General features: G+C 47.9%; 2 protein-coding genes across 2 annotated transcripts; one reads left to right on the top strand and one right to left on the bottom strand.

Annotated features, from left to right (window-relative positions):
• Positions 1 to 18,197: 18,197 nt before the first annotated feature.
• On the bottom strand, positions 18,198 to 26,349 carry MED10 (mediator complex subunit 10). The gene is made up of 4 exons (XM_060009685.1): positions 26,166 to 26,349; positions 24,938 to 25,021; positions 21,103 to 21,205; positions 18,198 to 18,903 (listed from the first exon to the last, which is right to left on the bottom strand). The coding sequence occupies exons 1-4, from the start codon at positions 26,285 to 26,287 to the stop codon at positions 18,805 to 18,807; spliced, it is 408 nt and encodes a 135-aa protein (XP_059865668.1). The 5' UTR covers positions 26,288 to 26,349; the 3' UTR covers positions 18,198 to 18,804.
• A 48,178-nt stretch (positions 26,350 to 74,527) lies between these two features.
• On the top strand, positions 74,528 to 120,166 carry UBE2QL1 (ubiquitin conjugating enzyme E2 QL1). Its single transcript, XM_060007111.1, has 2 exons — positions 74,528 to 75,820; positions 118,812 to 120,166. The coding sequence occupies exons 1-2, from the start codon at positions 75,047 to 75,049 to the stop codon at positions 118,941 to 118,943; spliced, it is 906 nt and encodes a 301-aa protein (XP_059863094.1). The 5' UTR covers positions 74,528 to 75,046; the 3' UTR covers positions 118,944 to 120,166.
• Positions 120,167 to 144,179: the final 24,013 nt, after the last annotated feature.

Raw genomic sequence — 144,179 nt, 5'->3', positions numbered from 1 at the left:
AAACCATAAACAAGATGAAAAGACAACTCTCAGAATGGGAGAAAATGTTTGCAGACGAAGCAACTGACAAAGGATTAATTTCCAAAATATACAAGAAGCTCATGCAGCTCAATATCGAAAAACAAAAAACCCAATCCAAAAATGGGCAGAAGACCTAAATAGACATTTCTCCAAAGAAGACATACAAACTGCCAACCAACACATGAAAGGATGCTCAGCATCACTAATCATTAGAGAAATGCAAATCAACACTACAGTGAGGTATCACCTCACACCATTCAAAATGGCCATCATCAAAATATCTACAAACAATAAATGCTGGAGAGCGTGTGGAGAAAAGGGAACCCTCTTGCACTGTTGGTGGGAATGTAAATTGATACAGTCACTATGGAGAACAGTATGGAGGTTCCTTAATAAACAAAAAATAGAACTACCATATGACCCAGCAATCCCACTACTGGGCATATACCCTGAGAAAACCATAATTCAAAAAGAATCATGTACCACAATGTTCATTGCAGCACTATTTACAATAGCCAGGACACGGAAGCAAGCTAAGTGTCCATCGACAGATGAATGGATAAAGAAGATGTGGCACATATATACAATGGAATATTAGCCATAGAAAAGAATGAAAATGAGTTATTTGTAGTGAGGTGGATGGACCTAGAGTCTGTCATACAGAGTGAAGTAAGTCAGAAAGAGAAAAACAAATACCATATGCTAATACATATATATGGAATCTAAGAAAAAAAAATGGTTCTGAAGAACCTAGGGACAGGAGAAGAATAAAGACACAGATGTAGAGAATGGACTTGAGGATATGGGGAGGGGGAAGGGTCAGCTTGGACAAAGTGAGAGAGTGGCATGGACATATATACCCTACCAAACATGAAATAGAGAGCTAGTGGGAAGCAGCCTCATAGCACAGGGAGATCAGCTCAGTGCTTTGTGTCCACCTAGAGGGATGGGATAGGGAGGGTGGGAGGGAGACGCAAGAGAGAGGAGATATGGGGATATACGTATACGTATAGCTGATTCACTTTGTTATAAAGCAGAAACTAACACACCATTGTAAAGTAATTATACTCCAATAAAGATGTTAAAAAAAAATCAAGGGGCCATTCACACGTATGTGATCCCTACGTTACTCCATTCAGAAATTTAATTCCAGGTAGATCATAAATCTAAATGTGAAAGGAAAATTAATAAAGGTTTTATTATTTTCTAATAATAAAGAAGAAAATGGGAGAGAAGAAAATCACTAACTCTAAATGGAAAAAAAAACAATAAAGTGTACCACTTTAAAACTAAGAACTTTTTCTCATCACAAGATACCACTGAGAGAGGGTAAAGGAAAGGAAAAAGATAGTCACACGATGCATATCCAATAAAGGTTTTATATCCAGAGTAAAAAGAACTGCTAAAGATCAGTAAGAAAAACCCAATAAATTCAGACTACCCAATACAAAGATATGGGTAAAGACTTTAACAGGCACTTTCCAGAAGAGGATGCCAAGTGACTGACATACAGATGAAAAGATGATCACTGTCAACCACACCACAATATGACACACGCTACACACACACCAGAGCTGCCGAAGTGACCGGGAGGCAACACTGTCTGTGGGCGCAGTGAGCTCAGGGCTCTGGTCCTCTGCTGGGAAGAGTGCACTCATCCCCTTGGCAACAGCATCTGTGGGCTCTTAGCACCGCCTCCCTCAGCCCAGCTCTCTTGCCGCCTCCCCCTCACACAGCAATGAGTGCTTGCACGCCAAGAGCTGTGAACCCGCGAGAGGTCGTAGCGGCACATTTGTAGTGGCTGGAACTAGAAACAGCCCAATGCCCCCCCAGGGCAGAAGGGGTTCATGATGGTAACGTGGTCATACATGGTAAGCTACCCCAGGAATCCGTGCACCACAAAAGGGGTGCATCTCACACAGAGTGATGAGCAAAAGAAGCAGACACACCTGGCTTCGTGGATGCAAGATTCAAAACCAGGCCGTTCAGAGGTGGGGTAGTGGGTCCCTTGGAGTGGGGAGCAATGACTGACAGGAGGCTGGGGGTTCCAGGATGTCTGGGGGGCATGTTTCTGCATCTGTATCTTGTTTCCCTGGCTGTGTTTGGTTTGATCCAATTCATTGATCTGTGCAGTGAAAAGTTGTCCACTTTCCTGTATATCTGTTTGTAGGGGGCGGAATGGTGGCCCCCAAAACATATGTCCATGTCCTAGTTCGCAGAATCTTATATGATAAAAGAGTGACTATTACATTATACGGAAAACGATGGAATTAAGTTAAGGTTCTTGAGAGGAGGAGCTTACCCTGGATTATTCATGTGGCCTCTCTATCTGAAATGACAATATTCTTCTAAAAGATGGAAAAGACACGCAGAGACACAGAGACGGCCATGTGCAGAAGAAGGCAGAGATTAGAGTGATGCGGCCAAGAGCCCAGGGAACGCCTGGCACTTCCGGAAGCTGGAAGGGACAGGAAGATCCTCCCCTAAAACCCCTGGAGGGAGCTTGGCTCTGCCAGCACGGGAGAGTGATACACGCTCACGCTTCTGCGAAATGGAGTAAAACGGTGATGTCTGCGCCCCACTCTGCACCAAACAGGCAGAGCGGTCGGAGGCCGGGGCCCGAGCAGCAACATGGTGGCCGTTCTCACGCGTGACGCCAACACTTCACCAGGTTTAAGAACCGCAGGGAGAGGCGCCTGCCTGCTGGGCGCCCCATGATGTGGCCCTCAGAGAGGGAAGCAGCAAAACTGCCAGATTTCAGGCTGCACTGAGGCCCGTCCAAGGTCGGAGGCGTGAATCTAACTCGACAGCGTCAGTCCCAGCCGGTGGTGTCATTTTCTCCTGCAATGGTTAGACACTCGGGGCAGATGGATGGGTTTAATCAGAGCTGGGATGTTTCCAAGAGAAAGGTCCCCTGTGTCCAGATGGACACCACTGCTGCACGTGAGCTCAAGGGTATCACTAGGGTGATATCTGAGGTGCCCCTGGCTGATGGGATGTGAATGACCTCGGGGTGGGGAGACTCAGGCAGCCTCAGGTATTAGCTTCCTGTTGCTGCTGTAACAATTTACCACCATCTTAGTGGCTTAAAACAACACAAATGTATCTTCAGGTTCTGGAGAAGTCCAAAAAAGGTCTCACTGGGCTAAAATCAAGGTGTCATCAGGGCTGCAACCCTTTCTGGAGGCTCGAGGGGAGAATCTACTTCCTTGCCTTTGCCAGCTTCTGCGGGCTGCCCGCACTGCTTGGCTTGTGGCTTTTCTTCCATCTTCAAAGCCAGCGACAGTGCATCTCTTTGCACTCTCTTCTGTGTTCATAGCTCCCCTTACTCTCTTCTTCTGCCTCCCTCTTCCACTTTTAAGGGCCCTTGTGGTGATGCTGGGCCCACCCAAATAATCCAGGATAATCTCCCTATGTTAAGGTCACCTGATTAGCAGACATAATGCCACCTGCTACCTTGATTCCCCTCATTACTAAGCTGACATATGCCTAGGTTCGGGGATTCGGATGTGGACCGCTGTAAAGGGCCTCAATTCTGCCTATCACACCTCCGATGCAGGTCTCCTCCTCTCCAGGTTTATATTATTCCATTTGGTTCCTGATATGGGAGAGAAAAGAGGGGCTTCCCTGGCATCATCCTGAATAGAGGCTAAGGCATCGGGATTGAGAGCTTTCCCTCCAAAGACTAAGAGGCTTTGTACAGAAGCCAGTACCCTCAGCAAGTAGTGAGAGCTCTAGAAACATGACTGCCAAAGAGCCTCAGATTCCAAAATTCAAAGTTAGAGACTGGAGAGTTTTTGCAATTTGTATATTGGTCCTGAGTTAAGTCACACCTAGGAGAACAAGAGCCCGCCAGGACTGGGGTGGCATATGCTCCAAGGTGAGAGACGGAGGCAAAGCAGGGACTATGGAGACGCAAGGTGAGGGCAGAATAGACCCCAGAACAGAAGCAGGATGAAGGGCTGCCTTAGTCTTCCTGCCAAAGAGCTTTTGTTGGGAGAGGAGGAAAACAGCTGGTGTTCCACCTGCATTGAATCAGGAGCAATTTAGGACAATCGCTGAGAGGTGAGTTAATTGTTTAATAATGATACCTCATTCATTCCGTTCTCAACTAAACCTCTGTTTACTTCCCAGGAGGGAATTAATGTGCATTAAGTACCTACTAATGGGTCAGACAGAACTCCAGGTGCTTTCCTCACTTTGCCTTCAAGGCTTTGCTGAGAATGCAAACCTGGGTCCCAAGAACCCACTGGTAACTGGGCTTAAGAAACTAACACAAGATTGTAAATCAACTATACTCCAATAAAATTAAAAAAAAAAAAAAAGATTCTAGCAGCCAAATCTTCCTCAGTGATATCTGGGTTGGACTCAGCGGGGCAGTGTACCTGGTCTAGGCTGGGGCTCACTCATAGATCTGTCCTCAGCTGCTGAGTTGCCTGGGGGCTGGCTGGTGCAGGGTGGCCTCAGCTGGATGTCTCACGCTACTCCAAGAGGTCTCCTATCCCCAAGCACAACAGTTCTGACTTGTTCACAAGGGTGGCAGGGTAGCGTTCTCTCAAGGGGCACATATGGCCCCTTGAGGCCTGCTCTTGAAGCTGATACAGCATCATCTCTGCCACATTCTCTTGGTCATGGCAAGTTATGAGGTCAGCCTAGATTCAAGGAGTGGAGACAGGAACTGCACCTCTTGATGGAAGAGCTTCAAAGTCACATTGCAGACAGGGAGGAAAATAATTGCAGTCATTTTTGCAAACGTGCAGTTTTTTTCTTTTTCCATGCATCAATAGGACTCTCTAGATTAAAGCTTCCTCACAATGGTTCCCAAGGAAGTACAGATAAAGGCTCCTCAGATATATGTGTGTACATGTTTGTGCGTGTGCATGCATGTATTTGTGTAAGGAAGAAATTAGGGATTTCAGCAACCATTTTTAAGGATGAAGCATTTACATTTTGTTAGTTGAAGAATCCATGCATGTCTTATATTCGCCTCCCACCACCAAAACACACCTACACGTTGTATTCGGTTTCCTTTGCTAATAGCTGCCAGTCTTTCTTTTTTCTTTTTAATTCGTTCACCTGGTACTCCTGCTGTATCCAGCCGGGAAAACAGGGGCCATTCCAGGCAGTTCAATAGAGAACCTTCAATATGGAAAACTGGTTACAAAGATGTTAGAAGAGACGGAAAACCAAACCATGAGGCAATCCAAGGATGAGCTAGGGCAGGAAGAGCTGCTAGGGCTGCAAAGGTATCAGGAAGAGGTGGGTCTTAGCAGAGCCCAGAAGCCAGGCCTTCTGATGGGAGCTGGGTCCTCAGGAGGGGCTGCCTGGCAGGAGATGGAACCACCGCCAACACCAGCGGCTGCCAGAGACACCTCCTGGAGCCGAGAAGCAGAAGAGAGGGTCCCTGGCAGCTGCAACCTCCCTGCAATGCCACCCACAGGCCAACCCCAGCCAGGAGCTAGGCTGCATGCAGTCCCAAACCATCTCAGCGTCTGACAAGGAAGGACTGTCCCCACTCACGCAGGTAGCGGTGCGCTGGGGGCAGCTTTGCTCCATCTGCCCATCTTTCCCAGGTCTGCAGTGAAGAGCAGATGCTCCGTTCTCATGGCAGAGAAGGGAAGCAAGAGCCGGCCAATGACCACCATGTGAGGCTCTGCTGGGTCGCAGAAGGGCACCATGTCCCCACTGCTCACACCTCATTGGCCAGAGAAAGTCACATGACCAAGCCCTGCATCCCCTCTGCTCACACTTCATTGGCTGAAGCAAGTCACATGGCCAAGCTTGACATCAATGGAAGAGCCCCTTCCCCACAGTGAAGCACCGGCCATAGGCAGGAGAGGTAATCCTCTTGCAGAAAAAGCAGCTCTATTAGTTTCCTTTGGCTGCCGTAAGAAATCACCACACACTTAGTGGCTTACAGCAACACAGATTTATTCTCTTCCAGTGCTGGAGGCCAGAATTCTGAAATCAGTCTCACTGGGCTAAAGTCAAGGTGTCACAGGGCTGGTTCCTTCTGGAGGCTCCAGGGGAGAATCCCTTTCTTCACCTTTTCTGCTTCTGGAACTGCTTGCATTTCCTCTTTCGTTACTCCTCCCTTGCATCACTCCAACATTACCTCCATTGTCACATTTCCAACTTCCACTTCTGATCTCCCACCTCCGTCTTTCCTTGACAAGGACCCTTGTTAATACATTGGATGCATTCAGCATGGCGTCCCCACCTCAAGATTTTTAACCTGACCTCATCTGCAAATCCATTTTGCCGTATAAGGTAGCATTCCAATGTCTGACGACTGGGGCGGGGACATCTTGGGGGCCATCATTCAACCCACTACAGCAACAATAGCTCAATCCACCAGCAAGCAAGCTGGAGCAATGCAATGTGCAGTGACCAGGCTCCCGCACCAGACAGCAGAGCAGAGGAAGGGCAGGGAGGTCTCCTGGAATCGCCTCCAGTCCCCTGCTTTATCAACACCACAGCTATTGTGATGTAAACATACTTCCTGTATGCAGAGGGGCCCCAATCCCACCCATGAAGGAAAGAAATTCACAGCTCCTTGCCTGCCACATGAGCTTGTGAAGACTTGCTACAGTTTGTACAGCCCAGTGTCTGACACTCTGATTACTGAAGTAAACAAAGATCATAAATCAGGTCTCTCTCCTCTGAACACGTGGTGTTCATACCATTCTGGAGGCAGGTCACAACATGGCTGTGTGCATCTTCAAGGCCAGTGGGAGGGAGAATCTCTTTCACTCCAGGTTGTTAAGATGGAGTCTTATGTAACATAATGTGGTCATGGGAGGGCCATGCCCACTCCTTTGTCATACCTTGTTGGTTAGAAGTCACAGGTTCTACCTACACTCAAGGGGAGAAGATTATACAAGAGAGTGAGTCATTGAGGGTCATCATAGGGTGTGTCTGCTAGAGTTAGATACAGATAGATAAATGGACAGATGGATGGACGGGTAAGTGAGTGAATGCGTAGATGGATGGATGGATAAATAGACAGAGGTGATAAATAGGTAGCTAGATACACAGGAGTTTATTCAAATGAAAAGTAACTGAGAAGACTTGAAAATATGTTATATTGGTACTATCAATAAACATGTGGATGCCTGTTCCTTACAGAGCAAAAATAAAGCTAACAGAAGAAAGGTGCAGGTAAACACAATTTCTTAACTGTATAAAAAAAAAACAACTCTGAAAATCCAGTGTCCAGAGGGGGAAGGAAGGGGTGGTCTGAGGAAGGACCACGTTCTCTATTCCTCAGGTGTTTATGGAGAGGTCATAGGGACACTCAGTGCTGCCTCTGCTATTGTGATGCTGAGAAGGATCTCAGTAAGCATTCATGGTGGGTCCTAATGGCCCCAAGTCCCTTCCAGCTCTGGGTACCAATTACTCTTGGGCTTCATAACTCCAAAGCTTTGAAATGGATTTTTTCAAAAATAAAGAAAAAAACTTTTAACAAGGTGGGTATAGAGGGAACATATCTCAGCATAATAAAAAACCATTTATGACAAACCCACAGCCAACATAACACTCAATGGTGAAAAGCTGAAAGTCTCCCTGCTAAAATCAGGAACAAGACAAGGATGCGCACTCTCACCACTTCTATCTAACATAGTATTGGAAGTCCTAGCCACAGCAGTTAGACAAGAAATAGAAATGAAAGGTATCCAAATTGGAAGGGAAGAGGTAAAACTGTCACTATTTACAGATGACATAACACGCTACATAGAGAGCCCTAAAGTCTCCACACAAAAACTATTAGAACTAATAAATCATTTCAGCAAGGTAGCAGGATACAAGATTAATATATAGGAATTTGCTGCATTTCTATACACTTATAATGAAAAGTCAGAGAGAAAGTTTTTTTAAAACTCCCATTTAAAATCTCATCACACACAAAAAAAAAACCTAGGAATAAACCTCCCCAAGGGGATTAAAGACCTATACACTGAAAACTATAAAACATTGATAAAGGAAATTGAATATGATTCAAAGAAATGGAAAGATATCCCATGCTCTTGGATTGGAAGAATTAATATTGTTAAAATGGCCATACTACCCAAAGAAATCTACAGATTCAATACAACCCTTATCAAAAGACCTATGACATTTTTTCACAGAACTAGAAAAAAACTAATCCTAAAATTTATATGGAACCACAAAAGACCCAGAATTGTCAAAGAAATCCTGAGAAGAAAGAACAAACCTGGAGGTACAACGCTTCCAGACTTCAGACTACACTACAAAGCTACGGTAATCAAAACAGTGTGGTATTGGCACACACACAAAAAAACATACACACAGATCAATAGAACAGAATAGAGAGCCCAGAAATAAACCCATGTACTTAGGGTCAATTAATCTGCAACAAAGGGGGCAAGAATACACAATGGAGAAAAGACAGTCTCTTCAACAAATGGTGTTGGGAAAGCTGGACAGCTACACGTAAAACAATGTTATTAGAATATTCCTTCACACCACATACAAAATAAATTCAAAATGGTTTAAAGACCTAAATGTAAGACATGACACCACAAAACTCCTAGAAGAGAGCACAGGCAAAACATTCTTTAACATAAATCATACAAAAGACTGATTTTCTTAAATCAGTCTCCTAAAGCAAAAGAAATAAAAGCAAAAAATAAACAAACAGGACCTAATCAAACTTACATACCAGATGGCAAAACCACACCAGCAGCTACAGAGGACAACCTGGCATCTGAGCTGCCATAGCCCCTTTCATCTGCTTCAGAACAGCGTGTTTGCAGGGAAGACAGAGGAAGTCAAGTTCTCTGACCTGGAGCAAGACTTCCTGGACTCAAAGCCAGTTCTGCTGTCCTGGGGATTCATCCTTCCTGCACCCGCTTCTGAATGGCTAAGTGGGGATGGCAACACCCCTGCTCAGGGCTGCTGGGACAAGTAAGTGGGCCCCAACAAGCATCCTCATCGAATGCTAGTTTCCTTCTTTCCCTCCCCCCGTACGCTCCCCCTCTCTGGGAAGAAAGCTCCTCAATGGATTGAAATCTCTTCTTATCTGTGTGGGTGTCTCTTTAACCCACAGCCCACCCCCTGCAGATATTACACAGGTGGGGAAGGAGCCAGAGGCCCAAGAGCATCACTGTGGGTCCACAGGGCCTTCTGCACTTCAGACCCACACTGGGGGTCCACCGTGGCCAGCCGGCTGGGGGAAGGCCAACAGGCAGCTCTAAAATAATGGATGGAGTAGACATGAGTGAGGATAGAGGAATAATAATGGAGCTGTGGAAGACAATCTGGCCTTTTTTCACACTTTGGTAGCGTAAATCCACACTGCCCCTTTGATCACAAGAGAGCCCCAGGAGCAGAGAATCCATTCCAACAGCAGGTGGCAGCCCCTCTCCTTGGTGGCTGTGAAACCAATGCAGTGGCTCACCATCAGCCCCGGGAAAAGAAGGGACAGGATGGGAGCGATCAGAGTTCACACGCATGGCAAAAGTGGGTATTATTTTGTGAAACTTTGGATATATGGTCCTGGCATGGGATGTAAACTTTATTTCTCACCATGGATGCAGTGAAATGCTTTGAAGTCACAGGAAGGGAGGTATTGACCCCTGTCTTCACAGGAACTGGGCAAGAGCCAGCCAAGTGCACACATGGAGTCCAGGGGAACACGCAGAGCCGTCCTTCACCAGCTATCAACACGTCCTCCAAGCTGCACCTAGCCCAGGGGGCTCGGCCGGCTCTCCAGCCCACCGTCCATCAGGCCTTGCCATTCTGGTGGGTGATAAGTGGAGGGTGGGCTGTTTCTGTGGCTCTCCACAGCTGAAGCTCCCAGGTCTGCACCTCCCCAGGCACCTCCACGGCTCTGGAGACTTTGTCCCAGTTTGGGGAAATGTTCGCGACTGTTCAGGAGAATTAAGAGAGAGTGAGCGAGCCTATGGGCTTGGCATGCTACAAGATGTCTGGAAGGAAGGAGGCCCAAGAAACTCTTAGCTTTAGTGGTCTGCCTCTGCAGAGGGGCTGGGGGCTGAGACCTCAGCCATACGGGACTCAGTCACAGGTCATCCATGGTCTATGCTGGGAGCGCTGGTGGGGGCCCGTCTTTGGGTAGCAATTTGACAATAATCACCAAATATAAATACACATAATTCCATTTTAAGAAAGTCATCTCACAGGACACCCTCCGTTGGTGGTTGATGAAATGAACAACAGAGTATCCTGGAGCATCGTTTGCAACAGCAAAGCAGGACAGACTCTGCAGAGGGAGATGGAGTGAGCGCCTTACAGCATCTCTGCCATGGGGCGCTGCCAGCTGGCCGGACTTAGCCCTACATGGGCTGAGAAGGGAGGATCTGCAGGGATATTTTAAGTGAAAAAAGTGAAATGCTGTACAGTGTGTATAATATGATCCTATTGGTATTTTTATAGGTATAACCCTGAGTGTATGCTTAGAGAATTTCTGGCTTGCCCAGAAAGACACATGCAGTTAATAAGAAGGGGTCTGGTGTCTGGAATGTGCTGTCCTGTTTGCATTTTTCACCGGGGAAAACAAGCATGTGAAACAGCAGTGTTAAGTGTACTGTCTGCTTTTGCTTGCTGTATAAGATAACATTTGTATAAACAAAAGAGTACTGAAGCTTAACAAGAGATGCAGTGAAACCAGGACTAAATCGATACTGTTTAAGCCCTGTTATATAAGGGGGAAGTTTGCCGGGCTCTGTACTGAGTAAGATTTCTGGTTGCACACTAAACAGTGAATAAATGGTTATTGATAATAGCAGCGAAAACGTCCTCTGTTCGCTCCTGCGACTCGGTTCATTTCACAGGGGGATGAGACACATCCGAGGGCTAGTAAAAGGGTCAGACAACAGTTTACAGAAAAGACCCATCCTGTGTTTTCCTTTATGCCTTAATTCCATAACTCAACCTCACCCTGGGCCCCAGCTGCTTCTTTTGATTAAATCAGTGGGCAACTGTGTTAACATCTCTTTGGGACACTGATGCTCCAGCCTGTGCATGCTGGAGAATTAATAAACACCACGCAAAAATAGGCTGCCTTAAAATGTGTGCATTGTTCCCTAACACACGGCCAGGGACAGATCAGGCTCCCCGCAGGGTGAATGGGGCAGTGGGGGTGGGTGGCACCGGGAGAGTGTGTGAAAGTGGGCGAGGCAGGAAGAGGACCCATCTCCTCTTCATCCTGAGCACATCTCAGACTCTGTCCCTTTGTGGGAGGGCGACCAGAGGAAACAGGACAGAGCTCAGGGCATTTTCAAAAGGAAAAGTGGGAGGAAGGGGCTGGAAGAAATAGAACGAGGGGAGGCAAGAGGGCTGAGGACCCTGGAACTGTCTGTGCACCCATCACTCCCGCAGCCTTGAGAAGGGAAAAGGCAGGAGGACTTGGAAAGGAGGGAGAGATGGTCACAGATGAAGCAGAAAAGAAGAGAAGCTGAGAATAAACTGGGCGTGATGCTCTAAAGAAGTTGATGCTGGTATTGCAACCAGCACAGGAAGACAAGGACCGATGTGCTCCTGGCTCCCCAGTCCTCTGGCTCCCCTCACCTGGCTACCCACACGCTGCAGGAAGCATTTTAGAACCACTGTGCTTCACAGGTTCTTGCAGCTCCGGACTCAGGAGTCACCCCACCTCAGAGGACCAGGGTGGACAGCCTTCCTGCCTTTCTAGCCATCTCAAACCTCTTGGCTGCAGCAGCATCTGGACCACTGGTTTGGCACTACACAGGCAGGGCGAAGGCGAAACCAGCAGGGGGAGGCCGTGGCACGGGCCTGGGGCAAGGCATGTGCCAGGCCGCTCACCTGCAGCTCCGGGACGCAAGGAGAGATGAGCCATGGACTCCAACTCTGCTCTTGAAAATTTATCATGGATATTGTCCCCCCCAGTGCCCAGAGGGACCCCATGGAAGTTCGAGCCCTGATCCTTCTTGTTCCAAACTCTGTCTAGACGGTGTGATGTAATGCTGCTTGATACCTTACACCTTGGGGCTCTTAATGTGAAAGTCCCCACGTGCTCGCCAAATGAACACAGCTTAAAAACACTCACAGCGCTGCGTCTGGGATCCAAATTTACTTATACGAAATTTAAAGTTGTAGCCTTAAGTTACCCCCAAAAAGTAAGCTTCTGCAGGAAAGGATCAACATTAGCACCCAGTATATGGGGATCCAGGTCGCCCTTTGCTCTGAAAGTGTCAGAGCGGGTCCTGTAGGTTATCTGACTCCCAGTTCCAGTTACCTCCCTACTTGCCTGCCTCTGCTCTAAAGGCTGTGTAAGCTAAGATGCAGATCACCTGCCACCTTTGCTGTTAGGGACAGCCATGAGACACTATTCCAGCCAGTGAGGTGTGGGCAGAAGTCCCTGAGGGATACAGCCCTTCTAGAATAAAATGGCAAAGCCGCCACAGGAGAAATCCTTCGGCCCATCACGCTTTGTCCTTCCTCTTCTATGTTTACTCTGCCTGGAATGCAGGCACGATACCCAGAGTTTCAGCAGCCACCTTGTGATGTGAAGACAAAGTCACGTGCTAAAAATGGCAGAGGAAAGAGGCAGATCAGTGTGGGTCCTGGTTGATGCTTGTAAACAGCTACAGCTATTCTGGGCAGAAAACTTGGAATTGCTTGTCACAGGAGAAAAAAATAACACCTATCTTTTTTAACTCACTGTTATTTGAAACATCCCTAATTTGCAGCCAACCTACATGAAACAGTAGATAAAGGCCAATAAAGATTGTAATAAAATAAAGTTATAATAAGATGAATGTAATAAAATTACATACATATGCATTATTAGTTTTGATGTATATTTAAATTAAGTGAGATAGGTATATAAAATTGTTTTTAAATTTTAAAGCAGTGTTGATATTATGTTATTTCTCACCCCTAAAAGCCTTTGACATGTCAAAGATAGTGGGAAAAAAATCAATGCTTCTGGATCATTGTGAAAAATCCCAGCCCAGTTGGGACTACCATTCCACAACAAAAATGAAAAAGTGGAAAAGTTCCCCTGGAAGAGATTCTAACAATCTTGCTTGTCTCGCACACGAGTCCCTTAATCGTTGGGCAGCAAAAGGTCTTGCAGAATGTAACTCGGTCACAGAAGCCCAAGGAGCCGATCGCAGGAGCAGACAGAAAACTGATAAAGTCCAGAGCAGAACAGGGGCCAGGATGCTAGAGAAAACAAAGAGGCGTGTGCAGAAAGCCTGAGCACCCTCAGAGCCCCAGCTGTGAGCAAGGGCAGACCCACCAATCTGCGGCTTTGCCGATTTCTGATTCTGAACCAGACGATGCTATAAATAAGGCCAGGAATAAATATTCCACCAGCGCATCCCTTGTCTCCTCAGCTTGTGCTTGCTCTGCTGCCGAGCAAGGCTGTCCCCACTTCTGCCTCATTATCCTAATGTCTCCACCATCAAAAAGGATGGGAAGACTGCTCTTGTGAGCCCCACGGTCTGCGCCCACGTCAAGGCCGGGCCAGTCTGTCTCCCTCTTGTCTTGGATTTTGTGTCTTGGCAGGAACAATTTAAAAGAGAGTAACAAATGACCCAGGCACGGGCTGCTTGAAGCCCGTCTAAGCAGGGTGATGTCTTAATATCACCAGCCTCTCATCATCGCCACCCTCCCACCCCAACCAGCACTAAGCATCCTGCTTAGGCCGAGTGTTTGGTGGCAAAAAAATTTGACATTTGCTCTGGGAGCCAGGATGAGCAATCAGACTCAGCAAAATTAAGAGAGAAATAATAAAAGTGAGTGACCCTTTACTGACCGATCACAACTGATTGACTGAGTGCCTGAACAGCCCTGAGCGCTGTCAAGAGGAACCACGTCTTAGTCTGTTCCCGGCAGGCGTGACCAGGCACCGCAGAAGGAGCGGCTTGAACAACAGACTTTATTCCTCACGGCTCTGGAGGCTGGACGGCCAAGATCAGGGTGCCTGTGTGCCGCTTGTTCTGGTCGAAACTCTCTTTCTGGCTTGCCGACGGCCGCCTTCTCCCTGTGTTGTGATGACCTGAACAGCTCACAGAGCAGCGTTCCCCTCAGTCACCCATCGGGAAGGACCCGATCAGCAGGTGTAGACACAGGCGTAAAGCACGGGGTCTTGTGTGAAATAAACACTGCAGCTAGGGGCGGCCCTTGAATCCCAACCGGCCTCCTCCTGCAAGGCCAACTTGTTTCAAAATTAAATGGACGTGTGCATGGACTTTCTTGGTGTTCACAGCACACTTACCCAAAAAAACAATTCTTTTAAAATGGTTGATTTTTTAAAGTGTTCCTGTGGATGACTAGCCAGAGCTTACGTGAGATGAGCTATAGGGAGAACCCGCACTCACAGCTCAGGAGCCGCCAAACCGGGGTAAGAAGCCCCCTGTCGGATGAGGAAGTGCAGATTTGGTCCCTTCAGGGGTCACCTGTCACCCTTCCTCTCTTGGGGCACTATGTGAGCATCTTCCAGTGCCGACGCAGCCAGAGAGACCGTGGATGCCCTTCAAGAACCTCTCCCTCAGACCCCTCACCTCTGCAGCTCCCACACCTTTGTCATGCACACAAGGCACTCCCAGCTGTGTGTGCCTGTGTGTGTCAAGGCCATCTGCAAGGCATCCTCCTTTCTCGGGTTTGTAACTTCCACCGTCACCCACGATATTCCTTCCTTATTGCCAAGCCAAAAGGCTTGGCTACTTTTTCCTTTTTTATAAAATTTAACTTTTTCCTTTCAAAAAGCAGAAAAGGAGCTTATGACAAGGAAGAAGACAAATGTTGCTTCTGTCTCTACGTGGACGCACATGATTTTAGTGTTTTCGCCAGCCCTGGATCTTCGACTCTCAATTCATGACTGGCCTCCACTGGGAAGAAGGAACCAGACGTTTACAGGAGGTGGCAGCTGGGCCCCGGGCAGATCGGGAAGAATGGACATGGCAGTCCCTGAGTCAACAAGGCCAGGGCCTCAATGGCCAGACCTGCCTAATAGGGCAGAGTAGTGGGTGCAAAACGGTGGATTCCAAAGATCTGTTTCTCAGACTCTGCAAATTCGACGTTATTTGGAAAAAGAGTCCTTGCAGATGTAGTTAAGAATCATGAGACGAGACCAACCTGGATTTTCCAGGCGGCCTTAAGTCCAATGATAAATGTCATTACAAGAGACACAGAGAAGACAGCCACATGATGACTGACGCAGAGACCAGGGTGAAGCTGCCTTCAGCCCAGGCACAGCTGGAACCTCCAGAAGCTGGAAGAGGCAGGAAGGATCCTGCCCTGGAGCCCTTGGAGAGAGCATGGCCCTGCCTACACCTTGATTTCAGACTTCCAGAAATCAGGTGTAAGCCCCGCTCCACCCTTGTTAGCTGTGTGGCCTGAGCAGGCCACCCAACCTCTCTGTGCCTCAGCTTTCTCATCTGTAAACTACCCCACAGACTTCCTATGGCGACTGAGGCAACGTGTGTAGCACGTTGTGTAGCAACGTGTGTAGCGTGCTTAACCCATATCTGCTACATAAGTGACAACATTACACATTAATGGAACACTAAGTGTTAAAAATTATTATGTAGGAAGTTCACTGACTGGCCTAGATGCTCGTGGTACACTCTTTGGAAAAAAAAAGAAGCACGTTACTAACTCATGTGTACAGGAATAATTTCACATCTAGCTATTCATTTGTGTGTCTTGTGTTTGTAGAAAAATGTCTGGATGGATAAAAGGCACAATATTAACAATAAGGACGGCAGTATGTGTGCCTCTCTTAGCTATATTTTTCGGAGTTTTCCGTAATGAACACATGATCGTATACCCAAAAAGATGAAGGGCATCCTACTTCTGCATAAAGGCAGGGCTTAATATTTGCTTTTTCATTTTCTTAACCGCAGGGGCAGCGGTAACAAGAACAGTGACTTTTAAAGCTCAGGCCCCAGGACCCACCTCTTGGTGCCATAGTGATGTAGCTGTGCGTTGAAAATCACTGGGCTTTCAGGTTGGTTGGTTGGTTGATCAGTGTTTGGGGGAAGTGCAGGCAGGGGTGACTTCAAAATCGAAGGAGGAATTTGCAACTAACTAGGCGTCATGGATGAGCAGGGGTGACGTAAAGAGAAGCAGCCCATCAAAATGGTTGCTATTGCACCAGGATGACTCCAACAATCATTGCTTTTTAACTGAAATGAGGCCCTTGAGAGGAGGGGTCAAAGGGCCAAGGGAAGGGGCAGTGAGGTCAAGTGTGCACAGTCTGAGTCTAGGATGCGGCCTTGGACCTTCCAGTGAAACCTAAAGGCTGTGGGCAGTTACGCTCAACACGCCACCTTCACCGTGAGTCTGCAAGAAGGCTGCCTGCAGGCCTTTCACGTGAGTCACACAATGTCCGTTCTGAGCAGGGAGTGCTCAGTCACCTAAGAGGACTTGAAAGTGGTTGGCACTTGCAATGAATACTAATGCCAGGTCCGGTGCAAAACGAAGACCAACCCATGAACTTAGGGGAACGTACCGTGACGTCCCAGCATCTTTTGGGGGCTCCACTGCAGAGGCAACGTCAAATGCGCTGAAGGGCTGTTGACGAGTCCCAAGGCTTCCGCCCAACACACCCTAACTTGTATGAAAAGACGGAGGGACATTCCAGAGTGACTGGCTCCGGCAATCCCTGCCCCTGCGGGGCCTGGCTCAGCGGGCCCCCAGGCTGGGGGGCTTTGTATCGTCACTGGCTACTTGTTCAGCACCTCCACTCATTGACGGCAGCCATTCTTCTCAAGGCTGAGAAGTAGCTGGAAACTGCCTGATTCTCAAGGCCCGGATGTGCACAACAGCTGCCCTTTGCCAGCTACATCCTGCGAGTTTCAGAAACCAGAGGGGAATTCAGACACCTGTGGACCCACCAGGCACCCAGGCAGAGGGAATGGAAATACACCCTCCGAGAAGGCTGGGGAGAAGGCCCACGTCTGGGTCATGCACGATGTTTTAAGACAGAGGACAAGGAATGGTCTGGAGTAATCGGGTCACTGCTGGAACTGCAAAGGATGTCTCCTACTGAGTCAACGAGATGGAGTGGGTCAGAACACACCCTGAACAGTCGGGCTGCATGTAACATGCTGTTCCCTGCACATCAGCTGTGACTTCTGGCTCTGTCATACGGTAACAGTTCTTGCAGCTCCGGGGACTGGGGGGAGGACCAACTGAGTTGTCCCATGGGCACAGGGGTTAGGAAGGGCTTTGAGCCCGGCCCGCTACCACCCACATGCAGCTGCTAACAGGGCGGTCAGAAGCGGGAAAGCCAACGCAGGAGAGGAAACTCCGGGTCCAGGATCTACTGGCTGGGGCAGTCCTCATCTAGAGGAAACCGCGCCCGGGATGGGAATCCTTTTCTGGTGGTGTTTTGGAGAGAGCGGAACTACTGACAAGGTAGCAACTTCCTAAGGGGCCTGGCCCCCAACTCCTAGCAAATATAAGACTCCCTTGGGAAGCAAGGGCACACACGAGCCCCCGTCCCTGGGAAGGGGTCAGCAGAGAACGCTGCGAGCTGGGCTCTGACCCTCACTTCACTCGGCCACACCCGCGGCCTCACCGGACACAGGCCAGTCAGCGGAGCCCACACCATGCCCACTGTCACATACCGATGAGACTCAAGTCCCTAACTGTGGATCTTGGCTCTAAGGGGTCCAGAATCACTGGGGCCAGGAAACCAACAACACGGGTTCCCGGGCCCCAGCCCAAAGCCTCTACCCAACAGGTCTGAATTGGACCCACCTTTCCGATGAACGAGTCCAGGTCACTCTGATGCCGTGGTCTGCAGTGACCCTCGAGAAACACCACACTGGGGCCTGCAGCTCAAAGTCAGCCCGCAGGTGCGGCGACAGCACTGCCCAAGTTCACCAGCCACGCAACCTCCCAAGGCCCGCCCAGCCCTGCAGACCCCGAAGGCACAGCCGTCCCCACCATCTGGCAGCCCCCTCAGGCAGACACACAGGGCCCCGGGACGGGCTGGGGGTGCATTCCTGAACTGTGTCAATACACCCGCAATGTCCTCTGTGAAAGAGGCCGCGGGGAAATCAGAATCCTGCATTTCACTTTGGCTTTTCCTGCCTAAATGCCTGCAGAACAAACTTCACCAATATCCCTCACACTTTAGGGAAGTGACAATTGTTTACGAGATACAAGATACTATACTATGAAAACGTTACAGAAATGATTACATGGAACAAGTCTTATAAGTACTTAAAGACTTTATTATATTAGACGAACTGAAATCTATGGAAACACAGTTCCATTGAACACATTCTTTATGCACTATACTTAAAAATATAAAATACAAAACGAATTTAAAGTACTTATATTAAACCAAGTTTTCCTTCTGTTTTTTTGTTTAGCTTTCTTTGACACCATAAAAGAAAGAAAGAAAGAAAACGAACAGAAAGAGTATATTAAAAGAAAACTACTAGGTAGAATTTTTTTAAACTTTTACTTTACCTATCATATTTAATATTTCCAAGACTATTTGGCCACGGAGAATCATACACATCGCACTCAAAGTTGTGTGATCACCAGTCCCCTGAGAGCTAGAGGACCAAACAGAGCACGTCAGGGAGAGGGGGCAGCTGGCGGCACAGCCCCGCACGGTCAGGGAGAGGGGGCAGCTGGCGGCACAGCCCCGCACGCCCTCCAGGCCCTGCCGTCCCCAGAGGCCAGGACGAGGACAAGGTGGCGGGAGGATGGGCCCAGGAAACAGCATCGCTGCCGCTCAGTCAAGGCTGCCTAAAGGTCACGGCCACTCGTGCAGGGCTGGGAGGACCTTCAGACAGACGGAGGAGGGAGTTAGGAAGGAGGATGGTCTTCCCCCCGGACGCTCCGGTACTTGGCCATGTCCTCAGGAAATACTTTAGAGAGTTCTTGAATCAACAGGCTTTTAAATTTCTAAGAAGAAAAATATACACGGTCAAGATATTTTTGCATGTGATCCATCACCCAAGTTAAAGACGATGCCCCACCAGAGCCTCAAACTCAAAAGAGAAACTGGGCTTTCCGTGCACTGTCTGCTCATCTCCCTGGATGCCACACCTGCCAAACCGCAGCAGGAAACTGCTTGCAACTATGCTGCAGGTACATCAGGTACATGGAGAACTACCTGAAAGAGGAATGTTCATTCAAAGACTACTTCTTCCCTCCTGCCTCAAATGACAAGGAGCCCTCTCGCACGGAGCCAGCCACTCAGGTGGAAATGATTAGAGCAAGTGTAACAGGAGTCTTCACGTAATTAAGCAATTATTCATTCAAACCACATCAAACCCATTGTGTGCAAACAGCTCTCGATCAAAGCTTTCAGAGCACCTAGAAACCTGTCTTCTCCAAATACCACGCTCCTTGAGCCTTCGTATCAGCATAACGTTTGTTTTAATCCAATCTTAAAAGCAGCTAAATATCTGCCAGCATCTCAAAACCCTTTCTTATAAGCTGTACAGAAAGGCAGCACCGTGCATATAAACAGAGATGGTCCTTACGTAGGTCAGGAACACATCCTTAAAGGAGGCTACATGCGAACCCTACAGAAAGCATTTAAGACAGAACTCATGCAACTTTAATCACTCAACCCACCAGGCATACAAACTGCACTGTGAGACATTCACAATCTCATGAGAGGAAATGACACCAAGAGGCAACAGAAAGGGGTGCAAACTGAACAAATAGCACGGTCGCTAGTGTCACCGCCGACAGGCCATCTCCAGGCGCAGAGGCAGGGAGGCGAACAGGAGCGCGGGCAGCCGGGAGCACATCGCCCTGCGGCCGCGGCCCAGTTCTTAAGGGGAAGGGCGGGGCTCTTTCTGCCTGTCGTCCCCTGAGCTGGACGATCCGGCTCGCCCGCAGACTGGCCCAAAGGACCCCAGCTGGCTCTCCACCAAAGCGCTATCGTGCCCCAGAGGTGATGCTCCGTTCAAGAGCAACTCAACCCCAAGCTGGCAAAGCAGAAATGAGGCCGGGGGCACCACACTAACCCTCAAAGCAAAGCCACCTCCAGGGCAGGCCACCTGGGATCAGCACAGATCCCTGCAGTCCAGGCAGCGGGAGACGGGCCTGTCACGGCAGTCCCGCCACCACCTCTGTGCCGGCCCCTCGCCTCGCCAGCGCGCCCTCCGCGTGGCCGTCCCCATGAACATCAGACACCGAGCAGGCATCTGTGCCCCTGGGCAGCAGAGGGAACACAACACTCGTGCCCCTTGCATGCTGGAGCTTAGGCTGCAGCAGGGGACACAGGACAGAGACAGAAGGGCCGATCCTGATCAGCCAAGGCTGGTCCGCAAGGCCTCTCGGAGGGGGCGACACGCCGACCAGGGAGGACAGGCAGTGGGCAGAGGACGTGCAGGAGTCCCAGCAGAGGAGACGGCAGGGGAATGGACAGGAAGGAGACAAGGAGACGGGCTGGTGAATTCCAGAAACGCAAATGAGGCCAGCGCTGTTGGGGGCAGGGGGAGAGGCAGGAGGGCTCGCTGTCTGAGGCCAACAGGAAGGGGTGGCACCGCCCACCTAAAGGAAACCCCCCCCCCACACACACACACACCCCGCCCCCGGCCACACGAGAGTCAACGTAGGTAAGAGAACACTCCATATACCATGTTCAAGATGCAGTTTTCTCGATCCCATCAAAACCAAGAAATACAAAGAGCAGGGTCTCTGTGGAGAATAGGGTATACGGTACAAAGGGGTCTGGAGTCTGAAGCTGGAGACGACCACCAGAGAAAGAGAAGTCAAGGAGGATTCAGCAATCCTCTAAACCAAAGACCCACAGTTACAGAAAAAGGCCGAACAGAAGGACTCAGAAAGCAACAAAGGGCAACCTGGAGATACTAAAATCGTAAAAACAGAAACAAGCACGTTAGCCAACAACTAACACCACAAAAATTAACCCAGACTTCTGTAAAAGGGAGGCTAGCCACGTCGCTACGTTTATTATGCTACCACACGGCTTGCTATTTAATTTTATTACCTATTACGCATTTCAGAAATCTCAGCTGTGTAATGTTGTCAAGTAGCTGAAGTTTCACAAAGTCTATGAGCCAGATTTGCTCTGTGAGCATTCCTTGATGTTCTGACATTATCTTCTGTTGACAAGAACCTTACCTTCATTGTGTCAATCTTGCCTTTAACTTGTTCATTTTTAGCCAGAGCCCTCTCCAGGCACTCTTTGGTATAGAGTTGGGGATTTCGACCTTGATCTATGTATCTGGAAACATGAAACATGTCAATTAACATTCATGGCTGATACCTCCTCTCACAGTTTTCTTATGGGGAAAAAACAAAGGTAGCGATCTGTAACCTCACATGGCCCTGTTTAGAAGCTGTGTCCAGGAACCAGGTGAATTAGGATTCCTTCGGTTATACAAGTATAGATGACTTGCACTCGTATTACTTCTAATAATATGAATGACTCATGAAATCAAGTTAACGATCACTTATAAACCAAGCAAGCTTCACAGTCACACCAGTTCACATGTTTAGCACTTGTGTTTTTCGAAAGGTTTCATGGCCAACCACACCTTTTTATCCTCACAACAACCTGTAAGGTCAGGCAGCTCTTGACAAGAGAGAACTAAGCGTGGGCCAGAGCTTCAGGGCTGAGCAATACAGGGAGCCCACCGAGATGCAACCCAGCAGGCCCACCCCGTCCTCTGTAGAGCCGCCTCGGGGCTGCAGGATCGGTGAGGGGAGAGCAGCGAGCACGAGAGTGCTGGCTTTGCCTGTCCTGAGATTAGTTTACCAACTGGAGAGAGGGGGGAATGATACACTACTTTCCTAAAAATACCTAAGTAACTTAAACTTAACAGAGACAGATTCTCTCCAATTATTTCTTAACAGCATAAAACTGTTCTGTGAAATTTTCAACACGTGTCCCCAAAATGTCTTCCTCATCCCAAAGATTTCATTAAGTGTACTGCCTAGATGAATATACACATTTTACCTGCGGAAGGCCACCTGCCTAGTTCTGCACCTTGAAGACCTTCACATCATCCAGCTAAACTGAATTACTCATTACAAAGAAACAAAAACCACCACCACTACACTAAGTCTGATTTATGCATTTTTATGCTTCAGTTAAAAAAAATTATCACTTCAGATTAAAGACACCGTTAGGTTGCTGTTAATGGCATAAAAACTGGCTTTTAATTATGACAGATAGAGAAATACTAATAAATCAAAAGTTCTAGAAATCCCATTTTATTGTGATGTATTTGAAACGATGGAATGAAAAAAGCAACATTCTGGTTAAATCCTAAGCAAAATCCATCCATTTCTGGGGGGCGGGGAAAACCTCAACGGGCCCAAATGTCCTAAATAAACAACCCCTTTCGACAGTGATGTCATTTGGATCGGGCTCTTCTTTGAAGACTCGAGGGTTGACTCCCACTTCTGCCAACTCGCCAACCCCAAGCACCCAGCAGAAGGGCCGAGGTTTACGTTGGTGTCTCTGCTCCAGACGCAGTCGGCGTGCCTGAGAACAGGCCTGGAGACCCTTCTACGTCGGCACAGACTGATGTAGACAGATGTAAGCCAGATCTGACCGACAGCTCAGATCTGCTGCTTGCTGGGCGCTGAGAGGCCACCCCATCCCAAGTCCCCACGTGGGTCTCCGCTGTCCCTGCACCCACCGGCTCCGGCTGTGCTGGCCGAGGCCTCACTGCCCCCGCCTCTTCAGCGGTCTTCCCCATCTGTCTTCCTCTCATTTGCTCCACTTCAGAAGCCAGGAGTAGTTCCTCGGCATCTGTCAATATACTCATCCCACACACTCGTGACCAGAATGGCTCTAATGACGACACTTAAGGAAAGGAAATCAGCCTCCACCTTGCCACACTTCACGAGCAGGAGTCTAGAGCTGCAACACACGCACAAGACAGACCTTCGCTCCCACCTGGGAACATGTGACACCTTGGCCAGCAGGTGAGGACAGAGCTGAGGCTGGGAAAACTGCAGCCTATGTGTCCTGACTTGGTGGCCAGCTGCCGAGCTGTGCTGTAACTGGGACTTTCATCTCTGACCTTTGGGGATGTAAAAAGGTAACTTTTCCTTTTACTGTTCAAGGAACTCTAGTGATTTACATTTGCAGTTTTACTGCAAAAAGCCCCAGAATACTCTTGCTGTTCCAAGCCAGCTCCGGGAGGGAGGCTGCTTGGCCCAGAGAATTGGCCCTGGTCAACACAAGTCCAGGATTTGAAACTAAAATTAGAGCTGTCATATGATCCAGCAATCATCCAAACTCCTGGGCATATACACAGACAAAACTATAATTCAAAAAGATACACGCACCCCTATGTTCACAGCAACACTATTTACAATAGCCAAGACATGGAAACAACCTAAGTGTCCATCCACAGATGAATGGATAAAGAAGATGTGGTGTGTGTATATACATACAATGGAATATTACTCAGCCATAAAAAAGAATGAAATAATGTCATTTGCAGCAACATGGATGGACCTACAGATTGTCATACTAAGTGAAGTCAGAAAGACGAATATCACAAGCTATCACTTATATGTGGAATCTAAAACATGACACAAATGAACATATCAATGAAACAGAAACAGACTCACAGACATAGAGAACAGATTTTGGTTGCCAAGGGGAAGGGGGGTGGGAGAGGGATGGAGTGAGAGTTTGGGGTTAGCAGACGCTAATATAGGATGGACCAACAAGGTCCTACTGTGTAGCACAGGGAACTATATTCAATATCCTGTGATAAACCATAATGGAAAAGAATATATATATGTATAGCCGAATCACTTTGCCGTACAGCAGAAATTAACACAACACTGTAAATCAACTATACTTCAATAAAATTTTTTTTAAAAAGTCCAGAATTTTAGTCTCAGCTCTGACACTGACTAGCTAAACAGCCACTACAGTTACTTACTGGTTCTTTCACCTGTGAAATCAGTGTGATAAAACCTGGATGGATAAAACCTAAAGAGTTTATTTCCTAGAGGCATCTCTAGGCCAGGACTGTGCCCAGGTGCAGGCAACTCTCTCACAGAAAACGGTAAAAAGACTTATCAACATACCTGGCCTAAGAACTTTTTTTTTCAATAGAGCAGATATTATCATCTCCTAGAACCAGCACTGCCAGGGCAGTCTGGGGGATACCAGACCAAATTCGTACTTCTCAGGTTGTTTCTGGCTTTAATTTTTTTTAATTTATAACATAGCTGCATAAGACTTTTTCATTCTCAAGAAAAAAAAGGAATTCATGTGGTTGTCCTTTTATATAAGCAAGATTTTAAGAGCCTAGGATGTTCTTCACATATTTAAAAAGCCTTTATTCACATGTAACTCTTTTTAAACAATACAATACTGAGTTGTTGTTTTTTAATTAATTTATTTATTTTTGGCTGCATTGGGTCTTCGTTGCTGCGCGCGGGCTTTCTCTAGTTGCGGCGAGCGGGGGTTACTCTTCGTTGCGGTGCTCGGGGTTCTCATTGCGGTGGCTTCTCTTGTTGCGGAGCATGGGCTCTAGGCATGTTGGCTCAGTAGTTGTGGCATGTGGGCTCTAGAGCACAGGCTCAGTAGTTGTGGCGCACGGGCTCTAGAGCGCAGGCTCAGTAGTTGTAGCTCACGGGCTCTACAGCGCAGGCTCAGTAGTTGTGGCACACAGGCTTAGGTTGCTCCGCGGCATGTGGTATCTTCCCGGACCAGGGCTCGAACCCATGTCCCCTGCCTTGGCAGGTGGATTCTCAGCCACTGTGCCACCAGGTAAGTCCCTGAGATTTTTTTTTTTTTAATGGTTTAATCCCATGAGAACATAAGCTCCATGACGGCGGGGATTTTTGTCTGTTTTCTTCCCTAACATATACGAAGCACCCAGACCATGCCTGCCACATAGCAGACACTTATATACTGGTAGTTGAGGAAATGATTACAGCAAAACTAAACAATAATTAGAATATCAAGAACACTACTTACTCAAAAACTTCTAAAGGGACAGTAATATCATGAAGTTGCTGTCTGCATTTATCGATATCCTGTAAGCCAGTAACAATAAAATTCCTGAGGGAAAAAGCAAAAATGGGACGTTACGTTAATTGGGACAACGGCACTGAGCACCACCCACATCTGGCCGACCAGGGATCCACACGCGTGTTCCTTGCACAAGCACAGGTTACATGTGGCTCTCAGCTCTTTGGTTAGCTACAGAATTCCGTAAAGCTTTGGCGTTCTATCATATGCTCACCTATCTCCTGATCGTCTTTTTAAACAAGGAATTGCCAATACTGGGGGGCAAGAACCAATAGGAATAAGGGCAGGAGCCTTTGAGAATCTGATGAAAAATACGAGCCTTCTCTCAAAAACATTCACCCTGAGGTGGCGGGGATTTTGTGTGCGGTGTCAGACAACGCCCGGGGTGGGCGACTCCAGTTCAAGCATCCATCCTCAAAGCCTGAGGGAAAGCAAGCCGCGGCTGCCTAGTCTAACTTCAGCTCCCCGCGGGAGCCTTCCTAGATCAGCCGGCTGGTCCCGCAGCACCGGGTACGCAAGGCGGGCTTGCAAACAGGTTGGTGTTTGTGCCCTCCGTACAGCTGTGAGCCCTTCTCCGGAGCATCCGATTTGTATCTGCCTTTTGTTCACTCTAGGGCCGGGCACCGCGGCCAGCACAAGGCTGCTGCCCCAAAAATCACTTCATAAACGTTCTGTGGCCCGTCGCAACCCACCACCGCCCACCATCATCCGATCCTCCCTTCGGGCCTAGGCATCAAGCGGTTTCTGAGCCCTCGCCTTCCCGGGGCCCATTTCACCGCACTGCCACGTGAAGCCCGCCTCCCTTCGGGGGGCAGGGGCGGAACCCCCGGCCGAAGGGGAGAGAGTCCTACGTGCGTAGGGCAAGACTCAGATTCAGAAGCACGCCTCCCCCTGATAGCCCCAGAAACAGAGACTGATAACGTGTCCAAACGCGGCCCCAAGACAAGGTCCCAGCGCGGCAAAGCGGGAAGGAGGCGGGCCTGCAACAGGCGGCAGCGGCCAGCCCGCCTGCGCACAGCCTGGACCGGGAGGGCCCGGGAGGGCCCGGCCCCGAGCAAGGCGGGGAGAGGAGGCGGCTCTCAGCTGGCTCCAGGCTCCCCATCCCGGCTTCCAGGCAGACAGACGCCATCCCGCTGGCGCCGGGGACACGCCGGCGGACTCGGCCGCCACTCACAGCTTCTGGTTGAGGCCGGCCTGGCTGCTGGGCTGGAAGTCGCTGACGATGATGCCGAGCTGCCGGATGTTCTCCACAAACTTCTCCAGGTGCTCCTCCAGGTGGTCGAACTTCTCGGCCATCGCCCAACCGTCAGCACCGCCGCGGGCTCGCTCCTGCCCCGGCGACTCTGGCTTCCGCCGGGGCACGCCACCACTTCCGTTTCCTCTGGGGGGCGGGGAGCGGGAGGGGGGGCCTGGATGGTGGGGCGGGGCGGCGCGGGGCGGCGCGGGGCGGCGCGGGGCGGCGCGGGGCGGCGCGGGGCGGCGCGGGGCGGCGCGGGGCGGCGCGGGGCGGCGCGCCACCGGGGCGTGGTGTGGACCCTGAGGCGGTGTCTGGGGCGGGGCCTGGATCGGAGGCGGGGTTTGAGCGTGGGGCGAGGCGGACGTCAGCTCAGCCTGGCCCTAGTAGCCCTAAGCGGCCCAGGTGAGCGGGCCACGCCAGGTGTTGGTCCTCAGGACTCGCACGCGTGCTCTGAGGGCCACAAAGAGCCCGCAATGGGGACCTGTGGGATCCGGCTCTGCCTTCATTGGCCCTAGGCAAGTTCCCGAGCCTCTGAGCCCTTCCATAAAATCAGGATAATGAGACCCGACAGCTACATGAGGTTAGTTAGAGGAGATAACGCCGGTAAGGCTGAAGCACAGCGGGCAGTACTTGGAAAGAGTAGCTTGACCCATGATGAAAATGACTTTTTTCCCCCGAGTATTCAAATTACAGGTACTTATGGTAAATAATTGCAACAATAAAGAAAAAAATGTAATGAAGAAAGGGGAAAAGACACCTGATATCCTGCCCCCCTGACATGAGCCATCTTTAAGATCTCGGAGACCTTCCCTTCCTCCGCTTCTTTACAGGCAGGTACAACCGCTTGTGGACAAAGGGCTTGGTCAGCTTCTTATTCCACACCAGCGAGCCGCTGTGCAGGGTCCAGCAGGCTTCCTACCTGCTCCTCCGGAAGCTGGCCTCTCCCTTTTGGAGCCACTCAGCCCTTGCCCTGACCCTGAAAGGCAGCTCAAGCTGGGCTTCAGACCCATCACTTTTCCAGTAGTGATTTGCCATCCCCAAAGGGGTGAATTAGCAGCAAGGACAACAACATACGGTGACCTTAGGTCTAGTGTCACAACTGAGGCTTCTAGTGCTAACTGCTGCCACCTCCCACCAGAGGTCTCGGTGCCCTCCATGCGCCATATAAGGCAACGTCTTCACAAATACCCACGTACCTGAAAACACTCAAGTTTGCATGAAGGACCCGATAAGGACAGTCTCCTTGTCCCTCAGTTGGAATCCTTGAGGTCAGCTCTGGCACCCTGACTTCTTTCTTCTGGTATGTAATTAGCACCCACCAACTCTAACTCTTCCTTCTAACCATGTCCCCTCAGCTCTTGCTTCCCTAATTCCAGCCACCTTCCTAGGTCAGGTCCTCGGCCCCTTGGGGTTTCCCTATCTGCGAAGAATAACCTCCCCTACTTCACAGAGCTTTTTGTAAACAGCTGTTCATTGATCTTACTAAAATTCCATTTTGACCACTCTTGTGCTTAAGAAACGTTTATGCCCATTCTTCTAGGAGTAACTGACGTTTGCTCCTGCAGTAGCCTGCCTGGATCCCTCAAGCCACCGTAATTTCCTTTTCTACTGAATATCATAGTATCCATCATTCATCCTTTTCAGTTCCTAGAGTCTTAGGCAAAATGAGGAAGCCCCTTTTCTTGATGATCTCCAAAGCCTCTCCCAACTGTACCCAGAAATGGGAACCCAGAGAAGGTACGTGATTTGTCAGACTTACTGAATCAGGAACTCCAATTGATGTGGTGGGCTGAAGTGACGGGGAAAGCCTCTGTTCTGCTCTGAATACACAGACATGTTAGATAAAATACCTCCCTCCCAACTTAGCGGCAGTTAACTTCAGGGGAATTTTAAAACGAGGTAGCAATAAAATACTAGACAAAAGGAAAAAAATGATGACTGGGGAGAGGGCTGGATATGAAGTTAGTCCTTTTCAATTTCATAAGAATAAAAAGGGATAGATATTGATGGGACTTAGGCTTTGTTTAGTATTGATTTAAAAAATTTAAGTTTATTTCTTTAGTAGAACAATATAATTTCCAAACTAGTAAAGGGGAAAGGGAATAAGGACAATAATATCAATTAAATAGAAGGCAAGAAAAACAGAGAATAGGTGAAGCAAAGAACAAGCATAAAAAATAAAAAGCACACAATGAGATAAAAGAATTAAAGAAAAATACGTTGGTGATCACAGTGAATGTAAACAGACTTCACTACTTGTTTAAAAGGGAGATTCTCTCAGATTGGAAGTGTTTTATTATATTTTGTTTTGTTTTATTGTTGTTGCTGCTGTCTTAATCCAGCTATGTGGCTTTTCCAAAGCACACCTAAAACAAACATACAGAAAGGTTTAGATAAAGGAATAGGATAGAAAAAGATATGACAGGTAATCAAAAAATATTATTAAACATATGAAATTAAAAATTAATAAAAATGTTAAAAGACTTTTTTAATGATAAAGGAAAGAGTCCACCAAGAGGCTATACTAATATTTACCTATAAGCAAGTAACAACGTTGTCTTATAATATCTAGCACAAAAGTTGGCAAATTATGAGAAAAAATTCAAACTCCATAATCGTAACAGGAGGTTTGAACCACCTCTATCAGAAAATGATGTCAAGTAGAGTACAAAATAAATGAATATGAAAGAGTTGAATAATATGATTAATGTATGTGATATTTGAGAAACCCTGAAGAACAGATTATTTTCAAGCACATATGGAATATTTATGAAAATTTGACCATTCACTAGGCTACAAAGGAAGTTTCAGCAAATTTCAAATTGTGTCACATGGACTGGATTTTCTGACTTCAGTGGTATAATTACAGTAGAAATCAATGAAGTTATTTGCTTTTTACATACACACACATGCATACACACACACACACACACACACACACACACACACAGACCTGAAAACCAAAACACACTCTTTGAAATAATTCATGGATATATATACATCTGAATTTGTATGGGCAAGACCCGATTGATGTCCGTCATCCCAATATAATTATTAGTAGCACTTCCTGTCACTCACTATCAAAGGTATCTCAATTTGGTTGATACATTACATGGCCATACTAGTTAAAGAGGAATTTGTAACATATTTGGAACTGAATGATAAGCACTCCTTATCAAACTTCTGCTTTGCTTCTAAGGTGATACTCTGAGGAAAAATAACCTGGAAATAATAAGCTAGGGTTTTCAACCCAAAGAGTTAATGAAAAGGAGCAAGAGAGAAATCACAAGCACAAAAAATATATAGAAAGGAGTGGAAAAGATAAAGAGAGATACTGATGAAAACGAAAACTCTTCCATTAATTTTTTTTTTTCTGCTTTCGTTAGAAGCTAGAAAGATGAACAGTAAAGAAAAGCTGGCTGTTGAAAAGACGAGTAAAGATACATACTTCAGCAAGTCCATCAGAAGGCAGAGAGAAAATAAACAATATTATAAATGAATGAGGAAACATCATTCAATTACAGTGAAATTTGTATTCATATTTTGAAAGCTTGAAGGATGTGGACAATTTTCTAGAAAACTCCCAAAAGTTAACCTAAAAAATAATAGGAGATCAGAATAGATCCTAACCTTTCAATAAACTAGCCAGCAGACAAAAATCTCTTTCAAAGAAACAAAAGACATCAAGCTGTGACTGCTTTTAACACTAGATTGTTATTTTTAATGAAACATTAAAGAAAAAAGAATTTCAATTTTAAGCAGACATTTTCAGAGACAAGAAAACGAAGAAACAACATCCCAGCTCATTTTTGTTTTGTTTTGTTTTGTTTTGTTTTTGCGGTACGCGGGCATCTCACTGTTGTGGCCTCTCCCATTGCGGAGCACAGGCTGCGGACGCGCAGGCTCAGTGGCCATGGCTCACGGGCCCAGCCACTCCGCGGCACGCGGGATCTTCCCGGACCGGGGCACGAAGAATCCGTATCCCCTGCATCAGCAGGCAGACTCTCAACCACTGCGCCACCAGGGAAGCCCCCAGCTCATTTTTAAAGAATTATATAACTTTGATAGGAAATGCAGACAAGGACAGTCCAAAAAAAAAAAAAAAAAAAAAAGAGGAAGAAAATATAGGCCAATCTTCCTTCTGAAAGTAGATGTAAAAATCACAAATATTACAAAACATCAGCAAATTGAATCAATTATCCCGTATCAGCTATCAACTGCTACATAAACAAACCTCGTGGAAACGTAGTGGCTTGAAACAGCTACTTTCCTCTAGTTTGCTCGCAACTCTGCAATGTGGGCTGTGCGTGGCGTTTGTAGCTTTCCCCTGCTCCATGTCACTTTGGCTGGGTGGCCTGGCTGAGGCTAGCGAATCTACTTTCAAGATGGCTCCCTCACACGGCCATCGCATTGATGATGCATGTCGGCTGGGAGCCCAGCTGGACTGTAAGCTAGAGAACACAGTCCCCCTCTGCATGAGTCTCTGCGGACTTTGGGAGCATCCTTGCCTTCTGGCAGCTGGGTTCCAGGAGCACGTAGCTCAAGAGAAACAGGTAGAAGTTGCACAGCCTTCTAGAATCTTGCCTCCAAAGTCCCATAGCATCACTTGCACCATAGCCATGGCACAGATGGATTCCCAGAAGGGAACATAACCCTGACCTGTCAGTGGAAGAAGTAAGAAGTCACTTTGTTGGAAGAACAGGTGAGACCTTTTGAAGCCATTTTTGAAAAACACAACCTGTCAAACATCACACTGAAAAAAAAAATAATAATAATGATCTATTGGGCTTCTCCTAGGACTGCAAGAATGGTGAATATCATAAAATCTTTCATGTATCTAAGCAGAGAAATATCTCAGATAGATTTTTAAAATAGACACTTGGTAAAATTCTACTTGATTCGTGTTTTGTTTTTTTTTTTAACAAAGGAACTTCTGAGTAAACGAATAGAAACTTCCTGATCCTAATAAAGGATACATACTATAAACTTACAGAGGGCATTTGACAAAATGATAGAACTTTGGAATCAGTCTCATTAAAGTCAAGAACACGCCAGAATCTTCCCTATCACCCCAACTCTTCAGTACTTCATTGGAGCACCGGCCGGTGTAGAAACAGCCATGGGAGCGGCACTGGGCTGTTACTCATGTCCTCACTAGTGTCTGCCTTTTTTGACATTGAACCTCTATGTCCTTCCTGCTCATATCTTATACCTTAGCTTCCAGCTATATTTTAGGAATTCTGAGGAGAGGAATACAAACTTACACATCCCCCAGAGCCCCAACTTAGTTCAAACTAACTCAATAAACAGTTTTTGATTATTTGAAGGTCACAGGAAAAAGAAAGAAAGAAAAGAAAACCACAAAAGAAAGTGGTAGAAAGAAACCAAATGCCTGTTTTTCCACCATGGATGTAACTCCCCAGGAAGCCATTCTTTTCTGTCGGGTAGACCCTGGCAGCAACTTGCTTTCCAAATAATTAAGAGAAATGGGTGCTTCTGCAGTTTTGACTTATGGCCCCATCTGTGCTACCCTCCCTTTGTTTTCTCCAGCACTTAGCGAGTTATTTCTGCTGTGTCCTGTACTTGTGTCTGTAGCCATGATAGGGCCAGTTCCTAAGAGCCGCTGTGGCCATAGAAAATGTTCCATGGAGATGTTCTGCACTGCTGCTTCTGCCCTGCCTCATAATAGTCACCCTGGCTCTGGGATCCTGTTACCTGTTGTATCAGTTCCCTAGGGCTGCTGCAACACAGTATCACAGACTGGGGGGCTTACACAATAGAAATGTATTGTCTCACGGTCCTGGAGGCCAAAAGACAGAGACCAAGGTGTAAGCTGGGCTGGTTCCTTCTGAGGCTGGGCGGGAGAATCTGATCCATGCCTCTCTCCTGGCTTCTGCTGGTTTGCTGGCAATCCTTGGTGTTCCTTGGCTTGTAATTGCACCACCCTGCTCTCTGCCTTCATGTTCACATGGTGTTCTCCCTGTGTGCATGTCTCTGTCCAAATTTACTCTTTTTATAAGGACATCAGTCATATTGGATTGGGGCCCACCCTAAATGACTTCATTTTAACTTGATTGCATCTGCAAAGACTTTATTTCCAAATACAGTCACATTCTTAGGTACTGGGAGTCAGGATTCCAGCGTATCTTTTTGGAGGGGACACAATTCAAGCCGTAACAGCTGCCTCTTCTGTTCAGGAATGCCAGCCCTTGCTCTCTGTCTTGTGGCTGCAGGACATTTAATTCAGGCCAGGTCATAATGAGTAGAATTATGGTATCATACCCTACATTTTTGTGATCTGTGATTAGTCATCAGCTCCAATTATTGTTCCCATAAATATTCTCTTTCCTCTCTCCTCCTATTTGCATTGGCTAAAGTGAGAACAGAAATGGGAGGTTTTCAAGTCTGACGTTTGAAACCATCCCAAGTAGGGCCATTGAGATCCACTGAGTGCACCACAGTTTGAAAGTCTCTCTAAATCACTCATCTCCAAGTTGTCCTAACTTATTGTTCCATTGACTATTGTTCTCTGATGAAACCAAAAGCTATTCAAACCCACTGAGACCTTTATGCAGGTTCTCCCTTTTGCCCTTGAAACAGCTAAATTGTGGCTGCTTTCCCTTTACTGTGCATGGTAAATATTGTTTATTTGTTTGTAAGACATGTTTTAAGATTTAAACACCCAAGGCTCCAAATGTAAATGGAATTAGGCTGGAAAATCCCAGTAAGTCAGGTGTACCTGGTAGGAGGCTGCATGCAGAAAGCCTGCAGGGCTCTGCTTACGGTAGAGGTAGAGGGTGTCGCTTTGGTTTCCCTCTGAGGTCAAGGTGATCTGCCCCTGGGAAATTTCCAGGCTTCTAATGCTTTGTGACCTTGGAATCTGGAGGCATTTTCTTTCTTTCTTTCTTTCTTTCTTTTTATTCATTCGAATTATTGTTGCTCGATCAGCACTCATGGCCCTTAGTGATGCCATTTGGAACATTTTTTGCCATTCATTTTCATTTATTCTGAGAACCAGATTCAGCTTAGGTTTTTAAAAATGCAGCTATCCTACCAAGAGGACAAAGCAGCTGGTTTCTGCTTCTTACTTTGTGGATTTTCCGTACATTAGCAATTCTAGCAGAAGGGAAGGTTTGCAACTCTGTTGCTTTGATGATGACGATGATGATAATGGTCATGATCGTACTGATGCCAATTGCTAGCATTTTACTGAGCATTTTATAAAGAGTATTTCATTTATGCTTCATAACCCTAAGATGAATTTGCACCATACATAGTCAATGCACTATAATTTGCACTATAATTTGCACTATAATTTGCACCATACGTAGTCAAATGTAAACCAAAAAAGCTTCCCTAAATACAGAATTGAGAAGCAGAATAATTCCAACTGATAGAGGAGGCTGATATCACTTTTCCCCAAGTGCCACATTGACACATGAATGTTCAAATAAATCAGATTTACCATTCATTCTATTAGGTTCACATGTCAGTGAGCGTGCATGACTTGTGCCATAAAAAAATATAAATTGTATCTTGTTTTTACACTAATAAATATTGAGAAACAGTAACATCTCTCTTCTATTTCCTTTGACATGAAACATCTGTGGTTCTACCTGAAATTCTGTGTAATGAACCTATGACAAGATTACATTCCTATAGCCTACAGATTGCCATGTGAGCCAATCAGGGAATGAAAGCATGCAGTTGACATTCACTATTAAGTTTTTATGAAAAGTTTGTCACAAATTCAAGAGAGGAGAGGGTAGCACTATAGAAAGAGGGAAAAGGTGAGATACACACGTACACAGAAATATAAACTTTTTAGACTTCATACCAACTTTCACCCTACTAGCTCCTTCAGTACATTGCTGAAGTCCTGATATCTCACAGTCCTGTGTAAAAATTGACGACATTCAGTAGAAGTCTAAGTTCGTCTTAAACACTCCAAAGAGAAATGCACTGTGCTCAAGTATGCTCTTCCAATTGTGATGATCCAGAAAGCAAAGGCTTACCTTGCAGAAAATCATGGTGCACATGGACTGAGGACACCTGCCTCTGGTTCTGGTCAAGAAAGAGCACCAGGATGCTGTCCAGCAAAGAACACCTGAAATAAATATGAAGCAGCTTGTGTCAGAAGACTAAATAAAAATATATCAAAACTCTCAGTATGGAAGATGGAAGCTAAGAGGGGCCATGACCAAGGTCTATACAATTTCAGTTACAATGGACACTAGAACTAGTGTCAACCTCCTTAACCTTCTAGAAAATGGCTTTAGGTGTGCTAGTCCTGGTCTGTTAGAAGCAGATCCCAAGACGGGATTGAACATATAAGACATTTTTTTAAGGAAACATTGGTGAAATAAAATGGGGAGGTAACCAGAAAAGGCCAGGAGAATCAAGACCAAGATGCAGGTCTGATCCCAAGAAAAGGAGAGAAAGGACAAAGCAGGGAGGGAGGGAAGAGGTGGTAGAGAAGGGGGGAAGGGAGGGAGGAAGGAAGTGGAGGAGGGAGGAAGACGGGTGGGCAGGCAGGCTAGAAGCATCTTAGACTGTAGTGCAGTTCAAAGGAGAGTTTGGTAAGACCACTACACAGTCCTCGAACCCAAATCCCTCATCAGCAGAGTCCCAGGTCTCTCTGGATGAACATGACTTAGTATTCCTGCCTTACCCAGTCATTGGCTAGAAGCAGTCCATGGGAGCAGAAACTGTAATAAATTTCAGAGTAGAGCACTGGGGCTCCTTGTCAATTCTGGCCACTGCAGTTGGAGATCTGAGGGGTGTATTTTCATGGGCACCACGTCAGGTCAAACAACAATCATAACCATAATCATAATAATGGCTGTTTACTGACAGCCTGCTCAGAGCCAAGCATTGCACTAGATATTTTGCATATTCAACATAATTGTCGAAACAACCCTCCAGGCTAGGTATGGTTGCTCCTCAATCTCAATGAGGACGTTGAAGCTTGAAAGGGTAAGTGCCTTACCAAGACTACACAATTGGTTGGTGCAGAAGTGAGAGTAAATCCTGGGTCCCTCAGGCTCCAAAGCCCTATATTCTTACCGCAGCAAACACATGAGAAGACTTTTGCTTCCTCAACAAGAAACACTGGCTTCACTGAACTTGTTAAGCCAAAAACAGTTGAGTGTATTTAAAATATAAACAATACTAACACAGCCAACCAACAATGTAAAGCAATTATACTCCAATAAAGATGTTAAAAAAAACCACAATGCTCCTTGTGTTCTGCGTAATTCATAAGTGACAAGATTTGAGACCGACACCATCACACTTTCCATCAAATGACTCATCATCACACTGGGCCCTTAATGGTCCCAAATGGTATTCCTTAAGTCCTACTGACTGTCTAAAAACAGAGCTCAGGTGTGACCAGGAAGGGACAAAGCCCAGTACTTCCTTGCTACGTGACTTTAAGAATGACCTTAGTCATTAGTTTTCTCCTCCTGGAATCAAGGTAATATCTATAAATTGGTGAAACATCTAGCATGGCACCTGGAATGTGAAAGGCGTTTGACAAATGTGGTCCCCTTCTATCAGCTTATACTGAGCAGGCACAGTCAAGCTTTTCTTCTTGTACCATAAACTGACTCTTGCAAAAATGTATTGATTATGTCATTCTCCAACCTAAAATCTTCTGACAGCTTCCATTTTCTACAGCAGGGATTGTTTTTTTTTTTTTTAACTCACTCATTTTATTTATTTATTAATTGATTAATTAATTTTTAAAAAAATTTTTGGCTGCCTTGGGTCTTCGTTGCGGTGCGTGGGCTTCTCGTTGCGGTGGTCTCTCCTGTTGCGGAGCACAGGCTCTAGGCATGTGGGCTTCAGTAGTTGTGGCACATGGGCTCAGTAGTTGTGGTTTGCGGGCTCTAGAGCACAGGCTCAGTAATTGTGGTGCATGGGCTTTGTTGCTCCGTGACATATGGCATCTTTCCTGACCAGGGCTCGAACCCGTGTCCCCCTGCATTGGCAGGCAGATTCTTAACCATTTACAGCAGGGATTTTTAAACTTTACTCTCTGTGTAACGCCATCCACACGCCCCTCGTACTGGCTCTATTACATTACCCAAATTCTGTGGGGGAGCAGGAGGGAGTGGGGAGCAGGTGCATGTGACCCTGGGAGAGGGCATGAGACCCTCAGAGGAGTAGAGTGTGTAGCCTGAAAATTCTCATCCTCCGGGAAGTTAGGCTGCAGCCCTCGTCTCCTCTTTGAGAGTTTCCAGTCCTCAGAATGAACTCTGAGTCCTTGTCTCCCACTGACCAGCACCCCAGGGACTGGCTGGACCCTTGCTCTCCCTGCCTCCTTGCCTTTATTGGTTTCCTCCTTCTTCTTGGAAGTCCCCTTTCACACTTTTGTCCCATGCTTGGGGAACTCACTTGTCCATTTCAGTGAAGTTTTCACTCCCTGCTTCAGGCAAAATTATAACTCCCTGGTAGAGCTCTGGCACATCTAGGACCTGTTCCCTCCTGTAAAGGTAGTGGATCCACTAGAGGCTAGAAGCACAGACTCCACCTTCAGACAGGTAAGTGTGGTGGAGACTGCTTGAATCCCAATAAAACCCAGTCTTCCTTCTTCCAAAGAAATGGAAGTGAAGCCAGGCCCATAGCTGCCCGGCTGGTCCACATTTCCTAGGCTTGCTTGAAGTTACCTCTGGCCTTGACACGAAGAAGTTTGAGCAGAAGTCATGTTGCCAGATCTGGGTCTGGGACTTAACACATCTGGTGGGTCTTCTCCATGACCACTTCCCTCATCTCTCTGGCTGGACCTAGACAAGGCAACGACTGTCCAGTAGACCTTTCTGAGTTGATGGAGATGTTCTAGATCTGTGCTGTCCAAGATGGTAGCCACTGGACACTTAAAATGTGGCTAGGGCAACTGAGGAACCAAACTTTTAATTGTAAAATAGCCTTGTCAGCAGTGTATACTGTATCAGACACTGGAATCCTTGGGGGTGGAGAAGCAATAACTTGGAAGCAATATGAGTCTTGAAATGCCCAGTGGAGCAGACTTACCCCACCAACATGGACTACTTAACTCAGAACTGTTGAGAGGGGAAAAAAGTCAATATTTTTAGGACAGTTAGTATAGTGTGGCATTGTGGTTATGGCAGTGACCGGGAGGGTCACTTTGTGAGTTCAAACTCACTTTGTGAGTTCAAATCCCAGCTCTGCCACTTAATAGCTGTATGACCTTGAGCAAGTCTCTTTATGTCCTCGTGCCTCAGTTCTCAACACTTCCCTGGGGAGATGAAGAGCACACAACCTCAGGTTGTTGCGAGAAGCAAATGAAGTAAGAATGTAAAACACGTAGAATATCATATCCCTCTGTAATTGTTAGCTGTTGTTAAGAAATTTGGGGGCTCATCGTTATAGCACCTTAGCTTTGCGCTAACTAATACATGTGGGTTTGAATCAGGCTCCACCATTTGCCACGTGTGTGATATTGGGCAACTCAGTCTCTCTGGGCCTTAGTTTTCTCTATTTCTTATAGGATAAGGGGAATAATAGGCTCTTTCTTGTAGGGTTCTTGGGAGTAATAAAAAAAGATTATACAAGTACAGAGCTTAACACAGTGTCTGGTCCAAGTTAAGCACTCATATCTGTAACTATTATTGTAGAACATATCATATTCTGGTATAGGCAGCTGTTTAGTTATCCCTCTGTGAGCACTCAAGGATAGACTGTCATCTTTTTTGTTCTTTGGTGATTAGCACAGTGAAGATTCTCAACAAATGTTTATTGAATGGATGACTGAATAGGTAAATAACTCCTCGAGTATTAGTTTACCTGAAAACCCAATACTTTAGCTGTTGAAATGCTGCTTCTGAGACTTCCCTTGGACATCAAATCCCAACGGCAGTCAAATGAGCACACCCAAACAAGGATGTTCTGTCCCCTCCTCCCAGACCCTCCCTAGGGACAGCAGCTCTTCCAACACTAACAAAAAGGTTACTCTGTAGCCTCAGCTGAGCACAAAGACTGGCCAGGATGACTCACTCCAGCAGGCTGTTGGCAGAGGGCACCTGCGGGATCACTCTCGTCAATTCCTATTTATTAAGTGTGTGCCCCGAGGGATGCTGGGGATGGGTGGTGACATGTGGCTGGAATCTAAGGGCCTTGGCAGAGCCAACGCTGTACCCTGACTCCCACAGATTACTTGCCCTAAGCAGAGGGAACCTTTGTTCAAGCTCTCGCTGGAAGGAAAGAGCGTGTGGAATCTTACCTGTAGTCAGGGCTGGGTGAGGGGAACAGCCAGAGACCCACCTGCACATCCGTCAGGCAGTGAACCCTGGTTCACTAATTGAGGTGGTCAATTAGTCAGGGTTCTCCAGAGAAACAGAACCAATAGGACATGTATAGATATATAGAAAGAGGTTTATTGTAAGGAACTGGGTCACGTGATTATGGAAGCTGAGCAGTCCCATGTTCTGTTGTCTGCAAGCCCAGCCAGCAGTGTAATTGGGTACCAGTCTGAGGCCTGAAAACCAGAGGGGCCAAAAGCCTAAGTCCTGGTCTGAGTGCAAAGGCCCAAGAGTCAGAAGTGCTGATGTCCAAGGGCAGGACATGGATGTCTCAGCTCAAGCAGAGAGCAAATTTGCCCTTTCTCTGCCTTTTTGTTCCAGTCAGTCCCTCAGCAGGTAAGATGGTGTTCTTTGCTTGGTCTACCGGTTCAAATACTAATCTCTCCTGGAAACAGTCACAGATATGCCCAAAAATCATGTTTTGCGAGCTACCTGGGTGTCCCTTTGCCCAGTCAAGTTGACACATACACTTAAGCATCATGACCACAGTCCTTTATGAAGCCAGAAAAATGGAATGCTGACACAGGTCTGGGGCCACCCCAGGGGTGGCCCTGTCCAGCAGGAGCACAGGGTCTCAGGGAGTGAGTGCTGTGAGGGGCAAGTCCAGTCCACAGGGACCTTTATCTGCACCCAATGGGAGCCTCTGAGGATGAGACTGGGGTGAATGTGGGCTCGTCTGCGGTGCTCAGCGGTCCCCAGCATCTGCACGAATCCGTGTGAGATGAAGAGTCTGACCGGAGAGGTGGGGGGTGGCTGTGAGGACTCATGGGGTGGAGTCGGCTGAACAAGAGAACCAGGGAAGAGCCACGTGTGGCTCTGTGGCTCTGGCGGGAGGGCAAGGAGGAAACACTGAGGAAGGAATCAAGGGAGCACGGTGTTGGTCTAGCCATGTTGAGGTTGAGCTGCTTGTGGGGTTCCAAATGGAATGCCCATCAGACAGTTGAGAAGATGCCCCTGTGCTTGGTGTCAAGGCTGTGACAAGGTCGCTGTGAGAGGGATTCAGGAGACCCAGGATCACAAGCCATGAATGCCATGTACGGGGTGAGATGGTTAAGGGTGAGAGCGTGCAGTAAGAACTGAAGGGCTCAGGGCAGGAACCTGGGGGTCTGCAGTTCACAGTGGAGGGTGGAAAGAGACCCGACAAGCAGAGGAGAGAAGGAACCTTGAGAGGTTCAAGGTGATGCAGGGGTGGGAGGGACGGGAGAGGCAAGAGAGGGCACTGCCTCAGGAAGGAGCTGGGCACAGGGACAGGGGACCACAGGGAAGATCAGGGTGGAAACACACCCACCAGAGGGGAAAGTGAGACTTGCTAGGGGCAGGTAGGGAGTCTCCTCCAACATCGCGTGGCATGTGAGCAGCGACCTGCCGGAGGGTGATGCAGTTTGCCAGGTCTTGAACCATCTTGCTGTGGGTTGAACTATGCACATCGTACACAGCAAATGCTCACATCCTGGTGGTTGAAAATGAACCCAGCACTCTATAGGGCCAGCACGGGTCAGGCTGCTTGTAATCACTTCACACCTTTTAATTCCTTTAATCCTCACGACAGCCTTACAATATAGGATATAGGTGTTATTGTTCTCTCTACTTGTCAGGTAGAGGACAGAGGCAGAGGGAGGCTGAGTAGCTTGCCTGAGGCTGTGTGGCCATTGGAGTTCAACGGGCAGTAGGTTCCAGAGGCTAACTCCTAAAACATGCAGTGCCGCCAGGCATGGGCGGAGGCGCTGGGGAAGAGATTCTACCGCACAGGTTTCCTGATTCACTTGGAAAATCTTTGTAGTGGCTAGAACTGTGGCCCCCAAAAGACATGTCCACTGGCCTAACTCCTGGAATCTGTGAATGTGACCTAATTTGGGGAAAAAAGTCTTTGCAGATATAATTAAATTAAGGATTTGGAGGTGAAGAGATCCTTCTGGGTGGACCCTAAATTCAATGACAAGTACCCTTACAAAAGACAGAAGGGGAGAGAGACCCACAGGTAAGGAGGCCCTGTAAAGATGGAGGCAGAGATTGGAGAGATGTGGCCACAGGACAAACAGCCCTTGGAGCCTCCAGGAGCTGCTGGAAGGGACAAGGGAGGGTCCTTTTCTAGACCCTTCAGACACCTTGATTTTAGACTTATAGCTTCCACAACTGTGAGAAAATACATTTCTGTTGTATTAAACCACCACATTTGTGGTAATTTGTTATGGAGGCAATAGGAAACAAACACACATCAAAATCATAGAGGACGGTCCAGAGTCTGTCCTGAGTTCGTTCCCTGCTGACCCTGAGACACAAACATCCCTGTTCCTGTTACCGCAACTGAGATTCTACAAAGTAAGGTCTCCAGAAAGTATTTTAAAATTCCACAAGCCACAGGAATTTCACACTGAAACACTCAACTTGGAATGTCTCTCTACGACTTTGGGGGCATCTAATGTGGCATCAACAACAATCAGATTTATGAACTCAGGCAAGGTGGGGTTTTGAACTGACTTACCCGTTCGCAAGAAGAGCAAGGCTGTGACCCAGTGCAGAATTTGCTTGGGTTCAAATGCTTACTACATTTTTTTTTTTGTATTATACAAATTTACTCCCATTACTTAAAACTCATTCTCATCACCTGAAATCATTCTTTGCCACACAGCAGGAGATGACTTGTCCAAGCTTCCCCCACCCATCGTTATCCTCCACTGCCTGCCTCCCATGCCTGGGACTTGAAATGTGCCCAAGGTGCTAAGGCTGGGTCACCGCGTCCCCTCCTCACTTATGACATCACATCCCCTTAACGGCTTTTACATGTGCGGTGGTAGTTACCCTAGTAGTTAAGAGTTGGGTGTTGGTCCATTTCAATACCATACTTTTTCCAAATCTTAGATTAGGGTCTAATGATTTGTTAGCCGTGTAAAATTGCTAAGAAACGATCAGACAAATAGTGTTATGGGTCTATTTGTGGTGTCTGCTATGCTGAATTATGTATATATAGCCATAGCCAGAACATCATCACCCCAAGAGCTATGTTTTCTCAGCCTTCACTCTTTCATGCTAATCTCCAGTCTGTTGATCTGAGTATATTATATTTCACAAGCATACTTACAGCAGAAATTATCCAGCTTTGGTTCTGATTAAAAGCATAAATAACTTTTGTGCATAATCATAGGAGTAAATTAAACTAAAAAAACACCCGGCCACTCAATTATCAAAGGACTTTTGTACTTAACACATAAACCACTATTCTAAGGTATATATTTTATCCCATGTATATCTTTTATCCTTCTATACTAATTTCGGGATTTTAAATTCCATATTTTCCAAACAGCATATGAATTCTCCCTCCTTGAGAGGGTGAATTAACACTTCTGAGAGTTTCGTCCTATTTATAGATGTGAAATTGGTGACAGGAATTTTTTTTATGCTAACAAGCATTAAGGAACCACTCCATGGCAGGCATTTTTACATATGTTACTGTAATTAATTTTAGAAATTCATTTTTTCTTTTATTAATTCTTGGTGCAGCTCCTTGGTCTCACTCTTATATTCTCTTTTCTCTGTAATGGGTTCTCTCTTTATGGGATCCCTCTGGGTAGAAACAGTGTCTTCTCCACAGATTTCCAGAACCTCTCTGGGAGTGCTGAGGTGGTAAGACTCACAGCTGATTAATTACTGCTGCAGGTGCCCAGGGGACCCCCAGCCCCGGGTCAGCTTCCTCGGACATAAGTTAGACATTGCTCTGAAAAGTCCCCTCAGGTCATGTCCTGGGGGACCCGGGGATGCTCCGGCACGTGTGAGTGTGTGTGAGTGTGTGTGAGTGTGCCTGTAATGTGTACAGCTGTGTGTGTTGATGGGCGTGTTCAGAGTAGGGTAAGCCATAAACTTCTGGTGAGAAATCACATTTCTTTAAAGTTTTTTCTTCACTCAACAGCAAGAGTGATGAACCAATTGATCGGCCCCTGGGACATCTGGAAATCAAAGCAGGGAATTAATGGTCTCTTGCAAAACTGAGGGCAGCCTGCAACCTTTCTGGGGAGGGAGGGAGGAAAAGCAGGGAATTTCCGGGGGCGGGGGAGTGTAGAGACAGCAAGGACTTGGAATTCGGAACCCAGAGCTCAGACCAGAACAGAATCTCCAGTACAGAGCAGGGGATTCCACATCTGCTCCCTACCCAGCCTGAGGCAACCTGGTGAAAGTCCCTTTGCGTTTTTTTAAGTTATTCTATACCTTGTCCAACTTCTATCCAGTAATATACCACATGAATAAAAAACTCAAAACATACAGGAGGACTTACAGAGAGCAGCTGTCCCTGGCCCCTTGCTTCCCAAATCCCCTCCCCTCCCTGCTGTTTCCTCTTCCTGTGGCTACCACCCTATCTCTACATAATGTGTTCATATTGGCATTACTCAATCTGTCAATTTATGAATTCTATATTGATTTCACGCTTTGCTATATGAGGGCTTAGCTTTACCCCTGCTCCCAACAAGTACATCACTATTTTTACTTTTCCAGTTGGTTCCTAAGTAACTTTGAGTGGTGCCCTCTCATCTCTTAACTCCATCAGGTGTAAACCACACATCCCCACCCTCAAATGTGTAAGCTACTGGCCCCCTACCCAATGAGCTCTTCTATGCATCACCTGTAGGGTTAGTTCTGAATATCACAAGGCAGCCAACAGTGGTATCTTCCTCAGACTATGAAAGTACGTTCATGCATGGCCAGAGAGCCTGCTTTGATTTCATTTCTTTTATTATACTATTTATTGTTGTTCCTGGAGTTTCTAATGTCTTTTAAGAATTTGCCTTCTTCTGGCTTCCCTGGTGGCCCAGTGGTTGGGAGTCCGCCTGCCGATGCAGGGGACGCGGGTTCGTGCCCTGGTCCGGGAGGATCCCACGTGCTGCGGAGCGGCTGGGCCCGTGAGCCATGGCCACTAAGCCTGCGTGTCCGCAGCCTGTGCTCCGCAACAGGAGAGGCCACAACAGTGAGAAGCCCGCGTACCGCAAAAAAAAAAAAAAAAAAAAAAAAAAGAATTTGCCTTCTTCACATCCTGTCCTCCTGCAACCTCTCCACTACCTGCTCTATTCAGTCAAGTCCTCCTTCCCCTGGAAATGACCTCTAGGAGCTTCCCACCCTCACCCTCCTAGGCTGGATCCACTTTCCAGGCCACACCACTGTCGTCTGAGAACTTCTCTCCTATTGCGTGGGACTCACTATCTCCTGGACCCCCATCGTCCTCTTTTCTGCCTTGCTCAAGTACAAACTTCAGTAACTTTTTTGTGTGTTGTTTTTTGTTGTTGTTTTTGGCTGCATTGGGTCTTCTTTGCTGCACTCAGGCTTTCTCTAGTTTCAGCGAGTGGGGGCTACTCTTCGTTGCGGTGCGTGGGCTTCTCATTGCGGTGGCTTCTCTTGTTGTGAAGCACGGGCTCTAGGGCGCGCGGGCTTCAGTAGTCGTGGCACGCGGGCTCAGTAGCTGTGACTCGCAGGCTCTAGAGCGCAGGCTCAGTAGGTGTGGCACACAGGCTTAGTTGCTCCGTGGCATGTGGGATCTTCCTGGACCAGGCCTCGAACCCGTGTCCCCTGCATTGGCAGGTGGACTCCCAACCACTGCACCATCAAGGAAGCCCCAAATACAAACTTCAGTAACTTTTGATGAGAGAACGCTGGTAGATACAATTTCCGAATCTTCAAACATCTGAAATGTTTTCATCCTGCTTTCATACTTTATATTTTGATAGATTGGCGGGGTAGAGAGATCTTGGTTCAAAGTCACTTTTCTTTAGAACTTGAAAAACCACTCCATCCTCTTGTAGCATCCACTATAGATAACAAGAGATCTTATTTCATTAGATCTTATTTCGGACCGATTCTTATTTCCAGGAAGAGACTTTCTGCATCCTTGGTTTTCCAAAATCCTCCCAGGAATGGGTCTGGGCCTGGGTCTCATTCACGGCACTGAGAACTCAGTGGACTGTTTCAATCTGAACACTTTTGTCTTTTAATTCTGGAAAGTCCTCAATCTCTGTTTTATATAATTCCTTCCACTCTGTTTTCTTTAATTGACTCCTATTAATCAGGTATTGGACCTCATACATTTTTTCTCCAGGTCGTTTGTTTTTTCTCCTATACATCTTTTGCCATTATTCTCTTGTCTGGAAGATTTTCTCTATTTCATCTTCTGACCTTTCACTGATTTTTTTTTTAATTTCAGCAATTAGCGTTTATTTCAACAGTTTTCTCTTATTCTCTGATGGCTCCCTTTCTGTTTAGCATAAGCAGTACATGTTGAATTTCTGAGAATACAAAATAGCGTGCGTGGGGTGTCTTTTCACACACAATAACGTGTTCTCTTGTTCCCTGTATTAGCTCCATTTGCTTTGGTCTATTTCTTGTCCTTTTTCTTTCTTTTCCTGTTTGTACAGCTTGTAACACTGGCAGGGCTTTGTAGTCACTGAGAGCACTTTTATCCTTTGTTGGTCCCTGCTTACCTGTTCCTAATGAAGTGCAGAGCAAAAGCTCAGCTGCCTGTGGGCTCTATGTGTGTAGGTGGAGCTCTTTCACTTGGCTTGTCTGGGGATGGTGGGGAGTAACTGTTTTGTTTTAGGGCCCTAAATGCAAGAAAGGAAGGACGTTGCTTGAGAAACCAGGTCCCACAGCTAGCTGTCTGAGTTCTCCCCAGACATTCCACTGAATGTCTTCAGACGATAATTCTACTTTGGGGAAGGGAGGTGGATGAGGTTACGGGGATTATTTGTGTTTGCTGTTGTTATTGAAGTTTTTGCTAGGAAATAAATTCCTGGGGATGGGATGGTCTGCCTGAGAGCTGGAGGAGTGTTTGATCCTTAGAAAAAAATACAGCATATCCTGCAACCATGTCAAAATCCCTTAAGCTTGAGGAACTAGGGAATCCAATCAGATATTGCTGTGGAAGCCAACAAAACCAGTGGAATGAAACCCTGACTGAAAATTGGCCTGGACTTCTTAGGTCATGATGAAGCTGAAATTTCTCAGACATCCCTAATGAGGACACAAAGCAAAGTGTGACAATTTGAACCCAAGTGAAACAGAACTCTTCCATCATGTCAAAATGGGGGTGTGGTCTGTTCTCAGATGTATGTTTCTGCTACCCATGGATCTCCCTTGCTTCTTTATAGTCACACTCCTCAAATGATATATGAAACCAGGTAGCCTTACTTGCTAGCATGGAACTTAAAGCTGGAATGCCTTAGTAGTCACCTAGTTTAAGTTCTAATTTTAGAGATGAAGAAACTAAAACCCAAGGAACTTTTTAAAGCTCACACCACCAGCTGGTGAGAGGCAACAGAAGAAGGGACGTGGGGTTTGGAGTGAGAAGATCTGGGTTTGGATCCAGGTTTGCTAGTTTGGATTGGCCAACACATTGCCTAGGATGTGTTTCTGGTGCGTTAAAAGGTGAACGTGAGTCCCGGGAGCAGAAATTTTGGGTGTTCTAGATCCCAACAGACTCTGAAAAAATCAAAATTTTCTGAGAAGTGTAAGATGAGTATTCCAGATGGCCCTTTAAAGGACAGGGAAGACCCTAGTCACATTTGCTTGAATCCATTCTAACCATCACTGTCTGAATATGTAGGTGAATTTTTGGAAACCAAATTGTTCCCCAACATTCTTTGTGGAGCTCTCAGAAGCAATCCAGAAGGATCCAAAGAGAGGTCAGAGATTTGAAGAATCATTATGTTTTAAGATTTCTAAGAGGACTAAGAGACGATCCATCCTGATGCCTTCATTGTACAGCTGAAGAACAGAACATATAAGTTAACTTGACCAAATTCACACTGCAAGTTAACAGCAGAGGCCAGAAGTGCTGTGGACTGGGGTTTCCATGGGTTTCAAGACATGAGAATACAGATGTGTGGATAAACACTCGCTGACACATTCCCCAAGACCATTCCCTCCACAGACACACGGACCATTTAAAAAAGGTGGAGACCCGTGAGTGGTCAGGATAATCTCTGGGTGATCAATATTATATAGGAGTCATGTGGCTAGATCCTAATTAATGATTCTTAGTATTATTTAACATTTATTTCATATGTAATAGTAGTTAGTACTATATAATATATTGACATGGGTATTTGTTCCATTAATAACTTTAAGCTCTTGTTAATTTGTAAATAAATGTTCATTAGGATTCAGAATCTCAGTGGTGAATATATGTTTACCAGACCCATTGGCACATACATAAGGTCCTCCTTCCATCCATCTGGACCCTTCCCACTGTCCCAGTTTGGCACAGGTGGGTCCAGAGCAGGACTGAATTAGCTGAAAGTGATGATAAAGGCTGCTCACGGTGACAGGTCTTCTGACTGTCCTGTCTGATGGATTTCTGCACAGCATTCTTGGGCTAGTTATGGTCAAACTCTGAGAGGGAAATTTCAAGATATAAGCAAGGAGCTTGGAGCATAACAGGGTTTGGGGGTGTGAATACAAATCATCCAAGATGCTATTTCTGAGGCCAGCAGATGCCTGCTTCTCCCTGTACAAATGGTGAACGCGTCATCGCGGCCCTTCTCCACAGGGCAGCGCTCACCCCACCCTCACTGGTGGCAGCCTCTGTGGGTCACTTGTCCTCCTTTGGACTTCAGCTCGCTCGTTTGTACAATGAGGCTCTGGGGTCAAAGGACCCTGAGGGCTGTCCCGGCACCATGTTTCTTTATCACAAATGAATTTTTTTTCCCCCCGTGGAATGTAGTTCAAGCACAAGCCATTTAAATGTCCTCTCTGCTCTAGCAGTGGAGGTTTTAACTGAAGCCTGTGGAGTTTTTTACTCATTTCAGGTCTCACAGAAGTTGAAACTTCAGCATGTCTTGGTGAGAAGTGCACTGAAAATATTTTTAAAAGCATTTATGTCCACTTCCGTCTTTCTACAGCCCAGGGACCTAGTTTTTCTTGAATTATGATGTTGACATTGAATTGTAAACACCAGAAGTGTGAACACGCATGTCCGGTTACATAACAGGCGGATAATCTTATTTAAATAAGTAATTTCAATTAAAAACCTCAAGCATGATCCACAGACACTCCTATCAGCTCTTTGAAATTGATATGATGACTTAGTTTTGTGGCACCAGCACCGGTAAGCAGAGGATCTTGGTAATAAACCTGATTCCTCTTTGATTGATTCCTGGTCCATAGACGGCCCGCCTCAGCTGTCCTCAAGGTCAACTATGTGATGGCTGAGTTACAGAAATACGACAATGTAACTCATGACAACACCCACTCCCTGGGCTGGGCGTCCTCCCCTTGAGGTCACATAGCTGTGGTCACCTCATCTCCAGCAAGCACACTCCCGAAGAGGCTGTCTGGCCTCTGGCCTCCTGCCCCCTCAATTCCAGTGGCCCCAGGGATGCCCATTCTAAGCCAGAAACTTCCCTGGGAAAACACAGGTTAAACCAAAGCCAGCCACTCTGTGGGCAGTGACCTGATTCAACAGGACAACCAAAAGCAAGGTCTAGCAGGAGCCGTCGGTGAGCACAGAGCCACAGCCTCTGTTCTTTCTTTGCCTCTTATAACTCTCCTGGCCTTAATTTTGTTCTGTGTTCATAGGGTCCTGTTTTAAAGAAGGAAAGAGGGTCTAAAAAGAAAAGAATGTTTATTTTAATATCAGCCCAGAAAACTCTTGGGAACGAGCCGGTGGTCATAAGGGAGAAAGCTGTATTTTCCAGTGAAGGAATGACTACAGTTCCAAGCTCAGGTCTCCTTCTGAGACTTCATGTGCGGGCTGCCGGTCAGCAGAGCCTGGGGCACCCTGCACCCTTACCTGCAGCACCACAGGTCCGGGGCCAGGACGAAGCAATGGCGTAGTAGGGAGGGTGGCAGAGGGACACGTCAGCTCCTTGACAAAAGCGACCCTTGAGATGGAATAAGCAAACCCCTCAGACCCTCTAACTTCAGACACTTGGCAGAGCTCACCGAGAAGTTCATTTCTTCTCCCCCATTGGGTGGCCCCTTTGAGGATTTCAGTGGTCATGTCTAGAATGGATCCCTCTCAATATTCCAATTCCAGAGCGACCTCACTTAAGAAAAAAAGCCAGACCAGACTATCAAGACTGATCAAGCAGGCATGAACGAAGCCACCACCGTGGTTTCTTTACAATTACGATAGGACGATGGGACACCCACAATGTCACCAGCCCTGAGCATCATTGAGGTACAAACCCTGCCTCCTCGCTTGGGACATCACCACCTTGCCACAAGCCTGGGCTGACCCGCCCACGTGAGTATCAGCCTTGTTTCCCTTTTGCCTCCAAGAGTGTATGGGCACAGCCAAGGCCCTGTGGAATCCATGGGGGTAAAAAGTGCTTCCTCTCCTATGGAGAGATTTAACATCAAACCAGTATCACGAGTAAAAGCTGCTGCACTGGGGGATTTTAAATCAGAGAAACAAAATCCAAATCTCCCAGGTGGAGCTCAATGAATAACTTCCAGACCCGAGTCCATGTTTTTGATAACACTGCTGATAATCCCATGCAAACACCTAACAGGAAAAAAATGCACTTGTAAAGGTTGGGTTTTCAACAAGATTGTTCCCGCACAGGGAACGGAAATAACTGATAGACAGCAAGTGGATTTGAACTGTCACAACCCAGCCCCCCAGACCTGGATAGCCCCTTAAAGACATAAGGCTCTGTAGCAAATGCAGGAGGCTTTTGACACCTAAGAGAGAGTTTAACAATAGTTTGTGACAGATAAGTTTGAATGTGCAGAATTGGAAAAGATAACATTTCTCCACTGTTTCTTTAATGATAGCTTTGAAAGAGGAGGTTGTCAGTTCCACCCTCATTCAGGAAACTGTCTTGTGATGTCTCTGTTTGCTACAACTGTCTCCATATTGTCAGGGAGGCTCCCAATTTCCCAGCCTGGCAGTAGGTCTCAGGCTGGGGCAAAACCTTTGGTCGGTGCGGTTCTCCAAAAGAGGGCAAGGTGGACAGGCCATCCACTTAGACTCCTGTAGCCCCCCTCTTGCCTTTGACAAGAAGCCCCATCAGCACAACTGCCACGGCGTGCCCGTAGCACGGGCCCCCTGGGAACCAAGCACCAATGCCTGTCGTGGTCATCACTGAACAAGAACTGCTTGCGCCACTGATATTTTCATCGCCTGTTGTCTGCAAAGGGATAAGTTCGGGGAACATATGGACCCACCTCCCATAAAAGCCCTGCTCAGGAAAGATTCCAAAAGGTCCATGTAAATACGTCCCCCTCAGCGGGTAGAACTTAACTTCATGCCTGCCCCACCAGGGTGTGAGCTCGACTCCATGACTTGATTCCAAAAGACTATGGAAAGAGGAGAGAATATGGAAAGAGGAAAGAATATGGAAAGAGGAGAGAATAATGTTATGGTGGAGAAATCTGGCAGACTCCAAACGGTCAAGGTTATGATGCCCGGGGATGTCATGTCCATACCAGGTGCCCCTGATGTGCTGCACTACAGGGGACTTTCACCTTTCTGGTATGCTTTCCCAAAACATCCCCAGCATCAACATGAGAAAAAAACCTCGAAGAAGCTAGACTGAGGGACATTCTACAAAATACCCAACAAGCACTCCTCACAACTGTCAAGTTCATCACAAACAACAAGACGACTGAGAAACCATCCCAGACCAGAGGAGTCTGGGGAGACACCATAGCTGAATGCAATGTGCAGCCCTGGTTGGGATCTCAAGAAAGGGCAGGACTGGGGAAACTGGAGAAATCCAGAGTCTGAGGTCTGGTTAGTAGTGATGCAGCAGTGTTAACCTTACTGCTGGCAGGTGCACCATGGTCATGTAGGATGCTGACATCCGGGAACTCTGGGTGAAGGGTGTCTGGGAATGGAACTGGGACCAGGCATCGCCAAGCAAGGCACCTGGGTGCAAATTTAGGGAGGGACCCCCTCTGGGGGTCTTTCATGTACCAGCCACGTGTGACCCCGTGTGGAAACTCTCTGTGCTATATTTGCAGATTTTCTATGAACCTAAAATCATTCCAAAATAAAAAGCTTATGAAAGAAAAAAGCTCTGTTTGGAATCTTTCAATATCCTTATTAGGATATGGAACAGAAATCTTCCTGGCAAGGAAAAGGGAGAATCTGGCGCAGTGGCCATGCAGGGTCTGCTCCGCTCCAAGCCTGTGAGTGTAGGGCTCAGCCTATTACACCTGCCGTGCAGGTACACACAGTGACATTAGGCAGTCCCAGCGATGGATAATAATCCAGCAGGGGCTCCCCAGGTAGGTACCCATGTTTAACAATACCCAAAGGGACACCTTGGCTCAGAGCTTTACAAACCCAAAGAAGCCGTCGAGTGTGAGAAGTGTATTAACGGATTCCACTTACAGCTCATGACTGACCAAGCATGACATGTTGTGGATTCTGGTAAGAATCCTCAAAGAATTAACTACAGCCCCAAATCAGGATGGACAGCATCCCATTGGATCCAGACTTGTGCAATCCATGTTATTCTGCCCACACACTGTCTGGAATGGTTGAGTGGTACTATTGCCTGGTGGCTCCATGCCTGTTGACCATGGTGCTCTCAGCCTTCTCTTAGGAACCACAAGAAGGAACCACATAACTCTACAAGTATCTCTCCCACCTTCCTATGTCTGTGGTCCCTCTCAACAGGGGACGTTTCATCGGCTGTGTCCTTGTTAGGTTGCAACCAGGCATGGGGCAGGAGGGAGGGAAGGAGGGAGGAGAGTCACCTCCTACTTGAACTGAGAGCTTAAAAAATGTTCTCCCATTTGTGCAGTGGCGCATAACTTCAAGTGTGATGTCACAAAATACACCCTCGTGGAACACAGAGGCCTGTTCTTCCCCTTCCACTACCCAGCACCAGGGGAGGACCGAGGGGAGCTGACCCAGCCCTGGAAGCTGGCAGTGCTGATATGGATGTGGCTACAACAATGAACAAATAAGCAGTTTTTAAATTGACAAGGTGAAAAACATGTAGGATTGGGGACTGTTGCCAGAGAGAAAGCTGAATGTCAGTGAGGAGAAAGAACACTGAATAAACCCAAAATATGTTTTAAGGAAACCCTGAAAATGCCTTCTGTATAACATTAGCTCCCTCTGCTAGAACTGCCAATTTTTAGTTTTCTCACTATTTTTATTTTCTTGAGAACTGATCATTTTTATAAATAGCTTTCTAAATGTCAAACTAACTTGCATAATTTCTCTCTCCTTCTTATCCTGAATAACTTAATCCTTGCTTAATGATCTTGGGCTTGATTAAAAGGGGGCGGTCATCAATGGCTGGAAAGTGGTCCTCTCTTTGATGTCCTGTTGACTTTGGTCATTCAACAGTCACAGCCCACAACCAAGGTCAGGTAACACAGATTGAAGCCACCAAGGAGCCACTGGCCAGGGGCCACGGGAGTGCTTCCCCTGTAGCCACAGTGAGACTGTGACCCTGTTGCTCAAGGAGCGGAGGCCACTCTCATACATCTGCCCAATCCAGGGCACCGTGGACATTTGTCCACTTGGGTGTTCTGGTCTCCTCTTTTGGGGCTGCAGAACCAGCCTGTGGCCAGGATGAAGTCCAAGAGATTTAACTTGAGCTAGAAGGTTGTTCTGCAAGGGCATGCCTCCAGCATCAGCATCACCTGGGAACACGTTAGAGATGCATTGGCTGAATCAGGAACTCAGGGTGGGAGGGAGACAGTGACCTGTGAGTTAACATACCCTCAGGGCCACTCCGATGCACCTTCAAGGGTGAGGACCTCTGGTCTGCAACCCTGGTTACCTGGTTCTCAAACCTGGCTGTACATTAAAAAAAAAAAAGCTGATGTCTCTACGGAGCCTATGATTCATTAACATGACGTGTGGCATGGACAAAGGTTTTGAAAACTCCTCAGGTGATTCTGATGGGCAGCAAAGTTGGAGGACTGCTGGTCAGGAACAACCCAGAAGCTCTGAGCCCAGGTCCTGCCCCAACTCGTGCACCAAGGGAATCCTGCAGTGTCTTCTAGGTCCAAAATACTCATTTTTCTCCAAAGATTGTTCTAGAACAGGACTCACTATTCTCCTGCACATTAGAATCATCAGAGGAGGGCTCAGAGATTTTCATTTGTTTTTAAATTATTATTTCTCAGGTCATTCTCTTTTGCAATCAGGGTTAAGAATCAAGGGTTAAGGACACATGCCCCATTCTCATCTGGGTAGGAATTCTCCTTTCCCAGCCAGACTTTGAATCACCTCAGAAATGGGCTTAGGTGGTGTGATACTGTGTTTTTTTAATAAGAAATAGATTCTTGGTCTCTCCCTGGTTCTGGCACAGAGCTCCTAAAACCCTTGGAAGTTCTTGTGTCTCTTGTTATGTTAATGAGGTGACTTTGGAAAGTCACCACCTGAGGAGGAGGGATAGTTACCAGGGGACCCATCCTTGTGTTTTAGATGATGAACCTTTCATTCCCACCTCCGACCCCTGGGGAGTGGAGAGGGGCTGGAGATTGAATGATTTAATCAATCATGCCTATGTAGCAAAGCCTCCATTAAAAAACCCAAAAGGACTGGGTTGGGAGAGCTTCTGCGTTGGTGAACAGGTGAAAATTCAGGGAGAGTGGTGCTCAGGGGCCTGAGCACTCCCTTCCCCTTCCCCACACCTTGTCCTATGCATCTCTGCTTTCTGGCTCTTCCTGAGTTATAACCTTTTATAATAAACCAGTAATCTAGTAAGTAAAATGTTTCTCTGAGTTCTGTGAGCCATTCTAGCAAATTAATCAAACCGAAGGAAGGGGGCATCATTGGAACCTCCGATCTATAACTAGTAGGCCAGAAGCACAGGTGACCTGGCATTTGAACTGGCAGGGTGGCAAGGGTGGGCGTCGGTCTTAGGACTGAGCTCTTAACCTGTGGGATCTGGCACTATCTCCAGGTAGATGATGTCAGAATGGAGTTGACTTGCAGGACCCCCAGCTGATGACACAGAATAGCTTCATGGGGCGGGGAGCCCCACACATTCCAACTAGAGTCAGAATAGCCAGGTGGGAACTCCCACCAAAGCACAATGGATTAAAAGTGCCGTTTGCTTTGTTTGGGTCGATTGAGTTTGAGATGACTTGGGTCTTAGTCATTCACAAACCACCCCTCCTGAGTGACATTTTAGATGAGCCTTGGGTTCCTGCACCTGCCCTGAGACCTGGGATCACAGAACATCAAAGACACCTGAGAAACGCCTTCTGGGGTCTCCCTCCTGGGCTGCCTCTCCGGCAAAGCCCTTTAATTCACCACATCCTCGCTTCTGTAGAGAGACGAGAAAGATTAATATCTTCCCCCTGAATGATCCCTGTTTGTATTCAGGGGCATCCTTAATTAGGGCAATTTTACTAAAATCCTTTAAATAAATAATCCCAAATTTCATTTTAACATAACCAGTTTCAATGTAATTAAAGTGACCTGGTAGATGCCCTGGAGGAAATCAAGGTCTCCATTTAAATTTCTAAAACAAGTGTGCAAATTCTTACTTAAAAGCATCTTAATTCAACTGTCACTTCTTCCAGGAAGCCCTCTCTGACCACCCCCAAAGTAGACAAAGCCCCTGGTCAAGGGCTCCCCGACTCCGTAGACCTTTCTCCCTGTCACTCAGCATCTGTAGCCATTGATCCCCCTCTGCCTGCTAAGGACATGGCCAGCTGGGTGGCCCTCTCTTGCATCTGTGGGGTTTGGCCCAGTGGCTGGCACAGCCATCAAGGAAAAAGAGAGCTCTTCCTTCTACTCCAAAGAGTGTGTGTCCTTTCTCCCATCTTGCAGCCTCCTCCAAGTAGACGAGACGCATTGCACATGAAATCAAGAGGGACGCGGGAAGTTCATCACTGACAGGGAAGCTGAAAGCCAGGTGTGGGAGGAATGCTGCCACTTCAGGAGGGCCAGCTGCACAGCCAGGCAGGGTCGCTCGGTTTCATTCATTCCATCTTGGGTCTTATTGCTCAAAATGATCAAACACGAAGCAGGGGACATGCCATAATTTGACAGGTAGAGAGTCCCAAACAAGACATTAATAAATGCTAACAGCGGGAGGGGGACACTAAGAAGAACAGACATTATTCAAAGCTGGGGCTCCTTCTCCTGATTCCCTGTGATTGATTGTATCTTGGAAATTTCTGGACAGAATTATACTCTTAGCATTTGTCCTTGACTGAATTGTGTCCTCCACAATTCATAGGTTGAAGCACTAACCCCCGATGTGACTGTATTTGGAGGTGGGGCCTTTAAGGAGGTGATGAAGCTTAAATGAGGTCATAAGGGTGCGGTCCTAATCCAGTGGCGTCCTTAGTAGAAGAAAAGAGACACCAGAGTTCTCTCTCTCTCTCTCTTTGTCTCTGAGCACACACAGAAAAGGCCACGTGAGGACACAGCAAAAAGGCATCATCTGCAAGCTGAGGAAAGAGGTCTCTTCAGAACCCAACCTTGACCTCAGACTTCCAGCCTCCAGAACTGTGAGAAAATAAATTTCTGTTGTTTCAGCTGCCCTGTGTTTTTCTGTTATGGCAGCCCTAGCAAACTAATATGGGATTTTTCATTTCTGCTTTATCAAGAACTCTGTATTTGATTTCATCATATAAACATGGGAAAATAAACAAGATGATTGACTTTGGAAGGTGGAACTGTTCAGAGGTGAAATGTGTGCTTGGTTTCCTCAGTACTCCAGCATGAGGCATTTTGAATCAGCAGCTCAGAGTTGGCCGTAAGTCTTCTGTCCTTGCAAAATCCTTTACCCTCTTCTTATAACCCAGAGTTTTGCAACTGGGGGCAACGCTGTCCCCCCGCAAGTTTACTTGGAAATGTCTGGAGACACTTCTGATTGTCACAGCTGAGGGAGGTTGCTATTGGCATCCCCCCTGGATAGGGGACCTGGATGCTGCTAAACGTCCTACAATACAGGACAGCCCCCCAAAGGATGACCCCACCCCAAGGATGATCGTGCTAAGAAACCTGTCCCAACCACCCACAGATTCAGGTTCTAAGTTGTCACTATGTTTTCAGACCCCAGATTCATCCGACCAAACCAATCATTATTAGCTGAAGAATGTAAATAATTACATTATAGAGACCAAAAGAAAGTCATGTAAGAAAATAGAAAGCAAGGAAATAAGTAACCATCAACTTTCCAGTTGGCATTTATTAAACTTAAACAATGTCTTATCACATCATAGTGCAAATAAAATATTAGGTACCAAATAAGACGAGTGTTCCTTTTTCGCTGACTTTGTCACCTTGACATGTTTTCTGATGAGTCTCACATTAACAACGGTGGCAAGAGCCCATATGACATTTGCCCTGTAAATCCAATGTCAGCTGACAGAGAGGCATGTAATTATACCCACAGGAGACTGAGCTTACTTTTCCAGCTTCACATGTTACAATTTAATAATACCTCATGTAATTATACATTGTTACAGCACGTGATGTCACAGACTCACTCAGAACTCTTCTTTTGGGGGGATTTTTCAGTTCCTAAGCTGTACCCAAACACTTTCCCAAGCTTCAAGATGTTCTAATCCTTTTATAGATCTAACTAATAAAAATAAAGAAATAGCAAGGCAGCTGCTCAAAAGGGTCTCTTTACATTGACTGTCTGTGCCTTCACTGGTAGTTGAGTGCCATGGTGTTTATGGAAGTGATGCTTGTCTTGTACTGGTCATCATGTGGAAGGTACAGTGGAAACAGTCCCCAACTTGGGTAGCATCTGACAAATCCGTGGACTGATCCCTGCTTTTGTGATGTCCCAACACCTGTTTGTGAGTTTCCTGGGGCCGTCATAGCAAAGTACCAAAAACTGGGAGGCTTAAACAGCAGAAATATATTGCTCACAGTGCTAGAGGTCACAAGTCCTAGATCAAGGTATGGACAGGGCCATGCTCCCTCTGAAGGTGCTAGCCTGTCCCAGGCTTCTCCCCAGGACTTGTAGATGGCCATTTTTCCCCCTGTGCATTCCTGTCCCAGCATCCAAATTTCCCCTTTTTATGAGGAATCCAGTCATGTTGGATTAGAGCTCACTCTAATGACCTCATGCTATGGACAAAATGTTTGCCCCCAAATTCATACGTTGAAGCTTAAATCCCCAATGTGATAGTATTAGGAGGTGGGGCCTTTGGAAGGTGATTAGGTCATGTGGATGGAGCCCTCACAAATGGGATTTGTGTCCTTATAAGAAGAGGCTGGAGAGAGCCGCTTCGTCTCTCTGTGCCCTCTGCCACGTGGGGATGCAGCAAGAAGGCAGCCATCTTCGTGCAGGTCCTCAGCAGACACTGGATCTCGTCTTGGACCTCCCCCTGCAGCCTCCAGAACTGTGAGAAATAAATGGTTGTGGTCCACAGTATTCTGTTATAGCAGCCTGAGCTAAGACACCTCATGTTAACTTAATTAACTCTCTAAAGACCCCGCCTCCAGATAAGCTCACATTCTGAGGTCCTGCTTGCATTGGTTTGTTCCTTGATAAATGTGCTGGAGGGGACATATTTGCTGAGGGCCAACAGAGCACTAGGCATTGTGCAAATTCCTTTGTACACGTTCTCAGAGTTGACCCCTCCACAAACCCAAGGGGGTAGGTTAAATTTATTCCCCCTGGTACAAAGAGGCCGAGTGGACACCTAAATGAGCTGACCCACTCACACAGCCGGGTGTTGTAGAATCAAGTCAGAACTGCGTCTAATCAACTCTAAAGGCCGTGCCTCTCCCCAGTCCAACCTGCTGCTTCCAACTGCTTCTCTTTATTCTGGTAATTAAAGTTAGGTAGCTTTAATTGAGCCCTTATAAGGAACTGAGAGCCCTCAGCTCCCCTAGAGAAACCCAGAAGCCCCTTATATGTCACTAACGTGTCACCTGGAGACCTACTTCCATGATTTTATATTTTCAACATAGGAGACAAGTCCAGCCTTTCAGCTTTGCAGTGATTTTTCTGAGTCTTGTCATTACGGTATTGGAGAGCCTGCATCTGATTATTTGCTTTCTGTTTTTTCTAAAGACAGAACTTCTTGCCTTTGAAGCAGGAAGCAGTTCTGCACAACTCCAGGGGGTAAGTTCATACTGTGATGCCAGTAAGGAAAGCTCCCAGGGCAGTGGGCGTCGTCATACAGACCTCAGATGGATGGGGCCCTCAGGGCCCGGACTTTGAAGAACGTGCCTGAGGTCAGGATTCCGGGGGACGTCATCGCTTCTTCCTTCCTCGTTTCCACTGTCACCTGCCCCGTCCCCACTTCCCAGTCCAGCCAAAATGCAACTCGACTCGGAAGACAGACTGTGTTCTTAGCCCCGCAAATCAAGACATTCACCTTCTGCCGATTTAAGTTATGTCCATGACATAATACCATAGGGACAAATGGAAAATCACTGTCCTGGGAGTTCAATGTATTTCACGGGGCAGTGGTAGCAGGTAGAGGGCTTCTGATGGTCAGCAAGTTCATATAACAAAGGCCCCCTCCCGGGCCCCCAAGATTCTGTTCACCATCAATACCATCTCCTTCTTACTCTTTCATTCGTTGTTTGCCACCTTCCATCCACCGCTATTTTATTTTTTCTCACCTTCTGTTGTGGGTTGAATCGTGCCCCCCCAAAAGTCCTAACCCCTGCTACCTGTGAATGTGCCCTTATTTGTGAATAGGCTTCTTTATAGATGTAATCGGGTTAAGAAGATGCCCTTAGGGCAAGTCTAACCCAAAGAGTAGTGTCCTTAGAAGAGGAGATGCCATGTGAAGGCACAGACACACAGGGAGGTCACCCTGTGGTCACAGAGGCAGCTGGAGTGACACAGCCGCAAACCCAGGAACGCCAAGGACCGCCAGCACCACCGGAAGCCAGGAGGGGGCAAGGAAGGACTTACCTAGAGTTTCAGAGGGAGCTCAGCCCTGCCGACACCTTGATCTCATACGTCTGCCCTCCGGAACTGTGAGGGAGCAAATTTCCATTGTTTCGAGCTGCCCCGTTTGTGCCGCTTTGTTACTGCCCCCCGAGGACCTAATCCTCCTTCTTTCAGCCAATCACCTCACCTGCTGTGAGTCAGCTGGGGTCCAGCGGGGAGGCACCGACCATTTAAATAGAATTCATCGGAGAACTTTTGCTAGTGGTAAGAAACTGAATTCATTGTAGACTAAAACCAAAAGCAAAAACCAAAATAACACCTCCTTTGAAAATGAGTGATTTCCTCGTATTATGGGCTGGTCACAGTATTGCCCCTGCTCCCTGCCCAGCTGTTTTGTCAGGAGCCGGGACTTGAGCTCGTGCTCGTGGTTGTGGAGTCTCTGAAGGGGACCTGGGACGGTGGTACAGATCAGCACCCCGGGCAGAACACTGCCGGGTCCTCAGTGGGAGACCGCCCATGGGCACTTTTATCACCAGCGGACCGGCGGCCTCTCTCTCCTTCAGCCATCTTCCTGAGTTATTGCCAACCTGCCTGGATCAACTTCTTCCATTAAGAAAAAGCTCTCACCGGGGCGAGGTTTTGTGGGTCATGAAAATGAATATGGACTCAGACTTTGAGGGTCAAAGAGAAGGTCACGTAGAAAACAGGAAAGCCCTTACTGTATGTAGTCACCTACAGCACTGCTCCTCCATCCCACCTCGGACCTCCCCACCTGCGGTGTGCTAGGAGGGGTTGCTTCTGTGGGGCACTTGTGTGTCTATCAATCTTCTTAATAATGGCCATTCATTGCCCACCAGTTTCCATCTAGGACAAAACAGAGGAGGGAGGGAGTGCTGATTAATTCTTTTCCCAAGAAGCTTCTAAACAGCGACCCGACGCTGCCATCTCTGCAGCCCTTCTTCTTCTCGGCGGAATTCCCGACTCAGGTCCATGGTCACCGGGGCAGCAGCGGGTAGCTCACTGCCCTGTCCCAGCCAGGTGCGTGAGTCCTGTGGGAGACACTCTACACCATCTAGGACGATTGTGTCTGACTCACCACCAACGCCTGGAGAGTAGACCAGGAGTGACCCTCGGGTGACCCGCCAGCACGAGCAGTTTATGCGACTGTAGTGTTGAGTGACACGAGTCGTCCCTCTCTCAGAACCTGCCCTGTGCCCAGCTAGTTGCCTTTGGGGTTCCAGAGCCAGTGTACGGCCCTGGAGGAGAGCACTGTCCACTCGGGGCCACGCTTGGTTCCAGCCACTCAACCACAACACTGGACATGTAAGTCACTGCCCAAGGCACAGAGGGTGATGGTTTCCTGCCTGTCTCACCAGGCCAGCAAGCCCAACCCAGCTACACGTGACACTGGGGGAGTTGTCAAATTACCCAGATCTAAGCCTCACCCAGGAGGTTCTATGTTATTGGCCCTGGAGGAGTGGGCATCAAATTTTCCCAAGACAGCCCCTCATGCCCACCCAGGTGAGCCTGTGTGTAGCCAGGTTGAGATGGCTGAACTAGAATATTAACCCCTGAAGTTATGGTGTTGCAGTCTATACATTTCTTTTAATTATTGATATAAAAGCCTAGCCTAGTCTATCACATTTAACAAAAATGTTCCTTGAATGAATGAATGAACAAACGAATGAATGAATGAACGAACGAACAAACTAATGAAGCCTTATGTGCCTTCCTCAGGTTAAGAGGAAGAGTTTGTATGTGATCTGCCAATTCTGAGATATAAAGATGAAGGTTACTTTCCTGCTAAACTGTGATTCGCTAAAGTTTGTAATTTGACAGGAAAAGGGCAATGCTCTATGAAAAGTGAATAACACATTTTTCATGCCTGCAAAATTACCTAACAGCAGACCTCGTTTGACCCAAATAAACCAAGAGTAATTTGACTTTGGAATAAGATTAAATATGGAGAGTTGCAGACATAAGCCACAACCAGGGAAATGGAGGCAAATGGAGATCTGTGAGTAAAACGGAGTTTCTAATAAACCATTTGTAAGTGTGACCGTGGCAGTGAGCTTCCAGGGCCGTGCTGGAACTTATTAAACTTTCTCATTCTTTGACCAGGAAAAACCTGGTTAAACGACATCTTACTTACCAAGCTTCAAACAAACAACATCTCATTAACTTCAGCTCTGCATCTTTAATTCCTCTGACCATTCCATGAAGAATTTGGGGCTCCTACATTGGTTGATATCATATAACTTATTCCTACTTTCCTTCATTACTTACACATTTTCAAAATTATTTCTCAACGTCCTGATTTTCTGAAGGATGTTTTCCTACTGTGTAAATGTTTGAGCCCAGAGGAATTAAAGACGCAGAAAATTCCCAGTACCAAGTATTTTCTTTAGGGATCGTCACAGCCTCAAAATCACATGATTTGACCCAAATTTCTAACAATACCATTCAGTCACACAGTAGTTCTCCATGGAGTCTCTTTTCTGTGCTAAGTACCCATTCTTCTCTTGGCAAAGACAGGCTACCAAGGAGACGAGGGAAGGAGCTACAGATGTGGCATCTGGGGAATTCTCCAGACTGGCTCTATTCCTGAAGTTCCATAGCTAGAAACTCTGCCCTTTTAGGTTAAAGCAGTGTTCTCGACCAGGAGCGATCTTGCCCCCAGGGGACATTTTGTGAGGTCTGGAGACATTTTGTCATCACGACTGGAGTAGGGGTTGCTACTGGGATCTGGTGGGTGGAGACCAGGATACTGCCAAACATCCCAGGATACACAGGGCAGCTCCCATAACAAAGAATTGATTGGCCAAAAATGTTAATAATATCAAAGGAGAAAAACCCTGGATTGGATCAGTGAAGTTTTAGACATCTGGAATGAAAATAAAGCTAAAAAGGAGCATTAAGGATGTCTTTTAGATCACTAAGGGAGGGTCCACAGATATTTACTGAGTGGCTAATATGGGCTGGGAAACTTAGAAAATTTATTGTATCTAATTTTATCGCAATCCTTTGGAGGTAGGTATTATCCTTACTTTATTGATAAGGAAATTTAAGTTTCACGGAAGTTAGATAACTTGCCCCAAATTATGTAACTCTTACAGTGATGCTCCAAAATCAACCCAACCGTTTCACCAGAATGTCTCTATTTATCAAATCAAAAAGCTTCAACAACAGGGATATTGGCTCGGTGCTTTGTGACCGCCTGGAGGGGTGGGATAGGGAGGGTGGGAGGGAGGGAGACGCAAGAGGGAAGACATATGGGAACATATGTATATGTATAACTGATTCACTTTGTTATAAAGCAGAAACTAACACACCATTGTAAAGCAATTATACCCCAATAAAGATGTTAAAAAAAAAGAAAAAGAAAAAAGCTTCAACGAAGCATGAAAGATGAAAATCTAAGACTGAAAGAAGGATGGCCTCACATGGTTGTGAGTAAGTTTATGGAACTCAATACTCAAAAAAGTCAGTACCAGCTAAGCATAAACACAGCCACACAGACACTATATAAATTCATTTATAACATTACTAATGGCATTCTCATGGGAAGATAGGCTGTTTGGAGCACACTTCTGAAATTGACATCAGAAAGGACAATCACCTCTTTCTGGAAACTACCTTGAGATTGAGGCCACATCCTGCATCTCATACTCAATAGTCAATTAACAGCTGCGTGTCAAATTAGTCTGAAATTCTTGATGTTCTGGTCAAAGACAAGATTCAGTGGAATGGGTCACAGAGTTTTACTTGACAATTTCTATGTTTATATGTTCTTAGCTGGAAGGAAGGGAGAGAGAGGCAGGGAGTGGGGAGAGAAGGAAGGAGGGAAGGAAGGAAGGGAGGGAGGGAGGGGGAAGGGAGAAAGAGAAAGAAAGAAAAAGAGAGGAAGGAAGCAAGGGAGGGGGAAGGGAGAAAGAAAGAGAAAGGAAGGGAGGAAGGAAGGAAGGGAAAGAGAGAGAGGGAGGGAGGAAGGAAGGAAAGGAGAAAGAAAGAATGAAAGGAAGGAAGGAAAGAAGGAAGGAAGGAAGAAAGAAAGGAAGAAGGAAAGAAAGAGGGAGGGAGGAAGGATGGAAGAGAAAGAAAGAAAGAAAATTAAACTGAGAGTGGATAAATTCCACTTGTATAGTGAGCAGACATGTGGTAGCTAAGTTGAGGAACACGTAAACATGTCTCAACTACCAGTTCAGGGAACTCCTCTTGAAGACAGGGTAACGTCTACAAGCATATCAAGACTTTCTCTATTTACATATTTTTTCTAGTTTAACACTATTTTCATACCTGGATATTTTAATATTAGTCCCAAATCTAAATATTATAAAATGTTCCTATTTTACAAAATCCAACAAATCCTAGACCTTTAACAAGGGAGTTCTCAGGTGTCTTCATGACCTCAGACTTGGTGACGTTTGCAAATAGTCATGAAATGAACCACATTTTCCACTCTGCATGCAGACTGTTCGATGCCACAGACACAGCTTTTGCGTATTATCTTTAAAAATAGCTCACTCTGTTTCCTGGGCTGGCTCGTCCTTCCCCTGGGCTGGCTCGTCCTTCGCTTCTGCATTCCTCTGCAGAGGTTCCCAGGCTGGAGGGGCGGCAGGGCTGTGTGGGAGACTCCGGAGCACAGCCCAGCCCAGCCTGGCCCTTTGCGGCCCAGGGCTCAGGGACCCCCGCCATCAGCCAGAGGTCCAGGGCACCGCTTTGACTTCCACCTCTGAAGCCTTTCCACGACGAACTTCCAACTAGTAGGAGCTTACCTCTGAAATCTGGGGTTGGACTAGATATGTTTTCAGGGCTCATCCATTGGCAGATGGGGGAGCAAGCTGCTCGTGGCCCAAGAAGCTGACTCTCCTCCCCCCACAGGTGCCAGCCTCTCCTCTGCCACAGTTGCCAGCCTTAGCTTAGCAGGGTGACCCCTCTCCCTGCCTTCCTTCCCTTCAGAGCCCTTAAGGCCTGACCCTTCCTCTCTTCAACAACAGTGCAGCAGGACAGGGGAGAGAAGAAATTTTCTCTCTCTGGGTGCAGTTGTCCACGTTAGGGGAGAAGAGGCCAGAAGGTCCCCTCTGCTTCCACACCCCCCACTGAGGTCACAGCCTCCATCAGCACAATCCCTGGGTGCCTGGTGCGCACCTATGGGCACCGGGTGCTCTGCTGGGCATTGAGGGCTGCGGAGGGGAAGGTGAGGTCGCGACTCATAGGCAGTCAGTTCATAACCCGCTTGGAGAAAAGAATAGCAGAACCATCAGTTAAAGTGATGTGCTTCTAAATAGCAAGGTGAAGACAGTCCTGCAGTACTCAGCTCCCCCCGCTCTGCCCCTCTGTCCCAGGTCCCACCTGGGTGGCACCCAGAGCCCCAGCACCACCTCCTGGGATGAGCCCAGGGGAAGCTACAGTGGTCCCAGCAAAACACAAAGGGTGAGCCCTCCAGGGCTGGGGGTTAAGTGTGTGTGTCTGCCTGAGGGTTGTGAGGAAAGGCGCAGAATGAATGGCCAGGGAAGAATTCCACATTTCAGGTTTCGAGGATCACTGTACGGCGGTCTGGGCACATACTCTGCACACAATAGTGTTCTAGGGGCAAATAAAATGTGTGCTCTAGGGGCTTCCCTGGTGGCGCAGTGGTTGGGAGTCTGCCTGCCGATGCAAGGGACACGGGTTCATGCCCCGGTCCAGGAAGATCCCACATGCCGCGGAGCGGCTGAGCCCGTGAGCCATGGCCGCTGAGCCTGCGCGTCCGGAGCCTGTGCTCTGCAACGGGAGAGGCCACAACGGTGAGAGGCCTGGGTACCGCAAAAAAAAAGGAAAAAAAAAAGAAAAAAAATGTGTGCTCTAGCGGACTTAAAAGTGAGCCTTGGTGACACAGTGCTTCCTAGACTAGCTGGAGAAGAAGTTTGGAATTAGAAGCCACGGCCATGCAGAGCGGGCCAGGACTCTGTGCTGAAGAATCCCACCCCCTCTGTGCAGGGCACAATGGGGACTCATTGGGCCAACAGGCTTCTTCAAGGGTGCGGGCGTGGGTGTATTCGTTTACTAGGGCGGTCATAACAAAGTACCATGTTTTCACAGTCCTGGTGGCTAGAAATCCAAGATCAAGGTGTTGGCAGAGTTGATTTCTTCTGAGGCTCTCTCCTTGGCTTATAGACGGCCGCCTTCTCCCAGTGTCCTCATGTGGTCATCCCTCTGTGCCTGGGATCTGTATCTTAATCTCCTCTTCTTACAAGGACACCAGTCATATTGGATAGGGGTCCACCCTAATAACCTCATTTTACTTTTATTACCTCTATAAAGGCCTTATCTCCAAATATAGTCACATTCTGATGTATTAGGGGTTAGAACTTTAACATGTGAAGCGGGGTTGAGGGACCCAATTCAGTCCGTAACGGGGGAAAATTGTGAATGGGTGTCTTGAGGCATTCATAGACCTCTCCTCACCCCCAACCTAGGCTCAAGTTGACTAATTCAAATAACTGGCGCCCCAGGGGGTCACAGGTAACTGGGGAAGGTGAGCTGAGGGGTCTCCCGGAGCTGTGAGTCTCTGGGGCTGGGGGCGTCATTTTCAGGCACAGAGAACATAATCGGGGTGGGGTGGGGTGAGGGACAGGCCGAACCCAGAGCAGGGAGGAGCTCTGCAGGAGGGAAGGGACAACGGGGCTGCAGCGTGGAAATAAGGTCTGGATCCCACCTGCTTGTCGTTAGCTCAGAACTGGCCCTGCTGCTTGGATGAAGCTGGTAGTTCAACATACACATCTGACATGAGTGGAATGACTGATAGCAACCAAAAGGGATCCACACCTCAACTTGAGTGGCTCCTCTACCTCTTGAAAAACATATTTACAAAAATGTTCTGCCCTGCAAGACAAGGTTCTACGTTCAAATTCCTCTATCCCAAACCCCAAACATTTTTTATATAATGAGTCTGAAAATAAAAGAAAAATGTTGGAAGACATTCTTCATGAATTCTGATAAGGATGTGATTCTTTTTGGAGGCATCCTAATTAGAAAGCTACACAATAAACCCCAATTCCAACAGAGTTATTCTCCTCTATTGGGTAGATGGTAATTGCTTTTAAAAATATATATACGTGCACAACTCGTGGCTCATCTGCTTAAGCTATCTGTTTGGGGGAAGTAATATCTAATCTTCTTAAATTGCCTAATTTTTTATTCTGCAGAGTCTCACTCAGAATAAAATCTCTTTTCAAGAAAAATATTGCTACCTAGATGAAACAGCAGCACTGAAAATATAGAATATTTTCTCAGAAAAGACAATAGCAGATTGTCAGAGAAAAGTAGTTCAGTGAACACACACGTGAAACTTCTGCCACAGAGGCTGGAACTATTTCAGACTGAATGAAGATAAAGGACAGGATGGGGACCCCAGACAGTCACCGAGGTGATCCAGGCTGTGTCACAACAGGCAACATTGGAAGATGCACCCAAAGTTAGGAGAAAGCATGGGTGCAGCTGGAGATCCCAGGATGAATTGGAAGCTGCTTCCCTGGATGACCAGTACCAGTTCACTCCTTCTGGAAGCGTGCCCCTCACCCTCAATCACAGAAAACAAATTCAGAATCAGCCTTGCATCAGGTTGCAAAGTAAGAGATTCAGAGGGGGGTCTTATAAGTGTTTGCTCCCCAGCTACTTGTGAATGCAAAGAGCAGCAATGAAGTTTTAGGCTCTTCAGCCGCTCGGGCTCAGACACATTGGGCAGCTTGGGATGGGGGTGGCCTCCAGGCTCATCCAGACCCCAGGAAAGGGGTGGGGGAGTTCCAGGCATTTTAGGAGTAATCTAGTGTTGATTACCCCCAGGGTCATAGAGGACCATGACAGTAGAAATGCTGCAGTGCCTGGATTTCTACCCAAGGACCACTGCACAAACACAAACACTTCCAGCCAGGCAGTATCACCGGTGGGATTGCTTTGATCAAAACACAGGCTTTTCTATTTGAATATTCATGACTGGATTAATTCATTTATGCATGTATTCGATCATTCAGTAAAAATATGTTCAAATATGCCATCCACTGAAAGACAGAATAAATTTTATCTCACATTGCTTTTGAAGATATTTGTTATATATCTTAAAATCTCTTCCGTTGTTCTTTGAGCTTTGTTTCCTTGGATGTTAGTTCTTTGGTTAGGGTTGCTTTTCCTCAAACATTTGGTGGTGTTTTATTCTCTGTGCATGTGGGATTGCTCAGGAATCCCTGCTCTCCCCCTGGGGAAGGCTGATTCTGAATTTGTTTTCCGTGATTGAGGGTGAGGGGCACGCTTCCAGAAGGAGTGAACTGGTACTGGTCATCCAGGGTCATCAATCTGCTATTGTCTTTCAAGGATGCCTCCAAGTTTCATGTCCACTAATGATTCTCTTTCTTGTTTTCTAGCAGTAATGCTGGTGGGAGTGTAAAACAGTTCAATCAACATGGAAAAGAGTTTAGAAGTTTCTTGCGGAGTTAAACATATGCCTAGCCTTTGACACAGCCATTCCACTCCTTGTTATAACCTGAGAGAAGTGCAAACATATATCCAAAAAGACGTGCACCTCGGTGAGCATAGAAGTTATATACACAATATTCAAAACTGGAAACAACCCAAATGTCCTTCGACAGGAAAATGGATAAACATATTGTGGTATATTCATGCAATGAATACTACTGATCAATAAAAACAACTACTGACACATACACGACATGGATGAATCTCACCGTGAAATCATATACTGATTATATATCACTGACAGAAGCCAGATATAAAAGAGTACATACTGTATAACTCTATTATTATAAAGTTCAAAAACAAAAAGCAAAACTACTTTATGGTGATAGAAAGCAGAACAAAGGGTGCCTTTGGTGGAGGGTTAGGGTAGGCTTGACCTCAAAGGAACGTAGGGGAACTTTCTGGAGTGATGGAAATACTCCATATCTTGATTGAGGTGTAAGCTACACAAGTGCATACATTTTTCGAAACCCACTGAGTTGTGCAATTAAGATCTGTACACTACACTGTATGTAAATGAATCCTCTATTTAAAAATTTTTGAAAATAAGATACTATCTGAGTACCAAATTTGCAGAGTTCATTTTTCATTATATTTTTCAAAGCTGGCATGAGAGCAATAAGACATGTATTGTCATACACTGCTGTTACGATAAATAGCAAAAAAGGTTCAGAAGATTCCGTTATACTCTAACGCTTTGAAAATGCATAAGATAAATATAATACATGTTCTCAGTTTCAGCTAATTACAATATTTCACTCACCACCCCTCAGCTTGCCAGGAAGCAGAACTGACTTTTCTTTCTCAGAACACTATATTTGGACCTATCTTTAGACCTAATATTTAAGGTAACAGTGAGTAGAGACACCACCTTGACACACAATATCAGCTGTCGTTTCGCACTTCCACACAACCAGAAAGTAACTGTCTTTGCCTCAAGCAAAGATGAAAAGGACAGGAAAAACGAGATGAGTATCTCTGGAAATCTCTCCAGGACCAAGCAGTTTCTTCTTCAGAAAAGAATGCATGACTCATTTCATCGGTCAAGCATGCCTTCAACTGCCAGAGAAAATCTAAATTCCGTTATTACAAAAGCCATCTTCTCCACTCAAAAAGCTGAGTAGAGTCCAGGAGGAAGCCTTCAGAGATCGTCATGGCGACAGTTCACACGGGTCCTCCAGGCAGCCCTCACGCTGACCCGCGTTTGGACTGGACCACCTGACTTTTGGAAGTCCTGAATGAACAAAGGGGTCAGGATGCTCTGATAGCTTCTGAAGGTCGCTGCAGAGGGGAAGCAGCAGCGGGCTGAGGCAGCACATGGGGACAGCACCCAGCACCTCTACAGCCATTTCTGGCACTGATGGCATTTCTGGGAGGTAAGCAGCTAAAACCTAAGGCAATACCCTTCTTTCTTTTGGCTTCCTCAGCACCCCTGTTTCTTCTTTTGTTTCTCAAACACTTCAGTGGCTTTGTAACCAATTATCTGGATTAAATATCTCCTGTTGAAACACTTAGCCTAGCTCTGTGCTCCTGATTAGACCCTAACTAATACAGGGCTTAAGACCAGGAGTGGGTCCAAAGATTGAGATGACCAGCTAATGGCTTTGACCTCGAGCACAATAATGGAATCGATGCTGGCGGAAAATGGAAAATTGGTAGTTAGTGTAAAGCAGCATCACAGTTCCGTAATGATCACCCTCTGTGGTTGCCTGAGATGTGGGACATACTTGAAAGGAAGGTTTGGGGAGAGCCAGTAGCTGCTGCACTTGACCGTGACGGTAGAAACGTTGATGACAGTGGAAAGGTGGACGATGAGCTCCTCTGAGCAGTGGAGGGAGAGCTCGCAGAAGGAAAACAGCAAGCTCAGAGATCAGAACACTCAGTCCAAGAAGAATCAGAGCAGGCGGGACACTCCACAATGGCCCCATAAGACTGTCATAACCCTTAGAGCAAAAGGACTGGTACAGCGCAAGACCAGTCCCCAAATATGATTCTTGAGGATACAGGATTAGGAAGTACATTGAACTCACAGCCCTGCCAACACTCTGATGTAAAACTCTGAGCATCGACTGGGAAGAAATAGCAGCCTGAGAACTGAAACGGGCCCCTGTGGGTGGCTCAGAAAGCTTTGAGAACCCACAACCCTGACACTCCTTGCCTGTGTCTTTCCACACCTGAGTCAAGTACTAGCTCCTTTGCCTGCAGACCCCATACTAATCTTGCCCAAGGGAGTTGCCTTGCAAGGGAAGGCCTGTTCTCCCCAACACTCAGCCACCGCCCCTCACTGCCACCAAACCAGAGCCCAGCTCACCCCAAGGGGACAAAGCCCATGTCTGACCCAAGAGGAGAGAGCTTGTACTCCAAAGAAATTGCAACACAGTGTGAGCTTACACCAAATCCGAAGGGCAGAGTGAGGAACTGCTCAGGTACAGGCTAGAGAAAATGCCCGACAAAGATCGCGTGCACACACACACGATCTGAACTTCTTCCCTTTGGTTTACTCTCCTAAATTAGCTATTAAGTACAGGTGATAGAGACTTCTACTGGCCCCCCAGAATCCATACCTCCCTGTTTCTTTCTAGTGAGTTTAACCTGGCACACGCTAGCCAGTGAAAAACAACATCTCCCGTGCCGCCTTGGAGATGGGTGTGGAATTGGCTAGGAGTGGTCTATGGAATTCCCTGGACATTTAATTACAGCTACATCCAGAATGAGCAAAAGGCAGCAGGTGAAGCCACCAGGGAGGCCATGTGGCAACTGCCTTGTCCTATTACATACAAGAGAAATAAACTTCTTATTCGAGCCCCTAGATTACTTTTTGTTAAAGCAATCTAACCAGTGCTCTACCTAATACAAAACATATTATTTCAAAATAAAAACACTGCTATATATTATCTAAAGTTTCATGTGAATTAGTTTGACCAAAGTCCACGCACCAAGACCAACCCCCATGGAGCCTCCATCTTCTAACCTGAAGTTCTGCTTTGATGTGTCGGATTGGCTGAGGCCAGGTCCCATGTCTGTGCCTGGATGCAAGGAATCTGGGAAAGCACGTTTCTGGCTTCGAGGAAGTGAGAATCAGAAAGACCTGTACTGTATTGGTTATCTATTATTGTGTAACAAGTTGCCCAAAACATGACGGTCTACATCAGCAGTGTTCTTTCTTATCCCTCACAGTTTCTTTGGGTGGGAAAATCCGTCAGGGCACAGTGGGGATGGCGGCTTTCTGCTGCTCAGTAACTGGGGCTTCAGCTGGAGGGCTCAAAGCCTGGGGGCCAGAACCGTCTGAAGACAAGTTCACTCACGTCTGGTCCCTGCTGCTGGCTGTCTGCAAAGACCTTAGCTGGGTCGATGGTTGGACACCCACATGTGTGGCCTCTTTAATGAAGGTTGGGCTTCCTAAAATATGGTGGCTGGGTTCCCAAAGTAAGCATCCTGACAGAAAGCATTCAGAGCCCTGTCCTCTCATAGCACAACCTATGGAATTTGAAGACTGCATTGTGATAGCACTGGATGGGGCATCAGGCCTGGGGCTCCGGGCTCCCTCTCCATCACCTCCTGTGACTCTGGGCAAGATCCTCACTGCTGTGACTTCAGACATCTGTGCTGTAAAATGAAAGGCTGAGTTTTCAATTGAATAACAAAATACATCTGCTTCCATCATGGGTCTTGAGCAAATGCAGAGGTGAGTATGGAACATTCCTTGACGTCCTCAAGTTCTTTCCTTTAGAGCCTGCTAGAACAATTTTCTATCGAGTGCTCAGAGGGTGATAAAGACATCCTCCCCAGAGCCCCAGCTCCAGGAGGGCAGGATTTCTTCACTGCCGTCTCTGCAGTGATGACTGCATGTAGTAGGTGCCCACAGAGCAATAGTGCAGCACCATATGAAACTGTCTGGGTTTGAATCCTGGCTTCACTGACCACTCACTGTATCATTTTGGACGAGTTACTTAATTTCTCTATAAAGGAAGGCTAAACATGGTACCTACTTAGAAGGTGTTATGAAGAGTAAATGAATATCTATATCTATATAATATATATACAGTGCTTGGGATGACACTTGAGATATGAAGTCCCATCTAAGCACTGGCTTTGATGATCGACAAACGAATGCCATAATAGGTCTGGTGACCTGGTGACACCAGAGATCAACACTATGCTGCCTTGCAGTGAATTCTAGCAGAAAATGTTTCTGAATTTTGATAGTGATCTTAACACCTTCGTTCAAGGGAATAAACAATGTGTATGAATTGGGGGCTGATATTTTGAGCTAGTCTGGTTGATGCCTTTATGAGACTGGGGCTCCTGAAGAAATAGGACCAACTGGAAAAAATGGGGATGCAGTCCTCTGAGACAAAGAATAAATGGGCAAACCCAGTTCTGCATCTCTTTATAAAAACTGCCACTGGAGACAGCAGGCCCCTGGCACCATTGATTCAAATGCTCATGGGAGGATCACTGGCAGGTACAACACTATTCCCAGACGACGGACGACCGTGATAACCAGCTTCCCTTCCTCCCTGCCTCCCTCCCTTTCTCCCCTTCACGGCAGATTGGCCTCAGCTCCCTCTGCAGAGATCCCCTAGCCGTTCCCCTCCCCACCCCATCACTACTTGTGAAGGGAGGAGGAGATAGAGACCCACAGCTGTCCTTAGAGATTATTTTATTTTGCTAAACACTCTCAATTCAACTGTCTTAATGTTGTAAACTTAATCGCCAATCAGCCAATTTTTAAAAACTTGCTAACAATTTTTTTCATTGTAACTGCAATATATTCTTTTTCAGAGTGTTTGAAAATCAAATAAAAGAGAATAATTTAAAAAACAAAATGCAACCTCTACACATTGCTAAGCTGGGTAGGTGCCCATTCATTCCACTGGTGACGTGGAAATTTCTAGAATCTCCTGGGATAGGAGAAGGAGGGGGCCCTCCTTCCCACTGCTGCTGCTAGCATCCCGTCACTGAAGCAAATGTTTGAGTCCACGGACTGGAGGGTTGAGGAGGGGGTATGTTGAGAATACCTACCCGTACTAACGTAATAATTGTTACCATTTCAATTTTCCTCCTTCTTGTCTTTTTTCCTACATATAGCTTTATGCAGTTGTAGCTATAGTGTATATAATTTTGCACTCTGCTTTCTTACTTAAAACTATTATGTACATCATAAATATTTTTATTTTGCTATATAATCTTCATAACTGTAATGTTATTGCTGCATAATATTCTCTCAAGTGGATTAGGTATAATTTACCTTCCACTTATGCTATTGTTGTAAATTTAGGTCGTTTCCAATTTTTAACTAACATTTGCCTTTAGCCCTTTAAAGAGTTGATCAGAGATGCTGAAAGTGTGACAGGTAGATAATAATTAAGATGACCTTTATATCACCTGTCAGTCTGTCCTGCTTTGGCCTCTTGTCCCAGCATCAGTATTAACTGTGATCCTTTCACTTTCAGAAAAACAAAAACAAACAAACAAAAAAACGCCCTGCATCCCAAGAATAAATTATATGATCACCCTAATAATACTTCCAGTCAGAATTAAAGCCCTTACAGATGGCTGCCTGGGATTTCAGTTAAACCATTCCCAAACCACACTGGATGACACCCCTGCTTCAGGTAGGAGACGTTTCTCCAAGGCCTCCCCCTAGGTCAGCTGGCCTGTGGGGATTACAATCACACCTGTGGAGACTTTCTCACCTCCACCTCCGGGACTGGGACTGAAAGCCAACCCCGGCAGAAACCCTGCAGGGCAGTGTACTGTCTGGGGCAGCTGGTTGACCTCAGCACAGGGCTTGGGGGCACAGGGACCAGGATGTAGGCCCCAGCACACGGCTGAGCTGGGCTAGCTGCTGAGCTTCTTTGAAACACAGTTTCTTTACCAATAAAATGGGTCAGATAAAACCCGAGATGGCTTCTGTGGCCGTGAAATGATAAAACAAGTAATGCCTGCCTGTCCCCACCAGTGTCACCTCCCGATCTGCTCACATCCCCTCTTCCCATAGGTTAAATGAACTCAGGGTACTTTACAGACAGACATTGTCATCTTCCTGATCAACCTCTCTTTAAAAATCAGAGCTGGACAGAACGGGTCACACAAAAGCCCATGAGACCAGGACAACTAGATCTCAGTCAGTTGCAGCCAATTTGGTCACCAGCCACTGGTCTTGCCTGGACTGCTGTACTGCCCACTCCCACCCACTGGAAAACAGCCTCCACGGAAAGGCACCTTTATATATAGTCACCGATCCAGGGGACCACGTCCCAGGGTTGCATGCGCTTGCCACAAACCGGCGAGGACTGGCGGGCACCTCACTCTACCGGGAAGCAACTCTAGAAAACAGAACCACAGACCCGTTAGGTCTGAACTTAACTTCCGCGGTGATCTGAAGAGCTATTTTTCACAGGGAAAATTTTTAATAATTTATAAAAAGTGAAAATGGTAAAGACGTTTAAAAACAATCGTCACGGTGACATCAGAATGAACGCGCTCTGCTGATGAATCTAGAGGCTCCTCAAGATAAAAGCCAAACCAGGAACAGCGGTGAAGTTTGGAGTCAGTCCTTGGCCATTTGGGTTTTCGGGGTGATTCCTCCTATATTGCGGGGATCATCACCGCCCCTCCCCATTGCGCAGCTGGGCCACAGACACTAGACTATGCGCGGCGGCGCGATTCCTGCAAACGTTGGACTCTTCCCGGCTTCCCTGGTTGTTCCAGCTTCTGGGGCTCTGAAAGTGCTTTTTGCTTGAAATTTCACCAGATAAAAATAAGTTTCAATGAGTTAAAGGCAGAAAGGGAGGGGAGGGATGAAAGCGTCCAAGTTGAAGGAGGATCCCCACCCCTTCTGCGGCCAGTCCCGAGGTTACCCGCGGGTACCGGGGACTCCAGGGCCGCAGAGTGCCCGCCCCGCGCCCTGAGCGCCCGCTGGCGCCAGAGTCGGATGCGTTTCCCCGCAACCTCTTGGAAATGACTCGAAAGCCAGTGCTCCGTGGTCCCTTCCTTCCCCTTTTGGAACACAGGGACCCCCTGGCGTGGCGGGGAGGAGAGGAGCCAGGCCTGGTCGCAGGGGTGAATTCGCGGAACGGTCATCCTTTAAAGTCGGGATTCGAGGGGTTCTTTAGCGGGTTGCGGAGAGCACGCTTCCCGCATCCTCCTCCCCAGGCCCTGAGTCTTTGATCAGTCCTTAGGAGAGCACTGGTTCCGCAGATCCCGGTCCAGGATTGCGGTGTGGACACCAGGCTCCATCTGGTACACACGGGATTCAATAAACAGGTTGCTTTCCATCCTTCTCCGACGCCCCTTCCCCTCCGGATTGCTCCAACTAGGTTAAGTGAGGTCGGAGGCTCAGGCCGGGGTTAGAGCCTGGATCCCGGGCAGAAGGACCCGGAGCCTCTGAGACCCTCATTAGCGCGCGCACACACGTGCCCCTTCTCGCTCTGCTCCCCACCCTCGCTCCGCTCCGGCCGGCCGGTCGGCTCCGCGCGGCGCTACCCCGCAGCCCGGCGCGCACCGATGTCTCCCCCCAGCGGCCGTGCGCGTGTCGCCGCAGGAGCCGGGCGGCTGGCGGGCGGCGGGGAAGCGGCGCGGCGCAGGCAGTCCCGCGGCTCCGCCCCGCGCCCCCCTCCCCGGCCGGCAGGACCGCCCCCTCCGCGCCGCGCTCGGCTCAGACTGAGCAGACGCCTTTGCAATGTCAGCAGCCGCGGCGGCGGCGGCGGTCGAGGCCCCGCGGTAGCGGCCAGCGCAGCACGGCCCGGCGGGCGCGCACGGCGCGAGCCCGCGGCCGCCTCGCTGCCTTCGGGGCGCTGCGGACGGCTCGGCGCGCCCTGAGGCGGCGATCGGACTCGAAGCCAGCCCGGCTGCGGCCGCTCACAAAGGACTGCGGACACCAGGCTCCGGGGGGCTGCGCGCAGGGACCGGCCGGGGGACGGCCCGCCGCGGCGCGTCCCCTCCACGCTTCCCCTCCCCGGGCGGCTGGAGCCCGAGCCAGAGCGGGCCCCGTCATATGACAGCGGCGACCCAGCGGCCGGCGAGCGCGCGTGCTGCCCGCTCGGCTGCGCCACGGCCGCCGGCGCCAGGGGGGGCCCGCGCCGCGCCCCGCTGAGTGGTCGCCGGTCGCTGCTGCCCCGCGCCCCCCGCGCCCCGGCTCTCGGGCTCCGGGGGCAGGAGCCGAGGGGAACCCCGCGCCGGCGCCAAGCCTAAAATGGCCACGCTGCTCCGCAAAATCGGGCTCATCCGCCTGCACAACCGGGACACCGAGGACCCCAAGCATCACCACAACCACCGCGGCGGCGGCGGCGGCCAGCAGAGCGCGTCGCTGCGCGGCAAGGGCGGCGCCAAGAGCGGCGGCCACAAGCCGCAGCAGCAGCAGCATCCCGCCGGGGGCGCGGGCGACGCCAGCCCCGGACCCGGCAAGGGCAAGGGCAAGCGCGCGGCGGAGCTGGCCCAGCGCGACAAGCCGCCGCAGCCGGCGGCGGGGGCGGCGAGCGGCGGGGGCCCCCGGGAGCGCGCGGCGGGCGCCAGGGCGGGGCCGGGCCCGGCGGCGGCGGCGGCGGCGGGGGGCGGCAGCCTGGTTCCCGCGGCGCGCCAGCAGCACTGCACGCAGGTGCGCAGCCGGCGGCTCATGAAGGAGCTGCAGGACATCGCGCGCCTCAGCGACCGCTTCATCTCCGTGGAGCTGGTGGACGAGAGCCTCTTCGACTGGAACGTGAAGCTGCACCAGGTGGACAAGGACTCGGTGCTGTGGCAGGACATGAAGGAAACCAACACCGAGTTCATCCTGCTTAACCTCACCTTCCCCGACAACTTCCCCTTCTCGCCGCCCTTCATGCGGGTGCTCAGCCCGCGCCTGGAGAACGGCTACGTGCTGGACGGCGGCGCCATCTGCATGGAGCTGCTCACGCCGCGCGGCTGGTCCAGCGCCTACACCGTGGAGGCCGTCATGCGCCAGTTCGCCGCCAGCCTGGTCAAGGGCCAGGTAAGCTGGGAGGAGGCCGGGGGCGCGCGGGGCTGGCCCCTCGGCGCTCTCGCTCCTGGTGCGCGCGGGGCTGTGTCTCTACCCCAGCCTGCCAAGGGGAGACGTTCCCGAGCGCCTCCGCTTCTCTTCCCTGAGCGTTTTCTTCTTTCCCTACTTTTCCATCCCGTCTCTGCGGGTCTCCCGCTTGTTCCCGGTCGGTCCCCATCTCTCTAGAATACGCTCTCTCCCTCTCCGCACACCCTCCTCTCTTTTCTCCTCTGCCGCTTCTCCCCTCTGGCTCTGCCCCTCTACCCTCTGCCCTGATCTCCTGACCCTCTGTCCCCATGTGCCCCTCCCTTTCCTCCTCCGCCCCCGCCCCAGGCTTCCGCTCTCTCCCCCTCCCCCTTCCTCTCCCGTTTACCCCCTTCTCCTTTTCCTTGGCTTCTCCCCATCTCCTGACCCCACAGTCTCCCTGAGGGTGGAACTTCACGTGGACTTAGGAATCTAAGTATCCAGCCCAGTTTATTGCCCCCTTCCCTGCCACACACGCAAAGTTCCCCCCGCCCCGCAACAACAACTCAGGGGGGCTCTGCAGGTGGGGGGCTCTGCAGGGGGCCTGCTGCCTGCTGGTGAATCTGCTCCCCTGCTCTGCCCCCTCTTGACCAGCATGTAGCGCAAAGGTGAAAATTTTGCTCTTGAGAAATTTCACTGGAGAGGCAGAGGTGTGGTTTGAGTGTGACAAGGCCAGATGACCTCAAGGAAATGCATGGTACCTGGCTCCTTCCAGGACCATCACCTTCTGGGTATTTGTTCAAGGTCTTGGTCTCTCTCAGACCTGTTTCTTCCTTCCGGGTTACCCCTGCCCCGGGGGGTTAAATCCATTATCAGAACTAAAGATTTTTAACTAAATACTGAAATCAGGGGCAGGCTTGGTGCCTGAATCTTCTCACCTATTGCACCAGACGCAGTTTTACCAGAAGAAACCCCAGAGAACTTGAGAGCAGAGAATGAATGAATCTTCTGAAATTTGTCCCCCCCCCCCACCCGCTGCAGGCAGAGGCATGATGGTTTTATCTTCCCACATTATATGCTCCTGATCATGTTCAAGTTGGTTGATGTTTTCCCAAATCGCTATTGAACATTACTTAATAAAATTATAATTTTATATGGGTGTCTTTTAGATTTATGAAGAATCCCTGTTTTGTTTAGGAGCCCCGAAATGACCTCGATTTGATCTTTCTACAGCTAGCGTTTCAGAAGCCATCAGTCCCCTGTCACCTGCCTCTGTCCCTTTCACGGCAGGATCTTTCACACTAATCACATAATGCTTGTTCTGCCAATTTCACTAGAGGTGGAGCCCCTGGGATTCCAGGCATATCGCATTGTGACTCCAGTGGAGAAAGGCACTTAATTCTTGACTGAGGTCTGTTGTTACCAAGTACTATCTTGCTAGTCCATCTTTTCTGGGGTTTAGCTTCCGCTCATTTCTCGCGTTCGAAATAGGAGGGACCTGGCGGCTCTAGAAAGGTGAGGTTTAATGCTTTAACATCAGAAATGCAGTCTGAAGCCTGTGGTTCAGCGCTGGCTCTGATGTGAAGAGCCTGTGATTCGATACAAGCCACGGGGGTGGGAGAGGGTCCCGGTTTATGTTATTATCAGGATTTATACAAATGATGGGGAAAAATATTTTGCAGAAATGCTTCTGTTATTTTTTCTGAAAGCACTGCTAATCAGAACTCTCTGGAACACTCTCTTGCCTTCTTTCATTCTTCACAGAGATGACTTTGGGGATGAGGGGCAGAGGAATATCATTTTGCCTTATAATCACAGAATAGTAGCATTTAGATTTGGAAGAGATCCTCAGCCACAGCCTGCATTTTGAAAGATGTAGGAAAGTAAAGATTTCAAATGAGAAATAAGGACTTTTTTTAAGGAGAGATACATGTCAGTAAGTTAAGTGTTTTCCATGTTCACATGAATGCTGTGATTGACAGTTCTCTTGGTGCCCCTGCACTTCTATTAAATTAGGCAGGTCCTTGTGTCTATATGTCTTTTCTTTGTAATCCAAATTGAGAGTCTTCATACAGTCAGCAAGTCAGAGACCTTATTGTTGAAAGTAATTATCAATATTTTTATTTATTAATTTCAAAATCTTACTTAGTTGAACTCAGGGCCCTCTATGTAGCCTATTGTGTTATATCACCTATTCTAAAGTCTAGTTATGAAATACCTGAAAGGGAGGCGAGTACTCAGCCATTTATAAAAATACCAGTTCCGTTTCTTTGCACTTTTCGTGCTGACTTCAACATCCAAAAGAGAGTCGTGTAGGATATACACAAACAACTCGAAATGCAGTGTAAGAACAGGAGGAATGAATGTTCATCAGTGTTTCAGGATTCTGTGCAGGAAAGGATCCTAATAGTGTCTCAGGGCCCTCAGCGTTATGGTGCCTTTCCTGCTTTCGTAAATTTCCTACCTACAGGTTGTTCATTGCACTTACTGCAGTTACCGAATTATTTCCGTAGTTGAAGGTAGTTAAAGGACTTTGGGAAAGCAATCAAAATACCTGATTAGGTATTCAAAGAGAACCAAGAGTGCTACCAAACCAGTGATTACTTTAAAAGGCAGAACCGTTCCGTTCTAGTTACATTCCTCCATCTGTTGGCCCTTTCGTTTTTCTTAAGCAATGAGATTAGAAAAGGCTCGTTTTCCTCTTGCATAACTACCAAGCGTAACTTTCTGAATTGGGGATATCCTAAGTTGATTTTGTTTCTCTACCTTTAGAGAAATCATAAAATACTTTTAAGGGTTTCATCGGTCATATTAAGAAAAGATCTGCTTAACCATCTTGTGTATAGTATTAATGTTTGCGTTTATCTCACGGTGTGACAGATTCAGTCATTTCACGAGACCTTTACCTGACTTTTGGGGCCCATGTTATCAAAATCTCTCGTGTGCTACCTTATGGATTGTGGTTGTTTTAAATTAACTTACAACTTTCTTGTATGATATATTCTTTGTAGAGATAATGACGTACATACCTCGCCTATTTGTTTATTACCGAATCCTCTTCTGACTACAAAGAGACATTTTAGGTAACTCTTGGATCCTGCAATTAAATGAAAACTCCCCGTACCTGGGAGGGTCCTGCCCAGGCTGGGCCTCGGCGTTCACTGGCATGTGTACCAGGTCTCGCACCTGGGATGATCGATGATGCAACAGAGACCCTCTCCTTGCAGCTGTGTGAGCAGAAGGCACCCAACAGTAGCTTGAGGGCGCACGAACTCAGGTTTCTACTTTCACATCAGTTCGCCTCCTGAGTGCCCCTTTTTAATTAGTTAGACATCGCCAGGGGCAGGGAACCAGACGGCACTTGGAAGACAGTTCCTTACTCCTCCTCTGTCCCCTCAGTGCCAACCATGTGCCTCAACCCAGCATGAGGACGATGTGGCAATAATAGCAGTGGCGTTTACTGTTTGCTCCATGCCAAGCTCTGGGCCAGCGGAGCACTTAGGGTGTTAACCTTACCTGATTCTACTGTTTCCGTGGTCACTGTACAGGTGAGGACACCTCAGCTCCACACGGTCAGGTGAAATTAATGCAGCCTCGTGTTCTAACACTAGCAATGAGTGCGAGCCTCTGAATACCAGTCCACATTAGTAAAAGTCAGCGACGGCAGAGTCACACCCAGGCCACCTGAGCCCCTGGCCGTCTCCAGCCAGTGGTTGGCGGTGACCGGTGTGATCATCATTTGTGTCCACAGAAGACAGGTACACAGTCAGCTGTCAGCAGAAGAATGAACACAACAGGACTAAAACACCTTCAGTTCTTAGTGTTTGAATTAAAAATTGCTAAGCGATTCCGGAACCGTTATGTTTCCTGACAGCATTAGTTTCTGGAATTTTTGAACACAGAAAACTGGTAGATGTTGCCACGTGTCAGTGTGTGATGAAGAAGTAACAGGCTCTGCAGATCAGCTCTGTTTGACGATAAAGTGCATCTCTGAGGTCGACTTTAGGGCTTAAAGTGTTCTGCACCATGGGTGTCACTGAGAATCTTGCACACACACACACACACACACACACACACACACACACACACACACAGCTTGTCTTCAGAGCCTCTTCCAAAGTACCAGGCCTGGAAATAGCTTTTTACTTATGGCTACACAATCTCCAGGTCTTATCAGGAAAAAGTAATGAAGATAAACAGCCTTGTGGGTTCCTAAAGTTTATTGGCTTCTGAACTATTATAATTCACACAACACTTTTGAAAGCCCTGTGTGAGTGTGCTAGGGCTACTGTCACAGAGTCCCACAGACTGGCGGGCTTCAACAACAGACATTTACTTCTCACAGTTCCGGAGGCCAGAAGTCTGAGCTCAGGGTGAGGGCAGGGTTGGGTCCTTCCGAGGGTGTGCAGAGGTTGAGCTCCAGGCCTCTGCCCTTGGCTTGCAGACGGCCATCTTCTCCCTGTGTCCTCACGTGGTCTTCCCTCTGTGCCTGTCTGTGTCCTAATCTCCCCTTCTGGTGAGGACACCAGTCGTATTGGATCAGGGCTCCATCCTAATGACGTCAGTTTAACATGATCACCTCTGTAAAGACCCTGTCTCCAAATACAGTCACCTTCTGAGGTGCTTGGGAATAGAACGCCAACGTATCAATTTTGAGGGATCACAGTGCAGCCTGTAACAAGCCTAAACAGGAATTTCTTAAGCAATCCAACCTCTCATTTCTCTAGAGGCTATTGCTGGTTTGCAAAGTAACATAAATGATGCCCATCCGTGTGAACACAGGACCACACCGAGGAGGCCCCAGGAGGGCCTACGTGGAATAGAGAGATGGTGGCCGCTTTAAAGGGAAGCTGGGAGAACCTAGCGTGTGAACCGTGACAGCCAGGGGGTGGGTCCTGCCGTGTGACTCACCGAGGAGAGTGGATTTGTGGAGGAGTCTTATGAGTCAACCGTGTCGTTGTGTCCTGTGCCCATGTGTAGGTGAGGGAGGTCATTACCACACAGGATGACTCTGCAGCTTGAGGTCTCCATGTACTCGATGGATCGGAGAAGAAAATAGCTTGTTCTGGTATCAAGTGGGACGGGGCAGGAGGACGCAGACAGGACTCTGCATCCTAAAAATAGTGCCGCGCCGACTTGGCAAGCTCCCACGTGCCCGCTCCCTGGCGAGTCTGCTCATCCCAGGGCTGACGGTGCAGTTAATAATAGTAGTGGCTTACTTTACCCAGAGTTGTAAACTTTTGAGAATCTAAAGTTGCAAAAAGAGGATGCAAATGCATTTGTGTTTACTTTTCTGATTTATAGTGAAGGGTGTGAGAGGATTGTTTTCCTATTTAAGGGTCAGGAGAGTTTGGGGGGGTTTGTTTGTTTGTTTAATGGAAAGTACCAACATGAACACTAAGTTGAAGTTTGTTTTAACCCAGAATCCTGCCCTTTCTCATCCTCACGAACAGGCGTGTGTGAGTCCAGCTTTAGAAGGAAGGCAGCCTCAGTGGTACCACTCTGGGGACAGCTAAGGAACCAGCCAAATGGCTTTCATGGCTTTTTTTTTTAAGCAGCCACTAATAGTGGGTTCTTTGAGCCACATTTCAAGTCTCCTGAATCCTAGATTTTTGCTGTGTTGATAGGGTCGTGGGGAGATGGGACATAGGATGGGGACGAGGTAACTCCTTTCCTCTCTTTCCTTTACTTATGGCTACACAATGGCCGGTGGTCCTCAGCCCCAGGTTAATTAGATGCTTCCGGGAACCTTTAAATTATTCCAGTGCCAGGCCCTTTCCTCGAAGATTCACACTTCTTGAGGCTAAGATGAGGCCCTAGTAGAGGCCCGTTGGAAAATCTCCTACGTTGATTCTAACGGACAAACCAGGGTTGGAAAAACCACCCTGGACCAGAATTACTCATCACGTCTACCATCTTCGGTACATCCTCCCACCAACAGCCAGAACAGGGAGCTTCAGGTGATGGTGGCTGTAATGAACCCCTTACCTTCCCCCCTGCCACCTTGATTGGACTCACTGTCCTGTGTCCACCCCGACTAGCCCTCTGGAAGCCCTACTTTTGTAGAGGAGCTCATCATACAACCCAGTCCTTCCTCCCTGGACCAAGAGGGAGTGTAAACCCTGAAAAAGGAAATGTGCTCAAGAGAGTTGCTCACCCCCGGATCAGACACTGTTGTGAGGGCTTAGGTGCGCGGACCGCCCAGAACTGTGGATAATTAGCTAGTTCGCACAGCACGGGTACTGAGCGTCCACTCTGTATCAGGCACACACTGGGCACACGGTGGTGAATCAGATTCACAGAAAGTGCCAGCCACGGAGAACTGACTGTCTAGTGGGGATAAAGTGCAACCCACTCACATTTGTCTGTGATGTACCAGGCAGCTCCGCGGTTATCGCTTGCTTAGTATTTGGGTGAGTGCCCATTCACTGGTGCAAGTGGACTGGACACCTGGCAGTGGCCTGTGGGTGCGCCAGGGACTTGAGAGAGATGGGGTCCTGGGCTCAGCAGCGTCTTCCAAACTTCTGGGTGACGTTCCCAGAAGGAATGCTCATGGTTACGTGATTGTCACACTGAGGGTTAGCCTGTTTCTCTGAACATAGTTTCCCTGCTAATAAATGGGACGATCAGGCATTTCCCAAAACAGACAAAGGAGTCATTGTAAGGGCAGAAATATTGCCAATAACGTCTACGCTTTCCTACCCAAGGAGTCAGCAAACTAAGATAAGGTTTAATTGTTTAATGCCCCATCGTCACACACTTCATTCCTTCTTTCTTTCCTTCATTCGGGACCCGTTTGCTGGGGGTCTACCATGACTTGGGCACTGAAGACGCATGGTCTTCAGCACTCCCGTGGCGACCTACCCCCATTCTGTGGGTCGCCCCTGGTCCTCTCCGCTAAGGGCAGGAGGACCAAGGCCCCCAGATCGAGAACCTCTGGGGAGGAAGCGGAATTGGGACCAACCAGGTGGCAAAGCCTTGGGAGAGGAGGGTGGGGCGGGAGCGGGGAGCCGGGAGGAGCGCCAGAAGGTGCCCTTCCCCACCCTGCAGGCCTAGGTGTGGTCAGGCAGCAGACTAACCGGGCCTCCTCGGTCACGTTCCCAAGCCTGGCTTTTCCTCTCCTCCCTGCCCTCCTGTCTCCTTAGAGGCTTGTCATCCCCTGCTTGGATTCCTGGGATGCCCCCGTCCAACCTCTCCGTCCCTTTCCATCCTCCCTGCTGCCACCTTCCTGGGTCCTCTAAGACGCACACCTGGTTTTCTCACACCCTTGGTTAGACGGGGACAGAATACATCCAAGCGCCCCATCGCTGCCCAGCCTGGGTGCAACTCTTCCACCTTCCACAGCCCCCAGGAAGCCCTTCTCCCACCAGCCCCGCCAGCCACGGCACACCAGCAGGTCTCCACGTTTGCTGAGCTCACAGGTCCGCCCCCATCGGGAAGGCACCCCCTCATGCATCAGTCGAGCCCTGCCATCCCTCAGAACCCTGCCGAGACGTCTTAACTCCTGCAGAAGGCCCCGCAATCACTCCTCCAGTAAGGGCATCGGCTCCCTCCTCTAAACACCTCTGCGTTGTCTGGAAGGTGTTCATTTCTACTCTCATCCTGCTAGACCGCGTGTACCTATTTCCAGCTCTGTTTCCCCTTCCCCTCGCCCAATGCCCAATACATTGTATGTGCCGAATAAATGTGTCCACTGGGCGACTTGCACAACTGCACACACACCCCCTCCCCTCCCCTCGTCCCTATTTGGAATACGGTAAGATTGTGAACTTACCAGGTGCTTGCCGTGGGCCAGCTGATGTGCAAAACGCTTTAGTAGGTCATGTGATTAAATGCTTTCAGCAGCCTATGGGGTGAGCGCTGTTGTTATTCCCATTTTACAGAGGAGGAAACCAAGGCTCGCTTAGCCTGGGGAAGGCAGAGCCCTGCAAATCTGCGGGTTGGGGTCTTCGGGAAGCCCCTTCCTCCAGTGAATGCCTGAAACTAACCCAGATGAGCTGCCCGCAGTGGCCACTGTGATCCCTCCCCTCACAGAAGTGCTTGTTTTTCCTTTGATCACCTTTATAATGTATCCTATGAAGTATCATAATCTTAGAGAGCTCATGAAAGACAAAGCTTCTCTAACTGTAGGATCAACCAGTAAAATTACATAAAGCTGAAAGGAGGTTGGTTTAATTCATAACTAAAACTAATCTAATAAAACGTGACTTTGAATTCTGCTGGATTGAATTACAGTGATTTTTGTTTTAGTCATTTTATTTAAAAGGGGATCCCGGCATCTGCCTTTTCATTGACAGGAGAGATGGATGCCTCTTGGTTATTCTCTCAGATCCGAGAAGAACCAGAGGCCCCTTCCTGCCACCTCTGACCCCAAAGGCCACCCCCAGCATCTGGGGACATCTGAAGACCCCTCCTCAGAATAATGCTTTTAAACGCACAAAATAATATTCATAGGCTTTCAAAGGAAAACAGTCATGCTTAGAGATAGTTATTGCTATTTTTAAAAAGTGATGAACTAAAATATGAAATTAAAATGCATGCCTTTATTAACACATTTAATATCAAGGTCTAGTTACTGTCCTAACTGGACATAGGAAGGAGAACTGATGACGTTTCAAGTTGTCTACAACAACTGTCATATGATTTTTAAATGTCTGGGGTTTCTGTTGGTGACAAAATCAAGGCAATGCTAAATCTCTGCTTTGTTACTTCCAATCGCAGTTAAATGAAGTGCTGGACTACAGTTAGAGTTAATGAAAAGAAAGACATTTTTTTCCATCCAAGTTTGTGTTCCCTGGGGATGCACGGCCCCAAGAACCCCAAGGTGGTAGATGGCTCTAAGTGTGGACAGCTGTCTTGGGAAAGAACTTAAAGTTTATCATGCAGCTCATGGCCAGAACCTCTGGGAACGAGGTTTAGGAGCTCAACATATAGCTCAGTCCTGCCGTGATCTTGTTGGGTGGTCACAAAAATCACAGGGTAGCCTCCTCTTTGCCCTCTCAGAACTGCCACCTCTCCTTGTGGACTCTTGTCATCACCTCTGTGGACTCTCCATCATCAAGTCATTTTGCACCATCAGGTGTCAGTTTCAGATAAGAACCACGATCATGGTATTGACCAAGCACAGATCTGAGAGCTGTGTTTTCACCTCCACAGCCTTGCTCTCTAAGAATCCTATTTGTTAGCAGTATCTTTAAATTAGCTTATATTTTTGCTGCCGCTAAGTTAGAGAATTACATAGAAGAATGTAATTATTTCAAACATTTACCTTTATCAACGCACACATTGATACTGTTCCATATTGTTGAGATTCTTTCTATATTACAGAACACGATGTTCACTTGAAAACTTTTGAGCCACCATTTTGTTTCAAGATGAAAAGCCGGTTCAGAAATCAAACGTAAAATTTTTTTCAAATGCTGTGGGTTCCATCGGTTATCACAGGTCACACAGAATGAACACAGATTGCCTCAGTACAACTGAAAGAGAATTTCACTGAGTCAGTGATCCTTTGCCTGACTGAGACCTTTAGGAAAGGCTTTTTTCTGTAATGAAATTCAAGAGAAATCTAGTTGAAATGTTTGACCTACATACGTATATGTGATATTTTGACAATTGGAGGCTAATCAACAAAGAACACCAATCTTCTCTTATTGCTTAGCAGTTAAGGCCCTGAGCATCTAGGGTAAGTCTTCCTGCATTTGGTAGGAAAGTGACTGGATGTCTCCAGGATTCTTTCCAACTCTTAAGACTTAGATGAATGCAGCCAGCATTCTCACAGGGAGCGGGAACAGTATACGGTTCATTGGTCCTCCAGGATTCTTATGCTGTTTTTGTTGTACACTCACTGATTTCCCCATAGTTTAGCAATATTGAAGTCTGAAATTCGACCTCTGAGATCACTAGAGACATGAAGCATCCTTCTGTCCCCCGGGGTTCTCAGCCTGCAGTGTGTATCATTCTGAGAAGGGGTGTTATCTTCTTCGTGGAAGTGGAGTCTGTAACAATATCTCAATCAGTGCGTGGGCCTGGGTGGTGTTGCCATGACTACCACGTTAGGTTGGTAAAGTTTTCAGCATCATAGTCAGCAAATAGAAACGGTTCTGCCCAGCACTGCTCAGGTGGTTTTTCACATTTACGTATGTCTCTTTTTCCCACCTGTAAACTAATTATTTGGCTATCATCAAATCTTTTGACTGAGGTCATTTCAGTCGCCCTACCCTAAGGAAAACATCCATCTGCAGCTTGGCCCTGACCGTGTACCACTTAGAGTCTCAGAGGCTGGCTGGTCTCCCCATTCAGGTAAGGATGCACCCAGCAACTGTTGGTCCACACCTGATTTGATTGCCTCTGGGGCCAGGATGCTGCACAAGAAGAGGAGACCCTTGTTTAACCCTTTCAGGCCATTTGAAGAAAGGATAGATGGTCTCACGCCATCTCTGTGGCCAGAAGAGCCCCGGAGACTTCAGAACTGGGTCTTGGTCAGTGCCCAACCGAGAAAGACACCCATGGCCCTGAACTCTAAACCCAAGTGTGGGAGGAGATGTATGAAGGATGCAGCCAATGGCAGGATGTAAGAGGCATGGGTCTGCATGGAGGAAGGAGTGAGGGTGCTGCCAGCAGGTGCTGAATGCGGGTCTGTGATTGAGGTGGGCAAAACAGACCCCCATCCTGGAGCAATACTTGCGTCCACTGTTTGCTCCTTACAAAGCACTTTACCTGTGTGGTTTCCTGGAGGTCCGAGACGGTGGGGAGTCCAGCTGGGGAGCCGGGCAGGCTGGCAGCCCGGAGGGCACAGCAAGTGCCTGTTTTCTTGAGCTCCCAAGGGCAACGTGATTGAACCAGACCATCATTCCTCAAGTAGGAACAAGGGGCTTAGTGAGAATTTCCAAGGGGCATCTTCTCTCCCTATTGTCTCATTTTGTAGCATCATTAAGTAGAAGTTGTCAAATATTCAAGTCTGAAGGACCACTAACTAGAAAGAAGACAGTCCACCCTGAAAGGCTGGACAGAATGAGCTTGTTACAGAACTCGGGGAGGTGAAAGAACGCCCTTGCTAGTGTGCATTCAGGACAGAACGAGCCTCGTCCAAAATTCCTGGGGACAGTCCCCATAGAGTCAATGAAAACTTACATACTGTGCCATTAAATTAAGTTGCCCCAAAAGGCTGAGGGAAATATTAAGATTTCTGCTGCAAGGAAATGCTTCTGACATGTCTGCCTTCGAAACCTACAGTGAATTTTGTAATTTGTTTGGTCTTTAGAACAATGCATTGATACTAACTAGTCTTATAAGTCAAGCATAGTTTGAGTGAGTGATAGAAAGGAGAGTTTTTCATAAGTAATCTTACCTTTCAGACATATGAATGTCTAAATCATCCATTTGTTTGCTACTTAGTATCTTCCTTTCCTTTTCATGTTATTTTCTTTACCTAATTACAGTGAATATTGGTGCATTGTACCCAATCTTTATTTTCTTCGTTTCTTGCCAGTCTCATTTATCCCACTACTTTCTGCTACTCTTCTAAGTTAGTAAGTCACAATATTTACAGGTCGGTAGCATTTCAGAAAATTTTTCAGAATGTTCTAGAAGGTTTTACTCTGAGGTTGGGTGAGTGAATCCTTTAAAATGTATTTCTTGCAAACCTTGAGCATGTACCATGTGTTAAATTTATAATACAGTGATTCCAGTATTTTTTTTACTTAAACAGTAAGACTTTTACTTATTACAGATTTACTTATCTAGTTTACTTATTACAAACCAGAGCCATGTACAACAGAGAGTCTGGGGAAAGAATACGGGTTTAGTAGTGACTGGAAGGGAAAAGAAAGCCATCAATGAAGAGGAGGGTAGTGTTTCCTCCGAGCTGGGCCTTGGGTGGGGTGCCCCTCCATTTCTCTGCACTGGCGTAGACTGCAAAATTGTAGGCCTGCAGTGTGGCCATTACCTACTCCCACACTGCCCGGCCCTCAAGCCATGGTCAGGCCGTAGAGACTAGGTGTCAGGCCTTGATCCAAATATCTCCCCAAACCTAGTTAGGCTTAGCATTTGTGCTATGATTTTTTTTGGTGGTACGCGGGCCTCTCACTGTTGTGGCCTCTCCTGTTGCGGAGCGCAGGCTCCGGACGCGCAGGCTCAGCGGCCATGGCTCACGGGCCCAGCCGCTCCACGGCATGTGGGATCTTCCCAGACCGGGGCACGAACCCGTGTCCCCTGCATCGGCAGGCGGACTCTCAACCACTGCACCACCAGGGAAGCCCTGTGCTATGATTTTATGCTGAATTTTTGTTCCAGAATGTGCTAAGGTTTTTTTTTTTAAACAAATTTGTGGAATCTTGGGATTAAGCAGAGCTGGGGAAACACATAATCCCAGATTTCAGTGATGCTTATTGAGCTGTGATGACACTGGCATTTCCTTGCCATGCAAAGCACATTCTGTCCCCAGTATAACATGGTTTAAAATCCTGTGCTAGGAACACCGAAGCTACAAGAGATTTGAAATCCTGCACCACACACAATTCCAAAGTCACGGTGGTGAGTTGTCTCATCAATGAAAAAGAAATGGGAAATAGCCCCAGTCAGTTCCAGTAGAACTGTTTAGCACACAGATTCTCCGTTTGTTTGTTCGTTTGTAAGGTTCTGAAGTCCTTTATCAGAAGTAGCTGATTTCACTCTCTCATATGTGAGGGTTCTTGTCCACTTCTGGCTGCTTTTCTCAGTTACAGCTGGACTGGACTGGTTATGTGGAGGTCAGAGAGAAAACAAACTCCTACCAGCCCTCCCTGGGGCTCAGAGGGTCTGGGGTCTGGGAAGGCCACCTTTGCAGGCCTCACTGCTGGACTGCACAGCCCTGCCCCGAGTGTACACACAAGCTTCCGGTCGCAGCCAGTGGGATGCTAGCACCTCCCCAGGAGGAGCATCTCCCCACAGGGGGAGCAACTCCCCATGGGGGCAGCAGTTCCCTGTAGATGGAGCGCCTCTCCTGGGGCGGGGGGGAGAGCTATTGGGTGGGACTCCCAGGGGGCGTGTGGGATCCAAGGGGACTAGCCCAGCCCTTGACCCTAGTAGGCAGTCCACAGCTGTTGTAGGATGAAGTTGAGCTTATGACCTTCAGGTACTGCAAGACCATGAATCATCAAAGAAAGATTAAGGGTGATGAGTGCACTGTAATTGCAGTGTCGGGAAAATGGACATTTTTAGCAATGGGCACTCAATCAAGATGGCGTTTTCTGGTTGATGCTAAGTACCAAAATAATTTTACCCTCTGCACTGTGACCATCCCATGTGATTTAAATTTTTTGTTTTTCTCTAAACACTGAATTGATTGATCCTGGTGTCTTAGTAAGTGAGAATTCATTTTATGAGGTTTTGTTTTTGATCATGTGCCCTTGAAATGTCATTATTCTATTTGCCAGAAAATACATCAGGCTGGTGTTTAGGGTCCAAGAGACAGTGGGTGAGGGTCCCTGCCCACTGTCTTCCGATGATCAATCCACACGTAGGGTTCCATGATTATTTTGTCAAGCAATTTTAATAGGAAGGAGCTTCCCTGTAACCATCTCTTTTGTTTCTCTGTCGTCTTATCATGATCGGAGGTTTCCGTGTTGCCATATAAATTCATTCTCTCCTCCCTCCCTTCCTCTCTCCCTCCTTCCATTCAGCTTATCGGAGCCTGTAATGGCCTATATTATCATTGGAGGGCACACACCTAGTCAGGGTGGCTAAACAACAGACATTAACTTCTCACAGTCCTGGAGGCTGGAAGTGTAAGATCAAGGTGTCGGCAGGGTGGGTTTCCTCTGAGGCCTCTCTCCTTGGTGTGTGGACGGCCGTTTCTTCCTGTGTCCTCACATGGTCATCCCCTCTGTGTGTGTCTGTGTCCTAATCTCCTCTTCTTACAAGGACACCAGTCAGGCTGGGTCCTGACTTCATTTTACCTTACTGACTTCATTTTACCTTAATTACCTTAATTACCCCTCTACTGACTTCATTTTACCTTAATTACCTCTGTATAGACCCTGTCTCCAAACAGTCACATTCTGAGGGGTTAGGACTTCAACATACAAATATTGGGGGACACAATTAAACCCATAACGGATTCTTCCTTTCAAAGCATGTAAGTTTTAGCCATTTGTTTTCCTCTCCTGACGTTGACCTCCGATTCCGCATCTTCCCGTCGTTGTCCCTGTACCTCCAGGCCCCTTGACTGAGTGACCAGACGTTTCTCATCTAAGCAGCTCCTGCCACATCCACAGGTTCTCCTCATCACTGTTAGGTTTCCCACGTCTCTTCGTTTTTCCTGGCATTTTCAGAATCTTTCTTTTCTACTTTTCCCCAAAGATGGCAATTGCCTTTGCTTTGTCACGCTTTCCTTTTCTTCTCCACCTGAAGGGTTTCTTCTGGCTTTGTTTGCTGTGGGCTTCTCCCCCTACTTTTATTAGAGCCAGTGATCAGGGGCTCCCCGTCTTCTCTGGCGCCCTCCCCCAGCTCCCCCTTTATCCCTGTGTGCCTTGTGAGTTTTGCTCCACTTTTCCACTTCACAGCTCCTGTAAATCTCCCCATTCCTGCTCCCACGTTGCTCCTCCCGTTTTTCCGCGGTTGACCGGAGTGTTCTTTTCTTTCCGTTCTTTCCAGCCGTCACTGTCTCCCGCACCCGCGTCCACACTGGAGCAGCCGTCCATCCTTTTGCCTCTCTCTGGTTCAGGGTTCCCTCTCCTCCGCTTCACCGGGGTTCTGTGCCTTCTTCTCCTCCCGGTCATCTCAGCCCTGGGGGCAGGCGGCTGAGGAAAGGAATGCTCTGCTCCGTGCATTTTCCTGGGGGCCTGTAGACAAAAAGAGGACTCTGGGCAAAGCCACGTTGCAGAGGGGATGGTGTCAGGTGGGCAGTGTAGACATGCCGGGTGGACCTAAAGGGAGAGATGCTGATTGGTTGATGATTATTTCAGATGATGGCTTGGGATTCAGTGATCCTGGAAGGCTGCACTAATGGACCAGTTGAGGTCAAAATTATAGTGAATATGCTTTAATTCAATTGATTTTTATGCTGATACACCTAAGTTGATGCATGTTTTTAATCAAAAGTGATTTTTATCATTTTAGATGTCTTTAGATGTAGGAGGCTTTCTGAAAGCCCTCATTTCCATTCTTATGGTATTTTATTCATTCAATTTAGTTACGTGAGAAAACAATTCTTCACTGGTAAATTTATTGATCATGTCTGAAACAAGCACTTAAGAGTTTGAGGGATACATCAGATCGCAAGGCTTATCAGGGAGAACAGTTTTATTCAGCCATTTGCACTGTGCATGCATTCTTGTCTTATTGAAAAGTAGAGGAATTCATTAAAATATCCCACAATATCTCCACCAGCCTGAGAACAGGCTAGGACAGCCCTTCGTGATGATTCCCGGCAGAGGCAAACGTGATTTATACACACAGCCATCCCCGTCTCCTTCCAGCGTCCTTGAACTCCTCTTGTTCAGCTCCGGTCCACCTAAACGATCCCTCCTATCTCTGGTCCTCTTGGAACCTGGAATTCTGTAGAGCAAGACAGGCTTGGTTTTATCACCAGCCTTGACAGAGGACAGTAGCACTGTTTGAGCCCTTCTTGCATCTCTTCAATCACAATTATGTTATTTCTGTGGATCCAGACGAAATGCATTGCAGATGACACTCAGCATCTTTGCCACGATTGATTGCCAAGGCCAACTGACCCCAGATGTTACTTGAGTGGAGGGATTTTTCCACAAACTTCACAAATATCAGAGTCTAACAAAATGTCATGAGACTGAGCCCTTAATACATATAATCCAAGGTTTCTTATAAAATAAAAATCCATGTTTAAAGTTTTAAAGTAATTTTCTTATTCAAGCAGCATACACTTAGAGGTTTCATTTTAATTTCAGGATGATATCGCCGACTTTCACAGGATCATAATTAAAATGATCGGTGGAGTTTTTTTCTTCCACTAAATGCATTTAACCACAAAAAGCTAATTAAATGAGAAATAACAAATAGGTTTTCTCTGTTGCTACTGACTTTGATCTTCCCCCGTGATGATAATGATTTTTTAGAGAAGTAGATGGCTTTAATTCGGTTCAATTTAACAACAGTCATTGAGTTGGAATCAAATGCCCTTCTGCGATGAAAGTGAAACCAGGAGATGTTTTATTTTTTTATCTTTATTTTATTTTTAATTGACTTTATTGAAGTATAGTTGATTTACAGTGCTGTGTTACTTTCTGCTGTACGGCAAACTGATTCAGTTCTATATATGTATATATATACATATGTATGTGTGTGTGTGTGTATATATATATATATATTTTTCTTTTTTATAATTCTTTTCCACTGTGGTTTATCATAGGATATTGAATACAGTTCCCTGTGCTCTACAGTAAGACCCTGTTGTTTATCCATCCTATATATAATAGTTTGCATCTGCTAATCCCAAACTCCCACTCCATCCCTCCCCCACCCCCCTCCCCTTTGGCAACCACAAGTCTGTTCTCTATGTCTGAGAGTCTGTTTCTGTTTTGTACATAAGTTTATTTGTGTCGTATTTTAGATCCCACATATGAATGATATCATATGATATTTGTCTTTCTCTGTCTGACTTACTTCACTTAGTATGATGACCTCTAGGTCCACACGTTGCTGCAAATGGCATTATTGCATTCTTTTCAATGGCTGAGTAATATTCCTTTGTGTATATACCACATCTTCTTTATCCATTCATTTGTCAATGAACACTTAGGTCACTTCCATATCTTGGCTATTATAAATAGTGCTTCCATAAACATAGGGGTGCATGTATCTTTTCAAATTAGAATTTTCATCTTTTCCAGATATATGCCCAGGAGTGGGGTTGCCGGGTCGTATGGTAGTTCTATTTCTAGCTTTTTGAGGAACCTCCATACTGTTCTCCATAGTGGCTGCACCAATTTGCATTCCCACCAACAGTGTAGGAGGGTTCCTTTTTCCAGGAGACATTTTACAATAGACACTCAGGTAAGAGCCCGCATTGGTCCATGGCCATCACAGGCCAAAAACGCCAAGGGGAGCCGAGGTGCAGGTGTGTTTCTGTGCACCAGCACTGAGTCCAGAGACTCGAAGGTCCTTAGAAGGAAGCACATGGTGTAATGTCTTTGTCCCCTAAATGCAAGATGGTCCCTCAGAAGACTGTCCTTCCCAGAGGGCAGTCTGGGAATGGCCTGTGTCCCCTCGAGGCAGGGACTGTGATGAGCTGGTTATAAGATGCTATTACAGCTTTATCATCATCATCATCATTAATTTTTTCGATTCTTACCATGACTATCAGAGGCGCAGGATTTCCTGAAGGGGCCACGAAATGCATAGATTTTGTGGCAATGTACAAAATGTTAATGTTGTATGTTATTCTGTTTAATGTGTAAAATTCTTAAGTTTTTTCTGATTATAGAAAGTAGTACATGCTTATTGTACAAAATTCATGCAGTACCAGAAAGTACAAAATAGAAAATGAAGAGATCCGGAATTCCACCTGCCAGAAATATTTTTTTTTTTTTTTTTTTTGTGGTATGTGGGCCTCTCACTGGTGTGGCCTCTCCCACTGCGGAGCACAGGCTCCGGACGCGCAGGCTCAGCGGCCATGGCTCATGGGCCCAGCCGTTCCGCGGCATGTGGGATCCTCCCGGACCGGGGCACGAACCTGTGTCCCCTGCATCGGCAGGTGGACTCTCAACCACTGCGCCACCAGGGAAGCCCAGAAATAATATTTTTTTACACACACGCACACCACACATACACATACATACACACACACACACACACACACACACACACACACACACACACTCACAGACACAGTTACACCAGTGTAACAACTTAAACAGTAATGGAATTATGCGCTGCGTGATGGTCTGAAGTTTGCACATCTTTTCTCGCCAGTGCATTGTGGATGTCTGAATATTAGGTCAGCTGATCTAGATAGAGGTTGCTCTAAAAGGCCACGGAGGACTTCCCTGGTGGTGCAGTGGTTACGAATCCGCCTGTCAATGCAGGGGACACGGATTCGATACCTGGTCTGGGAAGATCCTACATGCCACGGAGCAACTAAGCCCATGCGCCACAACTACTGAGCCTGCACTCTAGAGCCCATGAGCCACAACTACTGAGCCAACGTGCCACAACTACTGAAGCCCGAGGACCTAGACCCCATGCTCCACAACAAGAGAAGCCACCGCAATGAGAAGCCCGTGCACCACAGCAAAGAGTAGCCCCCGCTCGCTGCAACTAGAGAAAGCCCATGCGCAGCAACAAAGACCTAATGCAGCCCAAAATAAATAAGTTTATAATAAATAAATACATAAAAGCCCACCGAGCACCTGGGTGTGGAATCGTGCATTCCTGATCTGTCCTCTGGGCAGCCTTCCCTCTTATCTTTCCTGTACATCACAGTCACTCACTTGCGCTTCTGTTACCATGAAAGACACTCCCGGAAGTGGGTCACTGGATCAGAGGGTGTGGACACTCACATATTGATGGGAGAATGTTGTCAAATTGCCTGTCATCAAGGTTATGCCAGGTTGCATCCCATCAACAGCATGAACTAGAAGCCTCCCCCCACCTCAGTAACTATTACTCCAGTCATACTTCCTAATCTCATTGACGAAACAGATCTTTTATTTTCTTAAACTCTACACTTAACTGTCTCTCTATTTACTTATTTATTTATTTAGTCTGTGTATTTGTGGTTTTTTTAATTGAAGTATAGTTGATTTACAATGTTGTGTTAGTTTCAGGTGTACAACACAGTGGTTCAGTTATATATACATATATATATATATATATACACGTGTATATGTGTATGTCTATATATATATTCTTTTTCAGATTCTTTTCCCTTATAGGTTCTTACAAAATATTGAGTATGGTTCCCTGTGCTATACAGTAGGTATACAGAAATGTGTATCTGTTAATCCCAAACTCCTAATTTAGCCCTCCCCACCTTTCCCCTTTGGTAACCATAAGTTTGTTTTCTATGTCTGTGGGTCTATTTCTGTTTTGTAAATATGTTCATTTGTATTTTTTTTTTAGATTCCACATGTAAGTGATGTCATATGATATTTCTCTGTCTGGCTTACTTCACTTAGTATGATAATCTCTACGTCCGTCCATGTTTCTGCACAAACAGATCTTATTTTTAAACTTATGTATTTCTTATTTTATTGAGGTATAGCATCTGTGTTCATTTGCTAGGGCCACCATAACAAAATACCACCGACTGGGTGACTTAGACCACAGCCATTTATTTTCCCACAGTTCTGGAGGCTGGAAGTCCAAGTTCAAGGTGTGGGCAGGGTGGGTGTCCTCTGAGGCCTCTCTCCTGGGTTTATAGATGTGTTTCCTCCGTGTCGTCATGTGGTCATCCCTCTGTGTGTGTCTGTGTCCTAATCTCCTCTTCTTATAAGCACACCAGACCTATAGGATTAGGGCTCGCTCTAGTGACCTCATTAACCTCAATTACCACTGCAAAGGCCCTATCTCCAAGTAGAGTCACTTAGAGATTAGGGCCTAGATCAGCTGAGGAAGACCTGATGGGGCGAGGACCTGCTTCCAAGATCACTCACATGGTGTTGGCAGCGTCCAGGGGCCTGGTGTCTGCTGGCTGGGCCTCCCCTGTTCCCTGCACCTGGGCTTCTCTCTGGGCCAGCTGGCTTCCCTCAGAGGGAACTGGTGAGAGAACGAGAGAGAGCCCGAAAACACAGAGGCGTCATCTCAGAAGGGGCATCCCATCTGTTTTGCCAGTCTGTTCATTAGAAGCAAGTGACAGGTCCTACCCACACTCGAATCACAGGGGCATGAACACCAGGAAGGGGATCGTTGGGCCCAACTTAGAAGCTGCCCATCACAGGATGGGCAGTACTTGCTGGTTTTGTCAATATGGCTTTTTTTTTTTTCTTGCGGTACGCGGGCCTCTCACTGTTGTGGCCTCTCCCGTTGCAGAGCACAGGCTCCGGATGCACAGGCTCAACGGCCATGGCTCATGGGCCCAGCCGCTCCGCGGCATATGGGATCTTCCCAGACCGGAGCACGAACCCGCGCCCCCTGCATCGGCAGGCGGACTCTCAACCACTGCGCTGCCAGGGAAGCCCCAATATGGCCTTTTTTGATTACATTTTCTAAACATTTATTATTGATATATAGGAAAGCTATCAAATTTTCATATACAGATGATGTATTTACATAGATATGTATCAACTTACACCTCATTTTTACTGTGACTTTTTCTTTTTGCCTCAGGTGCAGAGAGAATTAGGTTAATCATGGCCCACCAGTCTTTCTCTCTCTTCTTTTACTGAAGAAATGATCGCTAATTTTGCAGTAGTTTCATTCATCCATCTTTTCACGGCAAGAACTGTTTGTTAAGACCCATTTCCTCACCCTATGTCACAAGATACACCCCTACGTGGTCTTCCACTGGCTTTATAACTTTACCTTTTGCATTTTAAGTGTAACCCGTTTGCTTTGTGTGCCATCAGGTAGGAGGCCAGCTTCTTCATGTACTGAAGAACCACCTGGCCGTCTTCCACTGTCTTACTTTTTTGCCATTTTTATTGTGTACAAGTCCCATACAGATGGGATTCTCTTTCGTTCCGCTCATCTATCTCCCTGCTCCTGCACGAATATTATTCTGTCTTAGGAATACGGCCTCCTAGTCTGTCTAACAGCGGGTAGGTCAAGACCTCCTCTGTGCTCTTCTCAGCTCTTTGTGGATCATTCGTGCTCCGTGTGAATTGTTTTCAATTGTCCGTCAAGAATTTTATCATAGTAGTGAGCTCTCGTTTCTGCAAGAGAGCGTCACACATCACACATCACGCATCAGTATCACACACTGGACGTGTATTTCCTGCACACACTCTGATGTGGGCTGGTGCCCCTCTCCATCTTGTAGCATCTCCATCTGGAGCATGTGAAGCAGATTCACAGATTCCCAGCGATGGAGGCTGAGGATGGGTGAGCACAGCAGCTCTTACTGCCCACACTCAGAACGGATATGCCCACTTCTCACCGTCCACTGGCCAGAACTAGCCACAGGGCCACAATCTGATGCCAGGGAGGTGGGAATGTAGGAGAAGCATGTGGCTGTTTCTGGAGAACCAATGCTCTCTACCACATCAAGTTCCTCAAAAATAGCCATGTCTCAGACTCACCAAGTTGTACACGTTTAAATATGTACAGCTCGTTGCATGTCAATCATACCTCAAAGTGGTTGAAAAAAATTGCTAAGCCGTTAGGATTTTCTGCATAGGCAATTGTATCATCTACAAATAATGAGGTCAACAGAATATTGCATCCCATGGCACAGAAAACCTCTTAATACCATGAAAGGCAGGCAAGCAAAGCCAGAGAGAAACGATTATTTTTGCCGCTTCAAATATCAAGATTGAATAAGCTTGGGCTTCCCTGGCAGTGCAGTGGTTGAGAATCTACCTGCCAATGCAGGGGACACGGGTTCGAGCCCTGGCCTGGGAAGACCCCACATGCCACAGAGCAACAAAGCCCGCGAGCCACAACTACTGGGCCTGCGAGCCACAACTACTGAAGCCTGCGTGCCTAGAGCCTGTGCTCCGCAACAAGATAAGCCCCTGCAATGAGAAGCCCGCGCACTGCAAAGAAGAGAAGCACACGCACAGCAACCAAGAACCAATGCAATCAAAAAAAATAAAAGAAGGATTGAATAAGCTTGATTTTTGTATATTTGAATCTCAACACAAGCCAACATAAATATTACATAACAGAGCCAGGAAGTTTTGAAAAATTACCCTTTTACCATTTAAAATATCACTGCAAAATATACCTGAGATTAACTTTCCCATTACTGGGAAAAGGGCAGTTTTGCTGATTTACTCCTTCACTCCCTTTGACGTGTGATTAGTGCCTCCAAAATAAACCCTCCCCCAAATTATTGACTGTAAACATGTCAACCCGTTTTATGAGGTACTTTCAGTAAAAGTGAAACATTTTACTTTGAAGTTTGTCTTCGGAAAATGTCGACTTTGTTAAAGATTCCTATTGGAAAGCTCTGATCAGAACTGGCGTGCTGGTTGGTTTTGAGCCCGCAGGACTAATATTGATGTTGGTCTGTGCTCACAGTGTCTGGCTGGTACCATCCACCATCGCAATCTGTGACTCCGTGGAGATCACCCATCCAGCATGGAACGCTAGTTCTTAGGCTGTTACTAACGACTGGTGCAAGCAGAAGGCAGTATGGTGGGAATGGGGTATACTGTGGTCAGATAAGGTTGGGATATCCTGGCTTACTCAGAGCCATTAAAACTTCTTAGAGCCAATAACATGATGTTATTTCTTGTGAAAGTTCAGACGCGGTTCTACGATGCAAAATTTGGCATCGTGGGTTTCAAGTCTAATTCCGGCAATAGTTGCTGAGGCACACTTCCGTTTACTACCTCTGCTGCCACAAAGAAGTGATTTGCCCCTTCATTCTCCACTGGATCATTTGCCAAAGGACGAGTGTGTCCACCTCCCGGGTGAGGATCAGATGAGCCAGTGTGTGAAATACCGTATGGGACAGGTTTTGGGAAATGGCAGCCCATGAACTACCTTTTCTTTGGAATTCTGGCTGGGATGTAAAGGAGCCTTCAGATCAGTGCTGATAATCCTGTAAGATCCCTCATTCCCTCCTCAGGGAGTGTGCTGGTGCACACGCTGGGTGCCGGTTATGTAGTTGTGTGATGCTTTCGTTGAGGCCTTGGGTACCCAAGGCAGTGAGTAGAGATGCCATAGCCTCACATGTTCATCCTGACACGTAATGAGAAGTGGTTTTGTTCACCTCCAGCCTGTGCCCTATGTTCACAGGCATACGAAAACAGGTGACTGTGGGAATAAAATACATAATCATAGCTGACCTGAATTTGCCTTAGAGACTAAATCCATACATTATATCCATGGTTAAAATTAAGTATCCAAAATTGAAATATAATTCCCTTAACTTACAGTAGGCTAGCAACTGACAGCCAGCATGGCTTTCTCATTTCTTCCCACAAATGTTACCGAACAAAACTTGGGTCTGCTTGCCCGCACGCAGTGAAGCCAATCCACTGACACCGGGTTGTGGTGAAGGAAAGCACTGTGTTTTTTCCAAGGCATCCAACATGGGGCCGAGCAAGGAGAATGGGTAGCTCATGCTCAGAAGACCCGAAGTCCCCGACGGCTTTCAGGGAAGGGTTTTTAAGACAGTGTTAAGGGTGAGGGTCAAAGGGTGCCTGATCAGCTCATGGACATTTTTTTAATTGGTCAGAGGTGAGGTAACCAGGTGTATTTCAGGAGTCAACATCACCAACCTTCTGGTTCCAACCGGTCTGGGGTCTAGGTGCTTGTGGGCAGCATGCAGTTAATTTCTTCTACCTGGTGGGGACTTGGTATCTGCAAAACAGCTCAAGGATATGGCTCAGGATGTTAGCTGTAGCTCTTGAGAAGGAACTAAAAGTCCTTGACTTTGTTTTATGGCTAAACTATTAGTATTTTGTCTTGCTTGACTGTTTTCCTTTGTTTCTGCATTTTTCACTTCTCTGATAAGATTTGTTCTTTGGGACTCGGGGAGGGCCTAGAAGGCTAAAGCTTTTCTATAAACAAGAGGCGGGGCTAGGGGAGAGAAGTCTGTCCCCCAGAAGGCCCTGCAGTGTCCAGCTAGGTTTCAAAAACTTAAAAGTAAGAATCTTCAAAATATTTGATGTATGCTGTTGTTTAATTAGAAATCTAATTTATAAAAACTGCATTATTTAATTTTATTACATTTTAGATGTCTTGAGAATATATTTGTACTCAATTTATATAGTTTTTATGAGGTTTCATATAAAGGCTGTCATTTAAGAAGAGTTCATGTATCTGCAAAACACAGTTTGTATGTGTCGTGTGTGCAAACATACCTGTAGGATTTTTTTCTCGAATGCTGTGTCTTTATAGAGGCACCATTGGGCTCTCTGTGGCTAAATCCGTTTTCTTGGCTACATTAACTGTTATTGTGTACAATTATATTGCCCAAATAGTTACCCAACTTGATCTTAATAAAGAAAACTAAAGTAACTGGATTTGCCATGGTGTAGTCTTGACCTTGAGATTATGTTGCTAATGATGTATGAATCAGAGGGTCCTTTTGGTCTCATTTCTAAAATTCCCCGAATCTGTGGGGTTTGGTAGCACCTAGGAAGCTGCTGCTTACTGCCTTAGATAATGTGGGAGGAATGTTTAGGAATCCGATGGGGGTCCCAGCTCCAGCCCTGACTCCAGCATTTCTTGATGGGGTGACCCCATTCCCCACCTGCCAGCCCCCACTTCCACCCTTTTTATCACGGAAGGTAGTAGTTGCTCTCTCTGCCACACCAAGGAGCGAAGATGCAAATGAGAAAGGTCAGTTGAAAATGATGGAGAAACCATAGCAAGCTTTGCAGGGATTGTCCTCAATTTGTAAAACGGGTCTCGTTTACACAGCATTGTAAAGCAGAAGTAACCCGCAGGTCGATCATAAGTCAACCTGGCAATGCTGTCTCCATTACAACGCCCGCCCTTTGTGCTTTGGCGAGCTCCTTCAGCGGGGATGTGTCACACACGCATCCCTGCGGGTCTGTGGCTGCAGTTCTCAGCACTCACACGGGTGTTGATAAAAGACAAGCTCCCCGACCCGTCACGGGCAACAGCAGGTTCGTATGCTCATGGAAAAGGACTGGAGGGAGGGAAAGACTTCTTCCTCTGGCTCCAAAGCTCAGTGCCTTCGTACAAAAGAGGAAAATTAATTTGGGGTAACAGTGAAATGACACAAATATAATCCTGATTGAGATGAGAGGAGGTGGTGGGGCTAGGAAAGGACCTAAGAGTCTGCTATAAATAAATGGTCTGATATAAATAAATAAAATGATCTTTTTTTTTAAAGGGACTGGCACAATTGGGCATATTGCCTGAAAATTCTATTTAGCATTTAAATACGATTGTGAAATGCTCAATTAAAAGTTGGACCAATGTCGTGCAAACCTGCTGATAATCTAGGCATATATGGGGCTGAGCCACTGCAGCCAACCACCCAGTATGTATGTTTCCATCACTGACGGCTGCTTTCTCTAGTACAGCAGAGCACGGAGGGGCAGGGACTCTGGAATCCAACTGTGCCAGTTCAGATTCCAGCTCCACCACCTACCTGCTGTGTGACCTGGGACAGTTTAGCTCCGAGCCTCAGTTTCCTCATCATGATGGCGGGTATAGTGATCTCTCTGTGGTGCGGATTGAGCGAGTTTATACATGGAAATCCCTCAGAGCTGTGACTGAAACAAGTTTTACCTATGTCGTATTACAAAGTATGTGTTGTTTGAAGATTCCCTGTGATGTTTATAAAAATCACTGACTGAATTCTTCTCTCTGCTCATTATGATTCTGAGTTCATCAGAAGGAAAGGATTCTGTAGCAGCACGCGTATACAGATACAAGAGCTGAAATCAGAACATCCCTAAAGTGATGACCTAAAAGTAATAATAGCCATCCCAGGTGCTTGTAGAAAATCACTTTTTAATTTTTATTAGGTCAACCAAAATCAGCCCCTCCGTTTTCTAAGCTTTTCCGACAGAGACCAGAAATTTGAATTTAGAACCAACTTCCTTTCTTGATTACAATTTTGAGACTATTTTCTGGGAACAGAATACCACGTTTTCCAGAAAGATCCCCACCCCCTTGCTTCTCAACACAGAGCAAGCTCCTTCATGCCATATTGTTGCCCTGCATGTTCTCACAAACAGAAAAAGCGTGTGTTGGGTTTCCTCTGCACTGGAACCAACACGTGTATGACACCAGCAAATACAGATGACAGTATGTAGCCCTGAAATGGTTTGCATGCCTTACTTTTATCCAGGTCTTCATAGCACATGGCTAAATGGGCTCTTTGCGCCCCTAGTGCTTTCTTAATTTAACAAGAAAATGATGCAAGGAAGGCAGGGTAGGGAGGTGGGATGGGGGAAGCCAGGGGAGGCAGGGGCACGATGCAGGGAGCAGTAGACTCCAGCCTTGGACGTGAAATGCTGGCTTGTGACGGATGCTCGCGGGGCAGAAACGCACAGGCTTCCGCACCCGCCCCAGTTATGGGTGCTGCATTTCACCCCAAGACCCTCCAGAAAGTACGCCTGATGAAACGCATGTAGCTGTTAAGATCAAGTGCGCTAGGATTCCTGTGTTAGGATAAGGTCTTCACACCCATTGACGTGGCTCCCGGGGAACTGCCTGCTTGGCTATCTGGGGAGTATCTGCAACCTCGGAGGGAGGGGGTGGGGGAGTGTTGGTCGCGCTCACACTTCCCTCCTGCCAGCCTCCCTGAGCACTACCTCTGCCCCGGGCCCTGCCCCTCATTAGCACTGCATTGACAGCCAGCGCACAAGACGGTCAGAGTCAGTTCTGGGGCAAATACACCACGCGTGGCGCAAGTTTACTACAAAATGCTTGCTTATTGAATGTTTTCCAGCATGTAGCTGGCCACTTTCCCCATGGGGGAAAGCACCCCATTTTTTTAATTGGAGTATAGTTGATTTACAAGGTCGTGTTAGTTTCAGGTGTACAGCAGAGTGATTCCGTTACACATATTATTGTTCAGATTCTTTTCCCTTATGGGTTATTACAAAATACTGAGTAGGCTTCCCTGTGCTATACAGTAGGTCCTTGTTGGTTTTCTCTTTTATATATAGTATTTGTGTGTGTGTTCATTCCATCCTCCTCATGTATCCTTCCCCTGTGGTAACTGTAAGTTTGTTTTCTATGTCTGTGGGTCTATTTTGAAAAAACCCATTTTAAGACCATGGGGGGGTTGCTCGGGGGTCAGGGAGCTGCTGTGTAGGCAGGACCTGAGGAAGGATGGGGTGCAGGACACCACTTTGACTCATTATGGGATGGAATGGAAACTTGGGGTCCCCCGAAGAGGCACAGGTGCATCTCACAAGTGTGCAAAACCCACCCCAAACCTACACCAGTGTGTGCGGACATGCTGAGAAAGGAAAGGAGCCCCGTGAGTGACACGTTCCTGGTGACACTTTTCTGGCTCTTTTCGTTGCTTGGAATAATGTTTCAGGTCACATCCTGTTGGCGATGCCCACCTGCCCATGAGTCTCCTTATTTTGCATTTGTGCAAGCAAACCACGATTGTCTTCGCTGGACGCTAGTTGCCCCCCTTAATGGTTGCCTTTCACTGCGCAGGAGCATCCCCCCGACCTTGGTGTAGAGACAGGTGTAAACATCTCTTCCCCAGCTCCAGGGGCTCAGAAATCCCTGCTCTGCCCATCCTCGGCGGGTGGTCTCACCTGTGAGCCCTGGGACCACCGGGTCACATCGGTGCTGAAGGTCCATGGTCACATGGCGGGGCGGGGCAGGGCCAGCAGGGCAGACCCTCCCACGTTCCCTGCACCCCGATTGGCCTCCTGCCGCAGACTGAGTGCCTGTCTGCCCGTCTGCCACCTCCTGGGCTTCTGCCCCCGAGTGCCCTCCAAGCCTCCCCCCGCCTCCCAAACAGAGCTCGGCTCAGGCCATGACCCCTCCCAGCCAAACTGATGTAGGAGGTGATGTAGGACGCTTTCTCAGGCCAAGTTCATGGGCTCCTGGTTTCAGCACCATTAGGGATTCTTGGTGCACTGTCCCCGGCACCCAGCCCTCACACAGGCCACCTGCTGAGATTCAGGGCAGGTGCACTGGCCTGAGGTGGGGCTTACGGGGAGCTGCACACCTGCTCCCTCCCAGGACAGGGGTGACCAGAGCCCCCAGCACCTTCAAACTGGAAGGGCTGTCCCAACAGGCCTCCTAGGCTGAGGGAGGGGCTCTGGGTGACGTTCCAGACTTTGAGAAACCGTTGACTAGAAAGTTGGCGGGTTTTGTGCAAATTGGGGAAGTGGGAGGTACAAGCTATGCAGTGTAAGATACACTCGGGGTGTATTGTAGAACACGGGGCATATGGCCAATATTTTGTAATAACTGTAAATGGATAATAACCTTTAAAATGGTATGAACAATATTTTTTTTAATTTATGTATAAATAGAAGGTCAAAGTAAAAATAGGGAAGTTAGAGAGAAATTCTTTAATCAGGAAGGTAATGAGTTGTATCCTAGCAGTGTCCACACAGAGGCAGCAGTGGCTGGCCTGCGGCATGTGTCCAGCAGGAAGTGACCGGCATCTGGGAGGGAAGGGGAGGCTGAGGTGTGGACTCCAGAGACCCCGCACAGGGCATGTGTGAACCATGACCTGTGGACTGGAGACCAGTCTGTGTGGCCCTTTAGAGACGAACTGCGCATTCAGGGCTACTGTCCAAGGCTTCATCCACGTCCCATCACAGTCGTTTCCATCTTTATCCAGTGCTTCAAGAAAGAAAACCAAGCTGACCACAGACCCTGCCCTCTTGTGCCCATCCTACCAGAACCAGGTGAAGGGCAGGAATGAGGCCTCTCCCGTGGGCAGAGCTGAAATTTCACATCTTTCTGAACACCACTCCTTTCTGAAAATCAGTAAAGTAGCAGAGAATAAAGTAATCCACACAGAGTCTTTGTCTTGCTGTACTTTTTCAGCAGAAACAGACTCTTCTCAAAAGTAATATATATTAGAGAATTTGTGCTCAAATCATAACATTTTCACCTTTGAGTTTTTCTGGAAAATACCTCTTGCGACTTCCAGGGATTCCAGAATGTCATTTATTTTTTTAATGTGGCAGAATTTCCTTTAGCACTTTGACGTTCCTGCACCAACTGTGTCGTGCGGTGGGAACTTTCTCTGTCACTAGGTCACATTGCTCGTGGAAAACATTGATGCTGGGAGATGTCACCATAAATCACAAAGACGGACGTGCCTCCTGAAACTAGAAACCATCAAGCCATCCCAGGAGTGAAAGCATATGTTACCTTGGTTGCCTGTGAAAGTCTTGGGTTACTTCTTGATGTAATGTTTCTAGAACAACACAGTTTGGGATTATTTCATCAAACTCTTGAAGCTTCTGCTGGCAGGGCCGAGGGCAGAAGGCGGCTGCCCTCTGTTTTGACAGGTTAATTCCCTGAGCTGATTCTTGTCACCTTTTCTAGTGACAGTCTCAGTCTCCTTTATTTCTCTGGACTTCCCCCCGATGGCATGGCCGTAACTACTGTCTGTGCTCACACAGAATTGCTTCCGTCGACGGGAGTGGGTAACGAGAGTGTCCAGGTCACCTGGTTTACTGAGGGTCATAAAATCAACAGCAGACCCCCCAGAAGGGCACCGGCTGGAAGCAGATTCTCTCCCCCCAGCCCTGTGCATGTGGGGTGAAGCTGCAGGAGTGAGCGGCCCTTGTCAGCCCAGCCGCTTTCTCTCGGGAGGGCACGGGGGCACGAGGTGTGGGGAGTGGGTGTCTCCTCCCGCTGGCAGCCGTGAGCTCTGGCCACCCCAGGATAAAGGAAGACCCGGCCTCTCCAACAAAGCCCCCCCCCTGCCCCAGCCCATGCACCCCTTCTTGCATCTCCCCCAGGCAGCAGCAGGAAGGATCCGCATCCCCAGCGTCTGGTCCTTAAATCAAGGCTACGTGGCAGGACAGGGGCAGCCTCGCGTGTCATGGGGCCCCAGTGGGTGAGTGGCCGTAGGCCGGAGTCAGTGGGGTCCCACCCCCAGAACAGGGGGCTGCAGGGAATGGACAGGTGGACTCCAAAACCAGTGGGGTGCTGGGGGGATGAACCACAATTCTCGTCCTTCTCAAAATGTGTTCCCAGAAGGGAAAACGTGGTGCCCTTGGAAGGTTGCCTGTGTAGGACAGAGGGTTGGATTCTGACCTGAGAAGTCCAGTTGGGTAGGAGAACACCACCGATCCCTGTTCGCTCGCCGGGTGCAGGGCACACATGGAGCTGTCCCAATAAGAAGGCTGCTAAGCGACCGCGTGCTTGTCAGTGGAGCCAGCTGGGGAAGCGCGCCCAGGATGAGCTGCCCCCGTGGGGATCGTCCGGCAAGGCAGAGGGCGCACTCGGGAGCTTTTCTAGAGCGCCACATGCCGGCGGCCGGACTCAGCTCGCAAGTAGAAAATCTGGAAGCTGTGGTTGTGTTGCGTTAAACAGGCACTTCAGCCTAGAGAATGGAACACGCCGCCCTCGGCTCGGCCTGTGGCCAGCAGCTCTGCCTACGTCCTGTGCGCAGCAAATGGAAACCGCAGGTGGCCGGCGTCCCAGGGAACAGGGCGTGTAGGTGAAGGAGGCCTCGCAGAGCGAGGCCCCCAGAGTTGGGCAGGGGCCCAAGGTCCACACGACTGTGGCTGGAGGACCAGGCTTTTTGTGGTAAAGGCAGATTCGGTGCTGAACGGCTCGGGGTTTCCACGTGGGATGGAGGCCCGGAGCTCCACGTTGAAAGGAGGCTGCGGTGCAGAGGGATAGAGGGGTTCAGTGACCCCGGGGCCCACATCCAATGAGGGAAGGCCAGGCCGGGCAGCGTTCTCTGCAGCGGAGGGTTGGTATCTTGTTCTCTCGCTGACACCTGCGAAACTTCTCCATGTTCTGAGAGGTGACCTGGCTTTGGGGTTCAGGGCATGGCCTCCGGTCCTGCGTGGGGATCCTGTGTGGCTTCGAGCACGTGATTGGCTTGTCTGTGCCTGTCTCCTCATCTATAAATCAGGGTTGACGGTAGTGGAGCCCACCTGGCGGGGCTCCAGAGAGGGTTTAAGGAGTCTGTTCGAGCCCAATCCTGAGAACACTGCCCAGCACACGGCAAGGACGAGACACCACCACCAAGATTGCCTTTAAAGAGTACGTCCAGCTGCCACTGCCTGTGTCCCTACACAGCTAGTGAAACCCACTGGGACCCAGCCACTTAAGCAGAAGTATTAGTGGAATCTCCAGAAAACATAATTTCGAAATGATTATCTGATACAGTTTAAAGTTTTAGCAAAAAGTTCCTTTTCCCCTGTTTGCTTCTTCCAAGAAAATATAATCTGTCTTAAAACAGATTCCATAATTGCTAGAACTTTCTTTAAAGTGTAGAAGAAAGAGATGCTTATGTTTTGCAAGAATCAAAAGTATCCATGAGGTATGCCTTTGATGCTGCCAGTGGCTTGAGGATTTTTTAGTGATAATGAAATTGTCCCTTCGTATCTGCAGGGGATTACATTCCAAGGCACCCATTGGATGCCTGAAACCGCGGGTAGTACCAAATCCATATACTATGTTTTTTCCCATGTACTACGTGGAGATGCTGGACAAAGGGATGACTTACGTCCCAGGTGAGATGGAGTGGGACAGGCACGCTTCATTTTATTGCAATTCATAGATGTGTTTTTTACAAATTGAAGGTTTGTGGCAACCCGGCATCAAGCAAGTCTATCAGTGCCATTCTTTGTCAACAACACTATTTTTTAATTAATGCTGTTTTTAAATGTTTAAATTGTTTTCTAGACACAGTGCTGTTGCGCACTTAATATACTATAATGTGGTGTAAACATAACTTTTATACGCACTGGGAAACCAGAACATCTGTGTGACTGTCTTTACTGCGATATTTGCTTTATTGCGATGGTCTGGAACCAAACCTGAAATATCTCCAAGAGCGTGAGATTTCATCTCGCTATTCAGAACAGTGTGCAATTTAAATCTCATGAATTGTTTATTTCTGGAATTTTCCATTTAATATTTTTGGACCATGGTCAACCAAGGGTAACTGAAATCACACAAGGTGAAACGGTGTCTAAGGGGGACTACTGGGTTAAATAATGTGGTTTCACTTTAATTTCTATTAAATATTAATATTATCCAGGTTATATAAAACGGATGCTGACTTTGTCCTCCTGAGAGGTTCACAAAAATCAAAAGGAAATATCTGAGGACATTTATCGCCTAATAATTGGGAAGCTATTTTAGAGACTGTCACAGAGAGTCTGTCCTTCCCTAAGGTTTCTCAATGGACAATTCTAGAATGTTCCACCAGGGAAATATTCCTTCCTGACTGCAGTGGCTTTGCATCCTGGGCATTCTTCTCATCCTTCACCCAGATGAGCGTCAGTGCCGTGGAAAGATGGCCTGTGGTCCTGCCGGGGAGGGAACGCGAGTCTGGCCCGTGGCACTCATGTGTTTACTCCTTCATGCATTCCCACGGCTGCTGCCCACGAGGCCCAGGCCAAGCCCTGGACATCTCCCTCACCTGGCCTCACCTGGTGTCTCCAGCAACCCGCACGAGGTCTGTTCTGTGGCAGGCACTTATTAATCTGTGGGAAATACAGGTTGCTCTTTTGGGACTTTCTGATAGCTAAGCTGCACTTTTCCAAAGAACCAGATTTTTTTTTAACATGCAGTGATTGCTAAAAAATAAGGTCGAGAAGAGTTTTTAAAGTTCTGATTTTATTATGAATCAAGGGAGCATCACACTTCTGAGATGACTGTTTCTTCCTGAGGGCTGGACCACGGATGCTCTTCGGACGCTCGCAGGCACCCTTCGTAGACCGCCATCTGTGCCCGCCTCCCCGAGGTCCCCTTGCTGGGTCCAGCTGCTAAGCCCTCCGCTTCCTGCTTCTCCTCTTGCCTCACCTCCCACCTGCTCCCAAGGGCTCGTATCTTACCCTGGAACCCTGTTTCCTCCAGGGTCAGAAGCTTGCTTCCTTCCCTCAACGACAGATCCCTCCCAGTCCTGCAGGCGTCGCCCGGCTGCTCTCAGCCCCTTTCCCTCCCCGCGAGTTGCCTCTGTCCCGGGCCAGGCCCTTGCCCATCTTCTCTGGGCGGTGGCAATAAGGCAGCTGGCCCCCACCCCGTACTTGACGGCCACCCACCTCCCAAGTGACCCATCCCAGAGGAAACCCGGACCCTGCACTCTGTCCCCTCCAGGAGAGATGCAGGTGCTGACCTTTCTGTCAGCCTTACCTCCTACAGTGGGGACAGTTGTGCCCCAAAGGCATATTGAAGTCCGTCCCCTCCCTCCCCCGCCCCCCCCAACCTATGAACGTGTCCTTATTTGGACACAAGGTCTTTGCAGAAGTAAAGAAGAGATCATCCTGGGTCAGGATGGGCCCTAATGCCATGACCAGTGAGTGTCCTGGTAAGAAGAGGAAGGGTGACACAGAGACAGAGAGATGCATAGGGAGACGGTCACATGACCTGAAGGCAGAGATCGGGGTGATGCGTCCGCAAACCCACGGACGCCTGTGATTGACAACAAACCACCAGAAGCCGGGGGGAGGCATGGGACAGATTGTCCCCTGGGGCCTCCCGGATCAGCCCTGCCCACACCTCGGTTTTGGACTTCTGCCCTCTAGAACTGAGAGAAAATTAATTTCTGTCCTTTTAAGGCAGCCAGTATGGCCCTCGGTTACGGCAGCCCCAGGAACTAACCCACCTCCCATCCCCGCCTGCTCCGTCTCTGTCCTCCCGGGAGCACCTGGACACGTGTTCCCCGTGCTCCCCCGTCTCCCTCCCTGTGTCCTGGATGGATCACTCCACTTGTCCTTGAGTCCAGCTCCTGAACCGCCTCCTCCAGGAAGTCTCCCCTGCCTGGCCCCCCAGGCCAGGTTTGCGCTCCATCTGCACCCCGCACAGCACGCTCCTTGCATAGACTAGAGCAGGCTATCTCAACGGGAAGCGATTCTGCCCCGACCCTTGGGGACACTTGGCGGTATGTGGAGACATTTGTGGTTATTACATCTGGCACAGGGCCGCTATTGCATGCAATGGTTAGAGGCCAGAGATGCTGCTAGACCTCCTACAATGCATAGGACAGCCCCACTACCAAGAAGGATCCATCCCCAGATGCCAGTAGTGCCCAGGCTGAGACTCTCTGAGCTAGAGAACACTCGCTTCTGCAGAGATATATTGTATGTTTCCCTGCTTGTCTACACCAGTCCTGGTGGGGACCACCCTATCACCCACGGTTGTGGCCCAGGTCTGCCCGCCACATCACCTCCCTTCTCATAATTGGGCTACAGGTCGTAACGTCAGACAGTCTTGTTGGCATCCGTAGGAGAAAATAAGCATTTAACCTCTTGGGTACAGTCCCTTCCGTGTCGACGACTTTGATAGACCCAAGCGTGTCTTTAAGGATGGGTCAACCACAAGGGTGACGCCCCTGGACGTGTGTGCAGTGAAAGGGTGTGTCCTGATGGGCAGAGAATCACAGCTTCCTTCTGGGTGTCCCTAGGGGTTCACTCAGGCATCTTTCCAAAACACAGCATCACCTGCTGGTGCCCTGCCTGCCTCGGGTGGACGCACGCAGCCCACGATGCACTGTGAGAACATTTCTGCTAGGGAGAAACTGCAGTGCCCTTCTCCAGCAGACGGTATATCCACGTGCACATGTGCGCAAAGCTTTCATCCTGGTCCCTGAATGGAGGATCCTGGCCTTTCCCACCTAAAACCACCCAAGAGTGGCTCCACTCTGTCCACCTGGCAGTGCGGCCCCTAGAGCTGCTCAGCACAAGTGCCCCGTCCCCAGCACCTTTTGTTCCTATGGAATGTTCTAGTGGTCTGTCTTGAAACTTGCTTTTCTAATAGCCTTTATGTGTGTGACTGTGAATTAGTGCCCAATGTCAGAATTATAAAACAGACCTTGTGTCCTCAAGGTGTAACTTCCAGAAAGATAAACTTAGCTTTTTGTTTCTGAGGTGAATATTTTGAGTTGACAGTTTCTAGAATCTGCCTTACAGTCTTTTTTTTGTGATTTATATTATAAAAATAAGACCTTTAATATATAGTAGAATCCTTACATTTTGTGACGAGGATAGAGAAGTTTGATTTTTTTAATTGAAGTATAGTTGAGGTACAATATTATGTGTTACGGGTGGTCATTATAGTGATGCACAATTTTAAAGGTTATACTCCATTTATAGTTATTATAAAATACTGGCTATATTCCCTGCATTGTACCTTATTTTATGCGTAATAGTTTGTGTCTCTTAAACCCCTCCCCCTCTCTTTCCCTCCCCCCCACAGCGGTAACCACTAGTTTGTTCTCTATATCTGTGCCTGTTCCTTTTCTGTTATATTCACTAGTTTGTTTTATTTTTTAGATCATACAGTGTTTAACTTTCTCAGTCTGACTTATTTCATTTAGCACAATGCTCTCCGAGTACATCCACATTGCTGCAAATGGCAATATTTAATTCTTTTTTATGGCTGAGTAGTATTCCATTGTAGATATGTACCACATCTTCTTTATCCATTCATCTGTTGATGGACACTTAGGTTGCTTCCATATCTTAGCAATTGTAAATAATGCTGCTATGAACATTTGGGGTGCATATATGTTTTTGAATTAAAGTTTTGGGGTTTTTTTCAGATATACACCCAGGAGTGGATTTGCTGGGTCGTATGGTAGTTCTATTTTTAGTTTTTTGTATCTCACAAAAGGTCTTATCAACAAAATCTGGGAGACTTCCCTGGCAGTCCAGTGGTTAAGACTTCACCTTCCAATGCAGGGGGTGCAGGTTCGATCCCTGGTCGGGAAGCCTAGATCCCACAAGCCTCGTGGCCAAAAAACCAAAACAGAAAACAGAATTGTAACAAATGCAATAAAGACTTTAAAAATTGTGCACATCAAAAAAGACTTTAAAAATTGTGCACATCAAAAAAGAAAATCTTAAAAAAAAAAACAAAAACAAGATCTGGAACTAAATTACAAATAGCTAAGGTGGGGTGAGGGGATGGTGTTAAATAACTTTGCTATAGGATGTCGAAATAATGGAAGCAAATAGAAGCATGAGCTTCTGCTTAAAACCCAAGGAGGGCACAGGGACCTAAATGCCCAGCAGAGGGATGGGACGCAGGGAAGGGCTGAGCCTCTGTGTCTTTGGACACACTGATTGCCTGGAGGGAGCCCGCCAAGCCCCTCCCACCCCCACTAGCAAAGCCCTTTCCCTGGCGGGTTCCGTGCCTCCTGCGAGCCTGGCCATGATGCATCTTTCCCTGGTACTTCGACCTCAAGGGGCCTCCGGTCATCACCCGGTGGTCTGGAGGAGGCAGCTGTGCTTGGGGGGATGAAGTTGATCAGTGGAAGCCCACTTTCCTGACCAGCCCTGATGATCAAGCTCAAGTGGAGTGTTGTCTGTGGGAGTTTAATGAGATACTACGTGTGAAAGCGGCCACACCACTGCAGCACATCAGCAGACGTGACCAGACGTGGACCAGATGCCATCGCACTTGTGGGCAGAGGCCACGTGGGGATTCAGGGCGTTTCACGTCGAAACCCAACACCAGCTCGTTGACGGCGTGTCCCCACCGCGCCATTCTGCCCCCCACTCCCTGCCCTTTCAGCAGCCTCTTCTCCTCCCCACTTCGGCTGGTGCTGGGTGGGACCCCTGACAGGCAGCAGGTCTCCCCCCTGTAAACTCACCGTCCTCCTATTCGACGTATGAGGCCCGGGGCTTCCCTCGGGAAGGTTACTCTTGGGTTCCAGTCACTGCAAGGACCCTCACATCTCTCCCAACACGACAGTCACACACACACACACACACACACACACACGTGTGCACATACAAACGCACATGTGAATGCTCGTGTACATACAGACACACACATACATATGCACACTGGTATGCGCACGTGTGAACATGCATGCACAGAAGCATATATACACGTTCTCAGACCTATGGTAAGGGCTGCAGAATCATATCAATGCATTTCCACCCGCAAGTGCTTCTCTTTGGTGCTCCATTGGAGAGATCCAGCAGAAGTCCCTTCCTCACTGGTCAGTGGCTTCAGAGTCATTGTTTTGATTTGGGAAAGAGTTTCTTGGAAGCAGTCTCAACCGTTGTAGAGTTTTATCTGTCCTTCAGAACTTGTAAGTTGATCTACTTTGAACAGCAGACCTTAAAAGAGAGGCAAAATCACTGCTGTCTCTCCAAGCGGACATCCTTTCAAAGATGCTTGTTCCTGTGCTTTCCTCAAGCCGAGCGTGTGACCCATCTGAGCTTCTCCTCCACAGCCAGCGTCCTGAAGGGAGTCCACACTGAGCACAACACATGCTTGAAACCGGCGTCAGAGGGGTAAGGGTGCGTGAGCGCTTTTAGACTAAAAATTACACTTTCAAAGACTTCAAAAACAAGTAGCAGCAGCTCTATAATTCAGCCCAGGAAACGAAATCCAATGCAAAATATTGGATTTGCCTGAAGATGTTTTTGTGACCAAATAAGCCAAGTCATAATATCCTCACGAAAGACAGAGAATTTTGTGTGTGTGTGTGTGTTTTTTTTCCAAGAGGCAGAATGAAACTAACTTTGCCAAAGAATAAGGATGAGATCCTCTGTGATAGTTTCAAAAATAAAAATCCACATTTATTGTGGTCATCATGTGCCTGGCACTGTGCCAAGCATCTTATACGTTTTAACGTATTAAATCCCTATAAAAATTCAGTGTCATATAATCCTGTGACTATGCTTATTTTGCAGATGAGGAAGTTGAGATTCAGAGAGGTTAAGTAACTCACCCAGGGTCACACAGCCAGGAAGTGTTGGAGCAGGGATTTGAAGTCAGGTCTATTGAATTCTGTACACCCATCGAACACGAACACACACACACACACACACACACACACACACACACACACTGTGCCCTAGTTTCACCAAGTGTCTGCCCATCCTCCTCTGAATACAGCTGCATATTTCAACCACCACTTTTGGACCACTTATCTTCACCCACCATGACCTGATAAACATTTACTACCCGTATTTCAAGGCTCAGTTCAAGTGTCCTCAAATGTGGAAATCTTTCTGACCACACAGACAACAAACACTACCCCTTCTCTTTTCCTCTCTCCCAAGGTAGAATCCATCCTCCCCTCTGAGCTGTAAGTTCTATGAGGACCGAAATCGTTTCCAGTTTAGAAAGCCCTGCAGTCCCAGTAACCAGCACAGTTCCTAACCCGGGGAGGACTTGTAGCGGTGAATAGAGATGGGCTATCTCCTCCTTGCTCTGGGCCGTCTTTATTCCATACACCAGTGGCTCTCATTCAGGAGTGATTTTATCTCTGAGGGGACATTTGGCGATGTCTGGAGACAGTTTGGATGTCATAGCTCAGGAGGTGCTGCTAGCATCTAGTGGGTGGAAGCCACGGATGCTGCTAAACATCCTATGGTGCACAGAACACCCCACGACAAAGAATTATCCAGCCCATGTTGTCAACAGTACGGGGGCTGAGAAACCCCGACATACCCCTTCTGTCTCAGCAGCGACAACAGCCCGGATTCTCTCCCCGTAATGATTCTAAGGCCCTACAGGCAGGGGCCAGGATCATTTTGTCTTTCTAAGCCCAGCACCCAACATACTGAGTGAGTGAATGAATGAATAAATGAATGAATGAACAAGAGGTGAAGAAGTGACAGAGCCAGACTGAAATTGAATGTGCACATCAGGGTAATGAAAGCCACATAAGACCAGGTGGCCTGTCCGAGGACCTGAGTCTGGGGTCGCTTGTTAGCTGTGTGGAAATGTTTTCATGTTGATCATTGTGATTGGTCCCCCCAAAAAGCTATAAGCAAAAAAAAAAAAGGTCAAACCAAAGCACCAACTAATGGTTTTGTTTGACAGATGCAGCCCCAGAGAACTGTGTTATCATTAGAATTGCTTGGCATCAATATTACTGAGAGATTTTGAGATTTTTTAAGGTTTGTTAGGTCAGAATCCTATGGTTGCACATAACCCTACGTTTATAATGTGGAACAAGACAGACTGATTGTAACCAGGAGAGAGAGTTTACTTTTCTAACCTCTTAATGCTTGCACAGAGCTATCACAGTGGGCTAAGCAAACTGTCACATCAGGTCCTTTGGCATTAAATACAAGTATAGGTATTTTAGGGAAAACAAGAGTATTTTGAAGGAAAATCTCCAGAAAAGACTCTCTCAGTATTAGTTACATGGAAATAGATAAGAGAGAAATATCAATGTTAGGAAAATAAGAAAAACTGTTCTTAGTTGGTTGTACGCACCTTAAAATTCTCAAAATGTTTTCAAATTCAATATCTTATCTGACATTCATCATGATGCTGTGAAGTGGGTTTTGTCCCTGATTTATAGAGGAAAATACAGAGGGTCAGAGGAGTTAGGCTGAAGGTTTCCCCAAAATCCAGACTCTAGGAGACTGTACCCGGGCAGGAAGAATGGAGCTGCAACCTTGCTAATCATTAGAGGAAAGCAAATGAACACTACAGTGAGGCACCACCTCACACCGGTCAGAATGGCCACCATCGAAAAGGCTAGGGCTGCCCTGGCGGCGCAGTGGTTGGGAGTCCGCCTGCCGACGCAGGGGACGCGGGTTCGTGCCCTGGTCCGGGAAGATCCCACATGCCACGAAGCGGCTGGGCCCGTGAGCCATGGCCGCTGAGCCTGCGCGTCCGGAGCCTGTGCTCCGCAACGGGAGAGGCCACAACAGTGAGAGGCCCGCGTACCGCAAAAAAAAAAAAAAAAAGTCTTCAAATCATAAATGTTGGAGAGGGTGTGGAGAAAAGGGAACCCTCCTGCACTGTTGGTGGGAATGTAAATTGGTACAGCCACTCTGGAGAACAGTATGTAGGTTCCTTAAGAAACTGAAAATAGAACTACTGTATAATCCAGCAATCCCACTCCTGGGCATATATGCAGAGAAAACACCAATTCAGAAACGTACATGCACCCCAATGTTCATAGCAGCACTATTTACGAAAACCAAGACATGGAAGCAACCTAAGTGTCCATCAACAGACAAATGTATAAAGAAGATGTGAGATATATATATATATATATATATATATATATATATATATACATACATACATATACATGCAATGGAATATTACTCAGCCATAAAAAATGAAATATTGCCATTTGCAGCAACATGGATGGACCTAGAGATTATCATTCTAAGTGAAGTAAGTCAGACAGAGAAAGACAAATACCATCTGATATCACTTATATATGTGGAATCTAAAATAATGATACAAATGTACTTACTTCCAAAACAAACAGACACACAGACCTAGAAAAGAAACTTATGGATACCAAAGGGGAAAGGTGGGGGAGGGATAAATAAAGAGTGTGGGATTAACAAATATACACTACTATATATAAAACAGATAATCAACAAAGACCTACTGTACAGCACAGGGAACTATATTCAGTATCTTGTAATAACCTATAATGGAAAAGAATATATATATAATACACATATTCTGGGATTATATATATATATATATATATATATATATATAACTGAATCACTTTGCTGTACACCTGAAACTAACACAACATTGTAAATCAACTATACTTCAATTAAAAAAATAAAGAAGTTCCCTGGTGCCCTAGTGGTTAGGATTCGGCACTTTCACTGCCGAGGCCTGGGTTCAGTCCCTGGTCAGGGAACTGAGATCCCGCAAGCTGCATGGTGTGGCCAAAAAAACAAAAAAGAGAAAGAAAGAAAAGAATGGGAGTTGGTTCAACATGAGTATGGCCCTGGACCATCAGAGGCCCGGGTTGGACAGAGTGACTCTCCCCTTCTTGGTGCAGTGGGCACCTCAAGGGCATTTCAGCAAGAAGAGCACAGCCGCCCTGGTTTTCGAGCCCAGGGTGTCGCTGGGTGATGCTTAAACAGCCCATCAGAGGAGGACAGGTGATCTATGAAAAGATATTTGTTAGCTGCAAACGAGGGTGTAAGACGGGGCGAGATGGGAGTGCTTTGTGGCCAGCTGAGTGCGGTGAAGATGCTAAGCCCTCCGAGTGCCACACACGGTCTCTGTCTCCCGGCTGCTGAATTGACTGAGTGCTGGTGCTCTATGTTCATCATTCTTCTCGAGAAGAAGAGGCAACAAAGACTGGTCTGTTCATCTGGGGGGTTATCTGTTGTTTTTCGTAACAATTGAGACTTTCACAAAGAATTAGCAAAGGCTGTGTCCATGCCAAGAGCGTTGGAATATTCCAAGATGATTGTGAGCTTGTATTTTTCTGGCTGCTTTTAGTTCAGAATTCTCAAGTCATACCATAAATTTTCAGTATTATAGAGAAGAATGGCAGAGATGGTTAGAATTTGCATTTTATACAAAACAATAGCCCTTGTTACTTGCTCCCACTTATGTAAAAATGGATGCCGACATCCCTGCAAAGATGCATTTGCCTGTGTTTAATGAAGTAACGTTGGACTTTGATCTTGACCCACATAATGATGATTATAAATGTATTAGCTTTTCATAGTCCCTTTTTATAAGTGTAACTACACCACCTAAGCAAAGCAGGAGAGACAGGGGGAAGTTTCTGTAAGCCAATAAATGGTGGTTTCCTGTCTTCTTTTCCAGTTTTCCTTCACCCTTTAGCAGTTCATTTCTTGTGCACCAAGCAGCTAATTAGAAGCGGTGGTCTTGCCCTTGATTGGCGGATGGAAAAGCTCAGCCAGAGGGATGTCCAGAGCAGCCAGAGCAAAGCAGTAGCTCTGGGTTTCTGACTCGCCACCGCCGCCCCCCCCACCCCACCACCAACTGGGCTTTGCTCTGAGTCTCCACTGTTGAAAAGACAAATGTTAAAAAGGAACCATGAGCTCTGAATTTAAATATGTGGAACAGCCTCCCATTCCCAGTTTGTAGGGATCCGGTGCCATTTCCCCCGTGAATGAAGACGTCTTCCCAGGGGAGTTACGGATGGGTTATCAGAGAGACCCAAGATGGGAGGATCTTGGTCCCCAGGCCACACAGACCTGGGTGGCTGCTGCCCTCAATTCTGTACAAGGGAACAGGTATGTGGTGTAGCCCAGCCAGGCCCTGGGGGTGAGGTCCAGGTCCCGTTCAGGTCCCCTTACACAGATGGCAGATACCCGCAGTGTGCTGTAACAAAAATATTACATGCCGAGGGCCTGTCCAGAGAGCATTGTTAGTGAAAGTTCATAAACAACAGGAGACTGCTGAGAACGGTGTGCACGCGTTTGCTAGTGGGTGAAACTCAGGGTGTTTCCATCCCACCTACAAAACACGTGCGTGGGATGCTCGGGAAGACAAGCAAGTCTTCCAGGACGGGTGAAGGGAAGTCAAGTGCGAGGAATTGTAGCTGAGAGACTAAGAGAGCGTTTCTGTTGATGGGCCGTGAGGAGGCGGCGTGGGGAGCGGCTGAGAGTGGTGCCGACTCATCTGATGGAGGGTCCGGCTCCGCCCAGCCCCTCAGGGTCCTCTGTCTGCCCATTCCCTCTGATGCCAAGTGTACCGCATTCCCCAGGGCTCCCTGGAGGGGTGGCGATGGCCCGAGACACGACCACCTCAGCGGTGTCTGCTGGTCCCTTCTCGCTCATGGTCTAGAGCCTGCGTCCATCCTGAGATGAAGCAGACCCTCTGGTCTCTGCAGACCCAAAGGCTCCGTCCTTCAGACCGGAGCATCACTGGTCACTGTGAGGGGAGTGGACCTCTCCTAGCACCACCCCCCTACCACCGGCGGTTGTGTGAGGAAGCATTGGCCTCCCCTGGACCCCTCACTGGGGACTCGAGGACAGGCTTCCGCCTCCGTGGAAATGGCCCTACCATCTTCTCAGGAACTGGTTCCCTCATGGCATGAATTACAAGAAAGTCATTCATTGCTGCTGAGCTTGAACATAAAAAGTTGGAGTTGTAAAGTGTGTATGTGAATCTATAAATATACACATCTATACATAAACATGTATCTCTAAGTTATCATTAAAGGCATTCTGTGGTGGGAGGGAAGGGAAGTTAGAACAGCATTTTGCCTCCAGGATAATGGGCTCCGTTTTGCATCGATGCTCTTTTGATAAAGCTGGTCCTCCCCGCTTGGGCATGGGACCTGGAGCAGTGGCCACCTTCCAGCATCCTGGGTTGAGTTCGTTCTGAGGACGCCAGCGGCCCGCGTGTCTCTCTCTCCCCAAAAAGCTTGCCCGCCACTGGACCCCTCCATCCATTTGGTAACGAAGCTGTGATGTTCCATATCTCCCCTTTCATCACACCGATTCAGACATCAGAAATCCCTGTCACTTTGTGTGTTCTTCACAACGAGGGTGGGAATTGGGATTGCTGATGGGTTCTAACCTGCTTTATCTTTCCTCTCACTCAGGGGCGGATCTGTAGAAAAGCGGGCAAATCAAAAAAGTCCTTCAGTCGCAAGGAAGCCGAAGCTACCTTTAAGAGTTTGGTGAAGACTCATGAAAAGTATGGCTGGGTCACCCCGCCCGTCTCCGACGGCTGATGTTTGCAACGTGCGTTAGACGCTTCAGCCGCCTCTGCACACACACAGATACCCGACATCTCCTCCTCCACGCTGAGCATCCTTCATCCTTTTTCACTCCAGCTGGAACTGAATCCTGAATGCCAAGGAGACTTTTAAGTTATTTATGACCAGATGTGTTTACAGAGAGAAAGAGGGAGCCAACGCTGTTTGGGATTAGGTTTCAATTATAAATGAATGATCATCTCTAAGTCACTTTAGAACAAACGTCAAGATGGTGACATTCCCCAGCCCGCCTGCCCCTCCGCCCGCCCCATCCCTTTGGCCCTTAGCTTCTTTCCATGACAGCAACTCCAAAGAGCAGGCAGGAAACTCAGTGCCCTATTCTGGACCCGTTTACATGTAAAAGGCGCCGTTCATATGTAACAGGAACGCCCTGCATCACCAGTACATGTTTGCTGTGCTCTGTATCTCTGTTTCTCTCCCTGGCAGGTCAACATAACTTGAAGACGTGTCTTCCTGTGGCCCCATGTCATGACATGTAGACCTCATTTGTGCTATGACCTTTGGCTCATGAAAACAAAAATTTAATATTGCCAGGTTCTAGTGATTTAAAACAGCAACTGACCACTTGGTTAAACCGTGCTCCCAATGCCGACGCTGCAGTGTGTGTGTGTGTTGTCCACAGCTCAGCCCGTGCCCGTGGGTGAAGCCGGGCGTGCTGTGGCCATGATGGGGCACACACGGTGCAGATGCCAGGGGCGCCCTCCCTGGGGCTCAGAACAACGGTGGTGAGATGCGGACAGTCTCTTCCAATATCCTGAGATGCTCCTACGACATTTGTGTTCCTGTCTTCTCTCTGCTGGTCAACCCACCACCAAAAGCAAAAGACAATGTCCCATTCACTGAAGTCACCTTACTCACTTTCTTCTGTGTGCTCGTGACAGGGAATGCCAGAACTGCCAAAGGAGACCCAGTGACCGTACGATGATTTGCATGGCCCAGTAGTCACTTGTGTGTCCCCGAGGCTGGGATGCGTGAGCACCCTTGCTAGGATATAAATTTCTGTTATTTAACTCCCCACAATTTCATTTTTCTCTTCTGTTGAGTTACTTAGAACTTTCTAAGAAAAACCATGAAATGAGGAAACACTGTTTATAATAATATGCGGAAAGAGGTTAAAATGTTCATTCCAAGTGGAAAAATCTTATTGGACACATTTTAAATAAAATCATGCATACCTGAATCCAGTCATTGTGGGCTATCCTTCCATTTAAAATATTTAATCTATTTTCAGAATTTAATATTTCAAATGCTACAAATACCATGACAGCATTCTGCAACAAGGTGCAGGAAAAGAGTCTTAGGAACCCATGGTCTTTGCAAAAATCCAGTGTGTTAAAATTGCCCCCAGAAGCAACCAGGGAGACAATTAGAAACTAACTGGAAGCATGAAGGGATGGTTTGGCCAAACTCTGATGTTGCCAATTATATTTTGCCACTATGAGGGAAGGGGAATTTTCTTTGCTGATTGTATTAAATTCTTCAGGCAATTTTGGGTATTCAGAGTTTTGGGTTCACTCACCAAGGTGATCAGAGATCTGAGACACCACGCCTCAAAGGATGGGGGTCAGCTCCTCCCAGCAGGTTTGGTCATTCCTCTAAAATCTACCCTTTATTGCTACTTTTATTTTTTTTTTACAATGTTCCGATGTGCCCCAGATACACATGCAGTTCTGTGCGGCCAAAATGCCTGACCTCCAGCTCAAGTTCCCTGTGAGTAATAATAGTCATGAAATTTGATGACAATGAACTTAAAGTGTCCATTCACCTGATCCTCCACAGCGGAATTCTCCATCCTGGAAACCTGACGTTTAACCCATGGTCTTTGGGCCCCTGGGCTCCCGATTGTAATGGAATTACACGGTGGATATTGTAGATCTAGGGCAGAAACACCGGCAAGGCAGAGCACCTGAGTTTCTTTCTTTCCAGATAGCTTCCTCTTCCAAATTTTGAAATAAAAACAACTTTCTTTTAGGAATGTATGTATATATTTGGACATATGTCTATATATCCACAGCTGGGTCACTTCAGCACTGCTTATTAGCTGATTGAAGAGCTTGGCCACAGTTGGTTCAGGTGTAGCCAGGAGGTGACTTATAACCTAAGGGTGGGAGAGATTACTGCCAACAGCAAGGGGGAGGGAGACCATTGGCTCAATTTCAACCTCTCTGTACACCCTAAACTTGACTTTTTTTCCATGGCATTTCCAATAGGTTTTTTAGAAACTGGAAGTTATAGAAAAAATACTCTTCGGTAAAAGAAATATTATTTTTCACTGAAATTCATAAGACTTTCTTATTTTAAAAGCAGCAGAGAAGAATTTAAAATTCAACAATTGCTTTGACTCTTAGTCTGAAGCAAGAACTCCCTTTCTGGGGGCTGGAGAAAAACATGACAGTGTTGGCCAAACAGCAGAGCCCTCTGGCCATGGAAGTTTCCCGATGACCCCACATGTGGGTCCTGCTGGACTCACATTCCCACACAGGCCAAGAAATCCATCCCTCTCCAGGCCAGCAGCAGGGGAGTAATTGGACGGGCCTGCAGATGTTCACGGCCCACCAGCTCCACAAGCCCGCTTATGGAAGGAACTTGAATCCAGCCAGTGGACACAGAACCAAGGGCAGGAGAAAGTACAAACTCACATGTGCCTCCTTTCCGTTCAGCAGTTTTCCTGGACTGACTGCCCTTACTCCTGGGTGTCCCCTCCGCAGCGGGCCAAGGACTGTGCATGGGACTGCACGTGGCTCATTGGCTTCATAAAGATCAAGAATTACTTCTGCTTAGGAAGTTCTCTGTGAGCAGTAAGGTTCCACACACACACACACACACACACACACACACACACACACACACACAGTCCCTGGAAGACTCACAATATCTAAAATTCACTACTCAGAAAAAAAATAGGCCTCGATTTTTCAGCCCCCAAGTTTACTCCATTTTTCACAACTCAGCCTTATCTCATGAGAGGAAAATCTGTGGCCTCGTGAGAAAGACCCGGTATAGAAAGACAAATGCCCACAGTGTCTGTGTGATACTGGCAAGTCACGTCACCTGCTTGAGCCCCAATTTCCTCGGCCGTAAACTCCTACCAGGTTGGCGTGAGAATTGACTTAAACAATGAGGGAAAGTGCTTGGGAACCAAAAATTGTCATATGAACTTTATGTGTCATTTTTACAGTATGGGAAAATTATAATAACAACAGGATTTCACTAGAACACACTTGGATAGAGACTCAGACTGAGCAATTACAATGGTTCAAATACAATTATCTTATAACCCTACACTGGCTTTCTGTCCCCAATCCCTTACTTTAAGTCAATCAACCAAACTTAGCATCTCTCTACCCACTCAGATACAGGGAATGTAGAAGTTAAAGACACGGCTGTCTCCTGGAGAAACTCATAAGACAAGAATAACACACAGATAGCTAAATGCTAAATTGCGTTGCAGCAGTTGGCCACGTGGTGCGAGGCCAGAGGCTTCCTGACTGATAACTAGGGAAGATTTCAGAGTGAGTCAGGTTTAAGCTATGGCTGGGGGAGCAGGAAGGACAGGGGTCGGGCGCGGTCTCCATCCACACTGGCCCTGGAGGGGGGAACTGGGCAGCCACTTGTCACTTCTCCCCTGCAGGGACCCTGTCTGCAGATCTGATTTCAGGAGGCAGGACAGAGTCCAACCCCACAGCCTAACATGGCTTGTGGGGCTGGCCCCTTCCCTAAGAACTGGATTTTCCGTGTTTTATCTGAACCTTCCTAAAAGCATGCAGAATTTTCATGGAATTTTCTTTCTAGAGAAGCAGGGCTGCTTCCCAACTTCAGTGAGGGCAGAACTATTGAATCTAGGAGACATTTAGTCTAACTTTATACACCCTACAGTGGAGGCCATAAACCCAGAGAGGTTGAGTGGCTTTTCCAAAGTCAACTGGAGAGGTGAAGATAAGCCCACTGTCTGGGTGGTGCTTTCTGGTGCTTTTTGATGCTTCCTAGGGACCATTTGGCAATTCACATGGACCACATCCAAGGGCACACGTTTTAGCCCACTGTTGGGTCAGAAGAGCCACAGGTCTTCCAAGCTGGCTGGGACTCACCCAAAGTCATCCACTCTGCGTTGAAAGCAACTTGGTGCAAAGGGCAGTTTCCACTCCCTACTGTTTTGGGAAGCCATGGCGAGGGGCTTAGAGCTCAGTCCATGTGGTCACAATCAACCCTTTTTTTTTTCCCTCCAAAGACATTAAAATAAAATACAGCTTCATTCCTTAACTTCATGCTATGATGCTATGTTCTATCTTATCTGTCTGATTTTTGCAGCCTCCAGTTCACGTAGTATTGAATATCACTCAATCCCAGGGCCCATCTGACCTGCAGTATGTGACCAACAAACTGGGAGAGCCAAATACTGTTGTCATAGGGAAGGAAATAAGCAATGTTAGCTCTGTTCCAGAAGAAACACAGGAGCAAAGTGTGCTGGCCAAAGAGACATAATCAAGGCAGAGTATTTGAAAAGAGTGTAGATCCAGAAGTAACCCAGATTTTATCACAAGGTCATAATAGCGCTAAACAAATTGTAGACTGGACCTTGAGGAGTCCAGTTCCAAGGTCGTCCTCTTGGGTCATGAAGGAAGTATGTGGTGAGAAAATAAATAACCTGTACTCCTTCCCACTGCAGATTCACCCTGTTTGTCCTGCAGAGTTAAAACAAGGAGGTGCTTCCCCATTTCTTCTATGGGAGGTAAATTGGCTGTCCTGCTTTGTAGACATGCAATCACTTTGTATCTCTAGATCTTGGGCAATCACTTGTGATGACACTGACTGAGCTGAAATAGAACGGTTGTAAACTGATATGCTTGGTTTCACTTCCTGCTTGTCCTTTTTACCGAAGTGATTTTTTTTCATGAACGTTGTCGCCATTTTCACCATGGTAGGATGCTAATCTACATGCCATAGGCTACTGGAAACTTTCAAACTATCACCACAGTTGTCCTATTCTGTGATGCTCAAAAGGGTGGGTGGAATTGCATGTGCCGTAAAATAAATAGGAAAGAAATATTGACTATTCAAAGGAGGTGAATGTACGGGTCACATAATCTAGAGGCGTTGTCCTCGTGGGGAAAACAATGATGCTGAAAAGACTTTAAAACCAATAAATGTCTTTCCACGGAATGTTGGTTGTGTTCTTGCATGGTCTGTGTTCAGGATCTGTCAGAATTTCTCTGGGTTTCCGTATGTGTTATCCTCTGTGGTCCATTGTGAGCAGCTCTCTGTCACGTGGTCCCCTCTGATTTGCTTTGATTTATTTGTGGTTTGCCAAATGAAAACTCTGAAGCATGTCACAGGTATTCTGTATAAAAGTCAATGAAATGTAATTGAACCAAATCTAATTAAGCATTCGTGTGATTTAGAAGATTTCTCCTTCAGCTGTCATATGCATTAAAAAGATATGTAAACGTGTTTGCTGATGATTCCCATTAAAGTTTCTTAACATAATTGAAATTGTGTGCTTAGCACAATACTGTAGCTTAAACTAATACTGAATTACGGAGATACTTCTCTGGAAAACTCTTATAGAGTAACTCTAGAAAGCAACAATTTTCACATAACCTAAGTTCAATTTATTTAAAAGATACTTCAGCCAACTTTTCACACTAGCTGGCTTTCAGTTTTTATTTTATACTCTTTATCAGAGAAACTTCTCAGCCCTGTGTCAATATTTGGAACTGTTTTCCAATCAAGAGCATACTTTTCTTTTAAAATCTGAAAATATGACTATTTGGGTACTGAATAGGCACGGGCTTTGGAATCAAACAGCCTTGAATCCCGTCTGCCTCTCATCACATGTAGATAAGGAACTTGGCCACTCAGACACTGTTTCCACTTTCTAAACTAAAATTATGAAGTTACTTTTTACAGCTGAGGCTGCTGTGATGAGACAAGCAGCACGTCTTGAAGCCCTGCGCCTGGCAGGTAACTGATACTCAATACATTCTTTTGGAAACAACAGAGATTGATCTGGTATGGTCGATCGGACAGCTTGAGCTGGCTGTTAGGATCTACTTTAAGTTGTTCACTTCATCCCAAGTGAATTTGCAACCTTTCCTTTGGGCAAAGGCATGGAAGGTCCTCCATCAATTGGGCACTGGCTCTGCCTTTCTCTTGACGATGGAGATGGACGTGTGTCCAGTCACACTCTTCCCTGAAGCGTATCCAACCCCAGCTGGTGGGGGAGTTGACTGTGGTGGCCTGGGTAACCTGTGTCCAGGGACATGGTTTCCTTAAGGCAAAAGTTAAAGATCCAGAAGGATTGCAACTGACCCATCACCCTAAGACGTCAAGGTGTGGTCTGTGTCCTAAGGATAGGGGCTGGTCAAAACGACATAAAATGCGTGCTCTTGACCTCTGCTATGTCTGTCGCTTAGGTGTTTGTCTTGAGTTATATTTCCATGCTACAATAACTGTTACATGTTAATGGAAACAAGTTACTTTTACTTAAACACAAGGATAAGGTAGAGATATTGAGGTAGATGTGTACACAGTCTGTTGGCAAAAATGAAGTTTAAATCAATCGTGTTTAGTCTGGTCAGCCTTCAAGTGTAGGGATTGTGTATAATCTTGCAAGGATTGGTCCTTATAGAAGCAACAGGGTCAGAATATGGTGCATTTTGAAAGCAAAACTTTTTTGTTTAAACTTATCCCATAGTATTTTTTAAGATATTTTTTGAGTCATGAAAAGTTTTTTTAATAAATAATTTTGAAGGTTAAATCCAATCAAATAATTCTAAACAACATGAATAAACTTTCCCATGGGGAACTATTGCTTTTTTTTTTTTCCTTCCCCTTCTTCTACATTTGCAAAGGTTTTAGTTTCTTAAAGACCTTTGAGAACTATCTTCTCATATCACCACCTTAGGCAACACTTTGAGGTAGATTTATAGGCAGTACTATGCCAGGCTTATAGATAGGAAGCAGGGGTTAAAAGCTTAATTGATTTTTCTAGTCTGATTTTACTTAAACGTGGTCAATTACTTTCCTGTGTCACTTAAACATTGCATTAAGTTGATCCTAAAGCAACTCTTAAATCTCTAATTTCAAAGGATATTTCTAGCTACAACTTTTCAAAGTTTACTGCTTTTAAATGATACAGATCATTTTGCATTAGACAGTACTTCTTATTTTTACCAAATTCTGTGTGTCTACACACACACACACACACACACACACACACACACACACACACGCACCTGATTTATGTAATCTTATTCTCCTTGTTTCACAGGTTTTCTTCCTCCTTTACTCTAGTTTCTCCCTGTAATGGTGTTGCTTTTCCCTAAAACATGTTAATTTCTGAAACAGTACACAATTCCATGCCACGCCACCTCCTCTCTTCCAAAATCTGGAGCCTCTGGGGGTCTCCGTTCTCACCTGCTGGGGGGTTTGTGTCCTCTTTAGGCTGTCCTCAGAGCCCTGGACTTCGTGGCATCCAGGGTCCAACTTTCCCACATTCAAATGGTGGGAATAGAAACTGCTTTTAGTGAATGATAGCTTGGCGCTCATTCATATTTACTCTAGAAAGTTAGTGTTGGAAATAAAAGCAAAGGCTCTGAGTTCTAATCTTCATGCCAATCATTTGTTTGATAAATGAACTGGAAAGGACCTCAGTGGTCACTGGGAATGACCCCGGCATTTAATTTGGTTCAGTCGGCCCCAGGCTGAGTCCTCAGCTCAGAGTCCGTTCAAACACTTCCCTCCGATCACATAGGGGGTTTTAAAACTAGCCTGTCCCAATGACTTCAACTAGTGAAAGGACTCTTTACAACAAAAGAAGTGTAACCTAGGGACCTCACTTTTCAGAAGGGTGTTTTTAAGGCACAGGAAGTTAAATGCAGAGCATCTTGAAGGTCCTCATCCAACACATCGTGAAGCTGGGACCAGAGATGAGGGCTTTGTTATTCCGGTCATATTGTCTTAGATTTACAAAATATATCTACACTCTCACATATGTGTGATGCACCTAAGAACTAGGCATTGTCTTGGAACATGAAAAAATATATATGCTTATAGCCATATAAAAAAATATATATATATATATATGTAGTGGTGAGTTGAATAGTGGTCCCCCAAAAGATATGCCCAAGTCTTAACCCCCAGGACCTGTGAATGCAACCTTATTTGAAGTCTTTGCAGATGTAATTAACTTGAGGATCTCAAGATGAGATCACCTTGGATTTAGGCTGGACCCTAAAGTCAATGGCAGGTGTCCTTATAAGAGAAAGGCAGAGGGAGATTTGAGAAACCGAGACACGGGGCGGGGTGATGTGAAGACGGAGGCTGCAATTGAAATGATGAGTCTACCACCCAAGTAATGCCAAGCATGGCCAGCAACACCAGAGGCTAGGAGGGAGGCGGAGGATGGATTCTCCCTCACAGCCTCTGGAAGAAACCAAACCCAGTTTTGGACTTCATGGGTTGGCAGATTATTAGATGCTGTCCTACTAAAAGCCGTCCCTTTGAGCTTCTCTCTTTAAATCTCCGAAAATGTAAGTGCCAAGATGGTCACGACATTGGCACTCTCTTCCCTCGGGGGCAAAGATCACAGTGGTGTGATGGTGCCGGGGTGGCAGGTATGGAAGGAAGCAAGCGGGAAAGAAACGGAAAGCTTGCGAAGGGCAGCCCCAGGAAGGAAGACGCTCCAGGTGTGTCAGCCGCCCCTGAAGGTGACTCCCCAGTGAGTCGCACTCTTGTACAATCCCCCCCCACAGTGGAGGTGGGGCAGACCGACAGAACATGGCAGAGGTAACGGGGTACAGCCCCTGATTATGTGCCGTTTCCTGGCAAGAATGAAGCAGTGGAGCCTAGTCTTTACCTGAAAGCAGAGATTCTCCTGCTGGCCTTGAAAAAGTCCACTGCCAAGTTGTGAGGGTGCCTCGTGGTGGGAGACTGCAGGGGTCTCTAGGAGCTGGAAGCGGTCCCCAGCTGACACCTACAAGAAACAAGAGGCCCAGTCCTACAGCTGCAAGGCCTGGGCTTGGGAGAATACCCCCAGCTCCAGAAAGGAACATGGCCTGGCTGACCCCTGATTGCAAACTGGCGAGACACCGGGCACCGGATCAAGCCCAGCTCTGCCTGGACCCCACACCACCGCAAAACGTGAGATGACAGACGTATGTTATTTTAACAGCGAACACCTACGATAAAAATAGCAGTGAAAAGCTAATATACCAGGAGAACCTCACATTTTTGTCCTCCTCTTCCCCGATTGAGAGATGTTGAACTCCGTGGTGAAGGGAAGGTTCTGGCGGAGGACAGAGGGCCTGCAGCTGCCCAGATGTTAAGTGATGCTTTCTTTGGGGCCCTTGGGCATCGCCGTTGTTTCCTGGGGCTCCCATAACAGATCACCACAAAGTAGGTGGATTAAAACAGCAGAAGTGTATTCTCTAACAGTTCTAGAGCCCAGAAGTCTGAGATCATGGTGCTGGCAGGACCACGCTCCCTCGGAAGGCTCTGGGGAGGCTCCTTCTTGCCTCTTCCGGCTTCTGGTGGCTCCTGGCATTCCCTAGCTTGTGGCTGCATTTTGCCAATCTCTGCCCCTATCTGTGCCAGATTCCACTCTGCCTTTTCTTATCTGGGCACGTGTCATTGGATTTGGGGCACACCCAGATAATCCAGGATGATCTCCTCACCTCAAGATCCTTAATTTTATTTATTTATTTCTTTTTTGCGGTACGCGGGCCTTCACTGTCGTGGCCTCTCCCGTTGCGGAGCACAGGCTCCGGATGCGCAGGCTCAGCAGCCATGGCTTACGGGCCCAGCCGCTCCGCGGCATGTGGGATCTTCCCAGACCGGGGCACGAACCCGTGTCCCCTGCATCGGCAGGCGGACTCTCAACCACTGCGCCACCAGGGAAGCCCAAGGTACTTAATTTAATTATGCCTGCAAAGACACTTTTTCCAAATAAGGTGCCAGAGGTTAGGACACGGACATGTCTTTTGGGGAGCTGCCCGTCAACCTGCTCCAGGCATCCCCGCCAATGATGTTGAAATTCACACGCACACCGCATCCCAGCTCTGTCTGCCCTTGACTCTGGGGCAGAGCCTCCGTCCTCTGAGTCTGCGGATCACCCTCTCCAGAGAGCACCGTCCTGCCTGCTCCTCCATCAGCCCACGCTCGGCACTGGAAGCCTGAGCTCGCGTGTCCCTCTTCTCAGCATCCTGGGCCTGGGGAGGGGGAGGGGACGGGGGCAGAGCTGGCAGGCCAGGTCACCCAAGGCCCCGCAGCGGGAGGGACAGGGGGTCCGCTGCTTCTCCAAATGAGACCTTGGGGAGGAAGCAAGAGGAAGGCCGCCATGGTCCCGCTTGGTCTGCGGATCCATAGAGGACAGCTCCAGGTCAGCGCATCTCATTAGGAAACCCCGTGCTGACTTCTCTGGGAGAGGCAATCACAACTTCCAAACTGCACCTTTCCCCTTGAACTGGATTTTCCTCTCTCGAACCAGCGCTTAATAATGAACACCTGCGGGGAGCTGTGTACTGAGTCACCAGCTGACACACCCATCCTGCCATTTGGTCCTGCAGACGCCCCACAGTCTTGACTCATCACCCTCCACCCTCCTGGCTGAGAACAGACAGACGTCTTCCGGGACCACGGAGCATGAGAAAGAGAAAGGGAGGATTGATCTTGGTAGAAGAAGGCAAATCTTCTCCAGGAAGGGAAACCCCCAGCCCTGTAACTCCATCACCAACAACTGTGAAGAAACGCCACCACCTTCTGGGAAGCAGCGCTGCCTGGAGCTGACAGAGGAAGGCCCCGCCCTTCCCTCAGCTTCTCCTGGTCACCTTGGGTACCCCTTCCGCTCTCTTCATTGGCTGAAGGTTCAAACTTCTCCCGGACGAGTCTGTATGGGATTTGCCCCCAGCACTACGTTTCCCCGTGTTGGTTGTTCCTGTAGCCTGAGCCGCAACGATTCAGCCCCAATTCTGCTACGTCTGACGGGTGCACAGCAGATGCTGTAAGGTCTGCTGGCGGGTTAACTAGAAAGAGAGAATTAGAGGAAGATGGGGAATAGGGACTACATGCTCAGCATCATCCCCTTTTCCGGGCTGGCAGCTTCTGAACGGCATGTTCAAACGGGTGGGGGGTTCCGGGCGATGTAATTACTTTCCTTTCCAGAGCTCATCCAGGCTGGGACTCAGTGAGACACCAAGTGGTGTTCGAAATAATCAATCTGCACTCAGATGAGATTCTCTACGGGGATTAGTTGGACCTGATTCTGATGGTTTCCACTGGAAACGATGGTCCTGGAGACCAGGCCCCCCTCAGAGCCCTGGGGTAGGGGTGAGTTTGCTGCAAAGGATTCGGGGGTTGGCTGGTGAGATGAGCCTGCAGGAGGACTTGTCCCTTCCGATTCCAAGCCTAAAACAGAAGACTGGCATTTCTCAACCACAAACAGGACACCAACCAGCAACACAGGCAGGACCTGTACAGAAATATCCATCTGGAGTTCACCCTATAATTTACTTTCTCTGTCATAGGGAGAACTATACTGTTTTCTTGCAAGAACTTCCTTCCCTTCCCCATAATTCTGAATGTTGGACGGAACTAGGAGATGCACCAATCAAAGATTCCTGTCCTGCCCCAGTGCCTGGCCGGGATCCACGTTTCAGCGGGCCCCGCGGGGCCGTCAGAACAAAGAGGCCTCGGCGGGCTGGGGGTGGAGGGTGGCCTGCTTGGGCGCAGGAGGTATAGAATTCGCACAGATTGGGCTTCCTAAGCTTCCTTCTATTTGCGTGGCTTCTTTTTTTATCTTTTTTTTTTTCCATCTTGGTAGGGAGGGAAAGCCATATATTTCCTATAATCTTTACTTTAAAAAAAGATGAGAAAACAGGAATGAAAAGGGAAATGCGTGGTCAGAGAGAGTCGCTGTGAGCAAGAAGCGGGGGGCAGAAATGAAAATATTTAAGGTGTTACGGCTACATCAGGACAATCGAGCGGGCAGACGCCGGGTGTACCTGGAGGCTGGGAAGGGGGTGGGACCAGGTCATACGGACAGGAAGGCTCCAGCCAGGGTGCCCACACCTGCCTCTCTGTGTGCCCTTCTCAGGGTGTGGGTCAACCTGGGGGCTGTCTTCTCAGATCCCACACTGAAGGCTCAGGCCGGCCTAGGGCCCACAGGTCTCAGTGCCCCGTTGACCCAGGGGCACCACCTTCAGGTGACCCAGGAGCAGAAGTCAGCGATGAGGACAAATCAGACAAGATGGCTTACGAACGGGGGCTGGGCTCACTCAGGAGGGGGTGGGGCTTGACAGAGGACACGCCTGTACCACGTGTCAGGCGTGACCTGCCCACAGATGGAGAGCTAGCACCAGGTGGTGAAAACCTGGGCCTGAACTAGTGTGGCTGGCAGACCTATGGCCCCTGAAGACATCGAATGGGCATCCTAACCCCCTCGACCTGTGACCGTGTGACCTCCCTTCCGCGGCAAAAACAACTTTGCCGATGTGATCCAGTGAAGCACCTGGAGGCGGGAGATGATCCTGGACTATCTGGGTGGGCTCAGCGTCATCACAGGTCCTTATAAAGGGTGGCAGAAGGGTCAGAGTCAGAGAAGGAGATGTGAGGCCAGCCAGCAGAAGCCGAGTCGCTCTGGAAGCAGTCACAGGAGAGGGAGGCAGGCGCCGCTAGAAAATGGACTCGTGACAAGTCCCCAACCTGTTTCCAACAAATGCGGCTGATGAAAGTGCTTCTCAGACGAGCTTGTGGATGACTCAGGGGAGAGTCTGACTCATCACGCTTGGAGCAGCGTGCTGGCGGGGGAGCAGAAGCTAGCCCCAGCCCTGCTTTCGCTCAGCTTGGTGCCTGCGCTCGGTAGAGCGCCGGAGACCCCCAGCCCTGGACGTCGGCAGGAGACAGGAAAGCGAGCCCTCGGCAGTGTCTGGGGAGCAGAGCAGCGGAGAGGCTGGGTTCCTTCTTGCCCAGGGGGGACACGATTTCCCCCACGGCCCCTGGGCCCAGCGCGGTCTCCCGCCACCCTAGGCCTCCCAGCAGGACCCTCACACTACCGGAGTACCCTGGGACTGAGGGTCTCCAAAGAGCCTCCGTGCTGCTCAGGGAACTTCCCAGAATCGGGAGCAGTGGGAGAGGCCGCCCTGGAAAGGGAGAAGGGAGGGCATCCTGCCTCAGGTTCCCCACTTATGTTCTGGAAACGGCCGCCTGCAGGTCCAGAGCACAGTTCTGAAACCAGCCCTGCCACCGTCGAACCTGATCTCCCAAAGGTCAGTGTGATCGACCAGCAACGTGTCAGGGCAACATGGCCTCCTCTCCTCGAGGAGACATGTGTCCGGGGCAGAGCAGAGGCGAATGTGGCACATCTGGTTCTGGGGCAGCGTTCCCAAGCCTCTCACTGTGTCCCATGGGCACAATTACAGAATCCAGAGTGGGCAGTAGCATCGCCCAGTAGATTCAAACCACTGGACAACCGTCCCCCTAGAGTGTTGATCACTGGTGAGATGTCCACCCGATGTGAGATGTCCACTGCTGAGATGTCCGTGTCCCTGAATCTTTCTCCATCCCAACGCCAGGATGAGACCTGGACACCTAGAAGGGTGGACGGAACCATGCCCTGAGAATCACCTCTGCAAATATCTCCCCCGGCCAACATCTTGGCCTGTGGCCGGGGTGAGCTATGGCTGGAATGCTTATGAGATTCGCAGAAGGCCGGAGTCTGGAGGGAAAGTGATTCCACACATCATGGACTGAAGGCCCACAGGCAAAGTCAGCAGGCGGAAGTGCTCGCCCAAACAAGCCAGGTGAAATTCGACAAATAAGGCTGCGAAATCCTGGATCCGGGCTACACAGGTAGAGGCTGAGAGGATTTTTCTCTGTAATTCACGGAAGAAGAGGATCCAGGATTCGACGCAGTGACACGCTTGCTGCCACCAACGCCAGTGCAGGCGGCCTCCTTTAGATCCGTGGCCGTCCGGGGACAGCTGCCATGTGGGCATTGCTGAGACCACAAGAAGCGAAATGATTTTAATTCCAGACTCCACACTTCTCTGCTTGACAAAATCTGGGAGAAGTGCAAAAGCTGAAAATCCTGCCATTCCAATGGACCTATAAAGCCTGGGTTTTATATATATATTTAAAAGTTTGTTCATGTTTAAATTCATAGTGAACAGATGAGAAAGTAAGGAAAGTTCTGAGAAGAAACAAATAAGACTGGACCCCAAATCCCGAGAAGTTAGGGGTCCCTGAGGCCAGAGGCTGATCCACGACACTTGTGATTCCTGTCCCCAGAGGTGTCTGTTAGTCTGGGTATGTGGGGATAGGACACAAGCTTTCAGTGAGACACCTCCCATACTTTTGTACAGGACACCCAAAGGACTCAACTCCTGTTACAGGTGAAGGAGGAAAAGCTGACTGATCGACATAGAGACACATGCCTGGGGGCGAGAGGAGAGAGACCAGGGTCCCCGGGGAGCAGAGCCAGCCAGCAGATGCTCGGTGGTCACCCAGGTCACTGGAGGGGGACGGCTGGGCATCATGGGGGGGGGACCCAAGCGATGAGTGCCAGGTCGGGTGGATTTCCCCTGTAGGCCTGACATCTCAGCCACCACCAAAGGACAGGATCACGAGCCGCTGTGGGGGGAGGGATCGCAGGCCTGGGGATGGGAGACAAGAGGGGTGATGTCCAGGCTTAGGGAGGTCTCACAGACGAGTCCATTTACAGTCTCCTTCACAGAGAACATGGGGCTCGGGGTGGGGCTCACAGAGGACTGGATTATTAGAAAGAGGACTGATCAGCAGACCGTAGAGGGTATTTCCAAGTGGGAGCCGAGCCTCACTGGCAAGGCTGATGCAGGAGGCGATGGTGAGTGACAGAGGGGATGCTGGGGCCCAGGTCCAGGTAGCAGTTAGACCTGCGTGGTCCCAGCAGCCTGCAGGGCCAGAAACAGAGCAGAAAACAGGAGGCGATGGATGGAAACCCTGAGACTTTAGAAACGGCCTATGCTTGACTCAACTTGCCTGGGCCATGGTTCCCAGTTGTTCTGTCAAACCCTAGACGCGAATTGCTGGTATTTTAGGTGTGACTAATGTTTACAGCAGTGGACTTTGAGGTCCAGCTCCATGGTGTGGGGGGGCCTCACCCAGTCAATGCAAGGCCTCCAAAGCAAAGACTGGAATTTTTCCTCCTTGAGAAGAAGGCATTTGGCCTCAAGACTACAACACAGAGGGAATTCCCTGGCAGTCCAGTGGTTAGGACTCTGCGTGTTCACTGCCGAGGGCCGGGATTCGATCCCTGGTTGGGGAACTAAGATCCCACAAGCCACGTGGAGCAGCCAAAAAAAAAAAAAAAGCGCTATAACATAGAAACCCTGTCTGAATGTCCAGCCTGCTGCCCTGCGGAATTCAGACTCAGGACTGCAGCATCCACCCTCCCCTGAGTTTGAGTCCTGTCTCTTTCTCTGGAGAGCCCTGATCATACACCCGTCTCTAAGTGGGGGGCATGGGAGGCTTCCCAGAGCACTCTATAAACCTGATCAGATACTTCAAGGACCACAGAGGGTAATGAAGCCCGGGACCCCACCGGCTCCTGGCGTCGGCGCCCCAGTTAGAGGCTTCCTCCTGCCCCCGCAGCACCCTCACTTGTCTCTGATGGGGTGTAGTCACTCAGGTTCGGCTGTAAGTTCTACCTCAACACAGCTTAGCGGAGAAGAGCTGATGGGCATGTGTGAGCCTAGCTGGCTCCAGTCCTGTTTACCTTTGTTTCACGGGATTGAAAGGATTTTTTTTTTTTCCACCAAAGTGCACATCTACGGACAGTTTATTTTTGTTTTTTGTTTTTTTCTTTTGCGGTACACGGGCCTCTCACCGTTGTGGCCTCTCCCGTTGCGGAGCACAGGCTCCGGATGCGCAGGCTCAGCGGTCATGGCTCACGGGCTCAGCCGCTCCGCGGCATGTGGGATCTTCCCGGACCGGGGCATGAATTCATGTCCCCTGCATCGGCAGGCGGACTCTCAACCACTACACCACCAGGGAAACCCCATTTCTAGAGTTTTAAATGTTAACCATAGAAGTTTCTTCCAGGATTAGAAGATTCCTACACACTTTATAGTTTTTGTTATTGTGAGTAATGTCTTGCTTTTTAATTATATTTCTATGTTGATTATTTCTGATGTCAAGAAACATTGTTGATTTTTAAAACTTAATAAGATACCCATCTACACTGCTAAACTTTCTTCTCATTATAATCGTTTGCTGATTCTCCTGTTTTTTCTTATAAGATGATCATATAATTTGTAATTACTGGTCTTGTGTTAAAGTTACTCATGTATTTGACTCCTTGGAAAAGACAGAATCCGTGCTTGACTCACCTTTTTTCACGCTGGCACCAAGCACAGTACAAAGTTGTTCAATTAATATTTACTGAATGCATAAACGAATGATGAGTCAAAAGAATGCGGTAAACATATTGGGGCCATTAGGAAGTGAAAAATCCTATCAAATTGGGTTTTGAAACTGGGTTGAGTAAAAAACATACATGTTTACTTGAATTGGATGGGTATGTGATTGAGTCTAAACCAGGGCCCATGCTCTGGGGACTTATTGTCAAAGATCAGCAGACATACAGACAGTATGGACAAGTGAATAAAGAACAAAAGATAAATCAACACGATGTTGCAGGTCAGCTCCACACAGAACTGCTGGGTCCCGGCGGTGCAGCCAGCGGCGCCTGGTCCCTCCAGCCCCGCCGGCTACCTCCCTTTCAGGAACCCGTCCTGGCTGCCGCTGTGGTTTCCAACCTGTGCGTCCCCTCCTCCCGCCCCAGCTCTGACCGGGCACTTCCGGTCCTCGTGCTTCTCCCACCCATCTGCTTGGCTTTCTCGCTAATCTCTCCTCCACCCACACACTCCCTGAGCTCCCACCGTGTCCAGCCCACCTCTGGTTGTGGGTGACCTGGGACACTTGGTCCGTTTGGGGCACTGTCGGCAGGTCTTTACCAGGTGGGACTTGGAAAATCAAGCAGGAGGCAATGATGGAGGCTGGAACAGGCCAAGACAGGGTGGGACTGGGACCTCTGTCTTCTCCTGGGGTCACAAGCCTAGAACAGCCAATTGCTCGATTCCCTCCTGGAGCTGCTTTTGGCTCTGATGGTCAGGAGGAAACAGCTTCTCCCCTGAGACCCTGGAGCCACCTGGTATGGCTCTGGGCAAGTGTATCCCTGTCCACACCCTGGGGGCTAGAAGCTGGAGCACTTGGTCTCACCCTCCACGGGTCTCCTAACCCAGGGCTTCGGCTGGCATCACAGCCTTCACGGAGACCTTCACTTGGAGTTGCTGCCACTGCACTGAGTGGGCATTTGGAGAATATCCAGAGGCAAAGACCAGCCCCGTGATTTTCCTTATCCTGGACCTTTGACCACAGAACAGTGTCCAGTGACACCTGGGCTGGCCGGCTCCACTCCTGCCCTCTGTCCGAAGGTGTGGACCTTCAGTCCTCAAGTTGTCCAGGGGCTCTGAACAAGCTCCATCACTTGGGCTTTGGGTCAGATGACAGATGGGCCCCCGAGCCACGGCAGAGCCTCCTCTGCCATCACCTGGTGGCAATCCCACAGCGTGAGCATTCTGCATCCCTTCACCACTCTCCCCAAGAAAAACGTGTGGGCCACAGGCAAGACCCAAGCCCAGCTCTCCAACCTTCTTATCTAGGACTGGCTTAATGGGGATCGACGATCACTGGGGGCACCAGAGGGCAACATTTTCCCTGTTCTTTAATAGAAAAGAGAAAATGCCAGCAGATCTAATTTCTAGGCAGAGCAGATTCTCATTAGAAACTTGCAAATGTGAGCTGTTCTCTTCCCCATGTAGTGTGTATCATTTATCTTCTTCTGGAAAGGGATACATTGGTCTTTGCAGAACTTTGCTTACAAACAATAGAAAATAGCCCCAAACTCTCCCTCCGCACAGAAAAGGAAACTGGGTTCCTCCCGTCCATGGCAGACTCCCCCAGCATCACCCCCAAGAGGGAGAGGAGGCTGCGTTCGGCTTTCATGGCATCTACTAAGCTTCTTCCCCACGACTCAGGTCCTGAACATTCTTCATCTTAAAGAGTGCCTCTCAAACTCCATGATACCTGCAGGACAGGTGTGTAGCTTTTTGGAGTATAGGATGGTTAATTTTAAGTGTGAAGTTGACTTGGCCATGGGGTGTCCAGATATTTGGTCAGAAATTATTCTGTGGGCTTCCCTGGTGGCGCAGTGGTTGAGAGTCCACCTGCCGATGCAGGGGACGCGGGTTCGTGCCCTGGTCCAGGAGGATCCCACATGCCACGGAGCGGCTGGGCCCGTGAACCATGGCCGCTGAGCCCGCGCGTCCGGAGCCTGTACTCCACAACGGGAGAGGCCACAACAGTGAGAGGCCTGCGTGCCACAAAAAAAAAAAAAAAAATTATTCTGTGTGTCTGTGAGGGTGTTATGGATGACATTTACATTGAAACTGTTAGAGCAAATAAAGCAGATTGCCCTCCCTAATGTGGGTGGACCTTATCCAATCAGTTGTAGTCCTGAAGAGAACAAAAGTGCTGACCATCCCCGGAGTGAGAGAGAATTCTTTCAGCTTCAGGACCATAGAGCTGGGACATCAATTTTTTCCTGCCTTAGGATTCAACCCCAAACATGGGCTCTTCCTCAGTCTCCAGCTTGATGACTCACCCCGCAGATCATGGGGCTTGCCTGCCTTTATAGTCATGAGGCCAATTCCCTGTAATAAATCTCTCTCTCTATCCATACCCTATTGGTTCTGTTTCTCTGGAGAACTCTGACTAGTAGAGAACAGTAACAATTTCTTTGTTTCCTGGCTTCAGAGAAGATCAGGTGAGTTCACATCCACCTCTGAGAGCGCCAGGAATGGGGTAAGGACAGCTTTACCACCTCCTACTTCTTGATGGTCACCTTTCTGGACCTCAGGGCATACATCACTAACAGGAAGAGGTGAGAATAATAATCTTTTGTCTCTTCATTTCTAACTTTTTCTTTAAGTGTCATGAAGGTTGGACTCTGGTCTCTGTGTCCACTGCTCTTTATCAAGTGTCTGGCAGAATACCTGGGGCGTATAGGTGGTGCTCAGTGAGAAGTTGTTGGATGGATGCATGGGGGGGGCGGTGGATGAATAAAGGGATGATGGAGGGATGGAGGGATGGATGGATAAAGGGATGTATGGATGCAGGAATGAATGGAAGGGTGGTTGGATGGGTGGAAGGATGAGTGGGTGGATGGTGTGATAGTTAGTTTTATGTGTCAGCCTAACCGCATTACCGGTATCTGGTTGAACATCATTTCTTGGTGTGTCTGTGAGAGATTCCAGAAGAGATTAGCATTTGAATCTGGAGCGTTTGTGGTATAGTAGATTGCCCTTCCCAATATTAAGGTGCATCATCTAATCCTTTGAAGGCCTGAATAAAACAAAAAAAAGTGGCGCAAGGAAGGATTCACTGGCTCTCAGCCTGGCTGAGCTGGGACATCAACCTTCTCCTGCCCTTGGTGCTCCTGGTTCGCAGGCCCTCAGACTCAGACTGGAGTCTACACTATCAGCTCTCTGGCTCTCAGGTTTTTGAACTACACCACTGGCTTTCCTGGGTCTCCAGCCTGCAGATGACAGATCACGAAACTTCTCCACCTCCATAATCGTGTTAACCAACACCATGTAATAAACCTCTCCCCAGATAGATAGATACATAGATGATGGATAGATGTGTGGGTTGCTCATGAATCCAGTTACTCTGCACCCTTTCTTTTCTCCACACGCATACTCTGGTCATTCAAGTCAGTGCTGGAATCTTCAGTAGATCTTGCTGGGACCTGCCAAGCACAGCAGAGACTGGCATGTGTGTGCTGCTGTGCACCTGTGCAAGTGTACAGCTCTCTAACACAGGTAGAGAACGGGGAGACAGGGGAACGGAGACTGGACGTGGGCTATGTTCTGGTGTAGATGCAGTCCTAACCAAGTAAACACCGAATGCAGGACCCATGGGTGCAGATCTTCTGAGTCAGTCTGACTGAGAAAAAAGATTCTCGGCAGCTGCGTTTTCCTGGGACAATGCTGGCCCACCTGCCCCTCGGGGGGCCATGAGGGAATCCAGTCTTGGGCTCCTCTGGTAACAGGAACATCGGCCAGGCCAACCTTAGACTTATCCTGCTATACCAGCCCTTGAGCTCACTTTCCATGACCCTTTATTTTCCAGCATCATTGCAGGTTGAGCTGAGACACAGAAATGGTTTCCCAGGCCAGAAAACAAAAACATCTTAAATAATGTTCAGACAGAACTCTAAGGGGTTTAGACGTGTTTGATGTAAGCACTAACACATGGATACTCACGGCCATGCTCTTGAATGGAGAATTCTGACCCTGGTTACACATTGTGGTGATTGAGTGTGAGCTCTAGGAAGGCCGGTTGCCCCGACACCACCTAAGTCCCACCCTCCAGTGCTGTGGCTGCGTGCAGGGCAGTTGCCCTGGGAACACAGGTGGCCGCAACGTTTTGAGCTCTCGGTCTGCTTTGGATGATTTGGGGATCTCGTGTCATATTGCAGCCTTGGGTTTGAATCTACCTCCTCTGCCCCATTCTTATTTTCTGCATCCAGCCTGTGGCAGCCTGGAAAAGCAGCTCGCGACATTCATTGGAAATTTACCAAACGTCAAAGTCACAAACAGGCTCTGAGTAAAAGCTGCGTGGACTCTTCCATGTTAAAAATACACATACGCGTAAATGCGCATCAGCAGGTGACCATCGTTAACAGCGGCAGCATCAGCAAGATCAGTGTCACCATCAGCATCAATATCAGCATCGTGATCAACCTAGCAACAGCAGCATCAACCTTGACATCAGCATCAGCATCAACATCGACATCAGCAGCATCAACATCAGTATCATCAGCAGCATCAGCCTGACAGCATCAGCATCAACATAATATCAGCATCAGCATCAACATCGACATCAGCAGCATCAACATCAGTATCTTCATCAGCATCAGCCTGACAGCATCAGCATCAACATTGATATCAGCATCAGCATCAACATCGACATCAGCAGCATCAACATCAGTATCAGCATCAGCATCAGCCTGACAGCATCAGCATCAACATTGATATCAGCATCAGCATCAACATCGACATCAGCAGCATCAACATCAGTATCATCAGCAGCATCAGCCTGACAGCATCAGCATCAACATAATATCAGCAGCATCATCATTATCAACAGCAGCAGCAACGTGTTCTTAACTAGCTCAGGGCCAGGCATCCCTGGTCATGCCTCTGCCCACCTGCATCGGAGAGTGGAAAGAGATTACTCTTCCTATAACAGAACGAGTTGTTTTGTGTATCTTCCTGTGATCCTGGGCGTGTTTGCTCACCTCTGAGGCCCGGCCCCACTGCTGAGCCATGAGACCTTCCTGCCCCAGGCCTGTCTCATCCCTGGCACATTCCTGCTGCCATGTCTGTTCTGCTCTTTTCTTTTCCTGAAGCTCCTCTGCTTCCCGCCTCACCCATACAGGTCTGCCCACCTTCTCCCAGAAGCCTTGCACTCCCCTTGCCTTCACTCACCCCAATTCTCCACCTTGGCCTGTACCTCCCACCTTGGGAATTAGTTGCTACTGTGGCCTCCCAGCTGGTGATTCCCACTGTGTAAAGCTGGCAGGTTTTTCTTTGTGGCCTCCACGTACTGCCTCCGCCTCAGGTCTGGAGACACAGGGGCTCAGCTGGGGGCCCGCCTCACTCAGCTCTTCTCTCCAGAGACAGGGAGCAGGGTTAGGGTGGCCGTATCGCAGCTGCCAGCCTTGATATGACCCCTTTTCCCAGGGGTCTTGCCTTTTCCCTCACCCATATCCCTTTTCCCAGGAATTGTTTAATTCAGTCAAGTTAAGTTAGTTACTGAGTTACCTGGTGCTGTTATTCACTATAGGTAGTTTATCACGTATTATTGACTCAGTTTTATTTGTATTTCCTTTTCGTGGCTATAATCGAATTGTTCAGAGAGTGTGCCCGTGACCAAGCTCTCCAATTTACTTTTAGGGACAGGGAGGGTGACTGGTGTCTAATCTTGCATGTCCCCCCGAGGCCTTGGGCAGCCGTCTGGGGAAATGAGTTGTACAACTAACTTACAGACCCTAAGGTTTGCCGCAAAATGCCGGCGCAGGGTGGGTGCCCGGTCCAGGTGGGCCCTGAATAGATGGTGGTTCACTGAGCAGGTGAAGGTGAGAAGATGCTCTGTAATGGAGCAGAAGCCTCCAGGATCTCAGCGAGTCTCAACCCTGCCCTTGCAGGTGGGCCACGGAGCTGGCAGGCTCACCCCTACCTCCAGGCAGTTTCCTCATCCTCTTGTGTCCTGGGAGGATTGGAAGGATTGGTGGTGCTGGTGGTGTAGACAGAAACCTGAGGAATGCCACCGAGCTGCAGAGACAGCTCAGGACCCGAGACGGCCGTTGTTTTCGTTTTTTAACATTTACTGAGATATACTTCTCATACCACACCATCCACCCACTTGTGGTCTACAATTTGACGGTCTCTGGTGTATTCACGGTTATATGCAATCATCACTGCGGTCCATTCTGGAGCATTTTCATCATCTCAGAAGAAAACCTCGTGCTCTTTGTCTCCAGCCCCTCACACCCCACCCCGACACCCACTAATCTACTCTCCACCGCCATAGACCTGCCCGTTTAGATGTTTCACACAGAAGGAATCATTCCATACATAACCCTTTGTGTCTGACTTCCCTCACGGGGCACAGTGCTTTCAAGGTTCATCCACGTTGTATCAGGATTTCTGTCCTTTTTATAGCTGAGTGATATTCCCTTGTGCGGACAGACCATGTTTTATTCGTCCGTTTGCCCACTGATGGTCAGTGGACATTGGGGTGGCTCCCACTTTCAGGCTGTTATGAACAATGGTGCTGCGAACATTGTGTATTGCTTCTTGTTTCGGCTGCTTTGTTGCTTTCTAGAAGAAAGTGAAACACGAAACAGTTTTTCCCATGGCTCCAGGCCCATACCCACCGAGCACATGCTCAGAAGCACCCCTGCCAGGCACGGGCTGATTCAGGGCCCAGCGACAAAGCAAACCCTCAGCTGTGGGAGGGAACCACTTGGCCCCCGAGCTGGGGGAAAGGGGCGTAGTTTAAGGACAGTGTCCTGTGGGGACCAGCGTGGCCCATCTTCCCTGGCAGACCCCTGGGCACCCCCAGCCTCCTGGATCAGAAGCGGTGCCGAGCTCTCCCCAGGTGCCTCAGGGTTAGCCAGGGAGGGGCCGTGGCCTGGACCTAGGAGAGAGGCTCAGGATTTGGATGGGAAAAGCATCTTGTACTATTTGGGCATCAGTAAGTGAAGCAGAACTTATGGACTCCTAAGGTCTGAGCGGAGGAGGGCCCCGGGGAAGGCCATGTGGCTGGAGAGTCTCTGCTTCATTCGCAGCCCCGAGCTTCCAAAGCTGGGGCAGGAGGGCAGGGGGCTGGGGGACTGGGTGCTGGGGGCAGGGTGGGGTTTGGCTGGAGTCCTGCTGGGATGCCTGGAGTTTTGCAGATCCAGCTGGGAATGTCACTCTTCCCCCTGAAGGGGGCAGCTGTTCAGAGCGAGACCCACTTGCTGCTGCTCCTCTTTCTGCTGTTAGAGGGGCTGGCTGTCGCCACAGTGACCCTGCCAGGCCTGCTCGAGTTACCATCCCTCCCACCTTCCCTCCCATGGCCCCTCCTGCAGAATGAGTCACTGAGCCCAGAAGGACTGGAGGGTTCGGTCTCTCCCCCCCAGATTTCTGGTAAGTCTTGTGGAATAACTGTTTTCTTTCTCCTAAGCTGTCAGCGCTTGGTGGGGGAAGAGCAGACCTGCTGGGGTCTCTGGGCTGCTGGCACAGGTTACAACCGTAGGCCCCCTCAGGGCTGGCCCTGTAACTCTGCAGGGTTTCCTCCTTTCTGGCAGGGATGAGTTTCCCGGGGAGGTGATAACCGGGCTCAGGGCTGTGGCAGGGGATGAACTGACACCCTGCTGGGCCCTCGAAGGCCCCGTGTGTCACGTTCACCTTCCCAGCCCTGGCTCCAGCACAGGGCTCTGCTCGTAAGAGACAGCTGACCAATATTTGTTGAATAAACAAGTTTATTGATGTTTCTCCCTTGCCAAACAAGATCAGCTGTTCGGGGAACCTGTTTATTTTTCCAGATAGAAAATTTAGAATAGGGACTTCTATGGCAGTTCAGTGGTTAAGACTTTGCCTTCCAGCACAGGGGTTGTGGATTCGATCCCTGGTCAGGGAGCTAAGATCCCACGTGCCTCGGGGCCAAAAAACCAAAAAACATAAAATAGAAGCAAAATTGTAACAAATTTAATAAAGACTTTAAAAATGGTCCACATCAAAAAATCTTTAGAAAAGAAAAAAAGGGAAAATTTAGAACAGCGTCCAACTGTGGCACTGGAGGAGCCCTAGGGCTCATCTGGCCCGTGGTTCCAGACCCTGGCTGAAATGCTGATGCCCAGGCCTTTGTCAGGCCATGAAGTCAGGTCTTCTGGGTGGGGTGGGGGGATGTCTTAAAGGCTCCTGGGTCGCTCTAACATGCGGTGCAAACACCAGCCTTTGCACAGATGGAGAAAGCAAGGCTCAGTCAGGGTAAGAACTTGATGGGCGGCCGGGACCAGGTCTCTGGTCCTGACTCCCGGTTCATGGCTCCCCCGGCATGGTTTGCACACCCTGCCCTTGCAGGGACAAGGGGACTTTATAGACACCACCCCATGGGGCAGCGACCACAATCTGCCTTCCCAGTCAACCTCCATGGCTTCTGCACTCAGGATGCACCTGTGCCCAGGAGGCAGGTACCAACACACTGAAACCTTCGTCCCCATAAGCACAGCGCCTCTGCAAAGAGCCACCGCACAGCCAGGAAAGGTAAAACCCCGTGGACCTCAGCATCAGAGCGTCGGGTGGACACAGCCCTCGGCAGTGCTGGACAGGACAGGTCAGAGCATTTACAGAGCTGCTGTCTCCCATCTTACCTGCAGCCTGAGGACAGGGGCCAGCGGGTACAGGGGCATCGTTCTTGCAGGACGGCAAGGCAAGAGTGTCAGACAGTAGAGGTGTCTGCCAGCCTCACCTGCAGAATGTCTGTTTCTAACCAATGACTAAAGGAAAAAGCATCGCAGATGCAGAGCTGGAAACTGACCCAAGC

Source organism: Delphinus delphis, chromosome 3, assembly GCF_949987515.2.
Source record: "Delphinus delphis chromosome 3, mDelDel1.2, whole genome shotgun sequence".
Lineage (NCBI taxonomy): Eukaryota > Metazoa > Chordata > Mammalia > Artiodactyla > Delphinidae > Delphinus > Delphinus delphis.
Note: the sequence above shows the minus strand (reverse complement) of the source record. Positions and strands in the feature narration are given on the sequence as shown.

Excerpts from the sequence above, each read along its gene's own strand:
- MED10 (XM_060009685.1), bottom strand. The coding sequence starts at position 26,287 with ATGGCCGAGAAGTTCGACCACCTGGAGGAGCACCTGGAGAAGTTTGTG. Across the intron at positions 25,022-26,165 it reads GCCGGCCTCAACCAGAAGCT|GAATTTTATTGTTACTGGCT; the intron begins GTGAGTGGCGGC and ends TTTTTCCCTCAG. Across the intron at positions 21,206-24,937 it reads GTCCCTTTAGAAGTTTTTGA|ATACATAGATCAAGGTCGAA; the intron begins GTAAGTAGTGTT and ends TCATGTTTCCAG.
- UBE2QL1 (XM_060007111.1), top strand. The coding sequence starts at position 75,047 with ATGGCCACGCTGCTCCGCAAAATCGGGCTCATCCGCCTGCACAACCGG. Across the intron at positions 75,821-118,811 it reads CCAGCCTGGTCAAGGGCCAG|GGGCGGATCTGTAGAAAAGC; the intron begins GTAAGCTGGGAG and ends CCTCTCACTCAG.